The sequence below is a fragment of the Carica papaya genome, chromosome 1 (assembly GCF_054855325.1).
Source record: "Carica papaya isolate Zhongbai chromosome 1, ASM5485532v1, whole genome shotgun sequence".
In the NCBI taxonomy this organism is placed as follows: Eukaryota; Viridiplantae; Streptophyta; class Magnoliopsida; order Brassicales; family Caricaceae; genus Carica; species Carica papaya.
Window position 1 is genome coordinate 20,067,354 of NC_142309.1, and position 144,179 is coordinate 20,211,532.

The 144,179-nt window shown below is 35.5% G+C and overlaps 8 protein-coding genes and 1 long non-coding RNA gene across 19 annotated transcripts; 5 read left to right on the forward strand and 4 right to left on the reverse strand.

Annotated features, from left to right (window-relative positions):
- Nucleotides 1-15,619: 15,619 nt before the first annotated feature.
- LOC110807854 (branched-chain-amino-acid aminotransferase 2, chloroplastic-like) lies at nt 15,620-18,310 on the forward strand. 2 transcript variants are annotated; one of them, XM_088221344.1, is made up of 10 exons: nt 15,620-15,837; nt 16,156-16,229; nt 16,338-16,509; nt 16,596-16,772; nt 16,914-17,049; nt 17,163-17,257; nt 17,430-17,546; nt 17,627-17,722; nt 17,831-17,946; nt 18,044-18,310. In XM_088221344.1, the coding sequence occupies exons 1-10, from the start codon at nt 15,766-15,768 to the stop codon at nt 18,156-18,158; spliced, it is 1,170 nt and encodes a 389-aa protein (XP_088077470.1). In that variant the 5' UTR covers nt 15,620-15,765; the 3' UTR covers nt 18,159-18,310. The 2 variants fall into 2 exon arrangements, with proteins under 2 accessions (XP_088077470.1, XP_088077471.1); XM_088221345.1 differs by having other exon boundaries at nt 15,622-15,837; nt 17,834-17,946.
- A 3,564-nt stretch (nt 18,311-21,874) lies between these two features.
- LOC110807846 (myb transcription factor 42-like) lies at nt 21,875-23,407 on the forward strand. The gene is made up of 3 exons (XM_022033116.2): nt 21,875-22,125; nt 22,220-22,349; nt 22,444-23,407. The coding sequence occupies exons 1-3, from the start codon at nt 21,990-21,992 to the stop codon at nt 23,282-23,284; spliced, it is 1,107 nt and encodes a 368-aa protein (XP_021888808.1). The 5' UTR covers nt 21,875-21,989; the 3' UTR covers nt 23,285-23,407.
- A 2,284-nt stretch (nt 23,408-25,691) lies between these two features.
- RXW8 (GDSL-like lipase/acylhydrolase superfamily protein) lies at nt 25,692-52,801 on the reverse strand. Of its 5 annotated transcripts, none has more exons than XM_088221346.1 (13): nt 52,608-52,801; nt 52,378-52,484; nt 51,248-51,671; nt 49,533-49,679; nt 49,202-49,265; nt 48,885-49,094; nt 41,964-42,191; nt 41,014-41,312; nt 33,238-33,514; nt 32,517-32,795; nt 26,634-26,867; nt 26,375-26,546; nt 25,692-26,281 (listed from the first exon to the last, which is right to left on the reverse strand). In XM_088221346.1, exons 3-13 carry the CDS (start codon nt 51,526-51,528, stop codon nt 26,205-26,207), a joined length of 2,268 nt encoding a protein of 755 aa, XP_088077472.1. In that variant the 5' UTR covers nt 51,529-51,671; nt 52,378-52,484; nt 52,608-52,801; the 3' UTR covers nt 25,692-26,204. The 5 variants fall into 5 exon arrangements, with proteins under 5 accessions (XP_088077472.1, XP_088077473.1, XP_088077474.1 ...); XM_088221347.1 differs by having other exon boundaries at nt 51,248-51,688; XM_088221348.1 differs by having other exon boundaries at nt 41,964-42,152; nt 52,378-52,799.
- An 861-nt stretch (nt 52,802-53,662) lies between these two features.
- ACS11 (1-aminocyclopropane-1-carboxylate synthase 11) lies at nt 53,663-55,913 on the reverse strand. Its single transcript, XM_022036801.2, has 4 exons — nt 55,607-55,913; nt 55,267-55,398; nt 55,018-55,178; nt 53,663-54,930 (listed from the first exon to the last, which is right to left on the reverse strand). The coding sequence occupies exons 1-4, from the start codon at nt 55,745-55,747 to the stop codon at nt 53,946-53,948; spliced, it is 1,419 nt and encodes a 472-aa protein (XP_021892493.1). The 5' UTR covers nt 55,748-55,913; the 3' UTR covers nt 53,663-53,945.
- A 24,358-nt stretch (nt 55,914-80,271) lies between these two features.
- LOC148270422 (uncharacterized) lies at nt 80,272-84,224 on the reverse strand. The gene is made up of 4 exons (XR_015819828.1): nt 84,057-84,224; nt 83,756-83,798; nt 82,558-82,636; nt 80,272-80,768 (listed from the first exon to the last, which is right to left on the reverse strand). It is a non-coding gene; the product is annotated as an uncharacterized LOC148270422 (long non-coding RNA).
- Nucleotides 84,225-84,660: 436 nt separating this feature from the next.
- Nucleotides 84,661-90,618, forward strand: LOC110807837 (Chaperone DnaJ-domain superfamily protein). Of its 2 annotated transcripts, XM_022033104.2 has the most exons (8): nt 84,661-85,152; nt 86,207-86,340; nt 86,821-86,862; nt 87,689-87,814; nt 88,345-88,580; nt 89,269-89,305; nt 89,991-90,048; nt 90,236-90,618. In XM_022033104.2, exons 2-8 carry the CDS (start codon nt 86,239-86,241, stop codon nt 90,313-90,315), a joined length of 681 nt encoding a protein of 226 aa, XP_021888796.1. In that variant the 5' UTR covers nt 84,661-85,152; nt 86,207-86,238; the 3' UTR covers nt 90,316-90,618. The 2 variants fall into 2 exon arrangements, with proteins under 2 accessions (XP_021888796.1, XP_021888797.1); XM_022033105.2 differs by lacking the exon at nt 86,821-86,862.
- A 1,197-nt stretch (nt 90,619-91,815) lies between these two features.
- XF1 (FAD/NAD(P)-binding oxidoreductase family protein) lies at nt 91,816-96,806 on the reverse strand. Its single transcript, XM_022033114.2, has 8 exons — nt 96,368-96,806; nt 94,747-94,858; nt 94,415-94,589; nt 93,618-93,786; nt 93,266-93,484; nt 92,890-93,165; nt 92,521-92,799; nt 91,816-92,214 (listed from the first exon to the last, which is right to left on the reverse strand). The coding sequence occupies exons 1-8, from the start codon at nt 96,605-96,607 to the stop codon at nt 92,110-92,112; spliced, it is 1,575 nt and encodes a 524-aa protein (XP_021888806.2). The 5' UTR covers nt 96,608-96,806; the 3' UTR covers nt 91,816-92,109.
- A 23,752-nt stretch (nt 96,807-120,558) lies between these two features.
- LOC110807851 (DNA binding protein) lies at nt 120,559-124,979 on the forward strand. 4 transcript variants are annotated; one of them, XM_022033126.2, is made up of 5 exons: nt 120,561-120,861; nt 120,997-121,198; nt 121,292-121,378; nt 124,362-124,523; nt 124,658-124,797. In XM_022033126.2, exons 1-4 carry the CDS (start codon nt 120,638-120,640, stop codon nt 124,500-124,502), a joined length of 654 nt encoding a protein of 217 aa, XP_021888818.1. In that variant the 5' UTR covers nt 120,561-120,637; the 3' UTR covers nt 124,503-124,523; nt 124,658-124,797. The 4 variants fall into 4 exon arrangements, with proteins under 4 accessions (XP_088077477.1, XP_021888820.1, XP_021888818.1 ...); XM_022033127.2 differs by having other exon boundaries at nt 120,563-120,861; nt 121,003-121,198; nt 124,658-124,979; XM_088221351.1 differs by having other exon boundaries at nt 120,559-120,861; nt 124,362-124,668.
- A 13,769-nt stretch (nt 124,980-138,748) lies between these two features.
- LOC110807857 (amino acid transporter AVT6A-like) lies at nt 138,749-142,538 on the forward strand. Of its 2 annotated transcripts, XM_088221353.1 has the most exons (6): nt 138,749-139,536; nt 139,613-139,630; nt 139,734-139,886; nt 140,297-140,500; nt 141,089-141,554; nt 141,999-142,538. In XM_088221353.1, exons 1-6 carry the CDS (start codon nt 139,140-139,142, stop codon nt 142,117-142,119), a joined length of 1,359 nt encoding a protein of 452 aa, XP_088077479.1. In that variant the 5' UTR covers nt 138,749-139,139; the 3' UTR covers nt 142,120-142,538. The 2 variants fall into 2 exon arrangements, with proteins under 2 accessions (XP_088077479.1, XP_021888830.1); XM_022033138.2 differs by lacking the exon at nt 139,613-139,630 and having other exon boundaries at nt 138,751-139,536.
- The last annotated feature ends 1,641 nt before the right edge of the window (nt 142,539-144,179 follow it).

The window sequence follows — 144,179 nt, forward strand, 5'->3', positions numbered from 1 at the left end:
TGTGATCAACGGTTCAGATCCACTTCTTATTTAAACGCGATCGAATGACCCAGATTAGATCGCGCGAATGGTCCAGATTTACTTTTTATTTAATCGCAATCGGATGGTCCAAATCAAACGCGATGGACGACCCAAATTAAAAGGGGACGTATATAAATAACTCTTTTCACACCAAACCCTAACTCTAACCGCCAGACACCCTCGACAGAGAAGAAGACCTAGTCGCCAGGAAGGAAAGCTGCCGCCACCCGCATTTGCGCCGAAGCCACTTCCGAACGCCAAAAAAGGTAAAAAAAATTATTTTGCTCGGAATTCAATTTTAAACAGCCTTATGGCCGAATCAAAGCAAAAAGACTGACGAATTGGTCAGAAAACGCGGGCATAGCCCGACAGCACCGCCGCGTGAAATTTTAAAAAATGCCTCCGATGAAGCTCTTCCCGATTTTCGTTTTGCATAATTCTTTCAACATTTTAACCACTGTTTTTTTCTCTACAGGTTGACCGAAGCAAAACACCTAACTCCAAAGGTGAGACGGCGGATCTGCGGTACTGGAGAACCCCGTCACCGGTGAATTTCGGTTATTTATTTATTTTTTTAGTCAACTGAGACCCCTTAACATGTTTTCTCACAGGAATTGATGTAAAACCGACCGAATTTGACCGAAAACAGCCGACCCAAGGCAAACCGCTGTCGCCGCGGCGCCGCCACCGGAGCACAGCAGAGCAGCCGTGCTGGAATTTTGAAATTGGTCAAAAAGAGGTCCTGACACCAATTTTGGGTTTTTAGGATATTTGTAGGTACTTGTAGTACGTTTTAATTTCGAAAAAAGATTTAGAGAATTCGAGGACCGCCAGTAGGCGCAGTCAACAAGTTTAGCTTTTCGGGCATCAATTTGAGTAAGAATCCCTCATCTTATTCTCTGTTATGGAATTGAAGTCTAATTAACAATAATACAGTATTTTTTGCAATTTATAAAAATATCTATAATTAATTATGGGTTACTAATAGAGATACAACCGAAAATTATTCTCTGTTGATTTCTGTTGATTTATTTTATTGTTTGAATGAATGACAATATCTGACTGATCGATTTTATTATTTTGAATGCATGTATTGCTGCCTTATATGACTACTGTAAAATTAGAAAACCGAGATGTGATTATATTTCCTGATGCATGCTATGTTTGTTTTATGTGATTACAGTTGAATTGGAAAACTGGAGATTAAAGGAAAATAAGAAATTGTGTGATGAAGTGAATGGACGAAACAACAGCCTTACTGGATATCTTGGGAGATGGTGGACAGACTGGGTACATAGGGAACTCTACTGTGAACGTTACCTCATACTGGACAGGGTATCGAGGTTTGGTAATTTAGCGCTCATACCGGACAGGGTATGAGGACGACTCGCTTCATCCCCATACCGGATGGGGTATTGAGGTTTTGTAATTTGACGTTCATACTGTACGGGATATGGGGACGGTCCGTTAATTGAAAATTTTAAAGGAAAGAGTTCACGCATTCTGAAGACATCCTTATGAACTCTCATGGATACCAATAGACTGATAAAAGAGAAATTATTATTCCAACTGATTGCATATAAAATCATGATATGTGTTATGTTATTAACTCTACAGGTTATTTTTGTGAATCTCGCTACAGTACGCAGACGGTAAACGATTTTGTTACGATAAATGAATTGGATTAATTAAGAGTTTCATTAGTTGTTTTGATTTTTCTACCAATCTTTATTTTTGTGTCAATGAGTAGCATAATATTCTTACTAGGTTAGTTTAGCTCATTCCTTTATTAATCATTTCCGATCAAGAGAAACAGGATCCAAAGCCCGATCCACAAGAGGGTTGCGAGTAGGATGCCAGTTTTATTTATTTTTCATTTATTTCCTTAATATTTTGTATTTTCTTTGACTGGGTTAGAAGGATTGACAATTTCTTCATCAGGCCTTCTAAACAAAATGGCGACTGCTGCCACAGCCTCATATGCAATATTTTCTCCTTCTGCAACTAATTGTTCTACCTCAACTACTTTGCGTGCTTTCTCTTGATTCTCTCTTCTTGCACCTTCGCTCGTAACTCCCTTACCCTTTTATGTATTTGTACCCATTTGTTGGTTAAGGGAGACTTACAGATGGTTCTAGGTGTAGATTGATAGAAGGATTGGAGATCCTTCTTGTTTTTTCACAAAGACCAGCAAAGTATACCTTTTGCTACTTTTCATTATTATTTCTCTTGTTGCTTTTGTCATTGATCACAATGCCTTTATTTGATTCTTGTATCATCATCATGAACAACTCTTCTAAATAACTCTTCTTATTAGACTCCGGCATCTTCTGTTTCATTTTATGATAGTACTCCTTGGATACACCTCTTGCCTTGTACTTTGAATTATGTTTGTCCATATTTCGTTTTGCTTCATCAAGAACAACATTCTTTAAAGTTTATCCATATTTCCTTTTGCTTCATCAAGAACAACATTTTTTAAAGTTTGTCCATATTTCCTTTTGCCTCATCAAGAACAACATTCTTTTTTTCTTTTTGAATAAAAATTATATTACTTGCAGCACAATCATATAACAACTCAACTATTTATCAAACTTTACCATCATATATAGAAACAAGAGACGACATTATTTCACCCATAAAATTTATAAATGTATAGTGCAGAAAAGTTAGTTTAATTACAACGACATCAATCTCTTCTTCCATCCTCTTTCTCTTTCCCTTTTCCTTCCTTGTTGTCTCGCCCATCATCTACAAGTGCCAAAAAATTAAGTTGATGTGACTATTTTTATATGTACATACTAATACCTACATATTTTATAATTAAGTTAAATGAGTTACTTGAGCAAAATCATTTTCATTTGCTATATCCTTCATTTTAGAATCCATGAATCTTGTCTCCGAAGACTTCATCATCTACATAATTACACAAAACCAAATTAAATCCAATAATCTACTTAGGAATAAAAATATCAATTTCAATGTAGCAGCCCCGGAAATTTAAAATGGAAATTATATTATAAATATCAAATGCGGAAGCGAAGTCAAAATTTGAATAACATCCCTTACACTAAAACCAAAAACGTGCTCACAAAATATAAAAGATTAAACTACCTAAAGGAGAAACTTGAAAGTAAAAAACTACGAATGTGACTAGGGAGTCTTTAGGCGTCCCCTTCGTCGTCCTCCTGCGGAACCGGCTCGGGAATGATGTCCTCTTGATCTGAAATGATTAAATAAGGAATGAGCTACACTAGCCCAGTAAAGACATCACGATATCTCACCGTCACGGAGGTAAAGGTGGGTAGAAAACACAAAAAGACCAATGGAGCATAATTTACAACAAATCCTTTTATTAATAATAAAACCTTTACCATTCACTTACCTCGGTGAAATTCATAAAATAATATACGAAAGCAATAACATCATCATCATCATGAAAACATATATATGAATTGTATAACATAATACCTATCAAACTTTTCGTAATTCAATCGTTACACAACATATTTTCCTGATTCACCAGCCCACTAGTATCCATGGGGATCCATAGGGGTCCCGCTACCCGTTAATCCTTAACACTTGAAATCCATTCCAGGGCCGTCCCCATACCCCGTCCGGTATGGGCGCCAAACCATAGACCTCATTACCCCGTCCGGTATGAGGGTGAAACGGGCCGTCCCCATACCCCGTCCGGTATGGGCGCCAAAACATAGACCTCATTACCCCGTCCGGTATGAGGGTGAAACGGGCCATCCTCATACCCCGTCCGGTATGGGCGCCAAAACACATAAGATCTCCATACCCCGTCCGGTATGGGAGACCACAATCCCGGTAGGGTTCCCTACGGACCCGGTCCGTCCACCATCTCCCAGGATATCTAGTCAGGCTGACCACATTATACCATTACCCATTTACATAATTTTTCATTCTCTTTTTCCTCAGTCAGCATCATTAATCCACATACAAGCAAGCAAACAGTAATTTATGTTAAACAGACAACATACAGCATCAATATCCCGGTTATTTAATCTATAATCAATAAAACAGTAAAATATGCATACGAAACTATAAAATGAAAACATCGAACCTCATGCTGCATTTAAAACTGTAAAACAGGCCAAATAACAGTTAACCGACAAATACACTAGACTTGGGCTCCATTAGCGACCTTAAGCAATTTCACACATTCGTTGATTCATGAAATACCGTTTTATCATTTATTGAACTTTAAAACCGTGATAGGAAATAAGGTGAGGGGTCCTTACACGTTTCGGGGTCCGAACACGGCTTCACAGTGCGCCTACAGGCTGTCCCTAATTTTTCCTGAATTTTTCTCGGGGAACTGAAACGCACTACTGGTACCTGCACATGTTCCAAAAAAATCCCAAATTAGGCCCAGGGCCCCTTTCAGCCAATATCGCAACTCCGGCACGGCAGTTCCGCCGTGCTCCGGCGACGGCACCGCCACTGGCGGCGGCGATTCGCCTCGGGCTGGCTGTTTTAGGCCGTTTCTTGCCGAATTCGGCCACACTCGCATCAGTCCCTTCGAGAAAACAACCCTAGGGCCATCGGGGGGCCAAAAAATCACAAAAAAACGGAGCTTACTGGCGGCGGCGCTCTCGGGTGCGGCGGCTCTCCGGCGAGGTTCGTGTTTTGGTGATTCGGCTCCGGTCAACCTGTAGAGAAAAGAATGGTGATCACGGTGATATAAAAATTGCATCAAACGGAGGCCGGGAAGGGCCTCATCGGAGGCAAAAATCGAGAAGGGGCGCGGCGGCGCCGCTGGGCTTCAGCCGTGTATTCCGGCCGTTTGGCAGGGATTTCGACTCCGATTTGGCCACAGGAGGAATCAGCGTGGAAAAACGAGTCGGGGATACGAAATTTACCTCGATCGGCGGTCGGAAATTTCCCCGGTGCAGCGGTGGGTGGCGGCATCCAGCTTCTGGTTCGTCTTCTCCGGCGAGCGGCAGGCAGCTAGGGTTTGTGGTCTGGTGTGGGGGTTCTATTTATAACCCTTTGCCTTTTGATCTCAGCCGTCCATTTTGTTTTAATCTGGGCCGTCCTTTTTTGATTGAATCTGGGCCGTCCGTGCGATTTCATCTGAGCCGTCCGATCGCACGCTTGATCTGAGCCGTCTGATCGCGCCTACGTGGATCGCCAACGTGGCCCGTTCTGGAATGACGTGGTCTTACCACGTGGCAGGTCCCGATTGGCCGGAACTGCTGACCGGGCCTGTTGACGTGGCTGCCGACGTGGCTTCTTTTTTTTTTTTTCTTTTTCGGCCCCTTTCCGGGCGCTACAACTCTCCCCCCCTTAAAGAAATTTGGTCCCCAAATTTGCCTCATTACTCTTGATCAAACAGATGGGGATATTGGGCCCTAAATTCTGATTCCAGTTCCCAGGTGGCCTCCCTGGGCGTGTGGTTCTGCCACACGACTTTTACAAATGATATTTCCCGGTTGCGGAGTATTCTGCTCTCTCGGTCTGTGATACCGACCGGTACTTCTTCATAAGACAAGTCCTCTTGGAGTGGAAGCGGTTGATGAGCCAAGACATGAGAAGGGTCCGGATTGTACTTACGTAGCATAGATACGTGAAACACATTATGAACCCGGGAGAGCTCAGGAGGCAGTGCAAGTCTGTAGGCCGTGGTACCAATCTTGTCTAAGATTTCAAAGGGTCCAATATATCTAAGGTTTAATTTTCCCCTCCTACCGAACCTACTAATCCCCTTGAAGGGGGTGACTTTAAGAAACACCCGGTCGCCTTTCTCAAAGGCCAGGTCTCTCCTCCGGGTATCAGCATAACTCTTCTGCCTACTCTGAGCTGTCTGGATGTTCTTCTTGATCTTAACTATCTTGGACGTGGTTTCTTCTACCAAATCCGGGCCAAACAATCTTCTATCGCCCACTTCTTCCCAACAGATCGGTGACCTGCACGGACGCCCGTATAGCGCCTCGTATGGGGCCATGCCGATGCTTGCTTGGTAATTGTTGTTGTAAGCAAACTCTATCAGGGGTAGGTGGTCGTCCCAATGGCCCCCGGAGTCAAGGACACAAGCTCGGAGCATATCCTCCAGCATACGAATTGTCCTCTCTGATTGTCCATCGGTTTGGGGGTGGAAAGCAGTACTAAGAGACAGCTTTGTTCCCATAGCTTGCTGGAAACTATTCCAAAACCGAGAAGTGAATCTGGGATCCCTGTCGGATACCACTGTTACCGGAACTCCATGCAGTCTGACTACCTCCCGGATATACATTCTTGCCAACTTGTCCAAAGGATCAGTCATTCTGATGGCCAGGAAGTGGGAAGACTTAGTGAGTCGGTCAACAATTACCCATATAGCATCATGTCCCGATCGTGCCTTGGGTAGTCCCGATACGAAGTCCATGGTGATATGTTCCCACTTCCACTCTGGAATCGGTAAAGGCTGAAGTAACCCGCCCGGGCGTTGATGTTCTGCTTTGACCTGCTGACATACCAAGCACTTAGATACAAAGTCGGTTATATCTCTCTTCATCCCATTCCACCAGAACCGAGGTCGCATAGTTTGGTACATTTTCGTACTTCCTGGATGCATGGCGAACCTTGAACTATGGGACTTTGTCATGATGTCTCTTCTTAACTCACTATCGTCTGGGACACACACTCTGTCCTTGAAACGAATCAATCCATCGGCAGAGATCTGAAATTCTGAGCTCACTCCCTGTTCTGCATTCTTCTTGCGGGTTACTAGGGCGGGGTCGACTGACTGGTCTTCCTTTATTCTTTGGATCAACTCGGGTTGGACTGCTAGGTGGCCCAAACATGTGACTCTCTTCAGGTCTCGCAGGCGAACCTGCTGTGTAGCCCCAATGGACCAACATTCTGAAACCATCAGATGGGCTAGGGTGCCTGCACTTTTCCTGCTGAGGGCATCGGCCACCACGTTGCCCTTACCTGGATGGTATAGGATGTCACAATCATAGTCCTTGAGGAGTTCCATCCACATTCTCTGACGCATGTTGAGATCCTTCTGAGTGAAGATATGCTTCAAACTTTTATGATCGGTGTAGATCTGAAAGGTCTCTCCATACAAATAATGGCGTCAGGTTTTCAAGGCGTGTATGATTGCGGCAAGCTCCAAGTCATGGGTAGGATAGTTCTTCTCATGATTCTTTAGCTGTCTAGACCCATATGCTATAACATTTCCTTGCTGTATTAGGACACAACCCAGGCCCAGATAGGAGGCATCACTATAAACTGTGTACCCTCCTGATCCACTCGGTAGAGCCAGCACTGGTGCAGTAGTCAGTCGCTTCTTCAACTCTGAAAAACTCCTCTCACAGTTCTCATTCCATTCAAACCTTGCATTCTTCTTTGTGAGTCGGGTCAGAGGAGCTGCTAGACTAGAGAACCCTTCGACAAACCGGCGGTAATAACCTGCCATCCCTAGGAAACTGCGAATTTCCTTAACTGTTGTCAGCCTTTCCCAACCAAGTACCGCTTCAACCTTTTCGGGGTTCACCGACAACCTTTCCTTCGATATAACATGTCCTAGGAAGGTGGTTTGTTCGAGCCAAAATCCACACTTGCTCAACTTCGCATACAACTTCTTTTCCCTGAGTACCTGCAGGACTTGGGCAAGATGATGAGCATGTTCTTCCCTACTTTTTGAGTAGACTAAGATATCATCGATGAACACGATGACAAATTGATCCAAGAATTCTCTGAAGATTCTGTTCATTAGATCCATAAAGATGGCCGGGGCGTTGGTTAGCCCAAACGGCATAACCAGGAACTCATAGTGTCTGTACCTGGTTCGGAATGCCGTCTTGGGGATGTCTTCGGCTCTCACTTTTACCTAATGGTAGCCTGATCGTAAATCTATTTTGGAAAAGACTTGTGCACCCTGCAACTGATCGAAAAGGTCATCAATCCGGGGAAGAGGGTACTTGTTCTTAATTGTTACCTTGTTTATCCTTCTATAATCAATGCATAGTCTCAACGTTCCATCCTTTTTCTTTGCAAAAGTAACCCCAGCACCCCATAGGGAAATGCTGTGTCTAATGAAGCCACTGTTTTGTAGCTCAGTGATTTGTTTCCTTAGCTCTTCCATCTCGATGCGGCTCATTCGGTAAGGAGCTACCGAGATGGGCTGGGTTCCTGGCTGTAAGTCTATGGTGAACTCGACCTCTCTGTCCCCTGGTAGACCGGGCAGTTCATCTAAAAATACATCTGGAAAGTCTCGGACCACTGGAATCTCTTGGATACAAACTTCTTTCTTGGGTTTACCGTGTACCACGTCCGGGTCTGCGTCGGCATCCTTCTGGGTAAGGTTGTAAACTCTGCCCTGGATTGGAGGCCTCCCTTGATTCTGGTTCCTAGGGCACTCCCTCGCATAGTGCTGGGCACTGCCGCATATGCGACAGGTGTTGTTGAGGCGGTAGCAGGGTCGGTCCCCATGATCCCTGCCGCAGTACTGGCAGATCTTCCCACGTGCTGCCCCCATAGCCTGAGGAGGGGCCTGGACGACAGGTCTGGGCCTCTTACTGGGTTGGACAGTCATGGTAGGCGCTGGCCTGCGGAGTGGGGCTGAGGGTCGGGAACTTCCCGCTAGTTGAGGTCGGGTGTCGAAGCTCCTTTCTATGATCTGTGCCTTTGCCAGGACTGCCGAATATGTCTCGAGCTCCATCACCAATAAGTGTTGTCTGATCGCCGGGCGGAGACCCCACTGGAATTTCCTGGCCTTTCGGCCCTCATCCAACAATGTCTCCGGGGCATGTCGGCCCAGCTCCAGGAACTTGCAGGCATACTCCGACACTGTCATGTTTCCCTGGACCAATTGAGCAAATTCCATTTCCTTTAAATGTTGGATGTGTTTAGGGAGATACTCCGCATGGAAGGCCGCTAGGAACTGCTCCCAAGTAACTGGTACAGGCAGGGTGGCCCGCTTGAGCTCCCACCAGCGTACTGCTTCCCCTACCAGCATGTAGGAGGCAATGGCAGCCCTCTGCTCAGGAATTACTCCCAATGTCTCAAAGGCTCTCTCAGTCTCTGCCAGCCAGTATTGGGCCTCTTCGAAAGAGGATCCCCCTGAAAAAGTAGAAGGGTTCAGTCTCCTGTACCTCTCTATGAAGCCGAGGTCGATCAAGGAGGGAGCGGGGTCCTGAGGTAGAGGAACTGGGGCCGGTTGAGGGTGAACTGGGGGACCCTGTGGTGGCGCCTGCTGATGTGGTGGCGGCACTGGAATGTGCTGGGGCGGCACCTGTTGGTACTGTGGCTGTGGTACCGGATCGTACCGCGGCTGTGGTGTCGGGTGGTACCGTGGAGGAACAGGCTCCTACCAGGGTGGCTCGGGATCAGCCTGCTGTAGCGGGGGCTCAACCTGCACCAGCGGAGGAGGTCCCGGTAACTCCCTTCTCTCCTCTTGCCTTCGCTGGGCAACTGCGAGAGCCTCCACCATCTCGAATATTCTATCTAAATCCTCCCGAAGTGAATTATCTGGGGCTGCTCGGTTTAGTGGGGCCTTCCTCTCCTCATTCCCGTGTACCTGCATTCACAAGGAATGACTGAGTAACGATATATCGGTGAGTATTTCTCTAAGGCACTATTGTGTGAGGGATGGGTCCGAGAAAACCTGGCTCTGATACCAACTGTAGCAGCCCCGGAAATTTAAAATGGAAATTATATTATAAATATCAAATGCGGAAGCGAAGTCAAAATTTGAATAACATCCCTTACACTAAAACCAAAAACGTGCTCACAAAATATAAAAGATTAAACTACCTAAAGGAGAAACTTGAAAGTAAAAAACTACGAATGTGACTAGGGAGTCTTTAGGCGTCCCCTTCGTCGTCCTCCTGCGGAACCGGCTCGGGAACGATGTCCTCTTGATCTGAAATGATTAAATAAGGAATGAGCTACACTAGCCCAGTAAAGACATCACGATATCTCACCGTCACGGAGGTAAAGGTGGGTAGAAAACACAAAAAGACCAATGGAGCATAATTTACAACAAATCCTTTTATTAATAATAAAACTTTTACCATTCACTTACCTCGGTGAAATTCATAAAACAATATACGAAAGCAATAACATCATCATCATCATGAAAACATATATATGAACTGTATAACATAATACCTATCAAACTTTTCGTAATTCAATCGTTACACAACATATTTTCCTGATTCACCAGCCCACTAGTATCCATGGGGATCCATAGGGGTCCCGCTACCCGTTAATCCTTAACACTTGAAATCCATTCCAGGGCCATCCCCATACCCCGTCCGGTATGGGCGCCAAACCATAGACCTCATTACCCCGTCCAGTATGAGGGTGAAACGGGTCGTCCCCATACCCCGTCCGGTATGGGCGCCAAAACATAGACCTCATTACCCCGTCCAGTATGAGGGTTAAACGGGCCATCCCCATACCCCGTCCGGTATGGGCGCCAAAACACATAAGATCTCCATACCCCGTCCGGTATGGGAGACCACAATCCCGGTAGGGTTCCCTACGGACCCGGTCCGTCCACCATCTCCCAGGATATCTAGTCAGGCTGACCACATTATACCATTACCCATTTACATAATTTTTCATTCTCTTTTTCCTCAGTCAGCATCATTAATCCACATACAAGCAAGCACACAGTAATTTATGCTAAACAGACAACATACAGCATCAATATCCCGGTCATTTAATCCATAATCAATAAAACAGTAAAATATGCATACGAAACTATAAAATGAAAACATCGAACCTCATGCTGCATTTAAAACTGTAAAACATGCCAAATAACAGTTAACCGACAAATACACTAGACTTGGGCTTCATTAGCGACCTTAAGCAATTTCACACATTCGTTGATTCATGAAATACCGTTTTATCATTTATTGAACTTTAAAACCGTGATAGGAAATAAGGTGAGGGGTCCTTACACGTTTCGGGATCCGAACACGGCTTCACAGTGCGCCTACAGGCTGTCCCTAATTTTCCCTGAATTTTTCTCGGGGAACTGAAACGCACTACTAGTACCTACACGTGTTCCAAAAAAATCCCAAATTAGGCCCAGGGCCCCTTTCGGCCAATATCGCAACTCCGGCACGGCAACTCCGCCGTGCTCCGGCGACGGCACCGCCGCTGGCGGCGGCGATTCGCCTCGGGCTGGCTGTTTTCGGGCGTTTCTGGCTGAATTCGGCCACACTCGCATCGGTCCCTGCGAGAAAACAACCCTAGGGCCCTCGGGGGGCCAAAAAATCACAGAAAAACGGAGCTTACCGGCGGCGGCGCTCTCAGGTGCGGCGGCTCTCCAGCGAGGTTCGTGTTTTGGTGATTCGGCTCCGGTCAACCTGTAGAGAAAAGAATGGTGATCACGGTGATATAAAAATTGCATCAAACGGAGGCCGGGAAGGGCCTCATCGGAGGCAAAAACTGAGAAGGGGCGCGGCGGCGCCGCTGGGCTTCGGCCGTGTATTCCGGCCGTTTGGCCGGGATTTCGGCTCCGATTTAGCCACAGAAGGAATCAGCGTGGAAAAACGAGTCGGGGGTACGAAATTTACCTCGATCGGCGGTCGAAAATTTCCCCGGTGCGGCGGCGGGTGGCGGCGTCCGGCTTCTGGTTCGTCTTCTCCGGCGAGCGGCAGGCGGCTAGGGTTTGTGGTCTGGTGTGGGGGTTCTATTTATAACCCTTTGCCTTTTGATCTCAGCCGTCCATTTTGTTTTAATCTGGGCCGTCCGTGCGATTTCATCTGGGCCGTCCGATCGCACGTTTGATCTGGGCCGTCCGATCGCGCCTACGCGGATCGCCAACGTGGCCCGTTCCGGAACGACGTGGTCTTGCCACGTGGCAGGTCCCGGTTGGCCGGAACAGCTGACCGGGCCTGCTGACGTGGCTGCCGACGTGGCTTCTTTTTTTTTTCTTTTTCGGCCCCTTTCCGGGCGCTACATTCAATCTTATATGTCAACAAACTACTTCACGCACCAAAAAATTCTCAATCGGTAAAGTTTCAGTTTTTTTTCCTTTTCCAGTCAACAGAGGCCACCTAACCCCATTTCTTGTAGGTTTTCGTGCAAAATCGGTCAAGATTGGCCAAAATCGGCCAAGCCGAGAGGAGACGCTGCCAGAGCACGGCGGCAGCGGCGTGCCGGAACTCTAAACCAGCTGAAAAATTTAAAAATGCTTATTTTTTACCTTTTTGGGGTATTTTGGAATAAATGAAATGTGTTTTTTATTTATGCAGAAAAAAAACCCAAGAAACTCTAGAACTACCAAAAAGTGCAATGAAAAGACAGTATTTCGAACACTGATTTAGGGTAAGAATCCATCACCTTTTTTTTCCATTGCGGTTAATTAAAGTTTAATAAATAATAACGGTGTAATTTGTGAATATTAGAAATCCCTAATTAATTAAATACAGGTCACCTATGGAGCCGGTAATCAGTTAATACGAATTATTTATTTTACTTATATTGTCTATCTATTGCTAGAATTTATTTGTTTGCTTACCGCTTACACTTTAATTTATAGATTTATTTGTTATCTCGTTATTGATTGTTTAACCGTTATTCTCATTTATTGATTGATTTAAAATAAATGACATAATCACGTTTTTTTAAATTGTTATCGTATCAATTTATACTATCTATTTAAATATCGTTCCATAGATATGTAAATATGAAATGTTGATGTGTAATTGGTGGTTGGTTGATGACGTGAATATGTAGATAAAAGGCTTACTCAACATCATGGGAAATGGTGTACAGACCAGCACATATAGCAAACCCTACCATGGACATTATCTTAGTCAGACGAGGTTGAGAAGTCTCATACCAAAAAGAGTTGGGAAGTTGTTCATCCTCATACTGAATAGAGTATTGAGGCGGTTTTACGTTTTGGTACCCGTTACCGGATGGGGTTTGAAGATGGTCGGCTAATTAGTAAATTAAATATTGGATCCACGCGTAGGGAGAATCCCTATGGACCCCCAGATGTACCGGTAAATAGATAAAAAAGATAGGGTTGAGGATTATTGTATTTTGGAATATATGCGAAATTGTTATATTGATTATTGTTTTTACAAGTTGAATTTGAAAACTCAAGAGAATGAGTATAAAACCTACGTTTTCACATAAAATGAATTTACTTAAAAAGAAAAATGGCTTCATTGGTTATTTTATAATTTTTACTAACATTTGGTTTTCCGTATCGGTGATAAGTGTTGACATTCTTATTGGGGTAGTATAACTAATCCATCTTGTTTGACCATTTTAGATAAAGAAGATCAAAATTCGGATCCTGAACAAAAAGAACGTTGTGACTAAAAGTTCTTTCACATCCCATCAAAGTTGCCCAACGGAAGTTGACCCTATATGATTTTAGTTATGTCTTTATTTTTGTTATTTTAAATTTTCTAAAAGAGACAATCTCGTAATTCTATTGGTATCCTAATTTATTGTGTAATAAATATAAACTCTAAACTCTTAATTATTTCTGTTATTATCTTATTAATTCAATATTTTTATTAAGTTTTATATTTTTACATAAATAATTAAGAGGAGGAAGATCGTTGTAACGTTCTTTTTGTTAGATGAGGCGTTTAGGAGGAAGAATGTATATTTCTTGCTTGATCCGCATATTCAATTACAAAGGATATAAATAGGTGCATACCATGACATTGAATTAAATTCATAAGCTATCATATACATATACATCTTAAAATAACGAATACATTGAATAAATTCTTGCAACTAATTTAAACATTCATGAATCTTCAAATTTCAAATTAATCCCAGCATTAGTTCAAATTTAGTATTCATCCATATATGTAGTAGGCATGAAGGAATGAGTACAACGGCATCATCAGCTTCCACGTGTGCATGAATTGACGGCGTTAGATGTCTCCTAACATTCCAGGGGCTTATTTGAACATGTTTTAATAATACAAGGTGTAATTTTGTATTTTGGCTGATCATCATTGGATAGGCTTTTACTAGAACAAATTATTCAATAACTTATGAAACAAAGTTTTGACACATAATTAGAACAATAATAATAATAATATTAAAATCACGTGCACCCAAAAAAGATATGTGTAAGATAAATAGATAACATCAAATTTAAGTATTAATTACTCGAATTAGGATACACACATATGTTAAGCTAAGTTTTCTTCCATATTTATTTATTTTTCTCTAAAGTTTTTCCTTTCTTTATCATTCTTGCCACCGCATGTTTCTTTTCATACTTATACATAAATAAATACGCATATAAATATGATTTAGTTTTTATTGTATCGTTCCCATTTTTTGTAATTAATAATTAATAATTAATAATCCAACAATAATGAATCAAATTATTTATTTCATTTTTGGCATATCATTGAGAAATGATCAAATAAAAAAAAATATCAGTCGAGAAATTCTATGGATATAATGGGTTTAATTTATTTGTTTTTTTTTTATAATTTTTAAACAATATTTTAAAATGAACCAATCTTGTTTATGAGATTATTTTCTTCTCTTTAAATGTTTAATATTTAAATAATTTTAGAATAACTATAAGGCACTCTATAGTACATATAGTTAGAAAAAAAATATATTTTTAATATTATTGGTCCTTAATCTCAAATCTTTTTTCTATAATTTTGTAATTAAAACAAAATAATCATATTTTGGAGTGGATTAACTTTTAAATTTTTCCTAGTTTTCAATTCTTAAAGACAAGTATTTATTCACGACAATATCTAAGAAGTATATATACAAAATAATCCAACACAACAAAAGTTAAATTTTTTAAAAATAATTAAAAATAATTTTTAATTAGATTGTTGATCCAAAATTAATACTTCCAATTTTTTTTTTTTGTTAACAAGTTTTATTCATGCTTTTAAAACTATTATAATTTTCCATAGTTTGGTCGCTCTAAATTGTAACATTTATGATATTTTGTCCGAGATTTTGTAATTAAAGTAATTGACATCCGACCAGTTAATTTGTTGCTACATTGGAATTTGGAGATTACTTTTACGTTTTAATTATCTTGACCCTAATTCAATTTTTATACAAGTAAAAAAAAAATTACAACCTAAATTAGATAAAATTGAAACAAAACAAAAATACACTTAAACTAAATAAAGGTAAATTCCATTCTTTTTACCCATTTCAATTTTTTTTATCACGTTTTAAATGGAAAAAATGTTGGGAGTCTAAAATTAATTTATATAACTCACGTAATATCATATAAATTATAATCAACAATTAAAAATTTAAAAAATTAAAAACAAAAAAAAGTTAGGTTTTTGTGAGGATAAAGACCAACATAAAAATGGAAGCTTGAATTTGGATAAGACAGCTGCCCGAATGAAGGATAAACAACTCTTTTTAGCCATGCTTATCTGACGTGGAATTTTTAGCCAACCGAATCATCTGTATCTCCCGTAAAACATAAAAACAAAATTAATTAAAATACTCGACTTAGTTAGCTGCAACTTCCTAACAAAGACAATCATGTGATTCAATTTAATTTAATTACCATTTATTCTTTTGCATAATTTAATTAATACATGTACTTTTTTTTTTTTTTTTTATTTAACTTCAAGGAATAGTTACGTGTTGATTTCTTCTTCTAAATCCCGATAAACTTGTAAACATCTTGGGCGCTTTCTCTTCCTTTCTCCCTTCCTTTTCAATTATCTCCTTCTTCCTCGGCCACTCTGTTTTTGCAGACTCTCTTCTCCAACTTCCAGCTGGGTTTTAGAGATGATTCAGAGGAGTTCATGCTTACGCAGCTTGCTCCAATCTCTGCGTTCTGGTTCTTTTTCTGATCTCAAGGTTGTATTTGATCATATTCCTTTACCGTTTTCAGATTTTGATAGTCTTCTTTACTACCCATTTCTACATAATTGCTGTATGTACATATATATATATATATTCACAAACACTGTGTATATAAGGGATGATTTTTGGCATGGTGTTGATGAAGGGTATGCTTTAAATTTGAGAATGAATACGAAAAGTTGCAGAGAAACTGACATCATTTATGTTGAAATTTAAAGTTTGCGTGAAAATTTATTCGCACGTGTTTGATCTTCAGTAAATATTCTTTTACCGGGTTAAGCTTTTTGGAGTTCATATTCTGCGTGTTTCCAGGTTGGAGGCCAACGTAGATATCCATCTATGGCTGGTGCTTCTCTACAGGAACAGCTTAAGCCATCTAGTTCCAGGTAAAAACAAAGTGGTTCATTTTCCATGTTCTATAAGTTAACCTTTTTGACTTTTTTTCTACTTGTTGGTATAGAATGTTAAAAAATACGTTTCACTGTAATTTGTAGTGAACATGAGTATGCTAACGTGGATTGGGATAATCTTGGATTTGGGATAACACCGGCAGATTATATGTATAGTATGAAATGTTCCAAAGGGGAGAATTTTAGAGAAGGACTAGTAATTCCCTTTGGGAATATTGAGTTGAGCCCTTCAGCTGGAGTCTTAAATTATGGACAGGTAAAATTAAATTATGTTCATCCCAAACATACCCTTCAAAATTCTGGGTCTGTCCGATGAAATTTGTGTAATAAATTCTTCTTTAGGGAATTTATGAAGGTACTAAGGCATATAGGAAAGAAGACGGAGGCATTATTCTCTTTCGTCCCGATCAAAATGCCATTCGAATGAAGATTGGTGCAGAAAGAATGTGCATGCCTTGCCCTTCTGAAGATCAGTTTATTACCGCCGTGAAACAAATTACATATGCTAACAAACATTGGGTATGGTTCAAATTTTAATTTTATAAAATGTGATTTGGTTTAAATTTTAAATTCATAAAAAATGAGATTTTTTAGTGCATACTCTTTTAGTATATGTATACAGAGAAAAAGTAGTAAAACTGAGAGAAGTATTTTGAGCAGGTTCCTCCTCCGGGAAAAGGGTCTTTATATATTAGGCCTCTACTTATAGGAAGTGGTCCTGTACTGGGTTTGGCACCGGCACCTGAATATAGATTCCTCATATATGCTTCCCCTGTTGGCAATTATTTCAAGGCAAGTGTTTTTGCTTTTTATTCTTCACCCATTCCAAATTTGATTCTCAGCAAAACTGGCGTTTATATATTATATATGCACACACCTATATGTTCATTAACTCTTGTCTACAGGAAGGCACGGCGCCTTTGAACTTATATGTTGAGCGAGAATTTTCTCGTGCGGTTCCTGGTGGATGTGGAGGGGTGAAGACAATCGGTAATTACGCTCCAGTAAGTTAATTATTCTCGTTAATATTTAATTCGTGTAATTTAATATTATAATAAATAATAAAATTATATTTGAAAGAATGAAATAAATATAGATACGAAAGATCTAATTTATTATTTAAAAATAAAAAAAAATTAAATATTACATGTAAAAAATTATTATGTTTGACTATAGGTTTTAAAGGCACAAATGATGGCGAGAAAGCAAGGATTTTCGGATGTCTTGTACCTAGACGCCGTGAATAAGAAAAACCTAGAGGAAGTTTCTTCTTCTAATATTTTCGTTGTGAAGGTTGGTGTTGGTGTTGTTGGTTGATAAGAAAATTGTACTTATATTACCGAAAATTTATAAATAATCTTTAATTTTTACAGGATAAAATTATCTCGACTCCTGTCACAGTCGGAACAATTCTTGAAGGTGTTACTCGAAAAAGTGTTGTAGAGATTGCTTGTGATTATGGTTATCAGGTTATTTTCTTGTACTTTAAAATTCTACTGTGTATACAAATTTTAAATGAGTAATTTTTTTAGTATTTTTCTTTTAAATTTATGTTATGAAAATTTTGGAGAGGGAAGCAGGTGGAGGAGCGAGCTATTCCGGTGGACGATTTGGTTGAGGCAGATGAAGTTTTCTGTACAGGAACTGCAGTAGGCCTTGCTCCAGTAGGCAGTATAACATGCCAAGGAAAAAGGTTTATATAGTCTCTATTAATCACTTCTATACTTGCATAACCTAAATTCATTCTTTACATCTTATTGAACTTTGAATTCTTTTTGGATATGATTCAGATTCGAATTCAGAATCAGTGGCGAATCTGTTTGTAACAATTTGTACACCATTCTTCACGGAATCAAAACAGGTAGAATTGAGGATAAAAAGGGATGGATCATTGAGATCATTTGAACTATATTTGCAGGCTTATTAATCCTTCCTGTAATTATGAATAAATTGTGGGTAAACATTTGTGCATTGAAATCGTTTGAACTATAAAATTGAAAACATAAATCAATAGTTACAATATTTTAGAGAGTCAGCTTGGACTCTTATTATCTATACATTTTTGTATATTACGAAATATTAGATATGTATATATATATATATATATAGTCACAAGAAACATCCTGCAATGGGCTTTTAATCCCAAAACCAATCTGGCTATCAAAAAGAGTCAAGACCAATTTGGGCCATTCCCGGTTTAATTGGGCTGAGCCCTCGTGTGTATAGGTCATATTTGATGGATAAATTTTATAAAATATATAATCTATTTACAACTTTATATTTTTATTCACATCCAAATAAAATATCATTGAAAAAATTATTTTTATTTTTATAAAAAAATTTTCTTACTACAATGACAACTTTTTTTGTTAAAAATTTACTAATTAAATGCTTGTTAATTATTATTGTAATTTTCACTGGATGAAAAATTAACCCCGCAGAAAAAAAAAAAAAAAAAAAAAAAACCAAAATCAATCTTTTACTGTATATATTTTTAGGGTTTGCCTGTCGAAAATCATATCAAGCATATGTTCGTTAAAGATCTCACAACAATTATAATTTCCAATAATATTTTGATTTTTCGAGCATTATTAATCTTTAATATTATTATCAAATTTATAATTATGTAAAATAGATCATTAAGAGTATTTTTTTATTTAATTTATTTTTGAAAAATAAAAATATCAATAGATAATTAACAAAAGCTTTCTCAACGTTAACATTTAAGGGTGTTTCTTAATTTTCAAAGCATAATTGTATATATAATTCATAAATAAATAAAAATATATTATTTTATAAGTATTACATTATGCTATTTGATTGGTGGGAAAAAGTGTCTTTTCAAAAAATAATTATTGGAAATTTATTGGGTCTTTTAGAAAAATTTGTATTAATTTCATTTCAAAAATTTGTCAACGATAACAATTTAATTTATAATATCAAATATATATATATATATATATACACATACATATATACACACACACACACACACACACACATATACTGTATCTTCAAAAGAGCATTTCTTATTGACTTTTTAAGATCTGGCGATGAAGTTGAAATAAAGTGGAAGATATGTAGGGAGAGAAGTTCTACATAAGCTTTCATATCACATGCATGTATGCATAGGCAGTGGAGGTAGATACATAATACTATATGTTTGTTGTGCTCTTTTCTGTCCACTAAAATTTTCATATTTAAAAAAAAAAAAATGTAATTTCTGACTCGTCAAACAAAAAGATTTTTTGTTTCATTGTCAAACATGAAAAAAGATAATAAAACCTAGAGAAGATGGGAGTTGGGCCTGAGCTGTACGCCTATATATGTGTGTGTGTGTGTATATATATAATATTAAAAAATTAAAGATTGAATTTTCAAATATGTACGCCCGTGCATTCATTAAGGCTTGGAAATGTGTTTGAGAAAAATGTGAAATGACCAAAATAAATTGACTTGTCTTTTCTTTAAAAGATAAAATTATATAACCTTTGTTTCTCTTCAATTCGTTGAATTTTCTATTGTAGCCTTTCCATTTTATTTTTACTTTTTTTAGATTAAATTTTTTAAAATAATAATTTGGGAGAAAATTTCTGGAAGAATAATATTGATACAAACTAATGTCTTAATATTATTTTTTTAAAAAAAATAAATTCAAAATATAAAAATTGGTTTGGTTAAATTATGGGAGCATTAGCCAATCTGTCATGCACCATAAATTGATGTTACCGGAGGATGTATTACTACTTCTGTTGGTCTTTGTTTCACCTACCAAAAGGTGAAAAAAAAAAAACACCTCCTTCACCTTCCTTCCCTATTTTGATTCAATGTATATGTCTACATATATGTACATATATATTTACATGTTCTTGTAGCTTCTAGAACGACAGTATCGTTTAAAATCTTTATGAATTTATTAATTAATTTATAATATTCGATTCGGGTAAATTTAAAATTTTAATTTATTGGTGTATTGATAAAATTATAATTATTAAATTATATTAAATCTCAACAAAAATGTTTATGCTTAATTAGATGTCAATTTGATGCTTGGTAATAAAAATTCCAAAACTTATCTTTTAATTTTCTTCATATTTCATTGTCAATATATAATTATGGTAAATTAATACTCTCACTATTTTTTGAATGTATGCTTCTCTATAAAAGGTTGCATGTTTGAAGGTTGTATCTTTGTATACCTTTATTAAGAGTTTATATTATGATTCATGCATTTACAACATTTAATTGATAAAACATACTATTTTTTATTCAACATACTAAATATGTTCTCACAAAAAAGCACATATATTTGTGATTAGAGTACATATAACTTACTAGATTTTTTTTTTTTTAAATTTGTTTAAGCTGTGAATAATCAATTTAGTCTTTTTTTTTTTTTAAGTTTTGAAGTAATTTTAATTATTTTATCTTTACTAAAAAATTAGTTTTCCACAAAATCTAATAAATTTATACTTAATTTGCGCTCTCAACATGATGAACTTAGATTATATTTTTGGGATACTCAAAATTATTTGAATATTTTATCTCAATTTGATATGATGTATGCAAGTAAATACTTCTTGCTGAAGTACAAAATACAAGTAATGCGTAAAGAAATTAGTTATGGATCGGTTTAAACCAATCAACATACTAAAAAAAAACAACAAGAAGGAAAAGCATATTAGCACGTGACAATTTTTTTCTTTTTTAGGTCAAATATCTCTCGTATTAAAGTTTTGAACCATGGCTTTGCAATTACCGAAAATTTTGAAGGAAGCAATCATAGCCTATACAGGTGTATCTTATGCAAAGGTTTTTATAATTTTAACTCTGGCTTTAGTTGTTTTCATAATAGTCGTCTCAGTAAAAAGCCAATTCTTTCTATAAGTATATGCAATCATTTTTATTTCTTATTCAATTTGATGAAATAACATAGGATAAGTTCAGACAATACAATGGTCGATGGCTTCAATCCCAAGAAGTCTCTCCTTATTACAATCAAGAGTTAGATCTATGATGTTTGCAGAGCAAGTAATCATAGTCTTTTATTCATTTGTTTAAACCTTTTATTTTTAAGAATTTTCTCCTTTTTTTTTTAAATATGTAAACTGATTCATATTAAATTATTTTTGTGTCACTTTAAATATTATGTAATATTTAATGTAACATCTACTTAAATTGTTATGAATTAGAAGATGTCACGTGTCGTTAAATTTAATTTATGACATCAATCTTAATATTTATTAACATAGTTAATTGAATATAAAAAATAAGAAAAATTTTAAAGTAAAAGGACAAAGTTAATAAAAATTTAGACAGTAATTTACACAGTTTGCCTATGTATATGTACACAGACAACATAAACATCTTAATGAAATCACGTGAAGGTGAATAAATATATGTATTTATCTATAAATATAGCAAAGGGCTTACTGTTCCACACCCTCTTATATATAAAACAAATTGATTCTTTAGTAATAAGAAAGACAAGTAGAAACTATTCTCCTCTTCTGTCATTTCCCATTTTCTTTCCATAAATTATTATTTAATAATATTATTGTTATCATTATTATTATAATTATTATTAGAAAAAAGTAAAAGTCTCTCTTCTTTTTGCCATACCCTTTTAAATACCATATCCTTTTTCTTCAGCTTTTGCAACTCTCTCTTTCTCTCTCATATTTATTTTGATTGAAGAAGAAGAAAAGGATAGATCATCAGAGAGAATCAATCAACATGGGAAGAGCTCCTTGCTGTGACAAAGCCAACGTGAAGAAAGGCCCATGGTCTCCTGAGGAAGATGCCAAGCTCAAGTCTTATATTCACCAGCATGGTACTGCTGGTAACTGGATTGCTCTCCCACAAAAGATAGGTACTTGTAAATACATATACATATATCATCATCATCATCATGAAATTATAAACTCATCCTCTTTTTTAATTTCTTTGTTCATTCTCAATGATAGGGCTTAAGAGATGTGGAAAGAGCTGCCGTCTCAGATGGTTAAACTATCTCCGCCCAGATATCAAACATGGAGGATTTTCTGAGGAAGAAGACAACATTATTTGCAGCCTTTATATCAGTATTGGGAGCAGGTATACACACACACACACACACATATATATTCAGCTTTCTATCAGTATTAAAGACAGACACTTACAAATAATGATGTTGTGTTTACAAGGACAGGTGGTCCATTATTGCAGCACATTTACCAGGAAGAACTGATAACGATATAAAGAACTATTGGAACACAAGACTGAAAAAGAAGCTTCTTGGTAAGCACCGCCTGCAATCTGCAGCTCGTCGGAGCACCGCCGGCGCCGGCCCCTCCATAAACCAAGATCTGATCAAGAAAGAGACTACAACCCAACAGATTAATCCCTACTGGCCAGAACTGTCTTTGCTAAGAGCACCCTACCCTATTAATGAAGAACCCAAATATTTCAGCGACGACCATGAAACATCATCAATCAGAAAATTTCTTGCGAAGCTTGGAGAAAGTTTCTCTGATCACGATCATCATGATTTTGCGGATATCACAAATCTTGATCATTACCCACTTCATGATTTATCTACTACTACATCTACCCAAAAATTCTACGACCACTACTCCATGAGTAACATGACGTCTTCTTCTTCATCAGCTTCCATTAATGGAACTGCTCCTGAACTTGGACACAACCAGTACAGCACTGATCCTCATGATGGGTCTGCTGGTTCTGAAATCTTGCAACGAGAGTACAAAGGTGTAACCACTAGTATTGGTTCAGTGCGGACATTTAATCATGGAGAAACTGATCAGTTCATCAGTAACACTATCATTCGAGTAGATGAGATGGAACTTTTACAGGCAGATGGTCTGGTAAATGAAAGATTAATGTTAAAGGAAGATGAAAGTAATTATGGGTGGGGAGAGATGAGCTCTCTTTTCAGTACAACTTCTTCCTCTTCATCAAGCTATGAAGGAATGTTACAGCAAGGAGGTTTTGCTTTCAGTGAGTGCTTCAGGTACCCAGAACCGCTATAGTGTATATATAGTACTGTAAATGAGTAGATATATACTCTATGTTTAGGAGTACTATATATAATTGATTAATTGATAGTTGTGGGATGTTTATAATTAAAACCCTAATAAATTTATCTCATCACATGGGTTGTTTTTCTTTTTTTTTTTTTTCAAATTCTTTTGTCATGGATGATGAACTTTTATGTATACTTGGATTATAATTATGATCACATGAATTGAATTGTCTTTCGTGTACTGTGCATTTGGATTGAATCCTTTATTTTGTAAAGCTGATTTGGGAATTATTTAGCTAGTAGACATTCACTCTCTCTCTCTCTCTCTCTCTCTCTCTACATATATAATATATATATCACACTTCAATAGTATCTTTGAGATGGCAGGATCCCATAATATATATGGGATTTCATTGGAAAAGGTTACTAGCTGAAGTTTTTTCTCTTTTGTACTTAAGATGTGTGATTGGAATTTTCATTCTCATTAGCTTTTTAAGATTGAATTGATCTTAGAGGTATTTTCAAGCCTTATGTAGCTTAATAATCTAAGGTATTACATATCAATATGATGTATTTAGTACCAACTCTATATAGCTATAGCTTTGATATATACATATATATATATACACACACACACACACACAGAGTCAAAGATACCTAACGAACATGAATTTAACTTAATTAAGTAGGTGATTCTCCAAATTTATATATCCACCTGCTTGTTTTTCGTATCCATTAATGCTGAGCATTGGTCATCAATATACTTCCTATATACATATATATATATATATATATAGAGAGAGAGAGAGAGAGAGAGAGAGAGAGTGCTTTTAAAGAGAAATTTTTCACCTGTTTCTTTTAGTACTCTTTGATTGTTTGACTATTCTTCTTCAACTATCAATTCTCACACGTGCATTTTTATACATGCTTGTGTTTGTGTATGTATGTAATAATATCAATGTCAAAGCAGGTTTTTCTTTTTTGGCCAATATGGATGATTATTCAATCATAGTTTCATAAGTTTTAAGTGAAGAAGATGTATCATTAATTGACACTGGGTAATGGATATTAATTAATCAAAGTAATGATTTTCCAAGAACCCCAACTTCAGTCATTCTTGCTCAAATCAAAGATTTGTGTAAATAAATAATAAGGTTCGTGTCTACCTATAGCCACAGTAATGAACATTGTACCATAATGTAATGGAAGATTTCCCAAGTACAAAAAGATATTTATTTTTATTACAGCGTCTAGTTTATATAACATAATATTTTATTGTAGAATTAGTAATTTAAGTATACATTTTTATCTTTGCCCAATTTAAAATTACTCTCATTTATAGTATTCTTAATTTTTCATAAGTAAAACATTATACATAAAGAAAAATGAAAAATTCATTTTTTTATATTTTAACTGAAAATGAAAACAGACATGTTCAAAAATTTCAGTATAAATGTAAATCAAGTCTTTAATTTATTTTTCTAGAGAACAGACGTATTTTTATATCATACGCTTACATGTTGACAGCAGTGAGGTGTTTGGTAACTTTATGGTTAAAATGGTTTGACTTTCTGAGTTATGCTACCAATTTTTGTTTTCAAAAGCTTGGTCCGTATAATTAGCTAGACCAAACTCTCTAACAATCTAACTAAAAACTTTCTAGTATTTATTACCATAATAATTAATATTAGCTGATATATAAATATATAAATTTCTGAATGTGTTATTTAAAAAAATAATTATTATTATTAAAAAATATTGACTTAAGATTTTGGAGTAAAACTTTAAACGTAACAAAAAAAAACTTCGGTAATAATAATGTTACAACTAAAAGACAAGCTTAGAAGCTAATTATTCTGTGTAAAGTTAAAAAAAGGAATATCCGTCTAGAAGAAGAAGCAGACCACAAAAAGCCTTTAACAAAAAAACAAAACTTATTTCAAAATACTACTTAAAACCTCTGGCTGCTGCATCACAACAACCAAACCACGACTTCTCTTCCCTACCTTTTTCACTTTCCATATAAAAGAATTAATAATTAGTTAATTAATCTACCCTAATTATTGTACAATCTAAATTAATTAATTATGTAATGATAACGACCCTCACTAACATGGAAATTTCTTTCCATGCTTTCGGAACTGCAGGCAACATTAATAATCTGTCTAATAATAATATTTTCAATTACTAAATATATAAATTAAGAATTACTTAAGATTTGTGTTTTCAGTAGTGTGTGAAACAAGGAAAGTTATTTAATGTTTTAATAATGTCTTGCAATAATTGTTTAACATTTCATATTGATTCAGTAATTTTTATTTAGTAATTACTTCATGATCAAATAGTTAAAAGTAATTACTGCAAGATTTCTAAATAAATATAAAATAAAATAAGAAACTAAAACAGAGGCATAATGACTGCAAAGCACCATACGATTTCATAGTATAATCTCTGCTTTGAATAACCACAACACAATAACTGAAGTGATCCCCTCTGCAATAATTTTGCATCATGAAGATAAAGTCGACATGGCTATCTAAATCTGAAAGGCACTGGCCTAACCATATACTTTGAAACCAAGTATATACTCATGCTTCTCAAATATGCTCCGCCAGACAATCTGACGGGGAGAATTCAAAAAGAAACTATACAGATCAAAGAGGCTTTCCAGATTGTTTCATCACCCATATATGCATTCAAATAAGTTATATGGGCATCATTATAAACAATTCAAAACAGATATAACCTATGTCGTACAAAGACTCAAACTTTCTGTTGTATGCTATGGACCGACCTGTGCGAGTCATCAAGAATTGTTCTTCTGTGCACTTTGTTCCAGTAAACACCATGACAATGATGATGGTGGTGAAATGAACAAACTTTTTCCCTCGCAACAGATGAATCATTTACAATGAACAAGCTGAAGTTTACTTGGGGCTAGGTTTATCCCTCTCTGGACTGAACTGAAAAGCCAACAACTCACTTTTCTGGATGTGCTCCTCACCTGAAAAACAGAACAGCAGACTCAGACAACCAAGCAATTTACTTGCTCTCATCACAGATAAATGCAATCTCCCAAGCAACAGATGAAACAAACCTGGATCCGGTGCCTCTAGATTCGGAATGTCCTGATCTGGACAATTATTGCTTTCAGCTTCAATCAACATACGAGAATGTAAAGGGAACTGGCAATAGACGGATTTCAACTGTTTATATATCTCTTCTAGCCTCCCAGTTTGGTCATCTTCCCGATCCATCTCTATAAGAGCCTGAAAGAAACCCAATTCACAAAAATTGGACGGTGAAACACATCTGGACGCCAAAGCTCTTGGAAAAAATCATATCCAGTGGCCTACCTGAGCAGCATTCTTCTTAAAAATTGGATAAAACCTCTGCCTGCAATACTCATTAAAAAGGAGTGTGCCAAGAATCAATGGGATGGTGAAAGCTGTAGCAACTGGTGACTTTTTAATTCCAAATACCCCCAAAGCTATAATTTGTGTCAACACCAATGAAAATATTGTTGTATTGTGAAAAACGGGCCAATATCGTCCCCAGCTTTCGTATTTTGTCACATATACATTGAGAATCTGAAAAAATACATCAAAAGATCAATACCAATTTACAACATATCTGCAAATTATAACTTGATGGACACAGGAAGTAAATATCAAGTTACTGTCTAACTTCTACTCAATAAAACGTCTATTAACTTCAATATGTTTTGTTCTACCATGTTGTATAGAATTACGAGAAATACTTATCGTTGATATGTTATCACAGTAAAGGCGCATTGGACTATCCCATTTGACTCTTAGATCTTGCAAGGATCTCTTCAACTAATAATAACTCACATACTCCTTTTGTCATTACGCGAAATCTTAACTCTATACTTAATCTTGTAACTACATTCTACTTTTTACTCCTTCAAGTGACCAAATTATCCCCAAGAAAGGTACAGTAATCTATAGTACATCTTCTGTCTGCTTATATAGAATGCATAAGTTTCAATGGTCAATCTATCATTCCTTTCAAACATTATGCATTTTTGTGGTGCTCCCTTTAGGTAGTGTAATACTCTATAGGCTGCCTGTGCATACACCTCTTTAAGGTTGTTTATGAACTGACTTATCACACTCATTGTATAGACAATGTCAGGTCTTATGTGTAATAGGTAATTCCCAATTACCTCGTGGTACATTCCTTTATCTATTTATGCACCCTTCTACTTGTCCGATTAGGGTCAAGAAGTGTACTAGCTGGTTTAATTGTTAGTTTACTTGTATTTTTCAACAAATTATTTATATATTTTTGCTGTAAGATAAAGATTTCTGATCTTGAATGAGCTACTTCGATCCCCAGAAAATACTTTAACTCTCTTAATTCCTTGCTTTCAAACTCCTTGACCAGGAAGGGCTTGAGCCCAAAGTTTTCTTGTTCATCATCCTCTATCACAATAATATCATCAATATATATTAGGAGAGCAGTAACTCCTAATTCTAAGTATTTGATAAACAGGGTGTGATTTTCCTAACTCTAGTTGCATCCATTGCCAACATAACTTCAGTAAATCTACCAAATCATTCTTTATATGACTGCTTGAGCCCATAAAGTGTCTTTTTTAATTTATACATTTTTTTTGTACCTATTTTGTTGGCAAATCCTGGTGAGATTTCTACAGATCTTTTCTTCTCTTCCCATGCAAGAATACATTTTTAATATTAAATTGCTATAAAGTAGGCAGTTAGAGATAACAAAACGAGCACTATAATTCATTTTTGCAACTGATGCGAATGCCTTTTGATGGTCTATCCTATAAATTTAAGTATAATCTTTGACTACTAACCTTACTTTGTACCTTTCAATTATTCTATGTCATATATTTTATGGTGAACACCCACTTGCATCTTGTAGTCTTCTTTTCTTTGGACAAATACACTATATCTTATATCTTAGTGGTTTTTAGTGCATGCATATCAACAACTATGACATTTTTCTATTTTTCACAAAATAATACATCAGATACAATGTTAGAAATAAACTTGGTATTAGACTCATGAGAAAATTCTTATGGGATTGTGACCACTTGTTAAATGACACAAACTATAAAATTTTATACAATAACTATTTGGTGTATTCCCTGGTTCCTTTACGGATTGCAATTGTCAATTCAATATCAAGTTGGGTAAGATTCAAGACTTATCTCAAATCCAGAACTTGTTTCTAATACCAACCCTGCCTCAGCTCAAGATCTAGATTCTTCCTCGAATAAACCTGAGTAAATATAGTACATGTAAGGTTTTTTTGAATAGGTTGAATGTGAGAGTTTTCTACTGATAGTGCAGGTGGTAAAGTTGGTGTAGGTTGTAATTGGGGAAATTCGAATTTGAAAGATCTGCACACTTATCTTCCAACATAGATTCTCCATAAAGATAATGTTAATTGAAAAAGGATTTTCTCTCAACAAAAATAACATCCGTGACACATAAAATTTGAATATAGATGGATGCTAGCATTGGTAATCCTTTTGAGAGAAGAATGACTCACAAATACATTTTAAAGCTTTAGAATCAAGTCTCCCTCTCTGGTGGGCATGGATATAAACAAACATGATACATTCAAATATCCAATGCAATAGATGATTTGTGATAGTGACTTCAGGGTAAAATCTAGAAAGGATTTCCAAATGGCTTTTAAAATCAAAGATACTATAAGATAATTGAAGTCTTCAAAAAATAACATTTGTATGCCAATACTAAGAAGTGTACTTTCTGCGGTGAAAAATTGACATTTTCAAAGTTTATAGTTAGTGCACAGGGCATTGAGGTAGATGAGGATAAGATGAAAGCAATCAAAGAATGGTTTACCCCGACATCAGCCAGTGAGGTAAGAAATTCTATGGTTTGGTGAGCTTCTACCACAGGTTTGTTAGAAATTTCAGTTCCATTGCAGTACTATTAAATGAATTGGTAAAGAAAAATGTAAAGTTTGTATGGACTGAAAAACAAAAACATGCTTTTACTTTATTGAAAGATAAATTATGTTATTCATCTATTTTAATTGTACTTGACTTTAACAAAAATTTTGAGCTTAAATGTGATGTTTCAGGTATAGGTATAGGAATAGTTCTGATGTAGGAATGCCACTTCGTGACTTATTTCAATGAAAAGCTTAGTGGCGTACCATTGAATTACTCAACCTACGATAAGGAGTTGTACACCTTGATGAGAGCATTAGAGGTATAGTAGCATTACTTATTGTTGAAGGAGTACATGATACATACCAACTATTAATCCCTGAAACATTTAAGGGCTCAAGGTAAACTCAACCGTCGTCACGGTAAGTGGATCGATTTCATTGAGTATTTCCCCTATGTAATCAAGTATAAACAAAGTAAGAATAATACTGTTGCTGATGCATTATCTTGCATCTATCCTTTGATTTCTACACTTACCTCTAAATTGTTAGATTTGAATATATTAAGAAGATGTATACCAAGGATAATAATTTTTTCACTGTTTATCATGCATGCGAGCATTTTGCATTCCAAAAATTTTATAAGCATGATAGTTTTCTTCTTATGGATGGTAAGATATGTGTGTCCAACTGTTCACTTAGGGAATTACTTAAGCGTGAGCCTCGTGATGGGGATTGATGGGGTATTTTGGGGTAGCTAAAACTTTAAACATATTATATAAAAAAATTTATTGGCCTACCATGAGAAAAAATGTTAAGTGCATTTGTAATATGTGTTTTGCATGTAAGCAGGTCAAATCTAAGGTTTTTCCTCATGAATTATACACAACTTTGCTTGTATCTATAGCATCCTGGATAGATATATCTATAAATTTTATATTAGGATTGTCTAGGACAGAGAAGTAGTAATAATATATTTGTCGTAGTGAATAAATTTAATAAAATAACACGCTTCATTGCATGCCATAAAACTGATGATGCAACAAATATCGCAAATTTACTTTTCAGGGATATTGTGAGACTTCATGACATTTGTAAGAATATCGTGAGTGATAGAGATGTAAATTTCTTAGCCACTTTTGGAGAGTTATGTGGGGTAAATTAGAAACTAAGCTATTATTCTCAACTACATTTTACCCTTTGATTGATGATTAGACTAAAGCTGTTAATAAGACCCTAGGATCCTTGTTAAGGGCTGTAGTTGGCTGAAATTTGACGTGGAATGATTGTTTGTTTATGGTAAAATTTTACATATAATAGAAGCATTCACAATTCTACAGGGTTTTCACCTTTTGAGATTGTTTATGATTTTAATCTTTTAACTCCGTTGGACCTCATGCTTTTATCTTTACATGAAATTTAGGACATTGATGGTCAGCGGAAAGCAAAATTTTTTAAACCCATACATAAAAAGATCAAGCAGCATATCCAGAAGAAAAATGAATCTTATGCACGACACGCCAATAAAGAAAGGAAACGAGTAGTTTTCCAACCTGACAATTAGATGGGGGTTCATATGCGAAAGAAAAGATTTCTCAATAAACAAAAATCTAAGTTGGACCCCTGAGAAGACGAACATTTTCAAGTTCTAGAGCGTGTCAATGACAATACCTACAAAATTAATCTTCCCCTTTTTTATACAGGTCCAGATTCGAGAATGAATTTTTTTTAAGAGTGAGGGATGATGTGAGCATAGACATAAATCATGAAAGGGACGACCAAGAGAAGATGAGTGGCAATCAAGCCCAAAAGAATGGACAAGTTGGCGGCCAAGAGAAAAATGATGAAAAAGATATTTCAATGCCAAGTGGGCTCATTACAAGAGGGAGAGCTAAAAGATTACAACAACCCTTTCACCTCTTTGTCCAAGCATGGATCAATAAAGAAGATAAGCTTGAACTCACTAAAGAAATCCAAGAAAAGAAGACAACAAAGCCATTAACTTAAGGATATAATGGTATATACAATTCACTTCAAGTACAAGAGGTAAACAAGCAAGAAAAAGGAAAGGAATTTCCCTTAAGTGAGGAGAATCGGTCAAAAGGGGAAGATGCTCCTAAGACCGCAAATTGCTTGAACAAAAGAGGAAAAATTATTTAAGAGCCAAATCACATGTGTTTAGGACATAAATGGGCAGTCATCTTGCTTTTTTAATGGCCAGCCATAATTTTCCAATTTTATTCTTCCTAAATCAGCCCTATTAATTAAGACCTCTTCTATTTAAAAAGGAAAATCATATCTATTCTATTTTAGAAAGCAATATTCTTAATTTTGTTAATTTTCTTATTCTATTCTACATTTATTTTTCTATATAATTTTGTCATTAACTTAGGAGATTGTTTTTCTTATTATTTACATGTTCTGCACTATAAATAGGCTTTCACTTCAAAGTTGTAGGAGGATTCAAAAATTTTACAACAATAAAATTCAGGTATTTTTGTTTTAAACTTTCAAGAGTGAGTGATGGGTTTTCGACCGATTTGTTGTGTTAGGAATTGGAATCACTTATCGAGATAAGTCTTGTGGCTTCTTTTCAATTCTACTTCTTTGTTTTTTTTCCCTATCACATTGGTTTTCACTCCCTTGTTAAGTGCGGGTCAAGTAAGGAGAGTTTACTTGAAGTTCTGACTTTCTGGTTACTGATGTATATGTGAGATTTTAGATTGCGTTGTTGATCCCGAATTCCACATCACCAGCCCTTGTGGAAACTGGATAGAGAGGCCATGAAGCCTCATCTGAATGATCTCTATGTGGGGAGATGTATCAGCTTTGTTATTCAACAAACATTCTTGAATCATCTTCCACAAACTCTTTTCAATAAGTCTCTCAAGGCTTCCACTGCTTAAGGCTTTGAGGTATATATGCATAATCAAATTCCTAAATTTCAATCTTTTCTAAGATGGCTTGAGTTACTCAAATTTGAAGATATATGGTAAAATTATCTACAGTAGTACTCTAGCAGAACCTCCATCTATTGGAACAATGCTTTAGCTTTTGTTTCCTCAATAAAATATCAATAGAAGGATATAGATGTTTCAGAATTAAATCATTCCTAATTTATTTTTAAGGCATTGACTCAAAATTACAGGAGCTGTTAAAATGAAAAATAGCATTATATTCTACCATCCATGCAGCATGAATGAACTATACTTGATGAATAAAATGCTAAAAGGAGTCTATTAACATGGTTTACTGGTGCATCCAATATAACATCATAGAAAAAATGTACTATTAGAGAGTAAAAGAAGGCTACAGCTAAGTACCTGATTTCGATATACAAGGTAAGCCAGGAAGAAGTAAATGAGCAAGAAGGGCAATATTAAGGGTGCCATGATTGAATTGGTGAAGCCAAGAATTCCAAAAAGAAGGATCCGTGGGATTTCAGTATGATAGGGAAAAGAGAAAGTGCTGTCAGGTGAATCCTCATCTATTTTGAATATGAACCTTTTCAGCACATTGCAGATAAGAGCAAAAGGTTGCACCATTTCACATGCTAAACCTGCCCAACCTGAGGTAAAAACATAAGTCATGAAGAAGCTAGCCTGCAAATATACAAAACCAAAACAATATTCAGAATCTATCAGTTAGCTTAATAATTACAGAACAGTTTTAGGGGCCTTGAGAACTGAAAAACCAATAAGTAAAAAAGAAATCAGACAAGCCAGCTAACGTTCACTGTCCCTGTTGGTACAAGTAAATCTGATAGCATTCTCATCCACACCCAGGACCGGCCATGTGGAAGGCCCTGCCAAATAGATCTACGCTAGTCCTCCTCTCATCACAATGTTCACTTAATAAGACACTTGGTCATCTTTTGGAAATTGTCAATCACATATCAAAGAAATTAATTTGAGTGATATAAAACAATTGGGAAAAATATCTTTTTTATCTCTTAGAAAAATACAATCTGTAACCCACAAAATAAAAGCAGCAATTAGCTTTGGCTTCTGTCAAATACCTAGATAGGAATAACGGAGAAATTACCTGAGTTGGTACTGCTTTGGCAAGTTGAGTTGGTAGGTCTTTCACACTTGAGAAGACACTCAATTGCCTGATTACAGATCCTGATAGAATATTAACAAAGAAGACATTCCAGATTGTGAAGTATAGAACTTTTACACATGCACTCTTTTTCCTTCCACCACGTGAAATTGGCCCTTCTAGTACTGAGAATAACATCATTGTTGGTGGAACGGCATACAGAAATAACATCAAAATTACACTTGGTAGATAACCTGTTATCAGCTGGCTCATGTACTTCCTGCATAGAATTTAAAGGAAAATTAATAAGGACCTTCCACACCTAGACTTCATAAATTATCAAACAACTCAATGATTATGCTCCTTTTTTTACTATGTCAAAAATTTTTGAAGTCTGCTCTTTTACACAAGGAGAAATGAATTTAATAAGAATTCAAAATAGAAAACCAGTTGAAAATTGTTGATTCTCAATCAACTCTAGGAAAAAATTTCTCTGTGCAAACATTAGAAAAGGCAAGATTTCCTTTTCTCTGTAAACACATGACGAACAGAGTAAACATCTATGATGAAAGATCAGTTTACCGGTTAGGTGCAAGGACCCATGGCAAGGGAAGGAAGGATGATCCTGCTTCGGACCAATGATTTGATTAACTAAGAACAAAAGTTTCTACAGAAACCAGTTTAGACTTTGGATTAGGAGACTTTTCTATTTGCATTTATATTTATGCCATTATAGTAGTTAGAAGGAGACTTGTTTATTTGCATTTATATTTATGCCTACTATAGTAGTTAGATTTAAAGTGTTCAGGATCTGCAACTCTGGGTAGTCTCAAAGGGATCTAATTTCCTACTTTTCCTATAAATATGTTTACCAGCATTAATCAAGCTCATCAGCAATCATAACCTAAATACTGGATTTTACCTCTAAAGATAAAGAGGTTCTCTTTATTGAGCCTCAACATAGGGCAACAAGGCCAGAAAATCAAGAAAGAAAGCGCTAGCTTGCTTTGAGACACCTCCATGTCAGGTCCCTTTGACAAGATCCCAACTCCAAAACTGTGAAAAACCAGCATCAAAACCGCTGATCATGGGACGCGTTCAAGCCTTCCAACAACAATGTGAACTCTTCTACAAACATTACAAAGAGGACCACGGAGGACTAACTTCTGAAATTAAAAGCTCTTAGCAACGTGCTATCTGCTGCCAAAGAAGAAGCTACAAACACGATGAAGACAAGCTGCTGATCATGGGACGAGTTCAAGCTTAGTCTGTCAAACTCGACTTTCATTTCAACGGGGAAATGGATTCACTAGGTTGGTTGAGCAGTTGCAAACACTTTTTCCCAGCATCAACAGAGCAGTGAGGAAGACAAAAGTTGGTTTAGTGTAAAAATACACATTCAAGACAATGCACAGTTGTGGTTCCTAATATTGGAAAATGACCAGCTAGACTTGACGTGGGCAAGTTTATAAGTCCTACTACAACGTAAGTTCGGAATCTCAATCCATAACAACAAGCTGGGGAAGTGATAAAATTGCACAACTATGAGTCGCACCATCTCAGACGGTGGCCGAATATCAAAGGCGCTTCAAACCATTGTCAACCCGTAAATCTATGCTCACACCAAACTAAGGTATAAAAATATTTCTTAGTTGGTTGCAAGATTGTATAGCAGTCAAGGTGGAATTGTAGCAGCCACCAAATGTGATAAGGAATGAGCCTTGCTTGTCTCCGGTGAAAGAAGTAAGGAGAAGACGGGGCAAGAGATCAAGCCACAAGGCGCACTACTGCTAGTGCCAGAAAAACCAACCTTTAAAAAGAAACCCAATCGAGAACAGATGGAGTACAGACAGAATAAAGGGCTTTGCTCTAACTGTGACGAAGCCTTTGTTTTATATACATGTGTAAAAGAATTTTCTTGCTGGAGTGTGCAGGGAACCCAAGTTAAAGGAAGTCAACAACTGAGAGCATCGGAGAGGATGAACCTGAGATTTCAGTACACGCCATCTCAGGAGCTATTGCTATCTAGACTATGAAAATCAATCCCCAAGTTGTTGCACAACCACCCCATATCTTAAGATACTCGTGGAGCAATCACTATTTTCATTTGCAAGACTGTGGTTAACCAGCTATCCCTTCTCATGGAACTGCATGATACTCTATGAGCCATGTTGGCCACTGACAAGCAAGTACGAAACCCAAGTGTCTGCTAGAGTATCTGGGTTATTTTGGATAATAATCATTTTCTTGTAGATTTCTTCGGTTAACCTCTCAGTGGCTTAAGAGTGGTGTTGGGAGTAAATTGCCTTGCACAGTGGGGCTAATTTTATGGGATTTTGTAGCCACAAATACAGCCATCCATCAGAAAGAAGACATCATACACCAAAAAGGGATTCATCAATATGCGAGCAGGAATAATGTAAGACATACTTTCACAATTTTATAGTCGTCTGAAAATAAGCAACTGGTGGCATTTTCTAAGTAAAGTTTAAGGTAGAATGAAAAGACATTAAGAGGAGAAAAGAGAAAAAGAAGGTTAGGCAAGAAGAGAGAGGGAGAAGAGGAAGAAAGATTAAAAATGGTTGAAGAAAGGGAGAAAACCAGATTCTAGAGAAATAAATGCTTCAATCCTATTCCAATTACTAGTATCGTTTTTATTACATCCAATGTGTTTATATAGGCAAAAAGGAGTTCTGAAAAGAGCCAATAGCAATCTCGGCAACTAGACAAGTTGGCGACTTGATATTTCTATCTTTTGTTGATGAAAGGTGGGATATGTTGACGAGTTGTGATTGCCACCTATTTTGGCCACCATCCTAGATCAAGAGAGGGCACAAGTTGACAACTTGAGTTTACCACCTCTTCTGGCCACCATCTTTAGACTTGTAAGAAAGGCACAAATTTGCAACTTATGGTTGCCATCTTCTTTGGATCACCCAAACCTAGCACCTAAAGGACCAATAGAAACTAAGATACTACATTCTACCACTGAAAGATGCCACCTTATCCTGAAGAAAAAGAACCAAAAAGTATAACAAAAGTAAATCATAAATCTAGGTATATTCCTAAACAGCTTATATGTGTCCTAAAGAGGCCATATAATACAAAAACATAAAAAAATTTACATAATTATGTAGACATTCTAATGCTAAAAACATTACATCTTAACTTGATCCAATTCTAGATCAAGGAAAAGTGCAAAACTAACTACTGTTTCCACTGAGCAGAAGAACCAGCTAGATCTAGAGGAGGGCGTTAACCAACTCTGAGCCCATCTTTGCTGCAGTGGTTGGCTTACCACCTCAACAATCCTATGATCATAGAATCATCTTGGTGACAAAAACACCCACCTTGTTTTTGCAAAACCTTAGAGTTATCCACATTTACAAGAGAGATGAAATTGAGAAACATCTAGAGGAGATAATGCAACACGAAACCATTGGACCCGATCAATCCCCATTCTCCTCCTAAGTTTTACTGTCTAAAAGGCAAATGGCACGTGGCCTTTCTATGTGGATTGCCATGCCCTCAACCAAAAAATAATCAATAATAAGTTTCCTACACAGTTGATTTATGAACTCCATGAAGAAATGATAGCACCTAATTCCTTAAGATGCTAGATCTACACTCAAGGTATCATCAGACTAAGGTATATCGATGTTAAGAAAATTGTTTCGAACACATCGTGTCACTATAAATTCCTAATCATGTCATTTAATCCAACCAATGCGCTCTCAGGCCTCAACCTTTCAAGCTATCTGCATGTTTGTATTGGTGATTTTTTATGACATTCTAATATGCGAAAAACATGGGTTGAACATATGGGCCCCTCATATCAGTTATCTCCCTTATGCAAAAACAATAGCTTGTCTATAAAAAAGTTTAGATCCCTTTTTGCACAATCCCAGGTCTCATACTTAGGTCATGTGATTTCTATTAGGGACATGAGCATTGTAGAAAGTAACTCCAAAACCTCATCATGCCACAATGCCCTAAGCCAACCATCAAAAGCCTTTGAGGTTTTTGGGATTATCTTGCTACTACAAAAAAGATTGTGAGAGATTATGGAATTACAGTGCGAACCTTGATGTCAAAGGTCCACATGAATTCTTTCAGTTGGACCTCAAAAACCTAGGCCAAATTCAAGATTGGCATGACTACTCAAGCACTCTCCCAAAACTTTATTGTTGAATATAACCCCTCTGATTATGGCATTAGATTGGAGCTACAACAAGGAGACTTGCATGTATCTTAAGCAAACTTTGGCTGCTCGCTACCATCAGTTACCTGCATTTGAATAAGAGCTCATGGGGATCGCTCAATTCGTTTGACATTATTGACCATACCTGTGGGGCAGTTTTGAATGGTAAGGACTAATACAGTCTGAAACTTTTTAAGGAACATAGAGGTGACTTCTCCAAAAAGTGCTGACTGAGCAAACTAAGGAGGTTTGATTTTGCTGGGGAGTATCAAGCAGGGAAGAAAAAGTTGTGGCCACCATTCCATACTATCCCAACGGTATAATAAGGAGACAACCTAGAAGCAATTTACATGTATCAACTGGACATATTTCATGCCATCTAAGGAAATTTCTATATCACCGCTTTTGCAAAAATTGGTGGATCAAGTACAAACTAGTGAGGCAGGTCTATGGACTTTCTAGAATGGCCTACTCATCTGCGAGAAAATCTTCATGCCACTTCACACAAATATTGTTGGTCCTCTTGGTCCTCCATAACCAAGGCTGTGAAGAATACCAAAAGACACTAAGACACATTGCTATCAATTTTGTTGCAACGGCCAAAAGCAAAATAAGCAAGAGAAATCCTCTTCAGCCTGTCAGCACTGCAGAGTTGAAGCAACCAGCAAACCTCCTCCAGCCATTACCCATTGTAAAACAAATATCGCCAACATCTAGCTCTGTTGAAGGTCTTCTCCTTTTCCATAACAAAATAGTAATCTTGGAAGTCATGAACCACTTCTCTAAGTATGCACACTTCCAACCACTTCTCTAACTAGCCCCTTTGCTCTTTGATTGCATCTTCAAGTAATAATGGTTACTTGAGTCCATCATCACTTTACCAGGACATGATCTTTACCAGTGCCTTCTGGAAAGAACTTTTTGACCTCCCTGGAACCTGTCTGGCATTCAGCTCTGCTTCCCAACCTTAAATCTGCTGGGCAGACAGAGGTCGTAAATTGCACACTGAAATGAATTTACAATTTTTTCAACCAAGAAGCCAAGTTAATGGTTGGATTCATGAGCCGGATATTGCTACAACACCAGCTATCTCTCTTTTTCGGAGCCTACCCTACTTGAGATAGTTTATGGAGAGCCCTCAAAGGAGCTTTTGTCTTACTGCCTTGGGCTGGCAAGAAACCAAGCACTAGACTGTTAGGGAAATAACCCATGAGTCGGACCACTAGGATGTTAGTTATGAAGGTGTCTGAGCAGGAGGAAGAATGACAGTAGGGTTACAGAGAAAAGAGAGATGAAATAGAAGAGGATTGAGGGAGTAGGAAGAATAGAGAGGAAGAGGAGAATGAGATGATGAATATCTGCTTAGATCATTCTCTTTCTATATCCATAAAGGTGTATAACCATGCATATATGTGGAGCTGGCGCCTGTACCCGGCCCTTCTTAACATCTATGATCAGTATAGAGACAGCTGTCATCTGTATCCTAAATAACCGAGGGCATATTCCTAGTACTAAAATTACCAAATGGAAACCAACAATAACAGAATGGAAAGCAACACAAGTTTTAATAACAACTACTCTATCCTCCATTTTCCACTTATTCCTGACATTGACATGGAAGTTTGCACCCAAACTAAAATCTTAACGGTCTCCAAGAACAGCTCCTACAAGCCCAGCTAACCGTGAAAGCTGCTTATGATGCTTGTTGCTGCGAAATACAATTCCAAGTGGATGAAAATTCACTATTTCACATCCGCCCTTACCAACAAATATGCTTGGCATGCAACTTTACTAGAAGCTGGCTCCCAAATTTCATGGACCTATTGACTTACTTGAAAAGGTGGGATCGGTGCATATCACCTAGAATTACCAAAGGACTCCATCCATCATCCAGTTTTTAGATGTCTTAAGAAGTTCCATGGAAATGAAACAGTTCAGCCGGCTCATCCTCTAGTTATCAAAGGGGAGGGAGGTACTTCCCAACCCACAAGTTGTATTGGTGCAGAGTGTGAGAATAGGTTGCTGCAAAATGCTAATCCATTGGGAGGGTCTCTCTCCAATAGAAGCATCCTGGGAAGCTGGGGATGAGATCTTGGCCCATCATCCAACTTGGTGCTCGTGGACAAACACCATTCCAAAGGAGAAAGAAATGTTACAAACAATTAGAGTGCATATACTTTGGATTTTTGATTTACTGGTCTTATCATGTGCAAGGAACCCGTAGCTAGGGGAGGAAGGATGCCCCTACTTTAGACTCTACTGGTTTAATTAATTGAGAATGTAGATTTGACGTAGAATGGATTACTTCTAGATTACCTAAATAGTTTAGAAATCATAATTCTATTAAGTACAAAGCAATTATACCATTTACACAGATTTATTATTATAATTTTAGTAACTTTGAGAATTTATTCAGATTAGTATTGTTTTATTTTCTTATTTGTATTAGTAATATTATTTATTAGTATTCGCGTTTCTCATTTTAATTTTATTTAGAAAAGGTTACTTATGAAATATTATAAATATTGTTGTAATTTTATCTTTTGGAACAGATTTCAATTATTTAATAAAATATTTCAAGAGTTTTTCAACTTTTTTGTTGTGTGATACAATTAAAATCTTTAAATGTAATGTTTAAAACTTCTTAAATGTAATGTTTGAGAAACCCTAACTGTAATATTTAAGTTTTTTTTACCTCAAATCTTAAGCAAGAAAACTAAGGTTAATTTGTCCTACATAAAGGTTTTTGTGGAATCATGTTAGGCTTTGGATTAGGGGTCAGATTTATTGTTCACATTTATATTTATATCTAGTCTAATAGAGAGCTACTTGCCATATCCTCCCTATAATTATGTTTATTAGCATCAAGAAAGCTCATTGGCAAATAATCCAAACACCATATTTTATTTTTCCAGAGGCTCTCCTTAACAAGCCTCAACATAGACCAACAAGACCAGAATCAAGGAAGCAACCTGCCAACTAGCCTCAAGACTTCCCTGTTTCAGACCCCTTGACTAGATCCCAACTCTGGAACCGAGACAATTATAGCGAGAAGCAGGACCAAATATCTTGACTCAAGGATCGGCCATAGAAATGATATTAATTCAATGCATAAAATTGAATCAGCAGCATATACTAGAGAATAGAAAGAAGTTTTGGTCTATTCCACAATCTAATTTGTTGTTGCAGATCTTATTGTTGTTGCAATCACCTCACAACATTCTATTTCTTTTCCAGTCTGAAAAACTACACTGCCTTACAGCTGTCATCAATTAACACCTAAAATGATACAACTTAAAATATAGGAGAATGAAATAACACTTCCTGATTCAATCTTTATTTGTGAATCTGTGGAAGTTAAAATTCGTTGCAACAAATATAAATTGAAATATTAACGTGAATGTCATTATCTGCATAAACTTTTTTCATTTCCATGCATCTAAACAATTTTAACCTTTTAAACTCTTTTGCAGTTCTAAACTTCAACTTGCGGTCTGCCAAAAATGGTGCCACACATGAGCCATGTGCAGATATGTGAATAAAACAGAAACTATGCAATTATTCACACCAGAACTCACTTTTTCAGAATTCCTCTGAGAAATGGAAATGCATGCGCTAGTTGTTCCAGTTGAGTCAACCCTTGTATAAAAGTCACAGGAATAAGGAACACAAACATGAAGACAATTGCACCAAGAAGTGTTGCTAATTTACGGATCCAAAGTTGTCTATATGGTATACAGAGATTTGACCAGTATATATCATGTGGTTCCGGAGCTAACTCTGTCACCCATAACATAGGATTTGATGATTGAAGAACCTCTGCAACAACAACAGCATCAAAACGAGTCTTGAAGAAAACAAAAGCAGCAGGGCACTCCTGCATGAAGGACCAAAATCTTCCTGTTAACAATGTCCACCAATAAAATTTTGGAAGGACATACGTTCCTGAACACCGAGATGTTCAAACGAAGAATATGAACAATAAAAAAGTAAAAAAGAAATGGTCTTTTTTCCAGATTGAGAGTGAAGGGGTTCACCATGTTCCATTAAGTGGCATTAAGCTATATCACCAAGAAATCCACAACCATCAATGTAAAACTTACTGAGGTTTAAACAAAACTAACTTTTCATGTGCTATTTGGATAAGCCAGCTCCTAATATCTAGCACAGTGAGGATAGACAATCCTATAATTGGTTTAGAAAAGTCTTCAAAATATTAAATGTTGTAACAAACAACAAGAAAAAAGAATGAACAATATGTTTACAAAGCACCAACAGAAATGAAGAAATGGCCAAAGAATTATATAATTGTTAAGTACGTGCTAAAGCATGAACGGAAAACATTAAGAAGCATATACAGTATTGTTACTAAGTAAATAACTTATTCTTATAGTAAGTCAAATTCTCATACAAACCAAACAAGATCCTCAGGTCTTGGTTCCAACTTAACAATAATCAATATAGATGGCACCAATAATAACACAGATACTCTAATTCTTTGATATACTTTGTGCACAAAGTCTTTTACCTTGTCTATTGCAGCTAACTCCAATTCACCAAGGTTGAGATTCCCCCTTATATTATCTAAATTAGCAGATGGAAGGATATGAAAAGAATTTACAGGTCCACCACAAAGAGTACATGGAAATAACCCTGTACTACACTTCGGTTCGGTAGAGACACCCTTAAGCAACTTGCACATCTTCTCTGCATTATTCTTCAAGAAAAGCATGTAATAAGCATAGAAATGTGTAGGCTACAAATGAGAAACAATTGGAGATAGCAACTAAAATATTTAATGCATTATAGTAACAGAGCTTAATGAAATCTCTTCATGTTTAAGTGTTGACATGAATATTTTGTTATTTAAATAATTGTGATATTTTTTCTTATATAACTCTCATTATTAATTTCTTGTAACTTTTTAAAATTCTTATTATAATAAAAATTTTCTTATTTGTATTTAAGAATTCTTATATATATATATATGAATTATTTGTAATAACAAAAATATAGTGAAAATAAAGTAAATATTTTTCTCTAAATTTCTATATGGTATCAGAGTAAGATAAGGGTATTTTAGGGTTTTAATTTTTAGGGTTTCTTTCAAACTCTAAAATATTCTTAACACTCACCAAATGGAGTCTTAGTCTCATCACCAACCTGCTGCCCTTCTCCGGTGAGCGTCTTCGCCATACCCAATCCCTTTGCTCCAGTCGCGCCCGGCTGTTCACTCAGCCACTGCTTCTTCTTCGGCTATCTCTCTGATTCGCGCAAGCCATCTGTCTCTGTTTCGCGCCCGACCGTGCATCGCATATTCGATTCATATCCCTCTGAGTCACACTCGATTCAACCCGCACAACCTTAGTTCGCGCATCGCAAACTCAGTTGGCACAGTTTCTCCATTCGCACATCTCCCCAACCCATCTACCTTGGTTCACATATGGCTCTCCACACGGTTTCTTCATTCGCGCACGGGTCCTATTTCGCGGCTTTGTCTTACACGCACGGTTGCTATTCTCTTCCGTCATGTGACCACGTCTGGCCGAGCACCAACAGGCTCGTTTTTTTGCCAGAATCCGATCGCAACTTGGCCTCCCGCAACGTGCGTCTGCCTCTCTCCAGCTCCAAACTTGTCTCTCTCGAATCCGGTTCTGGTTCTCCTATTTCGTCGGACAGACTTGTCTTCCATGATCTCCTCCGGTCTCGCAGTGTTTTTTGGTCTCCATTAGTGTTGGAGTATTTTTTGGCATCCTTTGAATTTTTTCTATCTCGTTGAAATCAACAGCTGGGTATTGTTCTCTTTCTATCGGTGCGTCAAACATGGTAAACTCAAGTACTGCTTTTCTCTCCACTATTTCCAATTTTGATACTTGAATTATACACTCTATAACTAACAGACACATGACAGGCTCTTCTAAAGATTTTCTGACCTATTTTTCATATACTCAATGGGAAAACATCTGTGTCGTCGGTGGATCATACACTCTTGTATCTAGAACAAATTCTATTAATTGTACTTCAACCATTCCACTGACTTCAGTTCTTTATGTGTTTAGTATTTCTGACAGTATCTTATTCATTAGTTCTCTTACTAGAGATTTTAACTATAAAATTGAGTTTTTTTTTATCATTGTGTAACACCCAGCTAGCCCAATGTTTTCTTCGTTCCAATCCAAAGGATCCAAACCTACAGGCTAGCCCCACTCTTCTCACCTATAACACAGCAAAAAAGGAGGGGGGGGAGGGGGGGTTGTAAGGTCTTAGTAGGTTTAGGAGTCAACTAGGTGGACGGTGAGGATTGGACTGGTAGGATGAAGGGCTAAGATTTGGTGGGAAGGGAGATATATAAATAGGGGTGGGCTGAGGAAAAAAAAAGGAAAAGAAAATAGAACAAGAAAAAGGGGGGAAAGAGAGAGCCGGTCGACAGTGAAGGAAGGAGAATAAAGAAGGGAAGGAGAGATCAGTAACAGAGGTTGAAGAGGCGTACTAGAGCAGAGGACTTTACTGAGCTAGGAAGAGATGGAGGCTAGAGGTAAATAAATTTGAATGCTCAAATGTTGTTATGGTAATATGATTTGAAGTTTTGTTCAGGTTGTTTGATGGAGGATTTTGAGTTGTGAGGAAGTAGAGAGATGAGGAATGATGAGCGAACTGAGTGGAAGTGAGGGAGAAGGAAAGGAGTTGACCGAAATGGAGTTAGGTTGAGTGGTATAGCAAAATTGGAGCGATTTTGCTGGTCGGCTACATTGAGGTGTCAATATTGATACCGATGGAGGTGAATACTGGTGCGCCGATATTGGAGACGGCAGAGAGGGAAGTTGCAGCGCCGATATTGGTGCTAATAGCCAATTGCATGTGTGGACGAACTGAGGCCGATGGGGGTGCATGTGTATTGTGTATTTTGCGGTGATGTTCTGCTTGAATATTGTAATTTGTGTATACTGTCGATGGATGTGTGTATGTGGCCACACGAAGGCCGGTGTGTGTGTGTGGCAGTATACTGCCGATGTTGGTGGCCAGGAAAGATCGGTGTGTGTGTGTGGCCACAAGAAGGCCAGTGTGTGCGTGCAACAGTATACTGTCGATGTTCGTGGCCAGGAAAGGTCGGTGTGTGTGTGTGGCCACAGGAAGGCCAGTGTGTACGTGTGTGACAATATACTCTCGATGTTCGTGGCCAGAAAAGATCAGTGTGTGTGTGTGTGGTCACAGGAAGGCCGGTGTGTGCGTGTGGCAGTATACTGCCGATGTTCGTGGCCAGGAAAGGTCGGTGTGCGTGTGTGGCCGAGCAAAGGCCGGTGTGTGGCTGAGTATAGCCGACGACAGAGTGGTGGTAATTTAAGTGTGCGTGTGTGGCCAAGCAAAGGTCGGTGGGCCGCTGAGTAGAGCCGACGGTGGAGTGGTGGAAATTAAATGTGCGTGAGTGGCTAGCCAAGGCCGATGATGGTGTGTATGTATGGCTGAAAAGTCGGGACGCGTACGTGGCTAGACTGAGGCCGATGATGGTGTGTGTTTATGGCTGAAAAGTCGGGACGCGTACGTGGCTAGACTGAAGCCGATGAGTGGGCGTGGGTGGCCGACCAGGATTGTGGGAGCATTGAGTGGTTGAAGGCGGTGTAGGCAGTGGGATTATATGTGTATGGGTGGTGTTGGGGCTAGAACTAGAGTGGAACTAGGAATGGCGGAATACGGTTAGAATGTGTGGTGAGAGGAATGTAAGGGTGGAGTTAGATTTAACACTAGGCTAGATGTTCAAAATGTATTTTCATATCTTATTTGCGTTTTGAATTTATTTTACTGGGTTACAATATGCTCACTATTTATCATTTGCAGATGCAGTAGGATAGGAGACGGAACCAAAACCCCAGTCAGTGGGACCATACCTAGGGGAAGCGAATTGACAAGTAGTCAGATGCATGTTGGATTATACTGGATATTCATTCATTTTATATCTCTGTAGTGAATAAAAACTTTCCCTGATTCTTTTCATTTGCTACCTTGATATGGTTGAGTTGAAAACGAGTTGTGAAGATTTCTTTAGATAGATTTGATGATTGTAATGCACGGGGAACAGTTGGTCTTGGATGAAATTGTAAGTAGGGAGTTCGAGTATATTGTGTGTGTTATGAAATATCTAGAGGTGTTAAAATTGTGTCCTTCAAAATCTTCAAACAAGAAAGACGATTGGCACAGGTAAACTGCAGGATGACTTATGTGTCTTGAATAGAAATCAAAACGTCATTGGGAATCAAGTTGCCTTCAAAGATACAAATGTCAAGAGGGAAATCCTACAGTTGCATCGATAGTTAGGACATCCTTCTTTCTTTATTCTAAAAAAATTATATCCCACATTATTTAAAAGAACTTCTATAAATTCCTTATTTTGTAATGCATGTGAGCTAGCTAAACATAAAAAAAGTTCGTATCATATGAGTAAGCATAGAAATCCTACTTCTTTTATGACTATTCATTCTGATGTTTGGAGACTTACTCATAATACATTTTTATCTGAATATAAATGGTTTGTTACTTTCATTGACTGTTGTACTACATTAACATGAATTTATCTGTTGAAAGCCAAAAGTGATGTGTTCTTATACTTTCAGTTATTTCATAAAATGGTATGTAACCAAAGTGATGTGTTCCTATACTTTTAGTTATTTCATAAAATAGTATTTACATACTTTGATGCTCAAATTAAAATTCTACGAACAGACAACAGTACATAATATATGGATGATGGATTTCGTGCCTACTTGAATTCTAATAGGATAATTCATCAGACAAGTTGTGTTTACACCAGTGAACAAAATGAGGTTGCTGAAAGAAAAAAAAGACATATATTATAGATAACTCGATCACTAATGTTCACCATGAATCTACCTAAAAGTTATTGGAGAGATGCAGTTCTCTCAGTTGTCCATTTTATTAATAAAATGTCTTTACGGGTTCTTGATTTTAGAAGTTCTCTGGAAGTTTTGCAAAGTACAAATTCGTATACTGTTCCCCCCAAAGTGTTTGAATGTATTTGCTATGTTCATGCTAGAAATGTGAGTAAGTTGGAACCTAAAACTCTCAAATATATATTTTTTGGATATTCTCCTACTTAAAAAGGGTACAAGTGTTATCATCCACCATTTAGAAAATACTTTGTGATTATAGATGTTACTTTTAGAGAATCTTAACCATCAGCTCCACCCTAACACCTCTTCAGGGGGGTAGTGAAATGGAAAAGGTGATGCCCAGTTTGGTCACTCTTGGCAGCAATATTCAGGGAGAGAATTCTATGTCAGAAGATCTTATTCAAGAAGAAAATGTTGAACGACTGAAATCGAACTTGAAGAGGTATTCAATGAGAGATAAGACAGAAAAAACCATCATGCACTCTATCCCAATTCAAGAATCTCAGTTCCTAAAAATACTGATGAGTCATCTTTATCTTGTAAATTATCTTATAAACCCATTACTCTTAGAAAATGAATCAGAACTTGTACTAAACATCCTATACCTAACTTTGTCTCCTATGACTCTCTATCTCCCTCCTATAGAGCTTTTGTTTCCTTTATTTTCTCTGTGTCTATTTCACAAGATTGGAGAAAAGTTCTAAAAAATCTCAAACGAAAGGAAACAATGATTGAAGAAATGAAAGCATTGGTAAAACATGAAACATAGAAGCTTGTTTTAACCCCACAAGGAAAAAAGATGGTTAGTTATAAGTGGGTGTTCATTATAAAACACAAATCATATGAGTCAATTGAAATATACAAAACTAGATTAGTGACTAAAGGGTATACTCAGACTTATAGAGTTAACTATCAAGAAACTTTTGCATCTATCGAAAAAATGAACACAATTAAAATATTACTATTCTATGCTGCTAATCTTGATTGGGATTTACACCAGTTTGATGTAAAAAATATCTTCCTCTATGGAAACTTAAACGAAGAGGTAGCCATGAAGATTTCACATAGATTCGAAGATGAAATAACACAAAAGAATATCTACAAATTAAAGAAGACCTTCTATTTATTAAAACAGTCTCCAAGAGCATGGTTTGAAAGGTTCAAAAGAGATATGATCTCTTTTGGATATCAGCAAAACAATAATGATCATATTCCGTTCATCAAGCATTGTGAGGGTAGGATCACTCTTCTCATTGTTTATGTAAATGATATCGTAATAACTGCAGATGATACAAAAGAGATGATTCAACTAAAGGAATTTCTTTCTCGAGAATTTGAAATTAAGGATATAGAAAAATTGCAGTACTTTTAGGAACTAAGATTTGTCAGATCTAATAAAAAAATATTCATTTCTCAAAAAAAGTATATCCTACACTTATTAGAAGAGAGTAGAATGATGGATTGCAAGACAAGAGAATCTCCTATTGAAAGTAATCATAAACTACAAGATAGCAGTGGTGCATTAGTTGACATGGGAAGATATCAAAAATTGATTGGAATACTCATTTATCTTTCACGTACCAGACCATATATAACTTATACAGTTAGTCTAGTGAGTCAGTACATGCATAATTCTCGTGAGACTCATTTACATGCCGTTTTTTGAATATTACAATATCTGAAATCTGCATCAGGAAAAGATTTACTATTCTCCAGAAATGGTCACCTTAAGATAGAAGCATTTATAGATGCCGATCGCGCTAGATCTCCATATGATAGAAGGTCAACTACCGATTACTGTACAGTCGTTGGTGGCAACTTAGTCACATAGAAAAGTAAGAAACAAAATGTAGTTGCCCGTTCCAATACTAAAGCAGAATATAGAGCAATAACTCAAGGGGTATGTGAATTATTATAGTTGTAAAAGCTAATGAATGAATTAAAATTGTTTAAAGAAGAGAGTTTATCATTGTTTTGTGACAATAAAACAGTCATTAGTATTGCCCAAACTCCAATTCAACATGATATGCAAGTTAGGCATGTGTGATATTTTCGCACCAACTTGAGGGGGAGTATTGACACGAATATTTTATTACCTAAATAATTGTGATATTTTTTTTCTATATAACTCTCACTATTAATTTCTTGTAATTATTTAAAATCCCTATTATAAGATAAATTTCTTATTTGTACTTAGAAATTCATATATATATGAGTTATTTGTAACACCAAAAATATAGTGAAAATAAAGTAAATATTTTTCTCTAAATTTCTACATTAAGTTCTATGGAGAAAAGTTCCGAAGAAATGGTTGCAGAAAATTTAATCTGAAGAAATGAAGCAAACTTAAGTTTGTTCCTACATCTTCAAGCAGAAAACTCTATAATTAATATATGGATATCCAGGGAGGAGTAAACAAATTAAAACAATAAGGCTACATATGAGCCTCAACTTAGAGAGGAGAAAAAGCCTTAATAAATTATCAGTTAAAGACAGGAAATTAAAGTGATGAAACTCCTCACTTGCATAGGTAGATAGATGCATACCAGCAGTTTCTGAATGGTACCAGAACGATACACCATTTGGTGCGATAAGTAGCTTGATGCATAATACTTTGTGAAGAAACTTCTCACTGATTCACTATAAGATTGTTCTGGAGACCATGGAATAGAACGGACAAGAACTGCAAAATGACTTAGATTTGGAGGGCATCCAGTTAAACGTGCTAGCCTCAATTGAACAATACTTTTATATTCCTAGGAGAAAAAAAATACATAAACAAGAAGTAAGAAAATAGTAAATTGAAAATCATCAGCAAAGTTGAATCTTGCATAAGCAAATAAAAGTTATGCTAAATCCTTACAAAGTATAGCAGGATACAAGCTGAGCAGGATATCACATACAAGGCAAGACAATGGGCCCAAAGCCTGATAATGATTGGAAAAGAAAAAATCAATTGGGAACAATACTCCATAGAATCTGTTGCTGGTAATCTGATACAACAAAAGTCTATAACATTTTTATAGGGATAATTGTGTGTTCATTAGCAAGCAACCAAACAAAAGTTTAAATAAGGAATGGCAGGACGATCTTCTTCTAATAATGAACTCATCAGAAACCCAGCCACACACACTCTGAAAAGGAAATTTCCATGCACATATTCTTTTGAAAAGCATCAGCTTATAAGCTTATACCATCTTGAACATTCTTTGACGTTTCCAATTGTAAAGGCCTCCAATGACTCTAAATGGATTTCCTTGTGTGCTCTCTCTTGCCCATAATAGTTAACTGGCAGCACAAGAAAAATGCAAATGATTGCAGCAATCGAAAATACTCTGATGCTGTAGAAAGACATAAGAGAAACACACCTGTAGTGAGTAAAATCCCAAAGTATAACTTAATTCTGGATAAAAACATGCTGAAAGGAGGTTATAGCCAAAATGCATGAAACCTTGAGGCACTTCAAAAACTATTTGATGTAAGACAAGTTATCGTAGGGAACCACACTTACCTTATAAAGTAGAGGAAAAAAGGAAAATATGAGGGAAGATAATAGAAGACAAGATAGATAGAGGGAAATAGGGGATAAAAGTGAAGACTTTAGAGGGAGATTAGAAGAGTATTAGGTAGGTATGTTGAACAAAAGAGACAAAGGGAGATCTCAGATTTTAATAATCGAATCGATAAATCAATATAATAATTATAAATAGTCTACTAAACAACTAAACTAGGCTACCTTATTTATAGGCACCAAAATACAATTAAATTAAAAAATCTATGTCCACTTTAGTTCTTCCTATTCTGTCACTATTGGATACAACTGTTTAAATTTTGAGAGGAAAAAAATGAATCCACAGTGTGATATCTCTAAACCAACAACAGTAGGAGTATAAGAAAGTAGTGATGCACACACACAGAGGTCCAATTATCCTTGAAGTTCCAATCAGTTCTTTAGAAAAGAAAATATTTGTCATTCTATGCATGATAAGTTTTTATATCAGTTGCCAATCTCTAATTACACAGATTAGAAAACAAACCTGGGAATGATTCTCACAAAAATGTTTCAGCCTGGGGAACGGGAAGGATGAAAGAATCTGGAAGCTGAGCAAAGATGGGATTTTTTCAGTGTCTTCTTATTACAAGCACTTAATTGGCCAGCGAGCTGGGGATGTTGGCAGTTTTCCGCATAAGCAAATCTGGAAATTGAATGCCCCGCCCAGAGTGGCTTTTTTTGCGTGGGAGACTGCTAAGGACTGTATCTTGACTGTTGATATGCTTAGGAGGGGGAATATTCCGATTAATAGATGTTTCTTGTGCAAAAAAGAGGAGGAGACTTGTAATCATATCTTGTTGTGATGTCCTGCTGCCTATGGTCTTTGGTCTATGGTTTACAGTTTATTAGGGTTGAACTGGGTTGTGGCAGGGAGTGTGAAGGAGGAGGAGTGGGCTTGGGATGGGGTGTGTAAAAAGAACAGATTGTTACAGTTAATCCTACTTTCTACTTTCTATATTAGAGATAAATAGATCCACTCTTTTGGTTCTATGATTTTGAGTCATGACATTAGAGAGCTCGAGGATTTTGGAGCTGTTTTTAATCTTTTGATCGATTTGTAATTACTTGTATATGGGTGTACCCCTTTGGCACATTGTTAATAATACTATCTTACTTTTATTTCAAAAAAACAAAAATAAACAATCTGATCAAGCCTAAGACAAAATGCAGATAACCATGATTTCCAGCAACAAATATATGCTATTGCAATGTAATATAACCAAAATCAGACATTTATTAAAACAAAGGAGACCAAGCTTTCAAAAAAATTTACTTTAGATTGATGAATGAGAGTTCAATAGATTAAAGGCATAGAATTTAGAAATTTTATATTCTAAACTTTTGGGGCCCAGTAACCTGAAAACGACCATTCTGAGGAAAACCACAGCATCTAATCCAGTAATAGCCAATAATTCTTCTTCAGTTGTTCCCCAGGCCTTCAGTATCCACCTGGGAGAGGGCACAAATCTTTCCAACCAGTAAGGATCATTACGTTTTGCTCGTCCAGAAACGAGTCTCCGTCCAAAATAAACACTAACATTGCTTGGTTGTTTCCTCAATATCGAATAGAATGATAAAAGCACCACACATACAGCTATATTGATTCCAGCAGAAGTCAAGAGAGCGGAAATGTCCATCTAACTCCACTTTATCTTCAACATTTATCAATTTTGTTAATGAAGAATACTGGAGCAGAAACACATTATGATCACTTTTATTTGCTGAATGTATGAAAGAAGCTGCAGGGATACGCTGGCTTTAATTGATGCAGGTTCAGAGCCTGTGAAAATTACCAAGCTGACAAAGGTAAATTACTGAATTTGAACACAATTGTCACATACAAATGTATTAAACAATATAAAGAAATTAGGCAGGACAACTTTCACAGACCAAGTTCACATTGAAACCAAGCAATTAAAAACATCAAAGGGTCTAATCAGTTGCTTGGACTTATTTGCATCAATTTTAAGGAGGAAAAAGAGAATCACTACTGCTTTCTCCAGCACAATGACTAGAAAATTAGTGATAATTACTGTCCTCCCTGAACGCTTAAAACCCAGTAAAAAAAAAAAATCCTAATCATTTCTTAAACTCCCGTATGAATATTACATTTCTATGCTCTTGGTTGTATCCCATCACCAGCGAGGAACCAGTTTCACAAGACTCAAAAGGAATTTTGAAAATTACAAAAAAATAATATACAGGGTATAAAACCTCACCAACTCGATTAAAACGAATTTATACTTCGCCTTCTCTTCCAGTTAAGCATTTCACATAACAAAGCTTAATCGACAATTGCGAATTTAAAAAGAAAAAAAAAAACCACAAGAACTTGGGAAGTAAAACAAAACGATTATAATAAAAAAGAAAATGACGCCCCGGAAGAAACAAATCAAATTAAAGCAGGAAAAACATTAAGAGAAACAAAAATTACAAATAAAGTTCTCAAAGAGAAGAACAAAAAAGGAAGATGAAAGAGAGAGTACCTGTTAAGCCACGAATGCGACTCCACAGCAGGGAAACTTGAGAACAGTGAAACCCCACACGAAAAATGGGGTTTAAAACTTACACGCCAATTGAAGCTTCGCTTCGACTGCACAGGAATAAATCAGAATCTGATTTGAAGCCAAAATCTTCGAGAACAACAAAAATAACAGAAAGAAACCCTAAAACATAACACAGATAGACTGAAACGGAAGAATCGAAAATCGATTACACGCAATTTCGTTGTTCGCTGTATCGTTGGAGGAATACGAAAAGGAGAATGCCATGTGGAATGTACGATTTTTTGTGGGTAGCGCGAAGGACGCGCCACGTGTCGAGCTGGCACCCCACACTACAAACGTGGACGGTGCTATCCAATCGATTGCTATCCTTGTCACTGTTAAAATTCCTTGAAAGTAAAAAATTATTATTTTTCAAAAAAAAATCCTTGGAAGAAAGAAACCGAATCTTCCTTTTTGTCTTCAGTTAATTTTAATCCTGTCGTGGCGGTTGGTCTGGTTCTGCTGGGATGTACGGCGGTTGGTTTGGTTGTGATTACGTGCATCGCGGTACATCGTATCTTAATGCACTCGTGTCGGTGGTCATCGATGATTGGATTTATGACACGTGTAAAGTGGAACCTCGGCCCTAGTTATTGACAGTTGGGCTTGGTTGTGTGGGCCTGTCTGATGGTTGGAATGAAATTAAGTACACGGATCATAAGAATCTCCGTTGGGCCTCGTGCGCAAAATCCCTACCGACTGGGTGGGGAGTTGGATTTGGTTTTTTAACTTTTTATTTTGTGACTCAACTCTAAATAAATTTTCAAAAAAATAAAAGCAAAAATTAATACCAAATAGTATTCTAAGTTTTCAAATTGTTTTGATTTTTTCAAATACATATGGGAAGTTTCTCTCTCTTCTTTGATTTCTGTTTTAATTTAAATAATTAGAATTAAAAAAATCACGTGTGTACTTTTTTGTCTTCAAAGTCTAGCACTACGTGGAGAGTTGAGAGCAAAAAGAAATTTTTGGATTTTTTAGGTGGAATTATTTTATTTAAAATACATATGTATGAGTGCTGGGACAATAATATGATTGTCCAGATTAATTACTACTTATTCGAATAATTAAGTAATTAGGTAAATTAAAAACTCCGAACTAAATTGAAGAAGGCCCAATCCAGAACTTCTTAAAGCCTTTTTTATTTAATTAAATAACATCATTGTCTGCAAAGAACAGTACAGAAAAAAAAAATTAATTAATAATATTTTAAGGCTAATTAATCCACATAATCTCTCATTATCCGTATAATAAAACAAAAAATACAGATTAATATAATTTAACTTTTTTTCTCTATATATAAATTAGAGAAAACAAAAGCTTGCTTCAGGACAAAAGCAAAAAATGGAACCATCCTTGACGATGGAACCATTAAAAAACTCATACAAGAAACGACGTCGTCAACGAATAGTTAATTAATTAATGCGCTTTATTCGTACGTGTATTTTTAATAATTAATTAATTAATTAACTTCCCCCTTAAACTGACTTCTTCTCAAAAAAAAAACCTTAACGTTCTGCTTGACCATCACACGACGACAACTTATTAACCCATTTGGTAATAAGTGATCTCCTCCTCGAATTCCAGTAAATCTGCTGTGTCGAGCATCTTCCAGAGGTTGCTTTAGACCCAACAATGGCGGACTCTGCAAAAGCTTTGTAAATCCGCTGCATGGCTACGTGAAGAGTTTCTTGGGACATGTTAGCGAAGCAGACTCTGAACCAACCTGGTTCCGTACAATGGCAAGACGAACCAGGCGAGATATTCAGTCTGACTTCACATACAATCTTCCGCCATAGCTCGAGCTCGGCTTCGAAAGTGTTGGAATGAAGGAGATGTCTCATGTCTACCCAGCAAAATAGTCCTGCATTGCTGTCCAAACACTCGATTCCCGCTCTTTTCAGCCCGGAAACAAGCATCTCCCTTCTCTTCTTCAACCTTCTCTGATTTTCTTCTATATATTTTCCGGCGAACTTCTCGTCTGCGAGCATGTTTGCCAGTAAGTACTGAGTTTGTGAAGAAACGAGTCCGAAGCTTGACATCTTCGTGGCAGCGGAAACCACTGTTCCATCGTTGGAGTAAATCATGCCGACTCGGAATCCCGGCAAGCCTAAGTCTTTTGACAGGCTGTAAACGACGTGAATCCTGTTCCATGCATCAGTTTCTTGAAGGTTCTTATCCATGGCGGCTTCCACAATACTTGTGAACTCGGGCGAGCCAAACACAGTTCCTGAGTAGATCTCGTCACTTATTATATGAACCTTTTTGTCAATGGCGAAAGTGAGTAGGAGATTGAGTTCATCGCGGGTCACGGTGGTGCCTAGTGGGTTTGAGGGGTTGGTGATGAGTACTCCTTTGACCTTGAGGTTCATCTTCTGAGCTCGGTTATACGCTTCGTCTAATGCAGACATGGTTATTCTAAAGCCATTATAGCTCGAGCAATGAATTGGTACAATTTCAACTCCGGTTCTCCATTTAAGGTCTCTGTCAAATCTGAAAATTTTTTAAAAAAGTTTAATCAATACACTTAATTAATTAATTATTAATTAATTAGTAACTACTTAGTAATTGAGTAATTACCCTGGGTAATATGGAGCAGGAAGAAGAAAAGCGTCGCCAGGATCAGCGAGGCAAAACATAAGAGTCTCATTAGCTGAAGTTGAACCAGCAGTGAGAACCAGCTTGTTTGGATCGAATGTTACTTTATTTCCCCTTATTTTTGACATGAAATCAACAAGCACCTGCATAGTATTATATCACTAATTACTTTATTACAAGTTTAATTAGAATAAAAGTAGGCTTAATTAATTAAATTATTAAATTACTTACATTCTTAAAAGCAGGCAAGCCATGGTAATCTTGAAAGAGAGCTAATTCTCTGAACACTGATTCTCCTCTATTCTGCAAGCCCAGCACGTCAGGGTTGGTCGATAGCCATGATTCCAGGAGGTCAAAGCAAAGCTGCAAATACATATAGAATATATATACATACTTTGTTAATTATACAGCCCAAATTAATTAACTGAGAAAGAAATTTGAATAGAAAGTTGGTAATGATCTTAAACAAAAATCATAGCCCATTTCTTGTATGTTCCTCGCGTGTTTCTCCATGCATTACATATAAAACATATACGTAAGTATGTATGTATATGGAAGGTGGAGTACTAACCTGATTCTCAGCAAGACCCATCTGGATAATCCCAGTAGGATTTTGAGTAGGGTGATAAGGGTTCTTCTCGTACTCTTGCCATCCCAAGAAGTAGGATGAGTCCTGTCCATGGGAGTCGAAGGTTACCTTCTTGGACAACATTTTCAACTAGCTGATGGAAAGGATGATCACCTTGAAGTGCAGTTAGTCTGTTTGCGTATATATGTATATATAAAAATGTGATTATGATAACGATCAGTACTGAGAGAGAAAAAGAGAGAGAGGGAGAGAGAGAGAGAGAGAGAGAGAGAGAGGAAGAGGTTTTGTGTTGGAGAGATTTTGGATATGGAGGGAAGCAAGATGGAGGTATATATATATATAGAGTGCGTGGAAAGAGAAAAGAGTAACAGAGACATTTCTCCGACAAGATGAGTTACTTACGAATTGACGGTGCGCATTCTTTTGACAAGCAGAGACTACTCTAATATTCATTTTTATAAATTAATTTCAATTTTTTTTAATCATTCTCTTTTCTGTTCATACTTTAATTTCCTTTGCGTTTTCCTGTTGTGTGTGTGTGTGTGTGTACGTGAGCTTCTTCTCATATAATTTGGAATATATTATTGTAAATATTAATGAGGTTTTCTTTTTCTACAGTGAAAAACAACATTAACGAAATAATTTAAAAACACTACTAACCACTAAATAAAACAGATCAAATAATACCACATCAATTTAAATGAAGATGGATAAGTGTTCGAAAATTTGGGTTAATTTCTATATAATCTGCAAAATAATGAGTCTAATAAAACTGATAAATGTTGGAGAATTTAGGTTAATTTTATGTAACTCACAAGATTATAAGTGTACGTAAATTACTTTTTATATGAATTTGAGAGATTTAAATGTCAGAATCCCAGATTGAAGAGGAACCTAAGCCCCAATAAGTTGGATGGGGGGGGGGGAGGTCATTTTAGTTTTACTTGTGTCTGTCATTTTCTCACTTGTATAGTTAAACTGAGGCCTACATGTACTGCCAAATACATACATATTATACATTACAATAGTATTACCTCAATTACTACATACTAAGTCCTAGTTTTCTATATTTCTTCACAAAAATTTGTGTACGTGCTTATGAATTACTTTAACTATTAAGTAATAATCAATAACTAATATAGACTCTGTATTAGTCAGCTAAATTATAAATATTGCATGAGTGTATAGATATATATATATATATATGTGCGTTTAAAAAATTGACGAAAACACATGACCGACATGCTAATGTCATCAAAGTTTGAGGATTATAATCTAATTAATTAGTAATAATTAACCTTAATTATAATAAACAAAGCTATCCATTTATAGTAGCAGAAATGTGATTATCGTGAAAGCTGGGTGACAGCATGCACTCCTATTCTCTCAGAAATGGGGGTAACAAGCTTTACATCACTATATATCCCGTGACATAATACTTGTAAAGATACTTTCTAATATAAAATTAACTAAATCAATTAATCTAATTATAGCCATAGCTACTATTTTACACAACTTAGTAATTAATCCGTTTAATTAATTAACAATTTTCTCTCATTATTTAAGTTTATTTATTTTTATATATATTCCCTACATAAGTCTTTTAATAATATACAAGTCAAATAAAAAATAATATTCTAGATAATAAATAAGGTAGTAGTTTTTATCTTTTTATCTAATAAATTAAAAAAAAAAAAAAAAAAAAAAAAACTTTAGGATAATATGTCTCGTAAATTTTGAAATAAAATTTTAATCTTATTTTTTTCTTCGTACTTATTCGAGTTCTCCGTATACATAATAAACAAAGATAAATTAGTATTATTTAAATAAATTTTAATTTGTAATTTTCAATTATATTATTTGTAGTTTTCATAGAGCATCTGGACTGCGATATTCATGCTACATTAATTTGGACTTGCTCTATCTATTTAATTGTAAAATTAAAAAATGCAACAAAATTTTTTAATTTTGTATATTCAGTTAGGTAGGATATTATATTATGAATTATAATTTTTTTTTCAGCACATATACTAAGATGGAAGTTACAAAATCTGATACGAATTAAAAATTGATGATGAATTTACGTCGTTGCTGTATATTTATTAAACTACTGTGTGATTTTTGGAAGATGTACCGTCAGGAGGATTAATTAAGAAGAGGAGAAGAAAAGGTTTGTTGGCAACTGATGAAGTGACTTAATACCAAAGTGGATCTTTCAAAAGATTACCAATTGCTGCTATAAAGATAACACAATTATTATATACAATTTTTGGAGTTTGGACTTCGCCTTATGTTGACTTTTTCAAATATACCTTTTTAAGGCAACTTTTTAATTTTCCCACAACGTATAAACTTTTTGCGTACATATAAACAGACACACATACATGTACATAAACATTATAAACATACTAATTAATTATTCCATTGAGGTTTCTATAGCTACTTACTCAAAGTCTCTATCCAATTTTAATTCATAAGTGTCACTCACTTATATTTAAATATAACATAATATATTTAAATGACGTATAAATAAATTTCTTTAAATTTTTTTATCAAACTAAAACTAATATATTTAAATAAATAACTAGTAAATTTGGAAAAAAAAAAAAAAGAATGAATGAATAAACTGAATTACGACATAATTTTTTTTTTTTCTTAAAAAAAAAAAAAGAGAGAGAGAAAAGCAGTGAGGGATTGTTAGTTGGTGTGGTTTATCGTAGAAATGACAAGTGAGTAGCACCCTCATTGTCGTTTTGTACGCCGCCTTCCCGCGTTTTATCAAGTGAGGAACAGCTCATACACAGTCGCCCTCCCCGGAAAGTGGTTGTTGTTAAGAGTAGTACAAATTTTTTATACATATAAGAATCACAAGAGACGCACGTAAGTCCCATTAAATTCATGTTAGTTGGAGAATCAAATATTCATATAATATATATATATATGGTGATATCTGACCTCTGGAGCTTTAATCCAAAATAAATATTAATTTAATTATAATTAATTAATAGTAGTGCATAAAAATATAATATATATAGTACAGACCCACATTAATTAATTATTTCAGTAGCGGTATATATGTAGGGTGTCACCATGAGGTACGTGAAAATGAACCAAACGCGGTTTTGTGGTGAGCAAGATCCAAAACTGTACTCTCAATTGAAAAGGATCTCTTCGATTAGGATTTGCCTCGAACTCACATCTTATCCGTACGTCTTAATCATGTTTAGAATTAGTTTCCTCACCAGTCAACTTTATTACTTCATTTTTATAATCTACTTAATTACTTCTGTTAATATTTGGCTTCCACTGTAACTACCATTTTATATTTTATATTTCTTAACACTACACTGGCTGTAAATAAGTTTATAGCATATATTTTATATATTTCTATGTCAAGACACAAATTTTGAATGATTTGAATAAGAGATGCTTACTTATGTTATATTTAGTATATAATTACAAACTTATATTATGAATAATTATTAATTATTATATTAAGTATTAAATTCAAATAAAAAACTGAAATTAATTTAAATTAAATTAAAAAATAATTACTTTTTTATTTATTTATTCGTTTAAAACTATTCTTTAGGAAAGAAATGTTCCGTTTGTTCCTAAATAGCTCCTACTATGAGCCCCTTATACCAAGCCAAAAGTGAGAGAAACTCCATCCCTTTTATGCCCCCGTACCCTCATGTGCGTCGACATGGGATGAAGAGGGATAAAAAAATGATCCTATTAACTTATTTCTATCTAAGATAATAAGAACATGGGCGCAATGTCAGCCCAAAATATCTAACAAGCATTAGCTCTTTTTAAAAAAGAGGTAATCTAACCACACCTTTCCGTAAGATTACCTTGTTACAACTTTACTCCAGTCATTAGTCATGTCTTTGGCGTCCCCCTCCTTGCAGAGTGTCCAAAGAATGCTCCTATCTACCAATTAAAACAATAACTATCAAAAACCAAATAATTTTTTATTATTTTAGTCTACTAACTTTTTTTCATAAAAAATATGAAAAAGAAAAATAAGATATCTTTTTTTTTTATTTTAGTCATTCTTTCATATATTTTAAGAAACTAAATTTGTGTTATAAGTAATGAGCTAGTAGAATATTTACTTTTTTTCGTAATAAAAAACGACGAACTAAAATACCTATGATATTTCTACAATGAGTGTTTTTTTGAAGGATTAAGTTATTACTTAGCAAATTAAAACAGAAATTTTTAAGGGATGAGATGAATTTAAACACAATTTTTATTATAATTATAGCAGGTAGAATTCTATTAGTATAATTACGAGCCTTTTGATATATTTTGATTTTATATATTATATAACTGTAGTAAGATAAATAATACTAACATGGTCTGTATATTTTGTAACATTTGAATAGTAGTATGAGGCTAATGATAGGTCACGATCAGAGTGGAGAATGTGAGTGAAGGAAATTGGATTGATTCTGCTTGCAGTGAGAAACAAACTGATGGGGCTTTGTTTGTTGGAAATTCAATCTATTTTTTTATTCATCTCAACGTTCTTAAATACAAAAAGAATTAACAAAATTTCCTACTTTTACGATAACATGATGGAATCAAATCTAAAAAAAATCAGATAATACAAAACAACTTACAACGACTAGAAATCCTAACTTAAAAATAGATTCATGACTAGAAATCCTAAGAGCAAATTCTTCTCTGTTGACTGCTTCTGTTTTGACTTTTTCTTCCGCTTGCTTCTAGTCCCACATAATCCATAAATTTTGGGTTATTACGTAGCACTCTTGCTGACCTTCGGAGCTTATCATCACTCCCCCCTTTTTTACGAACCTTGTCCTCAAGGTTCAACGAGTTGAATTGTTGCAGCAACTCTTATGTGGATTCCCAAGTAGCATCTTCAGCTGGTAATCCTTTCCATTAAACTAGGCTTTCTTCCACTAACTTGGCTCCTTTTTTTACCCAATGTGTATCCAAGATCTCTTATGGTTGGAGAATGATGTTGCCCTCGTTTGTTATGGCTGGTAACTCTTTTGTGGGGAAGGTTGAATCACTTAGTTTTTACTTAAGCAGTGATATGTGGAATACCGGGTGGATGCAGGACTTTTTGGTAGCTTGAGGTTGTAGGCCACAACACTGATGTGTTGGTTAATTTAGTATAGTCCATAGAATCGACAAGCCAGTTTTTGCATTGCCCTCTTAAAAACAGACTGTTGGCAGTACGAAAGAAGTCTTAGAAAGACCCAATCTCCTTCTTGAAACTCAATATGTTGTCGTTTCTTATCACCTGTTTGTTGCATGTGATTGTTTGCGGCATGGAGATTAGCCTTGAGTTGTTGCAAGAGGTCATTTCTTTCTGTCAATTGGTGGTCAACTTCATGAACCAGTGTCATACCATTCTAGTAGAATGGAATGATAGGTGGAGCTTGCCCATAGAGGGCCTGGAAAGGTGTTATCCCAATAGAGGAGTGGTAGGTGATATTGTATCAAATTCTGGCCATAAGAGAAGAGGATGTCATTTTCGGGGTCGTTGATGAGTTAGGCACCTGAGATACTGTTCTACACACCGATTGACCACTTTAGATTGGCCGTCTGTTTCTGGATGGTAGACGGAACTCATTTTTAATTGCGTCCCCAACTTATTGAAGAACTCATTCTAAAACTTACTGATAAAAATAAGGTCTTTGTCACTGACTATTGTCCTTGACATGCCATGCAATTTTACCACACCTTCTATGAATTTCTCGACTACTATCTTGGCAGTATCATGATGGGATAAGGCTAAGAAGTGAGCAATTTTACTTAGACGATCAACTACCACCAGCATAGTATCGTTATCATTAGAGCTTGGTAGGCCTTCTATAAAATTCATAATGATATCGCCCCATACTTAGCAGGGAATAGGTAGCAGCTATAGGAGGCCAACTGATGAGAGAGTCTCAATTTTAGCTTTTTGACAAATTTCACATGCTACCACATAATGTTGGACTACGTGCTTCATTGTGGGTGAGTAAAATTATTATGCCAGCCGTTTGTAAATTCGCAAAACTCCGGAATGTCCCCTCAACTGAGAGTCGTGGTATGCGTGGAGCAGTTGGGGAATAATCTTGAACCTTGGTGGAATTATGACCCGATGTTTGTAATGAAGTAGTCCATTTTTCCATTGATAGGGCCCCCCTGGTTTATCATGAGCCATGGTACTTATTCGTTGCATATACGAGTATTATGTTGTTTCTTTTCTGATATCTTTCAAGAGATGGTACTCATAAATAAACAAGGCATCTAAAAAAGGTTCATCACCCCATCTGTAAAGTGCATGTGCGGCCTTATTTTCTTTCTCTTACTTGTAGACAATATCATAATCATATCTGAAGAGTTTAGATATCCATTTTTATGGTTCCGGCGTTGCGATGCATTGGCTTAAGAGGTGTTTAAGACATCAGTGATCCGTTTGAATCAAGAACTTGTGGCCCAACAGGTATAGTCTCAAAGTTTGAATTGCCACTACGATTGCTACCATTTCTTTTGCGTATATTGACCATGCTTGCTTAGAAACCCCTAGTGCCCTGCTCATGTATGCTATTGGTTGCCCTTGTTGAGTGAGGATAACCCCAATACCATTTCCTGATGCATCTGTCTCTATGGTAAATGGCTCACTGAAATTGGGTAAGGTTAGGGTGGGTGATGTCATCATTACTTGCTTTAATCCTTCGAAGGTAGTTTCGGCTTTGTTGTCCTGTTGGAACTTTCATTTTTGCAAGAGTTGCGTGCGAAGTTGGGCCAATACACCATAATTCCGAAAAACTTTTTTGTAGTAGCCGGTTAACCCGAGAAAACCTCTCAATTCAGTAATAGACTATGGTCGATGCCACTTCAGCATAGCTTGTACTTTTCCCTAATCAATCTTGACCCCTAATGGGGTAATGATATGTAGTAACTGAGGAAAAAAAAGACACTTTTGTGTATGTATATATGGGTATATAGTGATAGCCATACAGGAAAACGACGTCGTTTGGAGAAGAGGAGGAGGAAACGACATCGTTTTGAGAGGAGGGAGTGGACGGTTGGGATGAGTTAAGATGGACGGGCAGCATGAAAGGCAGGTGAGGTATAAATAGGAGAAGGGAAAGGAAAAAAAAGAAAAAAAAAAAAGAGAAAAGAGAAAAAATAAAGAGGGAAGAAAAGGAAAAAGAGAAAACAAAGAAGAGAGAGAGCGGAGGGGAAGATAAGGTTTGAGAGAGAGAGAGGAGCCGGAGCGGGGAAGAACGAGAAGAGAGAGAGAGAAGAAGAAAGAGGACGGTGACGGTGCGAGCAGCGGGAGGAAGAAAGATGTAAATGGGAGGTACGATAATCTTAAGTTTCATGTGTGGTGGTGTGGATTTGAGATTCCAATTTTAGTTGAGAAATTTGGTTTTATTTAGGATATAGAGTAGAAGACCATGATTCAGGAAACAGACGGGTGTGGATGGTAGGTGGAACTGTGGAAGATTGAAGGATGTTCATGGAGGAGGCCGCGAGAGGAGAGAGTGAGATCCGTGTGGGAAAAGAGACCTTGAGTGAGTATGAGTAGTGGTATACAGAGGAGGCTGCGGAAGGAGAGAGAAGGAGTGCGGTGTGTGAGTGAGATTAGTGAGAGAGAGTGAGATCCGTATGGGAAATGAGACCTTGAGTGAGTATGAGTGGCGGTATATAGAAGAGGCCGCAGAAAGAGAGAGAAGGATTGCGGTGTGTGAGTGAAATTAGTGAGAGAGAGGAGATTTGTGTGAGTACACATATAGGAGGCCGCGGAAAGAGAGAGAAGGAGAAATGCGTTGTGTGAGTGAGGTCTGTGAGAGAGAGGAGTGTGATTGTGAGTAGGAATACTTAGAGTAGGCTACAGGAAGAGGGAGAATGAGGAGTTCTGTGAGAGAATGCAATTGGTGTAAGAGAAGAAATGTTGTGTGGTTGTAAGTAGAGGTAGGAAGGAGCGTGTGTATGCTGGAAAATTAGAGAGTAGGAAAGGGAGGTCTGTAGAGTGGGGGTGTGAGGTGTGGTCTAGCTGCGTGGTGTGAATTACATATAGGTTGATGTAGCTGCTGTAAATTTAGTGATTGGCAAGGGGACATTGTTGTTGTGTGTTTGTTAAATATTAGTGTATATCCTATAGGAGGACGCTGATATTGGTTGTCATTACTAGAGGGAGTAAGTTGATCGCCGATAGTGGTGATAGTCGGAGACCCCGACGGATAGGGGATTGGGTCGCCAATATTGATGACGGAAGATAACGGTAACTCTGTGTGTGTGTGGCCTATTAAGGGGTCGAGAGGTGGATTATGGTCACCGATATTGGTGACGGGTGAGAATATTTGTACACTTGGGGTGACGCTAGGAGACGGTCACACTTGATATGCATGATATTTAAGATACCAGAGTAAGTTTTAGTCCTAAGTGGTCCCATAGTGATAATAAGGTAGGATTTAGGCTAGGTGATGAAGTACATATAGAAATACTAGGTTTCATATTGTTGCATATCATATTTGTAACTTAATTTTTACTGTACTGAGTTATATGAACTCACTCTTTATTATTCACAGATGATGTAGGAATGGAGTCGGGATCGAAGTTGCTAGTTCCCGAGCCTAATGTAGAGAGTAACAGAATAAGGATCTTTATTGGCAGAATTGAATGTGTAAAAGTTGGTAGTAGTGTAGATAGTGTGTCTGTTAATAGTGTATACAGTTGTGTTTCATGCGATATTACATGTATGATTGCAGGTCTATCTTGACTTTGAATAATAGATCGTGATAGTGTTATGTGTGACTAATTTGAAAGGAAATTTTTGTATTTGATCATGAATTTGTTTTAAACTACGCCATTAGAAATAAAAAAACGGGGCGTTACATGATGTGTCCCAAATACTCCAATTTCTATTGGTCAAATACACATTTCTTCCTTTTGACAAAGAACCATGGTTTTTCAATATCTCAAAAGTTTGTCGTAAATGTTCCACGTGATAATTCCAACTAGGGCTGTAAACCAAGATGTCATCGAAGGATACCAATGCAAACTTTCTCAAATATGGTTTGAATATAGAGTTCATCGTTGCTTGGAATGTGGATGGCGCATTGCATAGACCAAAGGGCATGACGAGATATTCGTAATGCCCATTGTGAGTCCTAAATGCTGTCTTCTGAGTATCTAGAGGGTGCATTCTGATTTGATGGTATCTAGATGTTAGGTCGAGTTCGGTGAAGAAAGTGGCGTCATATAACTCATCAATCATATCTTCAATTGTGAGAATAAGGAAACAATCCTTAATGATGATCGAGTTCAATGCCGTATAGTCAGTACAAAACCTCTATGTTTTATCCTTCTTCTTAACCAAGAAGACTAGTGATGAAAAGGGGTTGATACTCAGTTTGATGATACCTAATCTCAATATGTCTTGGACTTGTCTCTCAATTTATACCTTTTAAAAGTGAGTATATCTGTATGGTCTAACATTGATGGATTTTGTTCCTTCCTTTAAAATGATTATGTGATCAATCTCCCTAGCTGGTGGGAGAGAATTAGACTCTCTGAAAATGCTTTCAAATGCATCAAGAACTTTTTAGAACCAATTGCTTTCTTAAGAGACTTGGGCCTAAACATGCTGATTCCATCCGATATCTCGAGCTTAAGCCCGCCTATAATGGTCTAAACTAGGCTCTGCTGGGTCCATCCTTACACCTTGTTCCCAAGCCTTTCAAACTTCCGCTAGTAGTCTTTCAATGGGCATGTTTGTTTGATGCATGACAAGGCCTCATCGAAGTCTTCTCTTTTAGTTGGCCCAAAACGAGCCAAGAGCTCCTCAACAAACCTCGTCCAGGAAATCACCCTCCCTTATTCTTTGTATGCCCTGTACAGCCAAAGCCACCATTGAATGGCTTCACCGTCGAGGTGGAAGGCCACAAATGACACCTTGTGTTCTTCTTCTATTCTCTAAAATTCAAAGAGCTACTCGACTCGATTGAGCCAAGTGGTCGAATCATCGCCCGAATAGGTCAGTCTCCGAATGGTGTCTTCCAGATCCTGGAGCTTGTCAGTCGTGCCCAGCTCCATGCGACTCAGATGGTCCTGTATGTTGTCGAGACTGTGCTCCAAATTTTCTTTTCGTTCTTTGTTGGTGGTCATGGTGGCGAGGCTCTAATACCAATGATAGGTCCTGATCAGAGTGGAGAATGTGAGTGAAGGAAATTAGATTGTTTCCGGTTACAGTGAGAAACAAACTGATAGGGTTTTGTTTGTTGGAAATTCAATTAGCTCTTTTATTTATCTCAACATTCTTAAATACAAAAGGAATGAATAGACTTTCCTACTTTTACGATAACATGATGGAATCAAATCAAATAATTCAAAACAACTTACAACGACTAGAAATCCTAATTGAAGAACATATTCATGATTGGAAATCCTAAGAGCAAATTCTTCTCTGTTGACTGCTTCTGTTTTGGCTCTTTCTTCCACCTGCTTCTGATCCCACTTAATCCATAAATTTTGGGTTCTTACGTGGCACTCTTACTGACCTTCACGTCGTCAAAATATAGTTTTTGGAATGGAATTTGTGGCGACAACTCATAGGGTTTATCATTTTTCTAATTTATTCTCTAATAGAATGTGAGAGGTTACTTTTTGATTTACTAGAAGCAGAAGAAAAATTAATAGCAAGTTATCAAATTGAATATTCATGTATCAAAATTTGTTTATTTTACGTTGCTTCCTATTTAAATAAATTAGTTTCTAAAAAATTACAATAAGTTAACTAATTAATTTGATTTACCATATTTGAAAATGAAATATGAACCGATTGGAAAATCAATCTTTAAGTTTCTTAACCAATTCAACGAACTCAGGTTTACTAACTGTTTTGGTCTAAATCGATTTAATCAATTAAATTTGAATTGGTAAATCAGTTTTTACTTTCTTTTAATTTGATGCATAAATATTATAATAAATTTACATACAATTTTAAGTTTAATTACTATATATTTGTATTTTTTATATATCAATTACTGAATAATAAAAATATAATTTATTTGATTACCAAAATTATAATTTATTTGATATTAAAAAAATTATTTTCGTTTAATTTCCAACTAGCCTTTTCGATTTATTGTCTACATTCCAACTTTTATTACTATATTAAAACTCTATCAAATTTTGACACGGGCTACTGCATTCCTAAACAAGTAAAGATTCATTAATCACACTGACAACATGAAATTACCACACCATTTCTTAAGCATAATAACTCATAACCACATTTGACAATTGGTTACTTATCAAGTAATAAGACTTTGACTAATTCCGATCTAAGAATCTAAGTTGTTCACACTTAATCATAGCTCTGAGGATGGAAATTAATGGTTCTTAAAGTTGAAATTATCTAAATGTATACCCACATGGGCATTTCTAATTCTAACCATGTAGCATATACGGGTTATCCAATTGGAAGGTAGACACCAAATTTTTGGTTGAAATATGGTTGGTCCAATAATTAAATTTAATCATTTTTCTTTTAAAGGCAATGACAAATGGATCCTTCCTTTTCTTTGATTGTGTGCGTGAATATATTCAATATTTTCACTTGCATATGAATATTTATATTACTAAAAACAACTTCTCAAGTATGTATGACACTTGACATTTGGTTTGAGTAATGAATCTTTTTATTTCTTTTTAAATATTTGAATATAATGGGATATTTCTTTATCTCTATCTATGAGATTAAATTTTGAGTACCATAAGATATATTATTCATGTAATAAATATCTAATAAAAAAAATAAGAATTTGGGTGGCTAAAACTTTGAAAAAACTGGCCCCAAAAAAAAAAAAAAGGGCATGGTAGGATAAGAAGAGAATTTCATGGTTGAAGGAATTGTTTTTGTTGCATTGGTTAATAATTGAATAAATTCACATTGAAGTATTAGTTTGAATCAATATCTGTTTTTAAGTTGAAAATATTAAAATTTTGATACATTTTATTACAAATAGATTGATTTTTTTGAAAATAAAAATAAAAAATTATTATTAAAGATTATGATATTATACATTATAGATTAGAATGATTAGAAATATGAAATTGTGCAGTTGATTTTACTTCTGACCATATTGAATAGAAATTGGATTAACGGTTGAAAATTAATTTAGTTGATAAAAATTTGAGATAATTTTATTTTTAAAGTGGAATGCAAAACTAAATAATTTCATAACTAAACAATGTCCACTACATTAAAAAAAAAAATTATTAATTAAAATTCACAATTTAATAAATATTTCTTAATATTATTAACATACTATCTTCAATATATATAAACATTTCAAATTAAAATATTAATTATATTTTAAAATGAATGTCAATTGTCCATGATGAAAAAGTTGACGACGACCTGTAGATTTGTCTTTCTACCGATGCGTAATACATGTCACTTGCTGACATGTCTTTGTCCGCTTAATTTCACCGTGTGTTATTCTTTTAGCCCCCACCAGGACAGCCTCATTTTGGAAACGACACGTGTCCACTTATTAAGGTTAAAAAAAAATATATAAACATTAAGGTAAATAAATTATTTTAAATAAAAAAATTAATATATAGTTGAAACTATTGAAATTTTCAATTCGTATTAATTATCAATCACCGTATGTGATATGTACATGTTGAGAATTTTGATAATCTTAATATTTATATCATTTTTTTAGATGCTTGATATTATCTTTTTTATTTTTTCTATAGATTGTACTGTGAATACTAATTTCATGACATTTTAATCTTAAACCAAAATACCACCGAATTATTAAATTTGTCATTGGACCACATTACTTGTAGTATGTGTAGCTGAAAATAGAAAGGCTTGTTTGGTCAAAATCCCAAACCCAATTATTTCATAAAGAATATGAACAGTAAATTCCTCCTCGAACACACATACATAATAGAAATTATAAAGGTTTGTTTGGTCATGTCTCAAACCCATATATATATATATATATATATATCAATAAGAATTTTATTTTTTTAATAATCTATAATTATTTAATTTATTAATGTATTAATATAATTGTAATAATTAAATTAGACTTAATTATTGAATCATGATATATTCTGATAATATTTTTTTAATTAAAATAATTATAACGTGATAAAATTTTAATTTAATTTTTTCTTTTTAAAAATAAAATATTTCTTATAAAGATAAAAATTAAAAAAAAAAAAAACTTATTTAATCATATTTGAGATCCAAATATTTCCCAAGTACAATATACATTAATTTTAAAATTGAGTCCAATAAATAAATAAAGCCCATTATTTGTTACATCTTATGGATTGCATGGTTTCCTAAAAAATCAAGGCATGGACTGACCTCCCTTTCATTCTTTTCCTTTTTAGGCATAACAAGTAGAAAACTTTCAATTCATATAAAGTCAATAATAGAGGGCTTAAAGTTTAAAACGTCACTTATTCACGTAAGTTTATGTGGTAAAAAAAAAAAAAAACATTTTTTGTTTAATTTAAATTAATTTTTCAATATTCTTTTTTTATAAATAAATTTTCGGATCCTTTTGTTAGCAAAGGTTTTTTAAGTCAAAGGGAATATACACACACACACACACACACACATATATATATATATATATGTGAACGTTACATGTGTCAGCCTGCTGAATGTTGGTAGATAAGAAGCTTCCAGTATTTGTTTCTGGGGTTATCCATTTACTAAACTTGCAAATATTAGTTAACTATTTTTCATTAAAAATTACTAAATTATTATGTAATAATATTATAACTTATAAGATTCATAGAATAAATATAAATATTCTACTATCAATCAAAAAAATTACTATATTAATGTATATTTATTTACAAACAAAAAAAAATTAAATTTTATATATGTGTTACTAAATGTATTATAATAGAACACAGTATATCTATAAAATAATAAATTTTATATACACAATAAAATTTAAATTTATTAATTTCAAATAAAAAACAAAAATATTAAACTTATGTTGTGATAATTAATAACTAATTTTCAGAAGATCATATATAATATATATACACAAATGATGCATAATTTAAGTCATAATGTAATCTTAAAAAACATCAATAATAAAAGTCAACTACAAGTGAATATCAAGCTCCCAACTACTTTACCATTAACTATGTACATATATATATATATATGTGTGTGCGTGTGTAAAGAAGAAGTAAGAAAGTAAATTAAAGTATTGACAAATCAAGAAAATTGTAATTTACATCGGTAGATGCAAATTTGATTAAAGTCGTGGCAGAAGTAACTGCCACCGGCCCTACGTACATTTTGTTGAATGTTTATTAATTACTTTTGATTCATTAAATTTATTTTTTTCCAAAAATTAAATATGAATTCATCCCAAACAAGTCAACAAAGAAAAATAATTGAAGGTTTATAGCAAATTGCAGAAGAAAAAAAAAATTAAATGTTGAAAAATTTAAAACTTACACTAATTTATTGTCCGGAAAATGTATAAAATAAATAATTTTGATAGCACATTTTGCAAATATCATATTAAATAAAATAATTACAGAAAATATAAAAAATATTAAATAGATTTCACAATTTTTATGAACCTCAAAATTTGAAATGAATTACAACTATTTAAGATTTTCTTTTGACTCAAAATTTTCTTCCTTTCCAAACAGTATCTACATCAAATCCACGAGTCAAAAGCCATGATATGTTAAGAATTAGAAAGACGTATGGGAGAAGCAAATACACGACCAACCAAAAATTAATTTTATGGCTGGCTAGAAAAAATTATTCCATTATATCATATAAATAAAAACAAAGAATACACGATCAAAGCCAAAGACAAGTTTGAAAAAACTTTTTCTTCTGTGTTGAACTTAATTCGAACTTTTGTAAACGTAAATTTTCTCTCACTTAATTAATTCTAACGTCTTGTGAGATGCATGGCTAAAGGAACACATGATTATATACCATGGAAAAATATTCATTTAATTTTTAATTAATCCATCTTGTGTTCATATTTTATTTACACTAGTTATTTTCATTTTAAATGAGCTTTAAATTCATTACAATTTCAAATAAAGCTGCAGAAAGAAAAGCTAATGTAATTAATTCCTCTAACATAATAACGAAGTTATTGAAGTTGATTGATCAGAAGGGATACCCAAATCATGGAATATATGTGGGCGTAGTCCGACAGAGATGATATAATTGAATCCTCAAAGGATCGAATTTATCCATGGAAGAAAAAACAAGACAGGAATATTAAAAAAGTCATAGGTGACATTGAAATTGTCTTGCCCGAGCTCTGCAAATCCCACACCAAAATCAACATAAAACGTTACACCTCCTCCTTCTCGTAAGGGAACAACCACTATTAGAATCACAATAAAGTCAAGTTTGAATTCTAAAAGCATTATTATTATTACAGCTTTGAATTTTCTTACTTAGAATTGCAGAGATTTGGAAGACAAAGTAGAAGGTAAACAAATGTCGTCTATTGCACACAACAAAGTTTACAGCTAATTCTCTTTTCTTGTTGGGTGTCTTTTTATTTTTTGTTTTTATTTTTTAAAAAAATTTAAAATTAACTTTTTTGGCATTATTTAAAAGTGTAGGAGACACAATAACATAAACAAATTCTTTTAGGGTTTGTGGAATTTTCTTTTTGAAAAATTAAGAGTGAAGTATTGTTTTTCCCTTGTATGTGATTTGATTTTATTGTAATTTAAGTTCCGCATGTGTTTGAATTTTTAAGTACAAACATGAGAAATTCAAGCATAGACAAAAAAAAAAAAAATGGAATAAGGGTAAATTAATAAATTAATTTTCAGAATTTGACACTTGTTATAACGCGATTAATAATGTTTTTTTTATAATAATTTAGTTTTTGTTATTTTTAATTTTTTTAAATATCTAATTTTCTTCAATTTATTAATAGAAAAAACTAAAATGGTTAGATTATGTTTAGATATTTTGAAAAAAAAATAAAAAATAAAAAAGGACTTTAACTAATTAATTAAATGATTAAATTAATAACATTGAAAAATAAACCTAGTATTGCTATGAATTTATTAATGTATTATTTAAATTAATTGATCAAAGTTTTTTTTATAGTTATTTTTTAAAGTATCAAAACATAATATATTTATTTAGTTTCTTATAAAAAAAATAAAACAAAACTATATACTTGAAATAAATTTTAAAAAAATTCATAAATTGTAACAATCCAGAACATAAAAGAAAATAAATTATAAATTTAATGCGGAAGCGAGATAATAGTATTAGAATTTACATTTCTTACACAATAATTCAGAATATCCAATAGGGTTACGAGAATAACTCTTTTAAAAGAACAATAAAAAATTAAAAAAATAAATTGAAAGTAAACAACTAGACGTTCTATTCGCAACCCTCTTGTAGATCGAGATCTGAATATTGGTCATCTTGATCTAAAATGGTTAACGAAAAAGTAAGTTACATTAATCCAATAAGAATGTCACACTACTCACCGATACAGAAATGAATGTTGGTAAAAATCATAAAAACAACTAATGAAGTTCTTAATTTAAATAAATTCATTTATCATAAGTAAAATTATTTATTGTACATTTACCGTAGCTAAATTTTCAAAACTGACCTATAGACGCAATAACACAAACAATATTATAATTTCATATTCAATTAACCAAAATAACAATTTTTTATTTTTATCTGCCTACTGGTATCTATGGGGGGCCATAGGGATGTCTCCACTACGTGTGAACCCTTATTCAACATTGTCAACTAACCGGCCATCCCCATATCCCATCCGGTATAAATATAAAAAATACAATCCATCAATATCTCGTCCGGTATGAAGGTGAAACGGGCCATTGTAACACCCAACATTTTATTTTTTCTTATTTTTATTTTTTAACATAATTATTATTTATTTAATTTATTTTAACTTATTTTATTTTAATTTAATGAAAAAAGGGGTAAAAATTTGTTAAAAATTAAATTAAAAATAATTTTGAGAAAAAGTGGTGAAAATTTAGGTTCTGGGGTATTTTTGAAAGAAAAATCAGAAATCGGAGGTCAAAACGAAATTTAAAAAAATTGTGTCATGTTGGATGTCCGGTCAGCAGCTCCGACCAACCAGGACACACCAGGTGGCAGAGGTGCTGACGCAGAAGGCCACGCGGTTGGGGGGGGGGGAGGGCACGTGGGCGATCCTCGAGTGTGCGATCGAACGGCTGAGATCCGTTCCCGCACGCACGAACGACTCAGAATGAATTGCACACGGACGGCTCAGATTGAAAGGGATGAACGGCCCAGATTCACTCGCTATTTAATCATGATCGGACGGTCTAAATCAAAAGCGATGGACGGTCCTGATCAAAAGTGAATGGATATAAATAACCTCATCCGCACCCAAACCCTAACCCTAGCCGCCAGAACCCCTCACCGGAGAAGACAATCCAGCCACCGGGGAGCCGACCGTTGCCACCCGCCGCTACACCGGAACCTTTTCCGACCGCCAAAAAAGTAAAAATTTTCTCTCTTGCACGAAATTCAATTTTAAACCTACCCATGGCTAAATCGGAGTAAAAGAACTGGCCAATTAGCCGAAAAACACCGCCAAAGCCTGGCGGTGCCACCGCGGGAAATTTTACAAACTGCCTCCGATAAGGTCCTTCCTGATTCCCATTTCGCGTAATTGTTCCATTGTTGTGATCACCGTTTTCTTCTCTACACATTTATCGGAGCAAAACACCCAACCGTAACGTGAGCCAGAAGAGCCGCACTGGAGAGCTCTGCCGTTGGTGAGTTTCAGTTTTCTATATTTTTTCAGTCAACTGAGGGCCATAAGTGTGTTTTCTCGCATGAACTGATGCAAATTTGGCTAAATTCGGTTAAAAACGGCCGAAAACAGCGAACCCGAGGTTGATCGGCGCCACCGTCGCCGAAGCACGGCGGAGCCGCCGTGCCGAATTTCTGAAATTGGCCGAGTAGGCCCTAGGACTGATTTTTGGGTTTATTTAGGACATTTGTAGGTACCGTAAGCGTGTTTTAGTTCTTGAAGAAAAATTCATGGAACCCAGGGATCGCCCGTAGGCGCAGTGAACCATTTAACTTTTCGGCGTTAAATCAAGTAAGGACCCCTTACCTTATTTCCTATCATAGATTTGAAGTTTGAATAAATAATAATACGATCGTTTGTACAAATTAAATAGATGTGCATAATTAATTACAGATTGCTAATGGAGCCTGAATAGGACATTGTTCTCTGTTGATTTTTGTTGATTTATTTTACAGTCTAAAAGTATGATAGTATCTGATTTATGTATTTTATGATTTAAATGCATGTATTACTGTCTTACTTGACCACTGTTTGATTTTGAGATTTAAGATATGATTGCATTACCGGATATATGTTCATTATTTATGTTATTATGTTTGATTTGGTAACAGGGACTAAAGGAAAATAGGAAAGGGGTGTATTTTAATAAACAGTTAAGATGACAGTCTAACTAAATATCCTGTGACATGGTGGACGGACCAGGTTCATAGGGAACCCTACCGTGAACGTTGTCTCATACTGGACGGGGTATGGAGATTTGGTCATTTAGCACTCGTACCGGACGAGGATGGGAACGACCACTTCACCCTCATACCCGACGAGGTATTGAGGTTTAATCTCTTGGCACTCATACCGGACGAGATATGGGGACGGCTCTGTAATTAAGATTGTTAAGAAAAAAGGTTCACGTGTAGCGGGGATACCCCCTATGGATCCCATAGATACTAGTAGGCTGGTGAAACGAGAAACGGTTATGATTTAGTTTATTGTTAATAAATGTGAATTTATGATATTTTTTATATTGCTGATCGTGCATGAAGTTATGATCTGTATGATATTATTGCTTCTATAATTTGTTTTCATAAATTCCCCAATGGTTAGTAAAAGGGTAAATAGTTTTATTTTTAATAAATGTATTGGTTTAAATTTAGTGCTCCATTGGTTGTTTTTAATTTTTTACCAACTTTTACTTTTGTGCCGGTGATATAGTGTGATATCCTTACTGGACTAGTGTAACTCATCCCTTATTTAACGATTTCAAATCAAGAGAACCTAGTTCCCGAGCCCGATCCGCAAGAAAATTGCGAGTAAATGCTAGATACTTTATATTTTCCTCTACTTTTCTCATTTTTCGTGTTTCTTTCAGAGAATTCATTATGTGATGTTTGTTTAGTATTTTTAAGTTATTATGTAAGGGATGTAAACCTTAACCTTTTATTTCACTTCCATACTTAAATTATTATATATTCCTTTTAAAATTTTCGGGGTCGTTGCAGCCATTCCCACTCCCCGTCCGGTATGAGGGTGAAACGGGTCGTCCTCATACTCCGTCCAGTATGAGCACAAAAATACCAATTCTCAATACCCCGTCCGGTATGAAGCAACATTCACGGTAGGGTTCCCTATGCACTTGGTCCGTCCACCATCTCCTATGATATCTAGTAAGACTACCATTCATTCATTCACTTACTCAAATAATTACTCGTTTACATTTAATTTATAGTTTTACAATTTAACTGTAAATCACGCAAAACAAGCAATACATGTATCAAGAAAACATAATTGAATCATCTTACCAACTCCAGCGTATTATCATGCATTTAAAATTATAAAATCAATCAATCAGTTAAAATAAAAAAACAGTGATAAATAATCGGTTCCGTCTCCATTAGTAACCTATGATTAATTATCATTTTTTTTTAAATTGTACAAAATACCACATTATTAATAATTAAACTTCAATTTCATAATAAAGAATAGGGTGAGGGATTCTTACGCGAATTGATGTTTGAACATTAAACTTTCAGCTGTACCTACTAGCAGTCCCCAGGTTCCCTGAATTTTTTTTTTGAAGATTAAAACACGCTTCAAGTACCTATAAATATCCTAAAAAATCCAAAATTGATATTAAAAACCTTTTTTGGCCAATTTTAGAATTCCAGCACAACGGCACCACCGCCTGCGGTAGCGGTTTACCTCGAACTGGCTGTTTTTTGTATGTTTCGTCCAATTTCAATCGGTTTTATACTCATCCCTGCATTAAAACACGTTAAGGGGTCTCAGTTGACCGAAAAAATTTAAAAAATAGAAGCTTACCTTTAGTAACTGGATGTAAAAAAAAGTGTATATATGTATATATGTGTATATAGTGATAATTATAGAAGTGAAACGATGCCATTTGGAGAGTGAGAGGAGGAAACGGTGTCGTTTGGAGAAGAAGAGGAAGAAACGACGTCGTTTGGAGGAAACGGTGTCATTTGGTGAAGAGGTAGAGGAAACGACATCGTTTGGAGAAGAGGAGGAAACGACGTCATTTGGAGAAGAGAGAGTGGACGGTTGGGATGAGGTGAGATAGACGGGCAGGATGAGAGGCAGGTGGGGTATAAATAGGAGAAGGGAAAAAAAGCAAGAGGAAAGAAAAGAAAGAAAACAGAGAAGAGAGATTGGGGGAAGAGAAGGTTTGAGAGAGAGAGAGAGGAGCTGGAGTGGGGAGGAACTAGAAGAGAGAGAAAAAGAGAAAGAGGACGGTGACAATGCGAGCCACGGGAGGAAGAAAGATAGAGGCAGGAGGTACGGTAAACTTTAAGTTTCATGTGTAGTTGTGGTGTGGATTTGAATTTGTGACCTTAGGTTGAGAAATCTAGGTTTTATTTGAGATATAGAGCAGAAAACTACGATGCAGGGAATAGGCGGGTATGGATGATAGGTGGAATCATAGAAGGGTGAAGGATGTTCATGGAGGAGGCCGCAGGAGGAGAGAGAGTGAAGAATTCGGTGAGTGAGAGAGGTCTGCGAGAGAGAGAGAGGAGATTATGTATAAGTATGAATGGAGGTACATGGAGGAGGCCGCGAGAGGAGAGAGTGAACGAGGAGTTCGGTGAGTGAGTGAGATCCGTGAGAGCGAGAAGATTTTGTGTGAGTATGAGTGGGGTGTATGGAGGAGGCTACGGGAGGAGAGAGAATGAGGAATACGGTGTGTGAGTGAGGTCCGTGAGAGAGAGGAGAGTTCGTGATTGTGAGTGGGGATACTTAGAGTAGGTCGCAGGAGGAGGGAGAATGAAGAGTTCAGTGAGTGAGGGGATTCGTGTAAGAGAAGAAGTGTTGTATGGTTATGAGTAGAGGTAGGCATGAAAGGGTGAAGTGTGTGTATGCTGGAAATTAGGGGGTAAGAAAAGGAGGCCAGTAGAGCGTGGGTATGAGGTATCGGGATAGAGGCGTGTTGGTGTAGCTGTGGGGTGTGAGGGTGTGAGTTATATATAGGTTGGTATAGCTGCTGTAAATTTAGTAGTTGGCGAGGGAATATTACTGTTGTGTGTGTGTTAAATGTTAGTGTGTGTCCGATAGGGAGATGCGTGTAGGTTTGGTATACAGGTTAAATGTATAGGAGAGCTTCAGGACAACGTGGTGGAGTGAGAACGGGATGATATTGTTCTTAAATTGGTAGCATTGGGGGGACGCAGATATTGGTTGTCGCTACCTAGAAGGAGTGAGTTGATCACCGATAGTGGTGATAGTCGGGAGGCTTCGATGGGTAAAAGGTTGGGTCGCCGATATTGATGACGGGAGAGAATGGTATCTGTGTGTGTATATAGCCTGTTAGAAATCAAGAGATAGAAGGTTTATTAATGGTCGCCGATATTGGTGATGGGTGAGAACATTTGTACGGTTGGGGTGACGTCGGGAGACGATCACACTTGATATGCATAATATTTAAATTACTGGGGGTAAGTATTAGTTTTGTGTAGTCTCAGGATGGTATTAAGGTATGACCTAGGTTATGTAGATAGAGTACATATAGAAATACTAGGTTTCCTATTGTTGTATACGATACTTGTAACTTAATTTTTACTGTATTGAGTTATATATACTCACTCTTTATCATTCACAGATTAAGTAAGAATGGAGTCGGGATCGGAGTTGCTGATTTCCGAGCCTAGCATATAAAGTGACAGAGCAAGAATTTTTTTTATGGGCACAATAGAGTGTGTAAAAATTAGTAATAGTGTAGATAGTGTGTCTGCTGGAAGTGTATGAGGTTGTATTTCACTGTGATGTACATGTAGGGTTGCAGGTTTATCTTGATTTTGAATAATAGATTGCGGTATGGTTTCTATGTGTGTGATTAATTTAGAATGAAACTTTCGTATTTGGTCATGGAATTGTTTTATATTGCACTATTAAAAAAAATGGGGCATTACATTACCGGCGGCAGGGTATTCCAGTACAGCGGCTCCACTGGCTCACCTTCGTAGTTGGACATTTTTCTTCGGTCAACTTGTGGGAAACAGAATGGTGAATACAATGGTGAAACAAGCGTACGAAATGGAAATCAGGAAGGGTCTCATCGGAGACGGTTTTTAATTTTTTATGTGACAGTGCTGCTAGAATTTACCTACGGTTTCTGGCTTATTTGCTGATCCTTTTGTTCCAATTTGGTCATGGGGGTTTTCAAAATTAAATTTCGAGCGAATGAGAAAATTTTTACCTTTTTTGGCAGTTGGAGGTGATTTCGGCACGGCGGCGGACGACAGTCGGCTCCCTTTTCCGATGATTGGTTATTCTTCTCCGGTGGAGGGACTGGCGGCTAGGGTTAGAGTTTGGTGTGAAGTGAGTTATTTATATCCGTCTTTCTTTAATTTGGACCGTCCATCGCATTTGATCTCGACCGTCCGATCGTGTTTAAATAGGAAATAAATCTGAACTGTTCATCGCGATTTAATCTATACCGTATGATCGCGTTTAAAGAGAGAATGAATTTAGATCGTTCATCACGTTTAATCGTGACTGTCCGATCATAGGTACGCGGATTGCCAGTGTGGCCTCCCGCTGGCATCGCATCAGCGTGCCTTATCACGCAGCGCGCTCTAGTTCGTTGGGGCTGCTGACTGAGTGGTCTTACGTGGCACATTTTTTTTAAATTATGTTTTGACCTCTAGTTTTCGATTTTTTTTTTCAAAAACATCATCAGAATCCAAATTTTCACCAATTTTTCCTAAAATTATTTTCAATTTTATCATCCATCTATTTTTTCTAATTTTTACATTAAATAAAAATTCGTAAATTTAAAAATTATATTTTATACATTAATTTTAAATTTTTTAAAATTAATTCCGGGTATTACATAAATCAAATCGTAATGAAAAAGTATTAACAATTAAATTGTAATAAATATCAAAATTAAAAAATTAATTTATTGGATTTTTCAAATAATAACTTAAAAATTGATAATTTTAAATTAAATGGTAGAAACCAAATCAAAATAACTCTCTTCTGGTACAAAAAGATTGCAAAATTTTAGTACTAAAAACAAATTAACCATGGAGAACAATTGTAATTGATCCAAAACAGTAACTAAATTTGTGTTATACAAACATAAAATAACCTAAAACACCAAAGATTCATTAAAAAAATGTATAGGGTAAAAATATGTATTATTGAATCCCCCACTCTACTCTAAGAAAAAAATAGAATCTAAAATTGCTAAAAAGTAATTATAAATTATTTGGGAAAAAAAAAGGTTATTTCGTTATAACCCTATTCCCATTTATACATATAGAAAGTAAGAGCTCAATGAAGTGGTATTTACACAAATATTGTACTTGAGTCCCATAAATTTTGGCTTCTAACTCGAATAGATGTTAAATAGTTTAGGGCGAGAAATGAAGAATTATTGTGTGGAAGTTTAGTTCGATGTCCTTCCCATTAGGGTAATTAGGCCAGCCTTGTGTCCCTTTGAATTGAAATTTAACTACAAAGCACACATGCAATATATGGCATTTTGATAAGTATGTATAAAAGGATTTTTTTTTAAATAAAAAATTTGGTCACATTTTATCATGGTAGATGACTTTCTTCTACTCCGATAATGGACTAGTTTAGTTACTTCACTTTTGACCCTCAAGAGATTTGTAAAATTACAAAACATTAATTTTGTTGAACAATAAATTATATAAGTAAGGATTGTCACTAGTTCAGAACAACTGAATTTAATATATATATATATATATATTTATATTTATATGTGTACATATCTGTGCGTGAGAGAGGGCGTGTGACACGTGTGGAGCTCAATTCAAATATGTAGAGATTCCATAAAAATGTGAATTTAAAGATGATATTAAGAAATATATGAACATAATTGTCAGTAAAATAATATGAGACTTCATTCAGTACTTTGTCAAAAAAAATTTAATTAACTTTCTATACCTATTTACATATGCGTATAGTCAAAAATACATAATACCCACAAATGTGTGCATGTACAATTATATGTACGTATGCATTTGTTGAGACCTGTGCGGACATGCGCCACATAATATATAAGTATGTACTTAAATTATTCTGCCTTCACTCTCGAATTTTCTTTTAACCCTTATCACTAATTTGAGAACCAAAGAGTTCACTGAATGCCTACTCTTGTCACTAACTCGAGTAACAGAGAGTTTAAGATCAAAGAACTCCGATATTCCACCAATCTTGTTATTTGTTTTCCTGTTTGAGTTCCTAACAATTCTCACAACACAATAATAACCAAACATAAAAATTATGTTCGAGTACAGAAACTTCAAGCAATCAGTTAATGCATCCTATCATTGTATTTGTCTTGTCTCCTGTTCCTGTTTCTCAGCATATATCCAATACAACAGTTTTCTCTTTTTCGCTAGCTCAAGGCTTTCTGCAAAAGATCAAAATTCTGGGGTGAATTTCCCCACTTAGCCATCACTTCTCGAGCCAAAAGAAATAATCATTATATAAAAATGTACAAAACTGATCCATAAACTACTAGTAAGGTCAATTCTCTACTGTAAAAACCTGTACAGAACAAGTAGATTGGACAAGAGACTGAGTGATTCTGATTTGGCTGAAGTAAAAACTACATTAGTAAAGAAATATCATGGAAAGAAGCCAACTGTATGATTTATGGTGGAAAAGTTGGTTATTTGGGTTGTATGAACTCTCTTCTGCAGCCAGCTCAAACTTATTAATACGGCAGCTTCATTTTCTTCCAAACTTGTCTGAACAACATATTGTACTCACTACGATGAACTCCTCAATTTAGCCTTCAGAAAGAGAAGGAATATATGTCACTATATTTGAAGTAATTACAACCGGTCGTGTGTGTGTGTGTGTGTCAGAGTGATATAAACTTGAGAAGACATACAACCAGGACTATATTTAACTTGAAAATCCATTGACATAAAGAAAGCTTGGTTGGGAAGATATGCTTCAGGAATTTTACATTGATCCAAGATATGAATGTGGAATAATGTACTAATAGCTATATAACATATATAAAAAGAGGTAGACGCACTAGCATAAACTGGACGTGACTTGCCCAAAAATATAGACCACAATTCATGAAACACAGAATATTTCTGTCCATGCAAATAGAATAGTTGTCAGTTTACAGTTTTCTAGTTGATATGGACCCTATAATTCAAGTTTTTCTCTCATCATAATGTCACGGCATACCATATTTATACTACCAAAGCAGGCTGCACTAGAAAATACAATATATCATCACATTATATATCGCTTCATTTCCTTCCTCAAACTTAAGTTTAAACCCTAACAATGACATGACGATATGTGTATATATATGCAAATGAAGTAAAGAACATGTAGCTTAGATAGTATGAGTTTTTTTTTCATTAGAGTCAATAGTTCAAGTTTGAGTTCTACATATGCGTAAATACCATAAAAGTAGCTTACCTAAAAATTATTTAACTATCACTATAGGGTCTAAATTCGTTGTATAGCCCTGTGGGAACCATACTAACAATTGATCTTTTTCAACCAATTTATTAAAGTTATACTGAAGGTTCTGTAATAAATATCCAAAATTATACTGATGGATGGAGAATGTTGGTAAAAGTATATAAATAATGCACACAACCTTTGGCATTTGAAGTTTGTAAATGGTTGATGCTGCTTCTGACATATAGGTTATACCAACTGCTCCCAAAAAGTAATCCTAATCATTTTATACTAATAATTTAATTTATTTATATTATTAATTATATAGATTATTATATTACATATTTAACTTATAATTCAGACAAATTCACAGTGATAATAAATATATAATTCATGAAATATTATGATATGAATCTTAAATTACAAATATGTAAATTTTATGAAGTTATATATACTGAAGTAGTCAATGTCAATGGTTTTGGCCAAGCACAAAGACAACCACATTTGAAACTAAAGGAAGATGGGAGCAGTGCCAATCAACCCTCTTCCTCTGGAGTTTCTTCAAAGAATTCTATTTATATATACCTATCAATATATAAATTAAACAGAAAATAAAGATAAGATAAATAAAAAAACATACTAGAAGCCGGAAACAACTATCATTAAATAAAAGTAGAACATCTAAAGCCTAAAACATGCAATTTCAACCTATTTTTCGCAGCTCGAAACCTGAGAGATACTTATATGGTCAATTTATCATCTGCAGAAATACTATCTTAGACCAATTAAGGTACATGTCAACAAAAGGAATTTACTTGGGCAAGCAACTTAAGTAGTCATCATATTGCATAACAAGCTAATGTGATCCGATTCTTTCCCTTCACCATTTATATTAAAAAATTAAGACTGGTCCATACATGAAAATATTTTTTTATGTCGCATATTAGTCTAACATTATTGTCTCAATAAAAAAGTCTAATGTCATGCATGAACCTTCTCACTCAGTGTATACCTTTTTAATTATTTTCTGTAAAAAAAAAAAAGATTTAAAAAAATACATTGCTACTAGCAAAAATGCCTCCTAATTACATAGCTTTGTCATATAAGACTCCAATTGTATGCTGAGCAATGAAAGAAGTTAAGAGTCCCTACCTCACTGGCTACAAATTCTGGATAGACCTCTACTCCCAATTCTTCTGCTTTCATTCCCCACCCAGTGCACCAACTTAAACTGTTACATAAGGGAAAAATAATAGGCTTTTCAGCAAATGATTGCCACTATTAAATGCAAAATAATATAGTTGCAACATCAAGCAAAACGAGGAGAAGAGAAAAATGTAAATCTGCAGTGGAGTGGAATGAGCTTGGTAAAAGAGCTGGCATATGATAAAAGAGTTCACTAATTCCTTCAGACCAAATATCTGAAATGCAAAAACAGAAAGCAGATTCTGACCACTCAATTTAGTTTTCAACTAATATGGTCATAACTTGATTTAAATCTTTAGATACTTTTAACTGCAACTCATGCCACCTTTTGACATGTTTCAGTTGGAACTGCAAAAGCATCCAGAGGCCTTGCGGCACACGACAAAACTAGTTAAGGTTTTTCCCCTCAATATATCCTTGTCATTCCTAAATCTGTTTATGGAACCAGGTAGCCAGATTGATTTTCTACGACTATGAAGCAATAGCTAGCTGTTTCATAAACTCTTTCATTCGGCTTGACCAGCTTGCTCGCCTCATTTTGCTTAAACTCAAGTTTTAGCACTGTAAAGCAATTGCTGGAGTAGCTGTTTATCAACTCTTCGTGCAGCTTCACCATCAGTTGATGATCTAAAAAGATATTCAACTAAAAAACGGTTCATAGGAAATTAGAGGCCAGCTTGTAAACCATCAAATTTGATATTCAACACCAGACTGCTTACAACTGCTCATTCCACAACTACCTTATAACATAGTTTCCCTTGTTATCAAAAGAATATGCAAGTGGATATGATCATTTGTAAGGAACTAAAATTTTTCAGAGTAAACAGGGGCATTAATCTTTGCCTGCAAACAGTAAAGGGTCAAGAACAAATAGAAGATTTCTTTTGAAATCTTCACTCTACCTCAATAGATTAATTATTATATACTTACCAATAAAATTTTCACCCTACCTCAGTAGATACAGATATTATAGATAGTTTCTTTTATTTCCTAAAATCTTTTAGACCTACAATGCATAGAAGAAAAATTAAACGGCAGAGAGACAATCTCCTGCGTCAATTAGAACTTAAAAAAAAAAGTGTTTAACCATATAAAGAAAAAAATCTTTGAAATAAAAGATTCTCAAGATCTAATTCTAGATCACCTTGAATAAACAGTATCGGTCCGTGTCATGAATTGAATGATTCCTATATTAAAAAAGAGCTTAGGGTTACTGTAAATTACATTATCATAATTAATAACTTGAAAAGACACAGTCAAACATAAGAAAGAGCTTGGGGAGAAGTTCATCCAACAATCTGATGCAAAAACATCCCCAAATAGGATGTAAGCACCTAACTCATAGGACAATCATCCCAAACCAGCAGCAATGTAAAACAAAATCCTCTTCAATAAGAAATTAAACTAATTAAGCCTAAAAGAAAAAATAGAGAGTAGAAACTAACCTCTTTAAATCAAAGTCTCAGATTTCAAGAACATAAATGAACTTTCCTAAACTCTATGCGATTCATCTTAACATAAATCAACTTCAATTGGATACATCCAAAATAAGGAGAGTAAAACTGTTCTCGGTGAAAAAAATGAAATAACCACGACATCTTTGTTTGGCTCGAAAGAAAATAAATGTTTATTTTGTTTACTTATTTTTGTGGTTAAATACAAACAGTTCAAAGCCTACGCTCAAATTTATTTTATTTCAGCCCAATAAAAATATAAAGCCCATTCTAATAACAGAAAAATATAAAGCCCACGAGAAATTGGTAAATATTAAAAAATAATAAATTATTGAATTAATTTATAAAATTTGATACTTTTTACAATTTTATTTTTAATATCCTATTACCATTTTTAATAAAAAAAAATTAAAATAATTAAATTAAAATTTGTTAATTGAATTATAATAAAAATAAAAAATTGAATCGTAACAAATTTCTAATTTAACTAGAGTAATTTAATAAACGTTATTAAAAACCTGTTTTTTAATCTGAAACTTGATCCCAAAAAAAAAAAGCCCTGTCAAACTCTATAACATATATATGTACCTACCCCAAACTCTATAATCTGAAACTTGACCAAAAAAAAAAAAAGGAAAAAAATTACGCCTCTTTCCTAAAACTTCAGATGATGTCGAATCCGAGTTCTTGTCTCCTGAAATCTCCAATTCCTGCTCTCGTAAATCTCCCATAGAACCAAATCAGTGGCGCAGGAAACAAGGTTTTCTTTACGTTCTGTCCATCAGACCCGCGGCTCTCCACCTCCAGGCTCGGCCCCGCCAGCCTCTGCCGGATTCGACGCGGCCGGCTGACCAACCAAAATCTTCTTATTCTCCTATCTTCACCTTTTCTTATAACTTACATAGCACCTGGAAACCAGAAGCCGCCAAGTAAGCTCTGTTGGTCCTGCTTCTCTCTCTCTCTCTGTCACTTAGGTTCGACCTCCATCTCACGCCACCGCTTGGCTGCTGCTTCCCCCAAGAGATAAAAAACTTCACGATCTGCTAGCCGAAGGATCGTGCGCCATTATATTTTATTTGGATTGAAGGTATGGTATTCGTTGTGCCTGATTGAGTTATTTTTTTTACAAGATGGTTTGAAAGCTTTTGCTTAAATATGTCGTTGGATTAGTTAGATTCGATTGCCATGGTGGTTAAGCATTTAGTTATGTTTTAAGTATACACCTTTCGACTGGATAACTTTAGTTGAGATACTGGTAGCTTAGGCATGCACCTGAAGTGTTTGATGAAATCCATAGTTGTTTTCCAAGCACATGACGCATCGATGTGTTATCCCTCGTTTCTTGTTCATTGAATACATGTTACTACAGATGTTTGCCGATATCAATGTATTCTTTTCCCACTTTTACTGAAATTCTTCGAGCTAGTGTTTTTATAAAGGAATCAAAATTTTGGACCAAGCAGATTAATATGTTATCATTTGTTATATGATGCACGTTGCATTATAAACTGTTATTATATTTATCTTCGGTAAAGGCTGTTTTTTTTTTTTTTTCCCCGCTTTGAATAATGTAAGTTATTTTCATTTATGGGGTCATTCGTTTTATCCCTTTAACCACGCTTTTGGAATTGCTCATGATGGCACGCTTCGGATTGGTACTGCATCTTTTGTACTATTGCAGGAAATAGTTCTGGATTTCCTCTATTTTCTTGGGCTATGTTTCCCTTAATTTATCTTTGGTGAATGTATTTAATCTCCCCTTCCCCATTGGTTGTTTATTTCTTTCAGTTTCAGGTCTTGTGGGTCATATTTAAAAAAAAAAAAAAAACCGTGCATAAGGCCATTTTTACTTTCCTATTATGGGTAACACATGTGCCCACAAGCACATAGTTAAGTTATACTTCCTTGCAGACCCTTTGTGATTTGCGTAATAGGGTGGATTCTCACCTTTAATTGTTTTGCTATAACCCATTGATGGTATTTTAACCCGTACGGATTGCATTTCTGTCATTTTTTCAAATGCGGAATAAAATGTGTTGGTTTCTATAAACCCCAACCATGGCAAAAGATATGGATATCAATTTCCATTAGTTCATAAGATTTGTTGACTTCCAATTATTGAAATAAAGAGCCAATGGCAGGTTAAGCTGGTTAACCAGGATAAGCATAAACCATGGCACAGTCTTCAGATAGGCCCTTAGAGGATAAAGAAGACATGAAGCTATGGGGAATTCTCCTCTTTGGCTTGATTGGTGCTACTGCCACCACTTTTGCTGTGAGTTATTTTTTGTGTCTTTCACATTCATGTAGTTTTCTTATAACTTATTGATTGTTTTTTAGTTTTTCTAGGTTTTTGAATTGTGCAAAAAGCTTGATCATTGTGCCCACTTTGATACATGAGCTACACTTATTAGTTGTTAGGTCATTGTTCTTCTATGTTTCAGGTTTAGTGGCATGCTTCATATTTTATAATTTGCATATCATGTCTTGTGTTTGAGATTAATAATTTGATTATGACATAGATGTGCTTCTAGTAATGCAGTTAATACTGTAATATAACAGTCTGTCTCTGTTTATTTCAAAGAAAAAGCAGTCTGACTCTCTACTAGGACAGTAAATATAAAATTTTGTAGCGAGTCAGATACCAGTTGAAACTGGTTAATTCCAGCCAACAATGGCATACTTGTCAATATATCATAATTGTTTTTGGTAACATTTTTGCTGGAGTCCTGTTTGATGGTAATAAATTTGGCAGGTTGGTCAGCTGCGGAGGACTTTTGATTTGTTCTATGCGCAGGTAGACATGGATTAGTTTTTGATAACCAAAGAATGGCATTAGTCTTTTGTGTTCTGCTTTATTTTGTTTATTAAACCTCTAAAATATTGGGAAGAGACCTTTTTCCTCCTGATGTTTACACTTCCCCTGATGTTTTACTTTATTAAAGCGAGGTTTTGCTTTCTTCTAAATCATCATGTCAATACTTTTTTCAAAATCTAAAGGACTACTATTATCATATTGTTTACCTTTTCAAAATCTGAAGGAAAAGCAGTTGATTTTAGTAAAAGAATGCCCAAGTTCAGTGCTTCTAATTATACAGAGGTTTACATGATCTCATGATTATTGGCAAACAAACATATTGATATAATGAAAATAATCATATAATATTTCTTCCTCTAAAAAAAATCATATAATATTTCCACTAAATTGAAGCCGAATATTTTAGCTCCGTGGCCGGTGGTAACACTTGGGATCCTTTAGTGTATGACGCTTGCTTAGGGCATTCGAGAACTCTGGTTCATTTTGTTATTATATGAACCTACCTAATAAATAGAGATGTTGTGTGGCATACTTATAAAGAGCTAGGTAGATAACTTTCATTAAGTGTGTGTTTGTTGATAGTTATACAGCAAGAGTAATGCATGGGTATGGATGCTACAGTTTTGGCTTTCTTCTTTTAAATATTAGTTGCCTTACTGGTTTTGTTTAGTGATGATTTCTTCTCTGTGTTTAGCAATTTGCATGTTGTAAACTAGAAGCTGATATTATCATACTTTCACTGCTGAAAATGTTTTTTGAGAAAAAAACTAGCAAGCTGACATTTTATGTACTTTCACCACTATAGTTATCTAGATCACAGTCATCATGGAAAACAACCGGCAGTTCCTTCCGTACATCTTTTCAAGAGGAAGCATGGAAAAGATATAATCGTAGATTGCAAGAGGAGTATGAAGAAGAGTTAGAGAGAGTGGTAAGTTAATGCAACAGTTTGATTCTCTTGTTACATATTCATATTATTGCATCTTCTGTACCCCTTTTGCATCGTTATAAAAGCTTTTGATTACTTCATTCAGATCTCAATGTGGAAAGATGTTTCCGATGACTTTTTCCTGGACAGATATGAGCCGTAGTTTTTACACTTAATATAATTTGAAGAAAATGTAAATTACTAGTCTTCCTTTACCATTTCAACCACTGCAATTTGTATTATGCAAATGGGGTCATGGAAACTTTTTATCTGTTAGATTGTATTCAGAAAATAATATCCGTAGAGGCCAATTAAAGATCTGAACTAATGTGACTGGTTAATGCGTAACTACATATTTGTGGTTTTTGCAAATAGCTATAAGATTACTACATTTTGGACTGTTGTCAAGAACTATTTTGGTCCTGCCTTCCGGGTTACAAGACCTCCTCTATCCTGCAAGAATTATGATACATTTGGATTCTTTTTGACATAGCCTTATGCCTCAGCTTCTATGTGATATTTCATTCTTATAGGAGCGAATTAGGCGCATGCAAAGTGTCTTCAACAGAGAGAGGAGTAAATACAAGAGAAGTTATGAGAGCTGGAGAGAGAATGGTCCTGGTGCATATCATCAACATTTCCAGCGAGATGATTGGTACTGGAAGGCTAATACATCCTACAAAGATCACAATTTTAATTACAGTGAACCTCCAAGACAGAGGGCAACCTATCCATTATCTCACCACTACTCAGTTTTGGGTCTTGACAGGTAACATTGTTGGTTGCTGCAGGAATTACTCTTATCATCATCAAAGTAGTCAAAATTGAACTTCGGTGAAGACGATGAAACTACTTTAGTATCATAAATGATCAAGTCACCTCCCTCTCTTTCCAAAGTTGTGTAAGCAGGCAACAAAAAGAGAATTTTTGAATCATGTATAACTGGCTAAATAATATTTCCATCTTTTTTTATCTTTTTCTTTGTTTTCTTTGTTCGATCTTTTTCTACTCTTTCTCCATCTTTTCATCTCTTCTGTTCTGTTCTTGCATACCCCTTATTTTTATTTATTTTGAAAGTTTCTATTATTTGACTATTGTATTTTATTAGCTCTATTTGGACCATTAGCATTAATTTGTCAATGTATGGTCACAGTTCTGTTTAAATATTACAATTCTTGATCCAATAGTTTAAACTGTTCCATGGGATTCTAAGGATAAACTCCTTCAGTATCATCTTAATCTTGTTTTCTTTCAATGACAAGAATGATTATTGATGGCATGCCAGCTTTGTTATTCCAGTTATTTCAATATAATTCTTATCTAATTTGACCTAAATTACCTTGAACAGTAATTCTTTTGAATATTCATGATTTTTCATCCTCAAAGTGCATGCTTTGTTTTTTTCTCACGAATGTCACTAATAACTTGATTGCTCGATTTTTATTTACATGCAACAGGTCCAGATCAACGCCATACACCGAAGCTGAAATTAAGGTATATCTTATAATTTATATGGATCTCCTGCATTAATGAGATCTCCTATTGTTCACGTTATTCTTTTAAAACTTTGATTCAATAGCTGAGTTTAAGTTCCCTTTCAGTCTAGAATGTTGTCTGTCTATTGTGGTATTCCACTGCGTAATATTTAAAGCTTAATCTGCCATGATTTCTGTAAGTAGACACTTAAGTTGACCCAATAAGGAAAAGCTCTTTTCTTTTTGAGTCAAACTAAAATGTTTTAACTCATGATTGTGTTTATATTTTGATACTTTATTTTCTTTTTATTCATGGATTTGTTACTTAAAAAAATGAGGTTCAGAGTATCAGTTGAATTCTACAATGTCATTGTGATTGCTGAGCAAAGTTGTGTTGGAACAATTTGGATTAGAAGTGTGAAGGAAAGTACAAGTAGTTTTCTACTTTGTCATATGCCAGAAACTGTAGCATCATTGGCCACGCATCTCTTTTACTTGTCTGTGGGTTGGTTGGAGTGAGCATGGTTTAGAAAACTGTGAAGTGGACTTGCAATCATGTCTTCCAATATTTTTGATTGGGGATTTTGAATGAGGTGTATAACATATATTTTATAGGCATCACTGAAAGATCTTGATTTTCTTTTTTCCTAATGAGACTTGCAATCTTTAGTGACATAATGTGGAAACCCCATTTTATCTTTCAGACGGCATTTAGGGCGAAGGCAAAGGAGTTCCATCCTGACCAGAACCAGGTTAACAGAGGTAATAAATTGTCTTGCATTTGGGAGTCGAACGTACCCCTGAAAAAAATGTATCTCAAAATTTGATTTTATGAAATATGAACAAGAATATAATATTAAATGAAGAATTGAATAAGAACAAAATGTATCAAATCAAAGTAATATTATTGTGTTAGGTTGGTTACTTAATAGTTTTCTTTTTGTTGCAGAGGCTGCTGAGGCAAAATTCAAGGAGGTAATGACCTCATACGAGGCTATAAAGCAAGAAAGAAAGAACATGAACTTATAAACTCTGGGAAATTCGAGTTCAAATTTTGTGCAGATCGAAGAAGAAAGTAATGTACTCCAAAGTATAACCCATAATCCTAGGAAGACATTGAATTCTGAGCAGATCAATTTTCCCATATCCGGATTTTCAAGGGTCCAAGTTGTATTAGTAGGTTATCAGGTGCAGAGCATGTTGTCATGTGCTCAACAACGTTTGTACCACCATATGGTTCAGTTACCTCCCTCAAATCATGTATAGAAAATAATGAGGAAAAGGTTACAGAAAATATATAAATATTTATTTATTTATTTTTCTAATTTTTTACTCAGTGGAGCTTTAGTAATAGAGTGGATTCCCTTTTGGTTTTTACTTTCTGTTTTCTTAGTTGAAATTTTTAATATTGATGGAATAAAGAAATAATCAACTAGTTAAAAGGAGAAATAACATAAATGTTCAAGAGGCTTGGGTATATAATCATAGTTGAGTGTACCAATTTTTTTAAAAAAATTAATGATTTAATCTTTATATAATAAATATATTTGGGTAAACCAGATGAAACTTTTATATAAATGTTAACTGATAGTTATGAATGTTTTATATTTGATTAGGAGGTCTGAAATAAAAATAAAAATAAAAATAAAAAAAAAAACAATAAATTAACAATCCATTAGATTTAAGGTACTGAATTAAGCATCTTAAAATAGTCGTAGACTAGTAAGGGTTCCTGAATTTCTGCTGAGATTCGTTAAATTGAGGTCCTACAAATATTATTGAATTTTCCAATTTTGTTAAAAAAAAAAATTAAATTAAATCCTCGATGGAGAATCTTGGTATAGCACGATCATTTATTGTATAATAATCAGGTATGGCATGTTGGTCTCGTGAACTCTTGATTTATGAATTATTTTCTTTTTCTTACCAGTTAAAAGAATTTTAAATTATAGTCTTATATCATTCTGTACCACCAGTCACTTCTAAGAACCAAGAACAAAATTATTTTTAATTAGGGTCACATACATATGTATGTACACTCAATTTTGAATTTAACTATAAGATGTCATTAACCAGAAAATTTTCAAAATTATACTCAAGATGTTTTTATTTATTTTTAATATTTCAATAAATTATCGAGTAGACTCTTCTGTTAGTCAAATTAGTTATAATGTCCATTTCAAACTTGATAATTAATGTAAAATGAGCTCAAAAATTGAATATCAAATACGTGACTTGTTTCCATATCAAAATGTTTTTAGTTTTGTTTTTTTTTTAAAAAAAAAAAATTATATATTCACAAACCATGTAAGTTAATTAACAATCAATAAAATAATAACAAAATATGACGATTGAATTAATTTAATATATTATTATTTTTTAAAAGAAAAATAAAAGGATAGAATAATTTTACGTTATGACCATCGCACTTTCATAGATTTGCGCAAATACCACAATTACTCTATTTCTACTTCGAGCCTGCCTTTGTTATGCCAGGCTAGTTTTGTTTTGTAAAGCTGTAGGAGAATCTTTTAGTTCAACTGGAGGTTCTTTCAACATTTCAAAGAATATATAAATATTCGTAAAGAAGACAAAAAGACAGAGAATAAGAAAAAGAAGACAACAGAACAGAACAGAGCTTATGAAGACGCTAAAGAAAATAACTGTTCCTATAAACATAAGAGACTGAGGATGATAATGCACAATTTCTTTTTTTTTTTTTTTTTAACCAGACCAGTGGCTTCCCCCTTGCAAAATTTTCCAGGTGAATTGTAGCTTGTCCTCGACGCATCACTCATTTTACACTTTGTCCTTTCGGGCTCTTCATTTTGCCGGGGGAGCTCTGTAATATGCGGGTACAGTTGCGGGAAAAAACATTTGCCTCACTCCTTCTGCTCTTATAATAGGAAAGATAATGCCTGATGCTCCCTGTAATTGACAAGATATATTCCCCTATTGGTTCATATGATATATACTTAATTAAGTATATTTAAAAAATTCCCTTTTTTAACTTAAATATAATTATAAAACAAGTATTTTAAAGGTTAGTATTCCTTTAATCCTAAACTAAAAACACTGGCATCGTTACTTCGATGCTAAAGCAATGTAACAATTACCTAACATTTTATGAGATTCTCAATTTTTTTAAAGTTACTTATTATCTTTAAGTTAATTATATTCCCGCATACCCTCTATGAGAGAAGGAAGGAGATAGGAGAGTGGGAGATTTTGTACCGAGATTAATCTGGCACCTATCCAAATGCGCTTAGGAGAAGGGAATGGCAGTAATAGACGACCAACTCCGTATATAGCAACAGCAAAGAAGTGGAGGACCAAGCTCAACGGCCGAGGGTTCAAACCCGAGAGTAAAGAGATTGGTCCAGTTGAGAAGACACCTCCAAGACTCAAATAATCAAAACAGGCCTGGCACATCTCTTTTCTTGCTTGATCAGGTGATGCACAAAACACTTTGTACAAGGCACCAGCCAAGGTATTGATGGTGGACGCCACTGGCTGCAAGTTAAAACACAAGAAGAAGCTGAGCCCATGGATGCGTATCAAATTTATGCTTCGAACTGCAACTAGCTTTATCATGTCACTTACCTTACGCAAAGTGTAAAAGGATTCAAGATACTTGCACAAAGTAGGTGCATCATTAAGGTCAGGAAGAGGCCGGAGAAGATTCCTTAGGACAACAATATCTGATAATGCAACAGTCATTCCTCCACCAGTTAGAGGGTGGCGCATGTTAAATGCATCTCCCATTAGCAGGGCTCCAGGAGTAGGATAAGGAGCAGCGGGCATGCTTCTGTTTGGCATTGTTCTAATATTTCCTTTATCAATTGCCGCCACAAAGGAACTGTATATCTCGGGTGGGATCTGGAGTGGAAAAATGTAACCATCAAACATAAAAAAAACACATGTAGCATGTGAATGACAGTTGATTAATTAAGTCTGAGAAGTTCTATAGAAGTGGTACCTGAGGAGCCACCACACTCTTTAAATAGTTTGCCATTTCACCATTGGCAATTGAAGGGACCTTCTGGCCAGGAACATCAACCAGGCAGCGAACCTCATTGCTACTTATAGGATAAAATAAAATGGGGGAAGGATCTGCTAATATAACATGCCCATGATTTGCAAATGGAAGCTCGCAGTTCTCCAGAACCAAACCAACAAAACAAGAAGGTACATCCACCTGTTTGATAAAATATACTTATCCAACTTGATAAATAAGTCAAACTACTTCAAAAAATTTATACCAAAAGGGAATAAATCTTGAGGATACATCATAACTTCTGATTAGCCAACAAGATCTAGGACTGCTTTACCTTAGGGTTGCAAAGGGAACGACGCAAGTTTGAAAAACAGCCATCACATACTATTGTAAGAGGTGCATATGCTGTCAGTTCTTGGCCAGTTCTAGTCTTGTATTGCACACCTTTAATTGTTCCCTTCTCTTCTAGAAGAGAGGTAACTGCTCCTTGCTCCAGTTGTAAACTATTGAGAGCAAACAAATTAAGCTAATAAGCACCAATTAGGAAGAGGAAACTACTTGCAAAGAAAACAATATTATTCTCATGAATCATTTCTAACCTAGATCAGATGCATTCTGCACAAAACACACCATCACAATGAAAGTCATTCCTAAAATTCAGATGCAGATCAAATCATTTGAACCAAATTACTAGTTCTGTTTCTCTTATAAGAGAATATTGAAACCTATGATAAATATGTGTCCGTGAAATGCTCTACTTTGGTTAAGAATTATTTCTTTAATCCAGAACCCTTTGATGAAGAATCCATCAACAGTAAAGAAGATCTGATATTACTTTGAGAGACAAGAGAATGATTTTGAGATCAAACCAAGCATTTAAAAAAAGTAATTTTGTGCCAACCAACAGATGTTAATTCAGCAATTATCCAAGTTCCCTATTATGTTAGAGACTTAAGTTTCTACTCTTGCCTAGTGGAAAATGAAAACATATATTACACTATTAAAAAAAGTACATTTTGTGCCAGATTGAGATAGTGTTCTTTAAAATATAACAAGCTATAATTAGATACAAGAAGCAAATTAAACTAACAGATAGATGACGGACATCCAGAAAGGGGAAAGAGATATTACTTGGGAAGGGAAGCAGCTTTCTCCCGCATCCTCTGAATGAAACGCCCATTGTGAAAACTCCTTCCAGATACATCAGAGTGAAACTTTTCCAACGGATAAGACAGACGAGTATTCTTCCCATCCTTGAAAAGAGCATAACCATACACCCGCTGTGCATCAATTTCTTCTACACAGTCTGCAGTCGTAAAACATGGATTCTTTATTTAATAGTTATATCCCGAAAATGAAGTCCTTAGCAAAGATATGATGAAATGCCAGGTAGATTGCCACCAACAAAACTTTTGCCATTCAAGACTTCTGCAAATAGTTAAGAAGATTAAAAACCAACCAACCTTCAAGGCCCAATTCAATTAACTTAAGGTAACCCCCAGGTTGTAGCAATTCTCCAACAATGCGATCAGGCTCTGTCAAGTCTCTCTCAATCACATGCACTCGCCGTCCATCCTGCACTGCAAAACATACAATCAGTATCCACTTGAAATAGTTGTCATAATGCATGTAGCTGGATAAATGGTAGCTAAACCAGACATAATTACGTCATAGAAGTGCCTAATAATTCATTGCAGCACAAATAGTTGATCATCAAGGGCAAGTATTTTATTGAACAAACAAAAGCCTTACAAGAAACAGGTTAACTTGTGCAGTAAGACAAGAATTCTTCGAACAGAAAAGCTACCTACCAAATTCCTTTTTCTTTTTTTTTGAATGGAGCTACCGATCTTCAAGTCTTTAACAGTACAAAGGGTAAGTATCTCAACGTTAGACTCATTGGGAGAACACAGAAGTCACTGGTTTCTGATGAGTAACGTAATGATCACATGTCATGTTTTCTACCCAATCCACACTTCTAGCTCCAGGTGCTAATATGTAGTGGAAAGTGACAAAGTAAAAAATTACAGTTTCTTCTAAGACGAGTTTTTTATGAATTCTAAGATGAAAAGTTTGAATTTACTAAGAGGACAGCAGAATGCACCTAGCTCAGTAATACATTTACTAACCCTTCTAATAATTGTTATTGACACAAACTCTAGAACTATGGCGAAAAACAAAAGCAAAAGATCATTTCTGCAGGTTTTAAGAAAATAAAATGGAACAATAGATACACAGAAAACTAAATAACTTGAGGAAAAATACAGAGTTTATTATTTTTCAAAAAAATAAGTAATCTTAAAGAAGGAATAGGAGAAGATGTCCTTAAGCTGGTAGGGACAGATATAATTTCCAGATCATTCCAAGCAAACACTTGCTATATTGCCAGCTACCAAAGAAAAAGGTGGACCACCAAAGATTCCTTACAGACAATTCCACAAACGTTTGTTACCAGCAGAGCCCTGTTTTCCCTGTGTGTTTATGAAGGAGACACCCACATCCTCCAAGGAGGAAATTGAAATAGCAGATGCAGCAATCTCACAGCTTAACAAATAAACATCACATGACTTTTAAGCCTACTTAGAAAACCAGAGTTGTTATCAGAACCATAGAAAACCAAACACCCGTTTTAAGATCCAAGCAACATATTTACGCTGATACAACTATATATTCATAAACATAAGCTTTAGATATTAAAAGAAAAAAACCTCAACATCATCAATAAAACTGAAATTGGTTTTCACAAAAGAACATTAAAAAGAAAAAAACAGCCAATAATAAGATCAACAGAGAAAACAATACAATCACTTGAGATTGCACTACGTGGCACAGGAACCCCAGGGAGAGCCTTTTGAATATATATATTTTCTGTTTCCGTTAACTTTTTCTTATTTAATTAATCGTAGAAAATCGTCATTAGAAAAAGAAAAAGAAAAAGAAAAAACAAAGTATCATGAAATTACTTCAACCTTTTAAGGCCTGCGTTTCTTCATAATTAACCAAAACGAATCTAACTATTCAATGTTCAACGATTCGCAATTACTTTCCGAGAGAAATGCAGGAATCAGATAGAGCAAAACTGACCTTGCCGAGAGTATAAGCGAGAGCAGAGCCGGCGACACCAGCACCAACGATGATAACATCGGCGTCTCCGCTATCAGATCCAAGTTCTCTGTTAACGGCGGGAACACTCTTCACAGACTCATACCTCTCCTCCACCACGGCATTCCGTTCCTTTCTCGTCCTATCCGCAACGAAGCCGTACAACACAGCAAGCCCGAGGACAGATGCTAAGATCCATCCCAACAAGTACTGATCCATCATAGCGAAGCAAAATGCGAGTCTGGAGAAAGGAATAGAGGGCAAAACGACGGCGTGTGAGCCTCTCTTCCTCCTGTCTCCGCCTAGTTTGAATCTCTGGCTTGTGTATTTTCCTGTTTTGCTAGCTGTTTGTTATATGAAGTTTTTTCCGAACCAGATACGGACCCCGAGAATTTTTTGGAGAGAGCTGCACGTTTTATATAGGCGGACCTCTATGCTTTACGATACACAAACTCACAGGTCACCAGCCAGATCACCTACATGAACCGGCTCAACGCTAACGTTGCGCCTCACGTGTTAATTTTTGTCGCTTTGCGCTTGAATTGACATTATTGCCCTTTCTCCTACTAGATGCGGTTTTCTTTTGTCTTTGATTTGTTCTTCGTAAAAAGTAGAAAACAAGTTTTGACATTTTGCATTCTGCATCGCCCGTGGTTTGGTTGTAATATAAATAAAATATATATATATATATATGAATTCACAGCTTATTTTTATTTGTAATTTAATTAAAAAAATGGTAAATTAGTAATTTAATTTTTAAATTAAAGCTATGTTATATTTGAGTACCAATTTCTTATTATAATTTACTCTTTAAATTTTTTGTAATTATATGGGTAAAAACTGTAATATTAAAATAAAATTATACCTTAGTTTTATTTAAGTTATATTTTATTCCATTAAAATAAATTATTTATATAGTGGGACTAAAATACCAAATATATATATATGTGTATATTTCTACACCTAATCTAAAATTCGAAACTAGTAGACCTGGCAACTTTCCACATAATAATTATGATCTTTCTGTCTCATCAAAAAAAAAAAAAAGGCAATTGGCCGATCAGTGAGTTCATACCTGATTTTTGCTTTAAAGCAAATATATTATATATTCTAAATATGTTAGAAAGTAAGTATGTGTGTTTATATATATATATATATATGAATATACATATATGCAAAACTGAGGCAAAATAAAAAAATCTGGTGTCCGGTTCAAAATACCCAAATTCAAAGAAACGCGAGTTAAATTTCCTAAATTTTATTTATTGAATTTGATTGTTAATTAATTATTATTTTTTATATAACTAAATTATTATTTTAATTTTTGTTCCTATTATAAGTAAATTGTAAAAATAATCAACCATCAATACATATATATATTGAGAAAAAAATATTTTCATGCTTGATAAAGTATTGTTGTTATAAAAAATTTAATAATTTAAATATATCATAATAATAATATTTAATAAAACTTAAAATATATTTTATTTACATTAATATATCATAAATATATATTAATAAACAAATGAATATATTCACTAACATTTCAATCAAAAACTTTGAAATCTGATTTGAGCTTTTCCGCAAAATTCATTTCAAATTAAATTTTGATATAACCTACATGAGTTTTGATCAAGTTGAATCCGAATTATTCATGAATGTGTTTTGTTCATTATCATCTACGTCATCTATAAATATAATTGCATAATTATAGGTAAATAAACTTTGATTTAGAGTTAAAGTTAAAATTATTTTATGTGAATTATTCTAATTGATTAATAAATAAATGTTTTAAATTTGAATTGAATTAATATTTCAATTCTATTTAATACGAATAAAAATCAAATATCTATATTATAAAAATTTGAATGAAAGCAACGTTATAATTTTAAATTAAGTATTTATAAAGTTTATCACCTAACAAGTAATAATATAATTGAATATATAAATAGAGTTGATTTTATCATATATTAAATATGTAAATTGTGATTGATTTTTAATATCTATATTATATTTGGATGTTGGCTCCTTTTTTCTCGTATAATTTATAGGAGGCTCTCTTTATGAGCCATAGAAAGTAACTAATTCACACTATATCAACTTAGTGTAGGATGTACATATACATTGATGTTGTAGTCATATATTTTATGAAATGATGTAGGTATATATATATATGTTGTAAATAAAGACTTTAATTATAGATTTTTTCAGAGGATAATGTAATTATAAATTAATATTTGATAACCCATGACGAATTATATATATATATATATATATATGCTCACACCAAAACATATAGGATCACTTCGCCCTAAACACATTATAATAACTTGTTAATTTATGTATTTTGCCGAACAAATGGGTAGAACGTCAATAACACATTTAACTTAAAAAGGCTTTTTTTTTTTTTTTAAAGGGAAAAAAGAGAAATGTTATATTATCAACATGTCAAAGTGTTTCTATCACTAATTAATTAAACCAATATTTTACTTTATTTATTTTATTTTTTGCAGATAAAATAATATAATTTGTAGGTAAGAAGATAAGAACTTAAATGGAAGTGTTTTTCTGCTGAATTTTTCAACACAAACACATAGTCAACCACGCATTAATATACAATCGTTCCTAACTTATAACAATAATTAATGATAAACCTCGCATAATGTCTTAATGTAAGTAAGGTGATTTTCCATGTTGCTAATTTTTTAAAATGTAGAATATATATATGTATATAAAATATATGTGCATGTATAAAATTACATGTGTAAGATTACAATAAAATAAAAATCCAAATTGTGTATGTATATATTGATCATAGAATTAATATTAGTATAATGGAAAATATTGTACGATGGTGATTAAATTAACACATATATTTTAATTTAAATTTCATTTGAAATGAGATTTAATTGTTTGGTGAATGTTTCACTCGAATTTACATTTAATAAAAAATAAAATTTAGAAATTAAAACTATATTTAATGGTAGAAGAAATTTATAATTTATTAAATTAGCATAAAATATTAACACAAGTAAGCAGAAAAAGAGGGAGAGATTATGTCATATATTAAGTCAAGTAGTAATGTTATTAATTAAAGTCAACGAGTCATTAAGGTAGAAACTTTGACCTCACCAACTCATGATACTCGGTGCATCTGTTGCATCTCCACTCCACATGTCGCACAGAATCCATTTCGGATTAGATTAATTATTATATAATAACAATTAATTCAGTTAATAAATTAATTATAATTATATTAAATTAATTAAACAACTAGACCATAGTCCGCTACAAGATACGCGTCTCTAATTGGTACTGAAACTGACTCCTTCTTAGACAATTGGACTTTATTAATTTAACTATATGCTGCGTAATTAAATGTATTTATATATTTAATTACTTATTTATTTTGTTTTATAAATCTCATTTTTTGTGAATCTTGTTCAATAAATTTACCTCATAGTAATTATTAATTAATTCAAAATCTATTATTAAAGTATATAAACCATACATAATTATTAAATATTTCATAAATATAGTTACTTCATTTTGATTTTTTATCAACTTCGAATTTAATATTAAATACTAGTAGAAAATCTTGATTGGCTTTTCCTAAGACAAAATTCAATATACAAAATATTTGGTTAAATAAATTAATAAAATATAGATGCATTGAAACTAATAATAATAATATTTTAATTATTACTAATAAGAAATTGTTTGCCTAACTTCTAACACATTAATTATCTCCATAAAAAGTAATACAATATTCGCCCACCTCCACATTTAATCGACACGCAATCTTTGAGAAGACTGATATTATATTTTTATCAATTAATATATTATTATGAATTTTAATATATAAAGAAAATTAATTCATGTTGTATATTAAATGTCTATGTTAGAAGGAATTTTTATTTTAAAAAATAATTAATACGTAAAAATTAATTATTTGCGTGGAGTGCCGCGTAGTGAAAAAATATAGGAGAGGCAATCAAATACGCGTGCAGATTTTATGGCTGAGCTCAGCTTTGAGAGCTTCTTAATTATACGGAAAGAGAAAATAATTTTGTTCAAATACTAATAATCAAAAATATTTTTAGTTAAAAATAAAATTAATTTTCCTATGTTAAAAAAAGCAATGAAAATACTCAAAAATAAAAAAAAAACTTAAATTGCCACATTTGTTGCCTTCGTGTAACCTTTGAAGTATGAACGGTTTAAATTATCAATCACAATAGACTAAACATTAAGTTCATAATAGTGAACTTTATACTTTTAATAAAATTTAAATTGGTAACTTTCATGTATGAATTTGTTAATCCAAATTTATTAATTATTATATATCGATTACTATTACTTTTAGTATTGAATTTTATATTGTTAATAAAATTTAAATTCATGATTTCTAAGTATAAACTCATTAAATTTTTTATGTCAGTTGATCGCCAATAATTCATAATATATGCCAATAAAATAACAAATTTTATACTTTCAATGAGATTCAAACTCGTAATATTCAAATATAATACAAAGATTTTAACTAGTAATCTCTATAAAATTGTTAGTAGGATAGTTTTTCTTCTATATATAAGATTTTTAATTTAAAATTATTTATTACTGGACATGCTGTGGTATATGTGATTCACAAGCAATACCAAATATAACTTACAACATAATAAAATAAAAGCGAGACATAAATTCTTATTAAAAAAAGGATAAAGAGATTTATTTATTAGGTAAATCATGTATAATTTATGATAGTTTAAAAATATCTTCAAATTAATTTTTTATATTTAATATGTTTAATTTAACTTTTATGTATTTAGAAATATATAATAAAGTTAATGACATAGTTTAGAGTCAAACAAAAGATGAATGAGCTATAATAAACATGAAGAGACATGAAAAAATATGATAATCTTTTAAATGAAGTGTTATAATGAAAAATAGTAACTATTAGATAAAATAACATAATGAAAAGTAACAACTTTTAGATGAAGTGACATATAAAAAGTGTTAACTTTTAGATGAAATGATATCATATAAAGTAATAACTTTTAGATAAAGTGGCATATAAAAAGTGTAACCTTTTACATGAATTAGTATGTGAAAAGATTTTTTTAGATAAAACGACATGTAAAAAATGATAACTTTTTAGGTAAAGTGACATAATGAAATGTAAAAACTTTTAAATAAAATAGTATGACGGAATGGTGACAACCTTTCTCTCATGGCTCCCTACTCCTATAAATAGGGGGATAGGAGAAGGGAGGAAGATACATTCCGAATAAAAGAAAAATAGTGATAAACATAGAGGTGAAAGAAGAAGAATGAGTACGAAATGTGTAATTTTTTAGAGTATTTTAAGATTTTAGATAAAAATCTTGATGAAACTCTCCTAAAGCAGAGGAAGAGGAAGATAAAAGGAAGAAGGTTCACGATCAAAAAGAGGTTATAAACCGTTAAAAATGTAAATTTTTTCTTAAATTTTGAAGTTTGTTTCTCTTTGATGTTTGTGATTACTTTTTTAGTATTGTGTTTGATATTTATGAGTCAAGAAAGTGACCAAAAATTACTCTAAAGCTCTGTCAGATTTTTGAGAAAAAATATCATAAATAAAGTCGAAACTTTACTGGAATGAAGATTATAACTGTTAAGGATCTAAGGTAAATAGATATTAAGGATTTATTAGTTTATGTAATTTCAGAGCATTTTACGTATTTTCAATATAAAAATGTGAAAGTGTTCGAATTGTCTTTTGTATTTGCTAAGTAAGTATTTGTTAAGGTTTTACTTCTATATAAATGTTATTTTGCTGTGTTTTTGAAATGTGCTTTTAATATGTGTACACAACTCATTATAGAAATAAGTTGTTCCAAAAACACCTACATTATGTTAAGCTTTAATATGGTCATACATAACCGTTCCGTGCTCGGGTGTATTAGCAAAGTGATAAGTGTGTACCCATACATAACCGTTCCGTGTTCGAGTGTATGGGGAAACAGTCTGATCTGTTTGCCCTAATTGTTTCATGTTCGGAGGGTAGTAGTGTTTTAAAGTACTCATGTATGTCGTTTCGTATTTGGGTACATGGAGAACCAATGATAAGTATCTGGACCTACGCATAATTTGTGGTATTTGTAAAGGCACAAAACTAGGGAAATGGAAATATTAAATTATATATACCATAAGCGTACAAAATTTAAAATTTAGGATTTATATTCCTTACACAGTAAATCAGGATACCCAATAAGGCTACGAGAATGTTCCTTTATAGAAGTTTAAAATAACGAAATAAATAATTAAAATAAAGCAAAATAAAATTCTATAGGGTTAACCTTTGTTGGTAAATCTGATAGGGTTCGAGAGGTAACTTTTATTCACAACTCTTCTGTTGTTCAGAATTTGGATCTTGGTCCTCCTGATCTGAAATAATTAAATAAGAGGAATGAGTTACACAAACCTAGTAAGAATATCACACTTAACACCAATATAGAAAACTAAATGTTGGTAAAAAAATTGCTAAACAACCAATGGAGCTCTTGTTTCCTTTTCAATAAATTCATTTAACTTAAAAAGTGTTATCTCATACTTATCCTTATGAGTTTTTAAAATCATCCTATGAAGATAATAACCAGAATAGCATTTTAATTACATATTCAAATCAGCAATAACAACAAACTTACCTGCTTACCAGTAACTCTGGGGGTCTATAGAGATATCTCCTTACGTGTGAACCCAATATCCAATTTTTTGATCAACTGGCCGATCTCATACCCGGTCCGATTATGAGCGCCAAACATATCACCATCTCAATACTCCATCAGGTATAAGGGTGAAATATATCTCCCAACCTTTTTTTGATATAGGACTTCTCAGCCCTATTCGACTGAGATAATGTCTATGGTAGAGTTTTTCTTATGTACCGGATCCGTACACTCTTCCCCAAGGTGTTAAATGTGATCAACCAATCACAAATCACATACCCACATCTCATTTTTTTACCAATCATCAGTAAGACATGCAAATAGACAACATATAAATAAAAAAAATACGACTAGGACATTTATTTCAATCAATAGGCAAATAAGAGAAACAATTAGGCAATCAATACCAAGAGGGCAATAAATCCAAAAATAAAAGTGTACGCAGCAAACCAACAAATATATCCTACCAGTGGATAAGTAGTATCGACAAAATAGGTAATTTGATACTGACCAATTACTGGCCCCACTGACGACCTGTAATTAATTTTAGAATTTTTTAATTTTCACAAAACACAATATTATTGATTATTAAACTTCAATTTACCATAATGGGGAGAAGGGTGAGAGATTCTTATCCGATATTGGTATTCAAAATACTGTAATTTTTACTGTACCTTCTAGCGATTCTTGAATTTTCTGAATTTTTCATGCAGAAATAAAAAATACATATCACGTATCTAAAAATACCCAAAAAAGGCCAAAATAAGTATTTTTGAACTTTTCGGCCAATTTAGGGTTCCGACACCGTGATGCCGCTATGCTCTGGTGCTGGCTCTACTATCCACGATGGTGATTACTCTCGACTTGACCGTTTTTTATCGATTTAGACTAATTTTGTATGAAAACCTGAGAAAAACAAAGTTAAGGGGCCTTTGTCGGCTGAAAAATGAGAAAACCAAGACCGTACCAGTGGAAGGGTCTTTGGGTACGGCTGTTCTGTTATTCCTCCTCTACAATCGAGGTGTTTCTTCGACTAACATGCACTAAAAAAAACAAAGATCACAATGGTCAGAGAATCGAGGGGAACGGGAAACAGGAAAGGGGCCATCGGGGAGGTTTTTAGGTTGTGGTTGCGGTGGCTTAGCCGAGCTCTGCTCGTATTTTCTGGCTCACCAACTACTCTTTTATCTCTGATATGGGTATGGGGACATTCAGAATTCAATTCCGAGTGGAAGGAAATTTTTTTAACTTTTTCGGCATCGACGGTGGCTTTGGTGCGGCCACAACAATGTCTATTCGGCGACTGATCTTCCCTCTAGCCGCCATCTTTCTTCTTCTCTGGTCAAGGTCGTCGACTAGGGTTTTGGGGCCGACTGAAGAGAGGTTTAAATACCTCTCTTCCCCTAATTCTGATCTTCTATTCGTGTCGACATGGAGCGAGGAGGACCGTTTGATTTGATGTCTGTTTAGGCCGATACATGTGCAAATCTGGACCGTCTATTGCGATATAAAAAAAAAGATATGGGTCGTTCGTGCGCCTGAGATGCGATTTGGACTGTTGGATCACCCAAGCATTCGGAACGCCTGCGTGCCTCCAGCGTGGAACAGGTGTCAGTGTGTCTGCCACCCAACGCGTTATGATTCGTCGTGCTGCTGACGTGGCCATCCCACGTAGCTGTATTTTTAAAAATTATATTTTTACTCTAGTTTTTCAGATTTCTTTTTAAATAAGTCATCTCCTATTTCTACTTTGGCCACAATTTTCAAAAATATTTTCAACTGCATCCAAAATTCAATTTTTAACAAAATTAAAATTAAATTATTTTTAATATATTTTCTCATTAATATTAAATTATCTCGTGTCCCTGCGGCGACTGATCTTCCCTCCAGCTGCCATCTTTATTCTTCTCTGGTCAAGGTCGTTGGCTAGGATTTTGGGGCCGACTGAAGAGAGGTTTAAATACCTCTTTTCCCTTGATTTTGATCTTCTATTCGCGTTGATATGGAGAGAGGAAGACCGTTCGATCCGATACCTGTTTAGGCCGATACATATACAAATATGGATCGTCCATTGTGATCAAATATAACCATTTGATTGTGTCTGAAAAAGAAACAGATATGGGTCGTTCGTGTGCCCGGGATGTGATTTGGACTGTTGGATCACCCAGGCACGTGGAATGCCTGCATTCCTCCTGCATGGAACAGGTGTTAGCGTGTCTGCCACGCAGCGCGTTATGATTCGTCGTGCTGCTGATGTGGCCATCCCACGTAGTCGTATTTTTAAAAATTATATTTTTACTCCAGTTTTTCAGATTTCTTTTCAAACAAGTCATCTCTTATTTCTACTTTGGCCCTAATTTTCAAAAATATTTTCAAGTGCATCCAAAATTCAGTTTTCAACAAAATTAAAATTAAATTATTTTTAATATATTTTCTCATTAATACTAAATTATCTTGTGCCAAATTTTCAGGTCTGGGTGTTACAACTCTCCCCCTTTTAAAAAAAATTTGGTTCCTCAAATTTGCTGCCCTCTCACTGGTCAAATAGTTGGAGGGTACTGAGCTCTAAAGTCCGATTCTAGCTCCTAAATGGCTTCGTCTTTCACGTGATTATGCCATAAGACATTGACGAAGGAAATTTTTCCATTGCGAAGCACTCTGTTCTTCTGGTCTAAAATATCTACCAGTATCTCCTCATAGTATAGATCCTCATAAGGTGAAAGTGGCTCATGAGACAAGATATGCGATGGATCTGGGTTGTATTTGCGTAGCATAGACACATGGAAGACATTATAGATTCTGAATAGCTCTGGATCTAGTACTAATATGTAGGCAGACGTACCAACCCTATCTAAAATCTCAAACGGTCCAATGAATTAAAGATTTAACTTTTTTCTATTTCCAAACCTGCTGATACCTTTAAAGAGGGTGACCTTAAAAAATACTCGATTGCCCTTCTCGAATTCTAATTCTCTCCTTCGAGTGTTCGCATAACTCTTCTGCCTACTTTGAGCTATTTGGATGTTCTTCTTGATTTTATATATCTTAGCTGTGATCTCCTCTACAAGGTCTTACCCAAATAATTTTCTATCATCCACTTCTTCTCAACAGATCGACAATCTACAGGATTAGCTATACAATGCCTCATATGGGGCCATGTCGATACTCGTTTGGTAGCTGTTATTATAGGTGAACTCTATCAAAGGTAGGTGATCGTCTCAATGTCCTCTAAATTTGAGAACACAAGCTCTGAGCATATTCTCTAGTGTATAAATGGTTCATTCTGACTATTCATCTATTTGGGGGTGGAATGTTGTGCTGAGGGACAATTTTGTCCCTATTATTTGTTGAAAAATTGACCAGAACTGATAGGTGAACCTGGAGTCTTTGTTGGATACCACTGTTATCGGAACTCCACGTAGCCTGACTATTTTTCGGATATAGATTCTTGTTAGCTTATCTAAGAAGTTAGTCATTCTGATGGCCAAGAAATGAGAGAACTTGGTGAGTCGGTCAATAATTACCCAGATTACACATGTTCTGAGCACATCTTAGGCAATCCTATTACAAAATCTATAGTGATATGTTCCTATTTTTACTTCGAAATTGGTAATGACTAAAGTAGCCCGCCTGGGCGTTGATGCTATACTTTAATATGCTAACATACAAGACATTTGGAGACGAAATTGGTAATTTTTCTCTTCATCCCACTCTACCAGAATCGAGATCGTATGCTTTGATACATCTTGGTATTTTCGGGATGCACGGTGAACTTTAAATTGTGGGTCTCTGCCATAATATCCATTTTCAGTTCACTGTTATCTGGGACACACACTCTGTCCTGGAACTTGAGGAACCCATCGGCAAAGACTATGAATTATGAATTTACCTCATGATCTGTATCATTTCCGAGAGTTGGTAGGGTAAAATCAGTCAATTGGGCTTCATTTATTCTCTAAATCAATTTAAGTTGAAGAGCTAGATGGGTTAGGCATGTAACCCTCTTCAAATCCTAAAGTCGTATCTATTGCACAGCCCCTATTACCCTGCATTCATAAACCATTAAGTGAGCCAATATACCTGCACTTTTTATACTGAGCGTGTCAGCTACCACTTTTCCCTTGCTCGGATGATACAAGATCTTATAATCGTAGTCTTTGAGGAGCTCTATTTAATGCCTCTTATGCATGTTGAGATTCTTTTGGGTAAATATATGCTTCAAGCTCTTATGGTCTGTATAAGTATCAAAAGTCTCCCCATACAAGTAGTGGCGTTAGATCTTCAAGATGTGGATAATAGCGGTAAGTTCTAAGTCATGGGTGGGGTAATTCTTTTTATGACTTTTCAACTGCCTGAACCTATAAGCTATGACCTTTCTATGCTGCATCAGAACACAGTCCAACTCTAGGTAGGAAGCATTATTATACAGTGTGTACCTATATGTCGCACTTAGTAGAGCCAAAACTGGCGCGATGCTCAATTGCTTTTTGAGTTCTGTAAAGCTCATTTCACAGTCATCATTTCACTCAAACTTGACGTTTTTCTTTGTAAATCGGGTTAAGAGAGCAGTTAGGTTAGAAATTCCATTCACAAATCTGCGATAATAACTTGTCATTCACAAAAAACTACGAATCTCCTTAACCGAAGTTAGTTTTTGCTAACCCAGTACTGGTTTAACCTTCTTAGGATTCACTGACACTTCATATTTTAATATTATGTGCCCTAAAAAGATAGTTTGCTCGAGCCAAAAGCCACACTTGCTCAATTTTGCATACAGTTTCTTTTCCATGAGAACTTGTAAAACCTGAGTCAAGTGCTGAGCGTGTTCCTCTCTACTATTTGAATATACCAGAATATCATGAATAAATACTATGACGAACTGTTCAGGAGCTGTCTAAAAATCATGTTCATCAAATCTATAAAAATAGCTGACGTAATTGTTACCCCAAATGATGTGACTAAGAACTCATAGTATCCGTACCAGTTTCTGAAGGCTGTCTTAGGAATGTCCTCTGCCCTAATCTTTACTTGATGGTAACCCAAACAGAAGTCAATCTTGGAGAAAATCTGAGTACCCTGTAACTGATAGAAAAGATCATCAATCCTAGAGATTACTTGTTTTTTATTGTGACTTTGTTTAATTTCCTTTACTCAATACACAACCTCAGGAACCCATCCCATTTTCTTACAAACGTGACCAGCACCCTAAGGAGATATACTGTGTCAAATGAACCTATTATCCTGTAATTTTTAGATCTAGTTTCTTAGTTTTTCTATATCTACACGACTCATACGGTAAGGGACAACTGAAATGGGTTAGGTGTCAGGTTGAAGATCTATAGTAGACTCAACTTCCTTATCCATCGGCAGTCCGGGTAATTCATCAGAAAATACATCTAAAAATTTTCTGACCACAGGGATCTCTTGAATATATATATTTTTTTAAGCTTGCCTAATGTAAAAAAGAACAATTGAGTTAAGACATCATATAAACAATACAGTTACTATGAGGGAATAATATCTAAAACTTTTATTAATTTATAAATGACTTTTCGTTAGGAAGATCACATGATTCTTATGAAACCAATCTACAGTAGCGTGATATGCCGCCAACCAGTTCATTCCCAGAATTACATCAGAATCTCCCATGTTTATTACTATCAGGTATATACTCTTTTTTGTTACATGCTATTTTTACGTTGCAAATTTTGTATATGACCTCCCCTAGTAGTGTCTCATTCCTAGGGGTAGACACAAACAACACATAATTAAGATTTTCAGGTAACGCATTCAAATTATTTGTAAAAGCATGTGAGACAAAAGAATATAAAGCACCAGTATCAATCAAAATATGTGCAAGGTGATTACAGATAGTGTACATACCTTATATCACGTCTAGATTAGTTTTAGCATCTTATTGGGTGAGGGTGTAAACTCTGCCTTGGATGGGAGGTCTAGCCTGATTTTGATTTTGCAGACACTCTCTCTCGTAGTGCTGGACATTTCCACATATACGACATATATTGTTGAGGTGATAGCAGGGTCGGTCTCCATGATCTTTGCTATAGTGCTGGCAAGTCCTACCGTGTCCTGTTACTGGAGCTTGAGAAGGAGCTTGAGTCACAGGTCTAGGTCACTTGTTCTTCTAAATCGGTGCAGTAGATGCTGGCTTGCGGTGTGGAACCGGGAGTCTGGAATTATCCACTACTAGAGGGAAGATATAAAGGTTTCTCTCTATTAGTTGCACCTTGACCATAACTACTGAGTAGGTGTTGAGCTCGAACACATACAGTTGTTGTCTGATATCAGAATGGAGGCCCAACTCAAACTTCCTTACCTTTATACCTTCATCCATCATACTCTCAGGAGAGTACCGACTTAACTTTAGGAACTTTCGGGCATACTCAGACATTGTCATCTCACCCTAGATCAAGTATGCAAACTCTATTTCCTTCAAATACTGAAGATACTTTGAGAGGTACTCTGCATTGAAGGCTACAAAAAACTGTTCTCAAGTGATTGGAATGGTCAGAGTAGCTTGCTTCAACTACTACTAGCAACCTGTCTTATCCACTAATATGTAGGTGGCAAGTACAACCTTTTATTTGAAAACCACCACAAAAGTTACGAAGACCTTATCTATCTCTGCTAATTAGTACTCGGCCTCTTCGAAAGAGAATACATTTGTAAAATTAGATGGGTTTAATCTCTTATACCTCTAAATATAGCCTGAGTCTATCAAAGGTGGAACTAGGTCCAGTTAAAGAGGAACTGAATTATGCTAGAGAGGGACTGGGTGACCCTGTAATGGCACCTAGTTGTATGGTGGAGGCACTGAATTGTACTATGACGGTGCCGAATGATATGGTGGAGGAGTAGGGTTGTATCGAGGTAGTACTGAATCTTCTCGTTGTAGGGGTGGCTCATACTATGACAGTGGTGGAGAGTCAAGCAGCTCCCTCCTCTATTCCCGAACCTACTGGGCGGAGATAAGTCTCTTTAGTATCTTGAAAAGTTGATTGACATCCTCTCGAAGCGACTCATCCTAAGCTACTCGATTTGGTGGGGGCCTTCATCTCCTCATATCCTTGTACCTGTATTTCACAAGAAAAGGTTGAGTCTCGGGTTATATTTGAGTGATTCAAATCTTTATGCAAGGAATGGTTCTTCGAAACGTGACTCTAATAACAACTGTAAAAGGTCAAAACTAAAAAAATGAAAATATCGAATTACATCAACTATAATTGGAAGTAATTTATAATTTAGAGTTTACGTTCCTTACACAATAAATCAGGATACCCAATAAGATTATGAGAATGTCCTTTTATAAAAGTTCAAAATAATGGAATAAATAATTAAAATAAAGTGGAATGAAATCTTATAAAGTTAACCTCCGCTGGGCAACTTTGATGGGGTTCAGGAGATAACTTTTATTCGCAACCCTCCTGTTGTTTAGGATCTAGATCTTGATCGTCCTGATATGAAATTGTTAAATAAGGGGAATGAGTTATACTAGTATAGTAAGAATATCACAATTAACACTATTATAGAAAACAAAAGGTTGGTAAAAAATCGCTAAACAACCAATGGAGCCATTGCTTATTTTTCAATAAATTCATTTAACTTAAAAACTGTTATCTCATATTTATCCTTATGAGTTTTCAAAATCGTCCTATGAAAATAATAACTTGAATAATATTTTAATTACATATTTAAATGAGCAACAACAGCAAACTAACCTGCTTACCAGTACCTATAGGGGTTCATAGGGATATCCCCATACGCGTGAACTCAATATCCAAATTTTTGATTAACTGACCGTTTTCATACCCCATCCAGTATAAAGGTAAACTATACCTCCAAACTCTTTCTGGTACGGGACTTTTCAGAACCGTTCGATTGAGATAATATCTACAGTAGGGTTTTCTCTATGTATTGGATCCGTACACCCTTCATTAGGGTACTTAATAAGCCTTTTATATATAGATCCACATCATCAACCAATCACAAATCACATACCCACATCTCATTTTTTTACCAATCATCAGTAAGACATGCAAATAAACAACATGTAAATTAAGAAAATATTTATTTCAATCAAAAGGAAAATAAGAGAAACAGTTAGGCAATCAATACTGAGAGGGCAATAAATCCATAAATAAAAGTACATGTGGAAAATCAATAAATATATCCTACCAATGGATAAACAGTATCGACAAAATAGATAATTTTGTACTGACTAGTTACCGGCTCCACTGGCGACCTATAATTAATTTTAGAGTTTTTTAACTTTCACAAAATACAACGTTATTAATTATTAAACTTCAATTTACCATAACGGGGAGAAGAGTGAGAGATTCTTACCCCGGATCGATGTCTTTACTTTTCACTGCACCTCTTGATGGTTCTCGGATTTCTTGAATTTTTTCTATAGAAATTAAAAATATGTATTACATATATAAAAATACCCCCAAAAGGCCAAAATAAGTGTTTTAAAACTTTTTTGGCCAATTTAGGATTTTGGTACCATGGCGCCGCCGTGCTTTAGTGCTACCCTGCCGCCCATAGTTACAGTTCTTATTGACCTAGCTGTTTTCGACTGGTTTTGGCCAGTTTTATCTGATTTTGTATGGAAACCTACGAAAAATAAATTTAAGGGGCCTCTATCGGCAAGAAAAGGGAAACACTGAGACCCTACCAGTGGAAGGGTCTTTGGGTGCAGCGGCTCCGTCGTTACTCCTTTGCAGTCAGGGTGTTTCTTCGGCTAATTTACACTAGAAAGAAACGAGGATCACAATAGTTAGAGAACCGAAGAGAACAAAAAACGGGAAGGGGGTCATCGGAGAGGTTTTTGGGTTATGACTACAGCAGCTCGGTTGAGTTTCGCTCATATTTTTTGGCTCACCCACTGCCCTTTTTACTCTGATATGGGTGTGGGGAGGTTCGAAATTCAATTCTGAGTAGAGGGAGAAATATTTTACCTTTTTCGGCATCGTCGATGGCTCTAGTGCGGCGGCGATGGTGTCCCTCCAGCGATTGATCTTCCCTCCAACCACCCTCCTTCTTCTTCTCTGATCAGGGTTGTCAGCTAGGGTTTTGGGGCCGACTGATCTTCCCCTAATCCTGGCCGTTCATTCTCGTCGATATGGAGCAAAGAGGACCGTCCAATTCGATGCCTATTTAGTCCAATACATGTGCAACGTAAAAAGCCCAAAATCTTAAGAGAATGAATATTTATTAAAATAAAGGAAACAAATAATAATTAGGGTTTACATTCCTTACATAGTAAATTAAAATATCCAATAGGGTTACGAGAATGTCCCTACTACAACAGCTCGTAAAAAGAAGTAAATAAATAATTTAAAACAAATAGATAAATCTCCTAGGGGTTAACCTCCACTAGCTCTTGAAGGGATTGGGGAGGTAAACTACTTAAAACCTTCTTACTGATCGAAATCTGGATCTTGGTCATCTTTTTCTGAAATGATTAATAGAAGAGTGAACTACACTAGCCCAGTAGGAATATCACACTAATCACTGACACATAAAATAAAAGTTGGTAACAATTACAAAATAACTAATGGAGCCTTTAATTTAAGTGAATTCATTTAATATCAAAACTTTATTTCCATACTTACTGTTACAAGTTTTCAAAACTGTAACACCCTGTTTTTTTTTTCATTTAACGGCGCAATCTAAGACAATCCCATGACCCAACACGCAAGTCTCATACCAAATCAATCACATACAAAGAAACTTGTCCACAATTCATTATTCAAACTCAATGTAAACTTACAATCCTATATATACATCACAGGGTAAGACAATCTCATACATCTCCAGCAGACATTAACCATACTAATATAAACTTTTACACACTACAATCCGCCCACAAAGATAATCCTTGCCTGTGGCGCTATAGACTAGGCTCGGAAACCAGTAACTCAAATCCCGACTCCATTCCTACTTCATCTGTTAATGATAAAAAGTGAGTTCACATAACTCAATACGGTAAAAATCAAGTTGCAGGTATAATATACAATAACAAGAAATTCAGTATGTCTATATGCATTTCATCTACACAACCTAAGCCATACCTTAGAACCACCCTAGAACTAGTCATCTTTAACTTACCCCGAAACTCTAGTTATGGTTACCAGTAGCACATACAACAATAGAAAATCCAATATTCCCATAAGTACCCTATCTATATAACCTAAGTCCTGCCTTAACACCACCCTAGAACTATACTAACTCAACTTGTCCCGGTAAGTTAGTTATATTGCATATCAAACGTGACCGCCTTCCGAAGTCACACCATGAGCACATGTTCTCACTCATCACCAACATCGGTGACCAACACTCAATCTTCTACCTCTCAACCCCTAATAGGCCACACATACACACATAGATACCATTCTCTCAAGTCACCAACATCGGCAACCCAATCCCTTGTCCGTCGGGGTCTCCCGACCATCACCACTATCAGCGATCAACTTACTTTTTCTAGGTAGTGACACCAATATCGGCGTCCCCCAAAGCTACCACTCAAGGACCACACCATCCCGTACTCGCTTCATCATGTTATCTTGAGACTCCCCTATTCCTTTACCCGGTATACCGACCCTACACACATCTCCCCGTATGACACACACTAACATTTCACACATATGCCGGTAATGTTCCCTCGCCAACCCTTAAATTTACAGAAGCTATACCAACCTATATCTAACCCACACACTCACACCACACAACTACCAACACACCCCTACTCCTATACCTTAAACCACGCCTTACAGGACTCTCATTTGCTTTCCCAATTTCTAGCATCTATATTCTCCTCATATTCTATACCTACCTCTCCCTACAATCATACTGCGCCTCTCCCCTCACCCAAATCTCTTCATACACACCGAACTTCTCTTCCACAGCCCACTCTATTGCACAGTCATGAACTCTCCTCTCTCTCACGGACCTCACACCGCACTTTCCTTCTTCTTCTACCTCCCACGGCCTATTCAAAATATCTCAACTCACACAATCACCATCACCAACACTCATCCCTCTCACGGAACACTCACCGAATGCATTCTTCTTTCTCTCTCCTCTCGCAGCCTCCTCCGCGCACCCCGCTCGCACACACACAAACTCTCCTCGCCATCCTGGATCTCACTCACTCACCAACCTCCTTGTTCACTCTCTCTTCCCGCGACCTTCACTATGTGCTTACACTCATTTTACACAAAACATCTACTCTCTCCCACGGACCTCTCCTACTCTCCAACGTCTTCATCTGCTCTCTTTCCGCGGCTTCCTCCGTCAACGTCTCCACTATTCAACCTGCCATCCACACCGCCTATCTCTACATCTCAGTTCAGTCACTCTACGTACTAACTAAAACCTGGATTTCTCAACCTAAAACCAAAATTTCGAAATCACACCACACCTATACAAAAACTCAAAATTTTTTTACCGTACCTCCTATCTCCATCTTCCTTCCTCCCGTAGCTTGCACTGTTCTGGTCCTCCTTCCTGTTCACTCTCTTTTTTCGTTTCTCTCCAATCTAGCTCCTTTCTTTCTCCCTCTCTCGAACCTTCTTTTCCTGCCCCCGATCTCTCCCTTCTCTGTTTTCTTTCTTTTCCTCTGTTTTTTTTCTTTTCCTTTCTTTTTTTTTCTTTTCTTTCTGTTCTTTCCTTTTCTTTTTTTTTCTTTCCCTTCTCCTATTTATACCCCATCAGCCTCTCATCCTGCCCGTCCATCTCACCTCATCCCAACCGTCCATTTCCCCCTTCTCCAAACGACGTCGTTTTCTCCCCCTCTTCACCAAACAATGCCATTTCACCCCTGAAATTCCCACCCTACCTATATATCCATACATACATACAATTTTTTTTTCTTTCTTTCCAGTTATTATAAAAACTAACCTATAAGACAAACACCCATATAACATTTATAATTTCATATATAAGTGAGTAAAGTCAGTTATTCTCTATTTTTACCTACTTACTCGTAAATCTAATGTCTAGATTTATCAATTTACCCGACTCTCCCTATACCCTGTTTGTTCCCATACCCCGTCCTGTAATAAACACCAAACACACGATCACCTCGATACTTCATCAAGTATGAGGGTGAACTATATCTCCTAACCCTTCCGGTGTGGGACTCCTCAGCCCCATTGGGTTGAGGTATTATCCACGGTAAAGTTTTTCTTATGTACCAGGTTCGTCCACCCTTTTCCAAGGTACCCAGTAAGCCTTTCAGATATAGATCCCCATCAACAAATAATCACTAATCGCCTACTAAAATTTCATTTTATATTCATAGATCAATCAAACGACATTTAAGCAAACAATACATTTTTTTTATACCTTAACAAATAAGAAACGTAATTAGGATCTCTATTTCAAATCAGTCAATCAGGTAGAAATCATAATCAGGCAATCAATAATAAGAAAACAATTACATATAATAATTTAAATCATACGGCAGAATAATAAACAATTTACACAAAAATAAATAAACACAAACGTGTTTAGGGCCATTGTACACTGACCAGTTTTTCGACTCCACGGTGACCAGTAATTATTGTTAGGGTTTTTTCTAATTTTTACAAAATACAAGATTACCAATTTATTAGACCTTCATTTACTGTAACAGGAAATAAGGTGAGGGATCCTTATCCGGATCGGTATTTCGACGCGCTGTGCTATCCATTACGTCCCCTTATGGGCCCCGAGTTTTTTGAATTTTTCCTATGGAAATCAAAATATTCATCATGTACCCAAAAAAATCCCAAAATACCAAAATCGGTGTTAAAAAAATTTTATAGTAAATTTTAGGATTCCAACATGACGGTGGTTTGCCTCGGCCTGGCCGATTTTATATGTATCCATACGAAAAAATATGTTAGGGAGCCTCGGTTGGCCAAAAAAATCAAAAAAATCAAAACTTATCGGCAGGGGCTCTCCAGGTGCGACAGCTCCGTCGATCCTCCTCCGCGGCTGGGGTTCCCCTTTGGCTAACTTGAACCAGAAAAAGACAATGAACACGGTGGTCAAAGAATTGCGTGAAATAGGAAATAGGAAGGGGGTCATCTGAGAGGGTTTCAGGTTTTGGCTGCGGTGGCTCGAGTGAGCTTTGTCTGTGGTTTCTAGCTCACACGTCGATCCTTTGGCCTGAATATGGCCACAGGGAGGCTCGGGATTGAGTTTCGAGTGAGAAAGGAGAAAATTTTACCTTTTTTAGCAGTCGGCAGTGGCTCCCGTGTGGCGGCAGTGACGTCCCTCTGGCGACTGGTCTTCCCTCTGACCGCTTCTTATTCTTCTTCTCTGGCTAGGTGTTGGTTAGGGTTTGGGGCTGACTGAATAGAGGTTTAAATACCTTTATTCCCTCTTATTCGGGCCATTCATCCGTGTCGATGTGGATGAGGAGAGTTGTCCAATCATTGCTTGTTTAGACCGATTGTATGGGCAAATCTGTGCCGTTCATCGTGATTGATCTCGTCCGTTCGATCGTGTCTAAAGAGAGAATGCATCTGAGCCATCCGTGCGTGTGGGATGTGATCGAGCTTGTCAGATCGTCAAGCATGCAGATAACCTGCATGGCCTCCCGTGTGGTGTAACGGCCCCGAAAATTTAAAATGAAATGTATATTAAAAATATCAAATGCGGAAGCGAAGTCAAAATTTGAATAACATCCCTTACACTAAAAACCAAAAACGTGCTCACAAAATATAAAAGATCAAACTACCTAAAGGAGAAACTTGAAAGTAAAAGCTACGAATATGACTATGGAGTCCTTAGGCGTCCCCTTCGTCGTCCTCCTGCGGAACCGGCTCGGGAACGATGTCCTCTTGATCTGAAATGATTAAATAAGGAATGAGCTACACTAGCCCAGTAAAGACATCACGATATCTCACCGTCACGGAGGTAAAGGTGGGTAGAAAACACAAAAAAGACCAATAGAGCATAATTTACAACAAATCCCTTTATCAATAATAAAACCTTTACCACTCACTTACCTCGATAGAATCCATAAAACAGTGTACGAAAGCAATAACATCATCATCATCATGAAATCATATATAAATTGTATAACATAATACTTATCAAGCATTTCATAATTCAATCGTTATACAACATATTTTCCTCATTTACCAGCCCACTAGTATCCATGGGGATCATAGGGGTCCCGCTATCCGTTAACCCTTAACACTTGAAATCAGATTCCAGGGCCGTCCCCATACCCCGTCCGGTATGGGCGCTAAAACTATAAACCTCATTACCCCGTCCGGTATGAGGGTGAAGCGGGCCGTCCTCATACCCCGTCCGGTATGGGAGACCACAATCCCGGTAGGGTTCCCTACGGACCCGGTCCGTCCACCATCTCCCAAGATATCTAGTCAGGCTGACCACATTATACAATTACCCATTTACATAATCTTTCATTCTCTTTTCTCTCAGTCAGCATCATCAATCCACATACAAACAAGCAAAACGGTAATTTATGCCAAACAGACAACATACAGCATCAACATCCTAGTCATTCGATCCATAATCAGTAAAACAGTAAAATATACACACGAAACTATAAAATGAAAACATCAAACCTCATACTGCATTTAAAACTGTAAAACAGGCCAAATAACAGTTAACCGACAAACACACTAGACTCGGGCTCTATTAGCGACCTTAAGCAATTTTCACACATTCGTTGATTCATGAAATACCGTTTTATCATTTATTGAACTTTAATACCGTGATAGGAGATAGGGTGAGGGGTCCTGACTTGTTTAGGGGTCCGAACACGGCTTTACAGTGCGCCTACAAGCTGTCCCCAATTTTCCCTGAATTTTTTTCCCGGAGAACTGAAACGCACTACTGGTACCTACACGTGTTCCAAAAAAAATCCCAAATTAGGTCCAGGGCCCCCTTTCGGCCAATATCGCAACTCCGGCACGGCGGCTCCGCCGTGCTCCGACGATTCGCCTCGGGTTGGCCGTTTTCGGCCGAATTTGGCCACACTCGCATTGGTTTCTGTAAATAAACAAACCTACGGCCCTCGGGGGGCCAGAAAACTACGGAAAACCGAAGCTTACCGGCGGCGGTGCTCTCGGGTGCGGCGGCTCTCCGGCGAGGTTTGTCTTTTGGTGATTCGGCTCCGGTCAACCTGTAGAGAAAAGAATGGTGATCACGGTGATATAAAAATTGCATCAAACGGAGGCCGGGAAGGACCTCATCGGAGGCAAAAACCAAGGAGGGGCGCGGCGGCGCCGCTGGCTTTCGGCCGTGTTTTCCGGCCGTTTGGCCGGGATTTTGGCTCCGATTTGGCCACAGGAGAAATCAGCGTGGAAAAACGAGTCGGGGGTATGAAATTTACCTCGATCGGCGGTCGAAAATCTCCCCGGTGCGGCGGCGGGTGGCGGCGGCCGGCTTTTGGTTCGTCTTCTCCGGTGATGGCAGGCGGCTAGGGTTTGTGGTCTGGTGTGGGGGTTCTATTTATACCCTTTTGCCTTTTGATCTTAACCGTCTATTTTGATTTAATATGAGTCGTCCGTTTTTTATTAAATCTGGGCCGTCCGTGCGATTAAATCTGGGCCGTCCGTGCGCGCGATTGATATGGGCCGTCCGATCGCGCGCACGCGGATCGCCAACGTGGTCCGTCCCCGGTCGACGTGGTTTTGCCACGTGGCAGGTCCTGGTTGGCCAGGACTGCTGACTGAGTCTGCTGACGTGGCTGCTGACGTGACGCGTTTTTTTTTTTTCCCCTCTCTCCGGGCATTACATGTGGCCTTGATGTCAGCGTATTTTGTCACACAACATGCTCCGGTTCGTCGTGACTACTGACCAAGCCGTCCTACATGACCGAATTTCTCCTTTTTGCAATTTTACCTCATGTTTTTAAATTTTCTTTCAAAAACAGTCTATTTAAAATTTCACCAATTCTTCCCAAAATTATTTTTAATTTCGTTCATAATTCGTTTTTTTTTAATTCAATCAAATTAAAATAAAATATATTTTCAATTATTATATATATATATTCATAATCTGTAAATATCATCTCATATTAATTTTTGGAGTCGGGTATTATATAAATATTAAAAAAAAATATTATAAGATAATGTTTCTAGAGTAGAATGTTCAATTAATTGAATTTCTAACTATTATTTTTAGAACATATTTTTCTACTATAAATTGTACTAATCATTTCTTAATTTATAATTTATACGTTAATTCGTTTATAAAAAAAATATAGATTTAAAATTAGGTCATACTACTATATATGTTTTTATTTTAAAATCGTTTATGATTTATTATGATTAGTACATATTTATCATTTAATTATAAATATATGAATTTTTATTCAAACAATTATTATTTTTAAAATCAACTATGAACTATCTTCAAACGTGGGCCAGTTCAATAATTTTTCAAAACAACAATAATTATTTTGTGAATAAAATGCATTCACTATAATAATGACAAATTTTGATAATTCAATGCATTGATTAAAAGAAACTTATAACGAATTATACCTAATTATATTAAACTAAAGGATAAAGCTGATTTTAAAAAATAGTATATTAATTAGATAGAAGTTGATATTTTATAATTGTATTATTGATTTACTGTGGTTAATTTTTAAATTTTAATTTAATTAATTTAAAAATTTAAGACGTTAACATGTTAATGGAATTACAATAATTTAATTAAATTACGTTTCAATAAATTTATTATATTTTTAAATAAAAATAACATTTATTGACGATTAGATTTTATTATATGTAATAATTATAACGAGTTAAAAATTTAAATTATTATTTTTAAATAAATAATATATTAATTTGATTTGATTTTAATAATATGATGAATTCAATGCATGCAAACTTTAATCAATAGTAGGTCTTAATATTTCCTATAGTTTTAGTTGAATATGATGCTATTTGGCTAGTTATTGTCAAATCAATATTTTATAAACAAATAAACATGTATTTTTTTAATATATATCACATGAAATTAAGAGATAAATTATTATTTTTTCTTCGACTTATGTGTCCTGATTAAAAGAAAAAAAATAATGTAAAAAATATTCGTGGTATACTAAAAATTCAACATATAAAATATAATAATTATTGATGAATACACACATCAATATGTACTATTAATAAATAACTATATTTTTTATAAACTATAATTTTAATAAAAATCTTAATTAATTATGTACATATTATAGTTTAAATATAAAATTATAGTTAATGGAAATTTACTTAGATAATTTATTTAAATTTCAAATTAATCAAATTCAAATGGGACGGTCTTACTAATAGTTTTAACGGGCCCCATAAAACTATAGGGAGTAGAATAATTGGCCCAAGCTAATAATTAGAAGAGCCCATTTCTGAAGTTTCAGAAAATGAAAAAAAAAAAAAGAAAAAGAAAAATTCAAAACCAGTCATGAATAAATATTTAAATAATATAAAAGATGCTTTGCGGGAAGAAGACTGCTTTCCGGTGTTGATCTCTGTTGGTTAACAGTGAAATGGATTTGGAATTCGATTGCTCGAATCTGAGTCTATGGAAGCAAGCTCTCTCTTCGTACCAGTCTCGAATAGAATCTCTGAACAAGCCAAAACTTCTATCCTTAGAAGAATTTTACCGCGAAAAACTTCAATCTCTAATTCACCGACGAAACCCTAACCCTTACATCACCACTTCCGAGCTCTCCCAGCTTATGCAATGGAAACTCACTCGCGGAAAATGGCGGTATGCTCTCTCTCACTCTCTTTCTCTCTCTCGCTATATGTATGTAAGTAAGTATGTATGTATGTATGTTTCTTCTACGAGTATGTGTAGTTACATTACTTTCAGACTCAGTAGATTGTGTTTTACTTGTATGAGATTAAGGCCGCGTTTGTTGGATTTCGTATCGGCTCTGGATGAGGAGTTGGTGAAATCATCTTCTCAAAAGGCTTTTGAATCTCTGCCGGATATTTCTAAAGCTGTGAACGAGCTTACGTTGCTCAAGGGGGTGGGTCCCGCGACTGCCTCCGCCATTTTGGCTGCTTACGCGCCCCACCTGGCGCCATTCATGTCCGACGAGGTAAAATCCAAAATGTGGCCATTCGTTTATCTTGTAGTTTCTCATTTTTTATAGCATACTGAACAATAAATTCCTTAATTATATGATGAAAAGGCCATGGAGGCAGCTATTGGCAACTCAAAAGATTATTCGCTGAAGCAATACTTGTTTTTTGCTAGTAAACTACAGACAAAAGCGGAGGTTAGTGATTTTTTTTTTTAATTTAAATTTCATTAACTGTACGATCAATGAATATGTTGTCTTTTGTGTTACTTGTTTCTCTTGTATTTGTGTCGAGGAAGGGGATGATTGGATAAGGAAATATGTTAAAGTGATCAAGGAGTATAGATGAATTGGAAGTTTTCATAAATGTGATTGGTTCACTTTTTAAATTATGTTTTCATAGGTTTTTAATAGACGTTTGAATTGGACCTATCATAATTGCAGGGCTTTGCTTCTGATAATATTATAATTGCTCCTGGATAATGATCCTGATGGGTGTTGAAAAGTGATTTAAAATGAATTATTGTAGGGAATGGAATATTATTGTTGAAGTCTCTGGGAATGAACCCTGTCTTCTTGTGTTAGACATTAATCTATAATGATTCAGAATGGATTTTACTCATGAGATTGTCACATCACATATCGTAGGGGTCCAGTTCTCCATTCTTTAAAGGCCCAGTCAGTGTATTTATTCCAACGTCCGATAACATCATTGACATGAAATTTTAAGTATTTAACTAGTTGATTGTCATGCCGAGAATAATTTTCCGGATGAACGTTGAGAAATGTTGTTTTTATTAATGTCCTGTACCATTATATCAATAATAACTTTTTTTTTAAAGAACATGATACCGATAACATGTGGAGCATAGAACTTGGGCCTATTTGTTTAGGTATGGGGACCCAGAAATACTTTTTGTTTCATTTTTTTGGCTGATCTAGCAAATTTCAATGTTATCTGAGAGGTTAAGAAGCCATATTTCTTCATTTTCCTTTCAGAAAGGACAGATTTTTTTGGGTTTTTTTTAATGTTGACGTATTTTGTAAAGCTTACAGAAGATGGTCGATTTTGTTCTTTCTTAAAGTTAAAATTTCAGAAAAACAAAATTTATAAACTGACCACCCTTTTCTTGTTAAGGGGTTACTGCTCTTTGTAATTTAGGGCAATGGATCCCAGCGTATAGCCTTCCCCACCATACTTGGTGGAGAGTCATGGGTTGTTTGCTTATAAATTGAACTCTTTATGGTATAATGCAAACCCGGTAGTCTCTGTGATGGGACTTAGGGAATAGTCTCATGGACTCATGGTAGCTTGTTTATGTTACATATTTTGTGTTTATCTGAAATTAAACTTGCCAAAGGGAGGAGAATGATACTACTTCCCATTTCATCTATCTCCTATTTTTGTAAACATGGCCCTTTAATTTCAACTGCTCCATTTGTAGAGTCATAAATGACGAACTTATTGGGTGAAGTTGTGATTAATCTTTGAATTTAGTTCCTATGAAGGTTCTAGATGCTGATTACTCTGAAATCTTGTGCATTTGAAAATTAATAAGTAGGAAACACTTTCTTTTGGGCAAGGAGTATACCACTTCAAAACTGGTAAAGATGAAGATTTAACTGTGTCACAATTTTACGGCTGATCATGGCTGGTCAATGAAAAGTCATTTTGGAAAGGGTTGTCCCGTAAATGATTTAGATATATCTTCTTTATTACAATATTTTATTTCGGGGAACTGTGTTTTCTAATTTTTCAGACAAATTTATTTGCTTTGATGATGTTGAATTCAATGCAATTATAAGGTTCTGTAGCTCAGCAGTTATTTTTCTACTATATCCTGAACGTTAGCCAAATTTTATTTGGAGATTTGCGGACCACACAAGTATTTATTTATTTATTTTAATTTGATGACCTCATTTAGGAGACTTGATTTTCAATCTCAACTGATAGGAAACTGGATATTATTCATTTTCATTGACATGAAATTTATTGTTTCCAGATGCTAACGATGACGTGTTTTTGTCTGGCTTCCAGAAGTTGGTGGTGTGAGTGAGTCCTTAATTAACAGAAGAATAAATTTCTAAGCAACCTCCTTTTTCATAACATTATGTAGAAGGACGTCAATTTGGCAGAAATGGCAATTTGCCTACTATTCTCTGCTGGGACACCCCACGAATAACACTAGTTTTTTATATCAAAAAGTAGACTTACCATGTGAGAAGGAGGGTATTGTTTGTTTTTTTCCCTTTCTTAAGACTTCATTCAACTATCTATGATGTTTGGAAATGCAGCCAGTTGAATCTCGCTGTTCCATACTCATTAGAAGAAAAATTTACTGATTGATTAGCTCCATTAATTCTTGGATGAAGTTCCTTATAAGTTGTAGATGCTGACTACTTTAAAAATGTTATACGCATGGAAATCAAGAAAATTTCTCTAAGCTGGGAGGGGAATATAACTTTAGAGCGGTTAAAGACAATGAATTTCTGTTATTTCAAAAAAAAAAAGACGATAACTTGCTGAGTTAGTTCATCCATATTTTTTGTTGGCTTCGTGACTGCTTCTAGAATTAAACTTGGCAATCTGATGTTTGGTTCATTCTGTGTGATTGATCCTCCAGTCAAGCTTGCTAGTGCCCATGAGTGATGGAAAATCATTTTGGAAACCAGTTTTATTGAAAGTATTTAAATATCTTCAAGTGGAGATTTTTTTCTTGAAAAAAACTTCAAATGAAGATGCTAAAAATTTGTTGGAAAGATTTGCTATTAATTAGTAAATAACAAGTTTTACTTGATTTATTGATATTGCATTCATTTCTATTAGAAGGCTTAGTTGCTCAACTGTTAGTTTATGATATCCTAAATGGTAGCGAAATCTTATTTTAATTTCTTCCAGCAGAAGCAAAATAAGTTGATACCTGAACTGGGCATCAATTGTTGAGAGATTTAATGATGTATTTTCTTAAGAATCAAGCCATTTTCCTTGAACTGAAATGTGCATTACAGATGCTGGATGAATGCACCTTTATCTCGTTGCATATTTTATTTCAGTTTTGCTATCTGTAGCAATTCTACATTATCACATTATAAATAATCTTATTTTCAGATGAATTTACAGTCTACTACTCATTATTGCTGCCTCTTTATCTGGGGAAAATCTCTTTTTGCTTTTTTGCAGGAGTTAAGTTCTGAAGGTGATGTTTTCACGCCTTCAGATGTAGAAAGAGCGCTGTGGAGTTCTGCTATAGGAGCAAAGTTGCAATCCTCACAATCTGATACTAGTACTAACAAAAATACTAAGAGAAAGAGGAAACGTTAATCTTGTATCTGCCAATTGATGGTAAGATGTGTTAAGATATGAATTATATTTCTTTTTTCATTTTGATGGGCCCTTCACTTTAAGTTTACTTGAGGGGATAATCTAACTGAATATTTCTAGTTATTAATATAAAGCATCTTATGCATGATAAGTAGAAACCTCAGAAGCCGCAGTTAGAACCCTGTTTCTTTCGAATCCTGCTTCTTTGGAGCTTATGTGATAAAGATATCTCTGCAAAGGCTACAGTGACTTGAGAGGGTGAAATAGATTGTCTGTCTTTCCAGACATTTATCTTATATTTGTAAGATTGTTTCCTCAATTTCCAACACAGTAATTGTTAGTGAAGTGGTGAAGCTGTGTCTCTTCCACAATCTGGAGGCACCTGCATTTCAACTTAACACACTTATCAGCTCATAGGGTCTAAATGGACAATTGAGGAGAACTAGAGAATCAGGTATATTTGGTTGAAAGGCCTGATTTTGCTTCAAGAAATTGGAAATGGCGTGCCAAACTGGTAGATCTGTAGGAATGCTGCTCTTAGGTGGTAGACTGCAATTTTTGCTGATGTTAAGACGCATATCTTTGATGTAATCATACTTCTTTTTCTTTTATAAAAATGTAATTATACTTCTTATTAGGAAACTTCTTGCTTCTAAACAGTGTTTGAACTAGGAAAACCATAACCCATATTCACTTTGGGCCATTATCAAATGAACAATTGAGAGTGTCTTAATTTCATTATTGGCTTGTAAAAAAACAAATGGGTTCTAGTGCAATGATGGCCCAAGTACGTTGGCCCCCCTGATGGAGAAACAGCACATAGATGTGGAGCCAAAAACTTGAAATTCCCTTGTCAAATTACTATTTTTTTTTTCCCCTAACAACTTATTTTGGTAAGAGTATGGAACTATTACTCTTTAGATTCTAGTTTGTCTGATTATTTATTAGGAACTCGTTTGTAGATTTTATTTATTTTTTAATAAATAAAATTATAAAATTTAGTGTTTAAATAGTTTGAAATAAAATTGAGGTAATATATTTCTTGTTCTATAAAATCTCAATGAACTTTGAAAATATTTTCTCAATTTCGTTGGTAAGTATGAGTTCAAGTTTTGAATTTTAACCAAAAATAAGCATCGGCATACATAAACACTCAATTGAATTTCAAGTTATGCTTGTGTTCCCTAAGATTTTCATCACTATTCTTGAATACAAGAAAATAAATTGGACTTGTTTTAGGAAGATGGATTGAAAAATAAGCTTGAACTCAAGAGTTGTCTAACTTTAAATCTATAATTAAAGTATCATATTGCGATCTTGTGAACATAATGCATTTTTTTTTATTGTTTTGAATATTATATAAATCATTTAGTTTTTTTAGGGGTGACAATATGAGGTTGGAAACAAGTTATTGTTTTTAAGCAAATTAATACTCTATCATGTTTGAGAATTGTAATTTAATTTAAATAATTATTTCTTCAACTTATTTTTGTAACGTATTATTTTTTTTTAACAAAATATTGAATGAAATAGATCATGTCGCATTCTTAAATTATTCTCCCAATATCTTTAATTTCAAAATTCTAATAAAGTCACACAAATGGATGATACAAAAACATTAATTAATATTTCTGTAGCATTTATATGGTCATTAACGTAAATAATTATATAATTAACAATTTAGTATTTTAGTTGCTGAAAATTTTTATATTTTATTTAAATATAACAAATTTAAATTTTAATAAATATATAAAATTTATTATTTTATAAGTGTATATGAATTGAGGATAACTGACTTATAATATTAGATTTAGTAGAATTAATAACTTAATTTATTATTGTACTGTATGTGCTCTGATAATTAAATTGAGTTAATTATCAGCTATTTTATTATATTTTTAAATAAAAAAATATTATATAACCATTATATTTTACTAATTATAATAAATTAAAAATTCAAACTATTCTTTTTTGCCATTGAAAAAACGATGAACAGAGTTTTGTGCAATGTATCTGACAAAACAATTTAATTAAGAGATTTGAAATGATGAAAATTCGAATTAAAGCATTAAATTCATAATTGCTTTTGAAGAGTTAAATCTATACGTTTAAAGAGTTACTAACTAATCAATTTATGGGTCCATAACTTTTATGTTTCTATTGTAATGCCCAATTTTAATTTAATGTAAATTAAATTAATTTATGCAATTTTTTTTTAATTTTTTAAATTTTAATTTAGTGTAAAAATGAAGAAAGTTTGATATAGGATAAAATTGAAAACAATTTTAGAGAAAAAGAGTGAAAATTTAGGTTTTGAGGATATTTTTGAAAGAAAAATCGAAAAACATGAACCAAAATGTAATTTAGAAGACTTGTGCCACGTAGGACGCCCGGTCAGTAGCCCCGGTGAACCATAACGCGTCGTGTGGCAACGAACGCTGATGTAGTGCCATGCGAGAGGCTACGTAGGCGATCCGCGTGTCCGCGATCGAATGACCCAAATCCATTTTCACGCGCACGGACAGCCTGGATGCATTCCCTCCCCAAACATGATCAGACAGTAAGATTTAAATGCGATCGGACGGTTCAAATTAGATCGCGATGAACGGTCCAAATTTACTCCCTATTTAATTGCGATCGGATAGTCAAGATCAAACACGATGAACGGTCTAGATTAAATGAAAACAGATATAAATAACCCACTTCACACCAAACCCTAATCCTAACCGCCAGACACCCTTGCCGGAAAAGAAGACCTAGCCGTTGGGAAGGCGAGCTACCGCCACCCGACACCATACCGGAGCTACTTCCGACCATCAAAAGAGGTAAAAAAAATTTCTTTGCTCGGAATTCAATTTTAAACACCCTCATGGCCAAATAAAAGCAAAAGAACTGGTCGATTGGCCAGAAACCGCGGGCGAAGCTCGGCAGCGTCACTGTGGGAAATTTCACAAAACATCTCCAATGACTGCCTTCCGGATTCTCGCTCGATGTAATTTTTTCACCATTGTGATCACCGTTTCCTTCTCTACAAGTTGACTGGAGCAAAACACCCAATCGCAACATGAGCTAGAGGAGGAGCCGCCGCACCGAAGAGCCTCGCCGCCAGTGAGTTTCGGGTTTTTGTATTTTTTTGACCAACCGAGACCCCTTAATGTATTTTCTCGCAAGAATTGATCCAAAATCGACCGAAAACAATTGACCTAAGACGGACTGCCACCGCGGGTGGCGGTGCCATCGGCGAAGCCACGGTGCCAGAACTCTGGAATTGGCCAAAATTGGGTCCTGAGATTGATTTTGAGTTTTTTAGGACATTTGTAGGTGCTTATAGCGCATTTTAATTCTCGAAGAAAAATTTAGGAAACCTGGGGACCGTCTGTAGGCACAGTCAACAGTTTAACCTTTCGAGCATCAAATTGAGTAAGAATTCCTCACCCTATTCTCTGTTATAGAATTGAAGTTTAAATAAATAATAATACGGTATTTTGTGTAATTTAAAAAATATACATAATTAATTACAGGTTACTAATTGAGGTAGAACCGAAAATTATATATTATTGATTCTGTTGAATTATTTTACAATTAATTGCATGATAGTATTTCATTGATCGATTTTATAGTTTTGATTGCTTGTATTGTTTGATTTATGTGATTACTATTGAATTGGAAAATGGAGACTGAAGAAAAACGAAAAATTTTGTGATTAAGTGAATGGATGGAACGACAACCTTACTGGATATTCTGAGAGATGGTAGACAGACCGGGTACAATAGGGAACCCTAAGTGAACGTTGTCTCATACCGAACAGGGTATCAAGACCTGGTCATTTGGTGCTCATACCAGACGGGATATAAGGACGACCCGTTTCACCCTCATAGCGAACGATGTATTGAGGTTTAGTAATTTGGTGTTCATATCGGACGGGGTATGGAAATGACCCGTTAATTGAGAATATTAAAGGAAATAGTTCACGGATAACAGAGACATCCCTATGAACCCCTATGGATACCAGCAGACTGGTAAAAAAGGACAGTAGTTGTTTTGGTTATTTGAATATGAAAGTATAAAATGTGTTATGTTGCCGATTACATGTGAAATCATGATATGTATGATGTTATTATTTATATAGATTGTTTTTGTAAACCTCGCCATGGTAAGTGGACGGTAAATGGTTTTATTGTTGATAAATGAATTTGTTTAATTAGAGCTCCATTAGTTATTTTGATTTTCTAGCAACCTTCATTTCTGTGTCGGTGAGTGGCATGATATTCTTACTGGGCTAGTGTAGCTCATTCCTTATTTAACCATTTCAAATCAAGAGGACCAGGATCCGGAGGCCGATCCACAAGAGGGTTGCGAATAAGATGCTAGTTTTATTTAATTTTTGTTTATTTCCTTTTTTTTGTATTTCTTCCAAAAGGGTAATTCTCCTAACACTATTTAGTACTTTAAGTTATTGTGTAAGGAATGTAAACCTTAACTATTTATTCCACTTTCGCACTTAATTCATAATTTATTTCATTTAGAATTTTCGGAGTTGTTATAGTTGGTATTAGAGTCGCGTTCCCCGGACTTATTCCTTACACAAAATTCTTAGAAAACATCAAAAAAATAATGAATTATCACTCAACCATTCCTTATGAAATGTAGGTACAGATAGGTGATGAGAGAAAGACCCCCACTAAACTAAGCAGCCTAGGAGGGTTTACTTAGAGAGGATGTTGACCACTTATTTGAGATGGTAGACAGACTCATTGTTGCCCAGCAGGCCTGGGAGGAAATGATGGAGCTACCTGACCCTCCACCACTACCACAGGTTGAGCCACCCCGTAGTTGGAGGTTCTCGAGCCACTCCGGTATGACCCTGTTCCACCATAGTACCACTCGGCACCAGCAGAGTATGATCCGGTGCCCCAACCGCCGCATCACCCGGCACTACCACAGTACAATTTGGTGCCTCCACTGTATCATCAAGTACCACTGCAGGGTCATCCAGTCCATCCTCAACACAGTCCAATCCATCATCCACGGGACCTAAGTCCTCTCATGATGGACCCAGGCTACATAGAAAGGGGAATCCTCCTTTAAAAAGGCCAAGTTCTGGTTAACTGAGACAGAGAAGACATTAAAGACTCTTGGAGTGATTCTCGAATAGAATGTCATCCTTGCTACTTACATGCTTCTAGGAGAAGCAAACCGCTGGTGGCACCTCAAGCAGACCACCCTGCCCTTTCCAGTCATTTGGGAACAGTTCATGACGATCTTTCATGCAGAGTACCTCCTAAAGCATCTCCGACATCTGAATGAGATGGAATTTGCGCACTTGGTCTAGGGGGATATGACTGTATCAGAATATGCTCGCAAGTTCTTAGAGTTTGGTCACTATTCTCCTGAGAGCATGATGGATGAAGGTAGGAAGGCTAGAAGGTTCGAGTGGGGTCTCCGTCTTGAGATCAGACAATAGTTGTTTGTTCTCGAGCTCACTGCTTATTCGGCTGTTCTAACTAAGGCACAGTTAGTGGAGAGGAGTCTTCGCACATTCTCTCAAGCAGTAGAGAACCTTAGGTCCTCAGCCCCACACCGCAGACCAGCACCTGTTCAATAGAACAAGAGACCCAGGCTGATGACTCAGGCTCCCCCTCAGGTTCCAAAAGCAGAACGCGACAAGACATATCAGTATTGTGACATGGATCATGAGGACCGACCCCACTATCGCCTCAACAACACTTGCCGCATATGTGGTAGCGCCCAACATTATGCAAGAGAGTGTCCGAGGAACCAGAACCAGGCCAGACCTCCTATCCATTGCAGGACTAACAATCTCACTCAGCAGGATGCAGAAGCCAACCCGAACATGGTACAGGGTATGTACACTATCTATAACCATCTTGCTCATGTCTTGATTGATATTGGTGTATCGCATTTATTTGTTTAACATGTTTTTACATCAAAATTAGGTGTATTATCTTAAAAACTTAATTCTATGTTGTTTGTGTCTACTCTTGAGAGTAGGACACTACTGGAAGAGGTTGTATACATGGCATGTGTCATAGATATAACATATAAAAAATTGAGTGTGGACCTAATAGAAATTGACATGGGAGACTTTGTTGTAATTTTAGGAATGAACTAGCTAACAATGTATCACGCCACTGTAGATTATTTTAGCAAGAATGTTGGATTCAACCCTCTTAATGAAGAGTCATTTAATAATTAATAAAATTGTTTAACATTTGTTCCCTCACAGTAAATTTCTTATTATTAAGTACTTTAACCCAACTGTTTTCTCTAACTAGGCAAACCCAAGAAAGAAATTTATATTCAAGAGATTCTGGTTGTCCGAGACTTTTCAGATGTGTTTTCGGACTAACTACCTGGACTGCCAGTGGATAGAGAAGTCGAATTCACCATAGACCTTTAGCTAGGCTGTGTGCCTATTTCGGTTACTCCTTACCGCATGAGCCGCGTTGAGATAGAATAACTAAGAAAATAGATCACTGAATTATAGGACAGTGGATTCATCCGACATAGTGTGTCCCATTGGGGTGCCGGAGTCACATTTGCAAGAAAGGGAGATGGGACATTGAGGTTATGTATTGATTACAGAGGTCTGAACAGGATCACGATCAAGAACAAGTATCCCCTTCCCAGGATCGATGACCTCTTTGATCAGTTGCAGGGTGTCCATATCTTCTCCAAGATAGACCTGCGTTCAAGTCACCATCAGGTAAAAATCAGGACAGAAGACATTCCCAAAATAAATTTTTGAACCCGGTACGGATACTATGAGTTCCTGGTCATGCCATGTGGATTGACCAACACTCCAGCTATCTTCATGGACTTGATGAACATGGTTTTTAGATAATATTTGGATTAGTTTGTCATTATATTCATCGATGATATCTTGGTCTATTCAAAGAGTAGGGAGGAACACACTCACCATCTGACTCAGGTTTTGCAGGTTCTCAGAGAGAAGAAGTTGTATGCAAAGTTCAGTAAGTGTGGGTTCTGGTTTGAGCAGACTACCTTCCTATGACATATCATATCAAAGGATAGAGTGTCAGTGAACTCCGAAAAAGTTAAAGCAGTGCTTGGATGAAAAAAATTAGCCTCGGTTAAAGAGATCCATAGCTTTCTAGAGATGACAGGTTATTACCGCAGGTTTGTGAAAGGGTTTTCTAATCTAACTGCTCATTTGACTTGGCTCATAAAGAGGAACATCAAGTTTGAGTGGAACGAATATTGTGAGAGAAGTTTTTTAGAACTAAAGAGACGGTTAACTACCGCACCTGTGTTGGCCTTGCTGAGAGATCGGGTGGATATACAGTTTATAGTGATACCTCCTACCTAGAGTTGGGTTGTGTTTTAATGCAACGTGAGAAGGTCATAGCTTATGGGTATAAGCAGTTAAAGAGTCATGAGAAAACTACCATACCATGACTTAGAACTTGTCGCATTATCCACGCCTTGAAGACTTAGCATCATTATTTGTATGGGGAGACCTTTCAGATCTAAACCGATCATAAGAGTTTAAAACACATATTCACTCAAAAGAATCTCAATATGCATAAGAGAATGTGGATAGAACTCCTCATAGATTATGACTGTGATGTCATGTATCACCCGGGTAAGGGTAACGTAGTAGCCGATGTACTCAGTAGGAAAAACGTAGGTACATTAGCTCATTTGATGGTTTCAGAATGCATGCGGATAGGGGCTGCACAATAGGTATGGCTTCAGGACCTGAAAAGAGTCACATGTTTTGGCCACCTGCTAAAGAATAAAGGAAGCTTAGTCCGCCGATTCCACCCTAGCAGCCCTTAAGAAAGATGTAGAACATGGAGTTAAATCAGAATTTCAAGTCTCTGCCGATGGATTGCTCAGATTTCATGATAGAGTGTGTATTCCAGGTGACAGTGAGTTAAAAAGGGACATCATGACTCATAGCTCAAAGTTTATCATGCATCCTAGAAGCATTAAGATATATCAAAGTATGCGACCCCGATTTTGGTGAAACAGGATGAAAAAAGATATAACTGACTTTGTTTCCAAGTGTTTGGTATGTCAGCAGGTCAAGACAGAGCATCAACACCTAGGTGGGCTACTTCAGCCATTACCAATTTTGGAGTGGAAGTGGGAACATATCACCATGGATTTTGTGACAGGATTGCCTAAGGTATGTCCAAGACATATTGTCATCTGAGAAATTGTTGACCGGCTTACCAAGTCTTCCCACTTCTTGGCGATAAAGATGACCGATCCCTTGGACAAGTTGGCAAGAATATACATCTGAAAAATAGTCAGATTACATGGAGTGCCAGTGATAGTAGTGTTTGACAGGGACCCCAGGTTCACTTCTTGGTTATGGTCTAGCTTCCATCGAGTCATGGTAACGAAATTGTCCCTTAGTACTTCATTCAACCCTCAGACTGATGGACAATCAGAAAGAACGATCCGTACACTTGAAGATATGCTCCGCACTTGTGTTCTTGACTTTGGGGGCCATTGGGATGACCATCTACCCCTAATAGAGTTCGCCTACAACAACAACTACTAAGTAAGTATTGGCATGGCTCTGTATGAGGCATTGTATGGCCGTCCATGCAGATTGCCGATCTGTTGGGAAAAAGTGGGTGATAAAAAACTGTTCGGCCTAAACCTTGTAGAAGAGACTACAGTCAAAATAATTAAGATCAGGAAGAATATTTAGACGGTTCAGAGCAGACAGAAGAGTATGCGGACACCCGGAGGAGGGATTTGAAATTTGAGAAAGACGATCGAGTGTTCCTTAAGGTCACTCATTTCAAAGGAATAAGTAGGTTTGGCAAAAGAGAAAAACTAAGCCCCCAGTTTATTGGAATATTCGGGATCCTAGACAGAATTAGTACCGCTGCCTATAGACTGGCCCTGCCTCCAAAATTTTTCAGGGTCCATAATGTATTTTATGTGTCCATACTACGCAAGTACAACTCGAACCTCTCTCACGTCTTGACCCACGACTCTCTTTCACTCCAAGAGGATCTGTCCTATGAAGAAGTACCGGTCGGTATTGTAGATTGAAAGAGCAGATTACTCCGCAACCGGAAAATTTCATTTGTTAAGGTCATATGGCAGAATCACACACTGAGAGAGGCCACATGGGAGCTAGAATAAGACTTCAAAGCCCAATATCCCCAGTTGTTTGATTGTGAGTGAGAAAGACAAATTTGAGGGATCAAATTTTTTTTAAGGGGAGGAGAGTTGTAATGCTCAATTTTAATTTAATGTAAATTAAATTAATTTATACAATTTTTTTAATTTTTTTAAAATTTTAATAATGCCCAATTTTAATTTAATGTAAATTAAATTAATTTATACAATTTTTTTAAAATTTTAATTTAGTGTAAAAATGAAGAAAATTTAATGGAAAATGAAATTGAAAATGATTTTGGGGGCAATGGGTGAAAATTTGGGTTCTGAGAGTATTTTTGAAAGAAAAATTAGAAAACAATGTCAAAATACAATTTAAAAAACTTATGCCACGTAGGATGCCCGGTCAGTAGCCCCGACGAACCAGAACACGCTGCCTGGGAACAGATGCTGACGCGGTGCCACGCGGGAGGTCACACAGGCGATCCGCGTGCCTGCGATTGAACGGCCCAGATCCGTTCCTACGAGCATGGACAACCTGGATGCGTTCCCTCCCCAAATGCAATCGAACGGTCAGATTTAAACGTGATCGAACGGTTATATTTAAACGCGATCGGACGGTTCAGATTAGATTGCGATGTACGACCCATATTCACTCCCTATTTAATCGCGACCGAACTGTTAAGATCAAACACGATGGACAGTCCAGATTAAATGGGGACAGATATAAATAATCATCTTTACACCAAATCCTAACCCTAGCAGTCAGACACCTCACCGAACAAGAAGATCCAGCCGATGGGAAGGAGAGTTGTAACGGCCTCGGAAATTTAAATGAAATATATGCATTAAAAATCTCAAATGCGAAAGCATAATAAAAAATTTTGATTAACATCCCTTACACAATAACCAAAACGTACTCAAAACATGAAGGAACAAACTAACTAAAAGAGATACTCGAAATAAAAACTATAAATATAACCATGAAGTCTTTAGGCGTCCCCTTCGCCGTCTTCCTGCGGAACGGGTTCGGGAACAACGTCTTCCTGATCTGAAATGGTTAAATAAGGGATGAGCTACACCAGCCCAGTAAAGACATCACACTATCTCACCGCCACGGAAGTAAAGGTGGGTAGAAAATAAAAATGACCAATGGAGCATAATTTATAACGAACTCGTTTATTAACATAAAAATCTTTACTGTCCACTTACCTCGGTGAGATCCATGAAAACAACATATGAAAACAATAACCTTATAATATCATGAAATCATACATACTTTATAACATAGCACATATCATACCTATATATTTCAACCATTAGAAAACAGATTTCCTTTTTTACCAGCCTACTAGTATCCCTGGGGATCCATAGGGGGTCCTCGTTACACATGAACCATTAACATTTACAACCTGATTCCAGGGCCGTCCCCATACCCCGTCCGGTATGGGCGCAAAAACCATGAACCTCAATACCCCGTCCGGTATGAGGGTGAAACGGACCGTCCCCATACCCCGTCCGGTATGGGTGCCAAAACACATAAGGTCTCCATACCCCGTCCGGTATGAGAGATTACGTTCCCGGTAGGGTTCCCTACGGACCCGGTCCGTCCACCATCTCCACTTATCAATTCACATAACCTTTTTGTCTTTTTCCTTAATCTCAATCATCCAATCATACACAACATGTAAAACAGTAATTGACACCAAATAAGACAATACAGTATCGGGTTCACCATAATACAAATCATAATAAAAAAAATCATGATTCATGCATACGATACCATAACATAATTACATCAAACATCATACTGCATTTAATACTGAAAATTAGATCAAACAATAACATACCAACACTGTATCAGACTCGGGCTCCATTGGCAACCTCAATCAATTATACATCTATAAAGTCACAAGGTACAGTTTAATTATTTATTTAGCTTTAATATCGCGATAGGAAATAGGGTGAGGGGTCCTTACTTGTTTTGGGGTCTGAATTCGACTCTACAGTGTGCCTACAAGCTGTCCCTAATTTTCCTGAATTTTTTTTCGGAAAACTGAAACGCACTACCGGTACCTGCACGTGTCCCAAAAAATCTCAAATCAGACCTAGGGCCCCTTTCGGTCAATATCAGAATTTCGGCACGGCGGCTCCGCCGTGCTCCGGCGACGGCGCCACCGTCTGCGGCGGCGATCCGCCTCAAGTTGGCCGTTTTTCGGCCGAATTCGGCCAACTTGCATCGGTCCCTGTGACAAAACAACCCTAGGACCCTCGGTGGGCCAAAAAATCACGAAAAATCGAAACTTGCCGGCGGTGGTGCTCTCGGGTGCGGTGGCTCCTCTGGTGTAAGTCGTATTTTACTGTTTGGCTCCGATCAACCTGTAGAGAAAAGAACGGTGATCACAGTGGTATAAAATTTCCATCGAACGGAGGCCGAGAAGGGCCTCATCGGAGGCAAAAATAGAGGGGGGTCGCGGCGGCGCCGCTGGACTTTGGCTGGATTTTTCGGCCGTTTGGCCGGTGGTTTGGCTCCGATTTGGCCATAGGCGAACTCAGCATTGAAAAACGAGCCAGAAAGAGAAAATTTACCTCGATTAGCAGTTGGAAACTTCCCCGGTGCAGCGGCAGGTGGCGGCAACCGGCTCCTCTGGCGTCTAGTTCTTCTTCTCCGGCGAGGCACTGGCGGCTAGGGTTTTGTGGTCAGGTGTGGGTGGGGTTATTTATACCTTTTGCTTTTTAATCTCAACCGTCCATCAAGATTAAATCAGGACCGTTTGATCGCGATTTAATTGGGATTAAATCTGGACCGTCCGTGCTCGTGGGAACGGATCTAGGCCGTCCGATCGCGCGCACGCGGATCGCCCACGTGGCCCGTCCCGTGTCAGCGTTTTCTTGCCACGCGGCGTGGCCTGGTTGGCCGGGGCTGCTGACCGGGCCGCTGACGTTGCTGCTGACGTGGGTGCTGACGTGACAACTTTTCTAAATTGCGTTTTGACCCTCTGGTTTCTGATTTTCTTTTCAAAAATACCCACAGAATCCAAATTTTTACCCATTTTTCCCAAAATTAATTTCAATTAAATCCAAATAATATTTTTACCTAATTTTATCATTATTATTATTTTTATTTTCATTAAATTAAATTAAATTAAATAAAAATCTAAAAAATTCAAATAAATAAAAAATAAAAATAATAAGATAAAATAAGAAAAAAAAAAAACACTTTGGTGTTACAAGAGACGCCGCCACCCGCTGTCACGCCAGAGTTACTTCCGACCGCCAAAAGAGATATAAAAAAATTTTTTTTCTCGGAATTCAATTTTAAACACCCTCATGGTCAAATTGGACCAAAAGGACCAGCTAATTGGCCAAAAACTGCGGGCAAAGCTCAGTGATGTTGCCGCGAAAAATTTCACAAAACGCCTCCGATAAGGCCCTTCCTGATTCCCGTTCGACGTAATTTTTCCACCATTGTGATCAACGTTTCTTTCTCTATAGGTTGACTAGAGCAAAACACCTAATCGCAACGTGACCCAAAGGAGTCATCGCACCGGAGAGCCCTGCCGTCGGTGAGTTTTGATTTTTTATATTTTTTCAGCCAACTGAGATCGCTTAACATTTTTTCTCGCAAGGATTGATGCAAAATCGACCAAAGACAGCCGAAAATGGCCAAAAACAGCTGACCTGAGGCGAACTACCATCGCCCGCCAGAGTGCGGCGGAGCCACCATGCTGGAATTCTGGAATTGCCCAAAATTGGGTCCTGAGACTGATTTTAGGTTTTTTTTGGACATTTGTAGGTATTTATAGAGCGTTTTAATTTTCGAAAAAAAAAAATTCAGAAAATTTGGGGACCGCTAGTAGGAACAGTCAACAGTTCACCCTTTCGAATATCTCACCATATTCTCTGTTGTGAAATTGAAGTCTAAATAAATAATAATATGGTATTTTGTGTAATTTAAAAAATATACATAATTAATTACGGATTACTAATGGAGACAGAACTGAAAATTATCTATTGTTGATTCTTGAATTATTTTACAATTAATTGCATTATAGTATTTCATTGATCGAATTTATAATTTTGAATGTATATTTTGTTTGATTTATGTGATTACCATTAATTTGGAAAATGGAGACTGAAGAAAAACAGAAAATTGTGTGATTAAGTGAGTTGATGAAACAGCAGCCTTACTGGATATTCTAGGAGATGGTGGACGGACTGTGTACAATAGAGAACCCTACTGTGAACGTTGTCTCATACCAAACGGAGTATGGGGACGGCTCGTTTCACTTTCATACCGGACGGGGTATGGAGACGGCCTGTTAATTGAGAATGTTAAAAGAAATGGTTCACGCGTAGCGGAGACATCCTTATGAACCCTTATGGATACCAGCAGGCTGGTAAAAAGGGATAGTAGTTGTTTTGGTTATTTGAATTTGAAAGTATAAAATGTATTATGCTGCCGATTACATGTGAAATCATGATATGTATGATATTATTGTTTCTATAGATTATTTTTTTAAATTTTGCCAAGATAAGTGGACAGTAAATGATTTTATTGTTGATAAATGAATTTGTTTAATTAAGATCTTCATTAGTTGTTTTAATTTTCTACCAACCTTCATTTATGTGTCGTTAAGTGACATGATATTCTTACTGAGATAGTGTACCTTATTTCTTATTTGATCATTTCATATCAAGAGGAACAGAATCCAGAGGCTGATCCATAAGAGAATTGCGAATAAGATACTAATTTTATTTAATTTTTGTTTATTTTTTTATTTTTTTTTGTATTTTTTCTAAAAATATAATTCTTCTAACACTATTTGACAATTTAATTTATTGTGTAAAAAATATAAAATTTAACTATTTATTCTGTTTTGGCAGTTAATTCATAAATTTCTTTTGAAAATTTGAGGTTCGCTGCATCTATAACCCAATTGATCAGTTTTCCTACACACACATATATATATATACACACACACACACAGATTCCTTTTTATTAACAAGTTTAATATATTTAAAACTTCTCCAACCAATAAAATTCCAAGTAAGCAAAGACCTCGTGGAACTCCTGTTCGTGTTCAGAAATCTCATTATTCTGTGGTGGTGTTCCCTACCTTTCCCTTGTACTCTCCGTAACGGCATTTGTCGCGCTCAATTCAACTTTCTATTTCCATTTTAAACTTAAAAGTCTCCTTGATCTTTCCCTTCTTACAACGCCCGTCTAGCTGACGGAGCCTTCAAAGCCCAAACCCATATTTCTCTCTCTTCCACGTGTCAACACGTGATTCATTGCCACCGCTAAGAAGTCGTTGTCCACGTCGGTTCCCGCTTGAATCGCCCCATTTCTCCTCTCTGTAACGCCTAACTCATAAATGTCGCAGTAGCTTCGCCTAATCCTTTTCTCGCTCAATTTATCTCCCTGGTACTCTCGTCGTCCATAAAACCCAAAGTTCACGATTCAGAAGAAGCACAGCCACCGCCGGACCGGCCGTCTCTTTCCCTATGTCCTCCATCGACCGGAAATGCCGACGGAGTCCGCGGGCGCCTCTTCTCCCAGAGAAATTTGAAAACACGGAGGCGCGAGAGTCTGGATTTAACGGTGCGTCGTTCTCAGGCGCGGTGTTTAACCTATCGACGACGATTGTTGGGGCGGGGATCATGGCCCTTCCGGCGGCCGTGAAGCAGCTGGGGCTTATCCCGGGACTGGCGATGATTGCGTTGGTATCGGTGCTTACTGAATCGTCGATCGACCTGATCCTGCGTTTCACTCGCGCTTCCAAGCACGCATCATACGCCGGCGCTGTTTCGGACTCGGTGGGTGGAGCCGGGAGGAACCTCCTTCAGGTCTGTATTGTCATCAACAATTTGGGGATGCTCATCGTGTATATGATCATCATCGGTACCATCACTCTCTCGCTAATCTCATTTATTCGAATTTTTAGAGACTTCGTGTTTGACTTTCTTTGTTGAGACAGCGTGTGGGTTAAGTTCGGGTACGCTTACGTGGCTGTGGGTTTTCTGCCATTTGATTGTGATCAGACGGTTGGTGATGAAAAGTTACTGACTTGGCAAATTCTCCTCTATTGCGTGGGCCAGGTGATGTGTTGTCAGGAACATGGATGGACGGTGTCCACCATTCGGGTGTGATGGAGGAGTGGTTTGGTCAACGCTGGTGGACCACTCGCTCCTCCCTGCTCTTGCTCACCACGCTCTTCGTCTTCCTTCCTTTGATTTCATTCAAGCGAGTCGGTAAGTCCTTAATTTTTCTTTTTCCCTTCCAAGATTGTTTTAGTTACTTGATCATGGAAGCCGTGAAACTGGGAACTTGTTGACGAATGAATGATCAAAGTGTCTTATCATGTTAAGGAATTGTTTGAAAAAGTTTCGAGCTATAGAAAGGAAGGACTGGCAGTTCTAAGATAATTAAGCAAAAGAATGACAAGAAGGAAATTCCGATGTAACTTTTAAGCTTAATTACTTGCCTTCTTAAATTGTATTGCTTCTTTTTGCCCTGAAAATCAAATTTTGACCGAAATCATCTCGATAGGCTTTTTGGGATATCGTATGTGACTGCTCTTCCCGTTTATTTTTCACTTCAGCATGAGAATTTCTGAGCAGGATATTGATGTCTGCGTTTTTTGTTGGGTTGGTGATTTTAGATTCACTGAGATATACATCAGCATTATCGGTGGTTCTGGCCCTTGTATTTGTGGTGATAATAGCAGGTGTGGCAATTTCTAAGTTACTGGCTGGAAGCATTGGAATGCCAAGATTGTTTCCTAATCTTGTTGATCAGGCGTCATTTTGGAAGCTGTTCACAACAGTTCCTGTCCTAGTCACTGCCTATATATGCCACCATAATAGTAAGTTATGACAAATTCTTTTCAGTTTACATGACAACCAGCAAAGCACAAAGGAGAGTTACTCAATATCACCTTTCTTCATACGACATTCTTAATTGCTAACTGTTATTAATTCATTAACAATTTTTAGGAGTTTTTAAACTAGACAAACTTTGGATTCTCAGTTGCTTCTCATCATTTAGGCTAGCTCTGCTTTCAAATACTTATTTCATAGAACCAGAGTAGGATGTGAGTTAGAAGGTGAATAGTGTTTTAATTGCACTTTAATTGAAGTTAGGTAAGTTTGTGACTCTTATCTTTAGTGGAATTCAATATATTGTAGTAGGAGTTGTTAAAATGTGAATCAATTCCTTATGATTAAAGATAGCAACTGAACCAAACGGGCCATTAATCAAAATCTGATATACCTTTTTTTGGGCTTGAAGGAGACCCAGTTTACTTAATACGAATGCAATATGACATTTTTATACTTGATTTGGGATGTATTCTTAGAAAACAGAGATTTTCCACTATATCAATTCAACTTTTTATATATACTAGATTGTATTAGTTGCTTAAAGCATTTCATTATCAAAATGATATTTGCAGTTCACCCAATACAAAATGAGCTGAAGGATCCTTCTCAGATGAAGTCTATAGTTGGGGCATCCCTCACATTATGCTCAACTGTCTACATTGCTACGAGCTTCTTTGGAGTGCTCCTATTTGGAGAACACACTCTGGATGATGTACTTGCCAACTTTGATGGTGATCTTGGAATTCCATATAGTTCAGTGCTAGATGATGTTGTTAGAGTGAGCTATGGCATCCACCTTATGCTTGTTTTTCCAATTGTTTTTTACTCACTTCGACTCAATGTAGATGGTCTTCTCTTTCCCTATGCCATTCCAATTTCATTTGACAACCGAAGATTCATGTCAGTAACTGCAGCTCTCATGTGTTTTATCTTTGCTGGAGCCACGTTTGTGCCTAGTATCTGGGATGCCTTCCAGTTCACTGGTGCCACTGCTGCCATCTCTGTTGGTTACCTCTTTCCTGCAACCCTTGCCCTTAAGTAAGTAGCAATAATCACAGTGCTTTTTGTGATCTTAGATATCTGGCAGTTACCCTGGTAGCTGCCTTCATATTATAATATTAAATGGTTCACGAAGAGAAAGAATAAAAATTTTCCAGCATCTATGTATGATAGGAGATTGCATTTGACAGCAGCATAGCAGATTATGTTGCACTTGATACTAATACATTCGTTTAACTGTTGATAAGAGATCTCTTTACTGAGATCAAAAGTGAGGCATGGTTTAAAGCATGACAGGAGATTTATATGAAGACCTTTACACATTGACTTATGCCAAGTAATACAATACCTAAAGAAAGCTCAGTGAAAAACAGGATTTACATAGCCTTTAAAATCATTTCTTCATGTTTACTTGTTCATTAATGGCAAATACTACTCAAAATCAAAGTACTGAAAATCAATGCTTGTTTCCATTCCTTGCAGAGACATTCATGGAATTGCAACCAAGAATGACAGAATAGTATCATGGGTTATGATCTTTCTCGCTGTAACGTCAAGCACAGTGGCAATCTCTAGTGACATCTATAGCACTCTCGGAACCTGAAAACTCAAAATCAGGAAACTATCTGCTGTTTCTGCAGCATTTCTCTAGTCACACGTACAGCAATTTTTTGAATCTGGAATTGAGAGGGGAAACTGTCTGGTTTTCCTTTGAATTTCCATCAACGAGAAGGAAACAGACTTCCCAAATCTGAGGCAGAGAATCGGACTTCTATTGTACAGTATATTCATCTTGCAGCCAATTGTTGCAAAGACGAGGTCAGTATAGTTACGGCATCCTTTCTTGTAAACTAAAGCAGGTGAATTTTATGCTGAAAATTCCAAGCTTGTCCCAATGCAGTGTGCTCTATTGTCAAAGCATGTTAATGAGCACAGATTTCTTTTCTTGTACTGTGTTATTGGTAACTAGATGTGAAAAATATTTGAGTTAAATCATAAGCGAAAACATGTTAGTTAGCAGAATTTTTATTCGTTCGTGTTATTTTTAATCAAAATGTGACAAAATATTTGACTGAAATCATAACTAGATATGGCCAACTTATCAGCAACCTGTTGTGCTTTTGTTTGGTATATTGTTATGAGTTTTTCTTAGACCCATCTTAGCGGGTTAAAACCCTTCCTATATCTCTCTTTCTTTTTCTGATTTGGACCAGAAACTTTGAAATTTATTCAATGTTTGGAAAAGGAAAATGAAATACTTTTTTTCTGGAATTGACTTGGGAATACAAGGGAGGATGAAAATTCAACTCAAGAAGCATAAGAATGAAAACAATACATGCATTCTTTCAATTTTAATCTAAAGTTATTGAAAGTCCTTGTGGAATTCATCTAAAAATATTCACACTGTTTTAGTTAAGATTATTAAAATTAAATCAATCTATAGCTTTAAGCAAAATTAGAACTAGCATTCCTAATTTTATTCAGATTTCTCAGTAATTGTCCGTTTGTATACAATGAAATATGAGGCTGAGCTATCCAAAGGTTGGTTATGATTTGTAGATTTAAATCAACGGTTGAGATTTATTGCACATCCATCCAACTGTAGGAAAGTCAGGAAAAGCATCTTCCCAAATCCTATAATAGAAAAATATGAAAAATATCATATCTAAATTTGGAGAAGCATATGTATTATGATTTAAAATTCAAGTGAAAGTTGATATTCTGATCCGAAAAAAAAAAAGTGAAATTCCTTGTTGAAAATACAGAATTGCTGTATATATATATATATATATTATTCTAAATCGAACTAATGACTTAAATTTTTTTTAAAAAAAATGTTTTAACCAAAATTTTAATTTGGTTTTGTGTTCTCTTTTTTTGAAAAAAGAAAAAAATTCTTCTTCTGCATACTCCTACTCAAAACTGCCGACAAGCATCACGTGCATTGTGAATTATTTTTGTGGAACTACTTCTTTTTACATGGAATTTATTCTTAAAAATTTTATATGTTTTTTTAAGAATAAATTACATTGTACTCTTTGTTTTATTGTACAGAAATTAGTAAGTTTCTGTATAAACATCAAATTTCAAGTGCAAAATATAATTGGTTCATTTTTTAATTTAAAAAAGTAATGGAATTATTTTATAAAACAATAAAAATAACATCTTCTGAAAACTACCAAGTTTTGTATTCACATGGAAGATAGATGTGAAATGTCTTGACTATTTTTTTGAAGTTTCCAAGATCTACCGATGAACATGTGTGCTAAATGTGGACAACAACTATTGAAAATAATTGAAAACTATATATACATGTATATTGCATTATAAAAAAAAATTGACCCTTGACCCTTTTTGATATTGCCAAAATCCACGTCCCCAATTAAACTAATTTGACATTTTCACACTATGGCAAATGGTCCTACTGTGACAGCTACATTACATGCAATTGTAACCCAACCTACGGGCTGCTATTTACATAGACTTCAAGTTTTATATGATTTTTTTTTTATTATTCAATATGTCACACCTGATATTTATTTTACAATAATATTTATGCGGTTTTATACTATTTTTATTTTAATTTAATTAGAATTAGCTCCTTTTCTGGTTATATTTATAATAAATTTAAAAATAACATAAATTTTATTCCAATTATATTAA

Bases quoted from the DNA above. Each gene is read 5' to 3' on its own strand.
- RXW8 (XM_088221346.1), bottom strand. From the start codon at position 51,528: ATGGACATTTCCGCTCTCTTGACTTCTGCTGGAATCAATATAGCTGTA. The intron at 42,192-48,884 runs GTATGCATCTAT...TCTCATTTGTAG, and splicing joins GTACCATTCAGAAACTGCTG to CCTACACATTTCTATGCTTA. The intron at 26,868-32,516 runs GTACTTAGCTGT...GTATTTTTTCAG, and splicing joins ACCTTGTATATCGAAATCAG to ATTCTCAATGTATATGTGAC.
- LOC110807854 (XM_088221344.1), top strand. From the start codon at position 15,766: ATGATTCAGAGGAGTTCATGCTTACGCAGCTTGCTCCAATCTCTGCGT. The intron at 15,838-16,155 runs GTTGTATTTGAT...GCGTGTTTCCAG, and splicing joins GTTCTTTTTCTGATCTCAAG to GTTGGAGGCCAACGTAGATA. The intron at 16,773-16,913 runs GTATGGTTCAAA...TATTTTGAGCAG, and splicing joins CATATGCTAACAAACATTGG to GTTCCTCCTCCGGGAAAAGG.
- LOC110807837 (XM_022033104.2), top strand. From the start codon at position 86,239: ATGGCACAGTCTTCAGATAGGCCCTTAGAGGATAAAGAAGACATGAAG. The intron at 86,863-87,688 runs GTAGACATGGAT...TCACCACTATAG, and splicing joins TTGATTTGTTCTATGCGCAG to TTATCTAGATCACAGTCATC. The intron at 88,581-89,268 runs GTAACATTGTTG...TACATGCAACAG, and splicing joins TCAGTTTTGGGTCTTGACAG to GTCCAGATCAACGCCATACA.
- XF1 (XM_022033114.2), bottom strand. From the start codon at position 96,607: ATGATGGATCAGTACTTGTTGGGATGGATCTTAGCATCTGTCCTCGGG. The intron at 93,166-93,265 runs GTACCACTTCTA...TTTCCACTCCAG, and splicing joins AGAGTGTGGTGGCTCCTCAG to ATCCCACCCGAGATATACAG. The intron at 92,800-92,889 runs GTAAGTGACATG...TTTAACTTGCAG, and splicing joins CCTTTTACACTTTGCGTAAG to CCAGTGGCGTCCACCATCAA.
- ACS11 (XM_022036801.2), bottom strand. From the start codon at position 55,747: ATGTTGTCCAAGAAGGTAACCTTCGACTCCCATGGACAGGACTCATCC. The intron at 55,179-55,266 runs GTAAGTAATTTA...AATACTATGCAG, and splicing joins GCTTGCCTGCTTTTAAGAAT to GTGCTTGTTGATTTCATGTC. The intron at 54,931-55,017 runs GTAATTACTCAA...AAAAATTTTCAG, and splicing joins CCTGCTCCATATTACCCAGG to ATTTGACAGAGACCTTAAAT.
- LOC110807857 (XM_088221353.1), top strand. From the start codon at position 139,140: ATGTCCTCCATCGACCGGAAATGCCGACGGAGTCCGCGGGCGCCTCTT. The intron at 139,887-140,296 runs GTAAGTCCTTAA...TGGTGATTTTAG, and splicing joins GATTTCATTCAAGCGAGTCG to ATTCACTGAGATATACATCA. The intron at 141,555-141,998 runs GTAAGTAGCAAT...CATTCCTTGCAG, and splicing joins CCTGCAACCCTTGCCCTTAA to AGACATTCATGGAATTGCAA.
- LOC110807851 (XM_088221351.1), top strand. From the start codon at position 120,638: ATGGATTTGGAATTCGATTGCTCGAATCTGAGTCTATGGAAGCAAGCT. The intron at 121,199-121,291 runs GTAAAATCCAAA...TATGATGAAAAG, and splicing joins CGCCATTCATGTCCGACGAG to GCCATGGAGGCAGCTATTGG. The intron at 121,379-124,361 runs GTTAGTGATTTT...GCTTTTTTGCAG, and splicing joins AACTACAGACAAAAGCGGAG to GAGTTAAGTTCTGAAGGTGA.
- LOC110807846 (XM_022033116.2), top strand. From the start codon at position 21,990: ATGGGAAGAGCTCCTTGCTGTGACAAAGCCAACGTGAAGAAAGGCCCA. The intron at 22,126-22,219 runs GTACTTGTAAAT...TCTCAATGATAG, and splicing joins TGCTCTCCCACAAAAGATAG to GGCTTAAGAGATGTGGAAAG. The intron at 22,350-22,443 runs GTATACACACAC...TTACAAGGACAG, and splicing joins TATATCAGTATTGGGAGCAG to GTGGTCCATTATTGCAGCAC.